Raw genomic sequence first — 144,179 nt, 5'->3', positions numbered from 1 at the left:
TGCGGATTTCCACTTCTATTACAGCAGCCAACAACATCCGTTTTTCTGCAGCAGTAACCTCCAACCCCTGTTGGCAATGCCGGGGGACATCATCAACAGCAGCAGCAGCAGAATTTGACCATGGTATGGTATTGCGAAGAACTTTCCCCATTAGAGGTTCCGTGCTTCGCGCACATTCAAAAATCCTCTTCAGACACGAAAACTCAACGACAAGGAGGTATTTATCAACTTGCTCAGCTGAATTACCACCCCGGAGGAACCCGAATGCACTGATTCCGTTGTATAGTAGAATGAAAATAGGCGAGGTAAGCGAACGTAATCGCATGATATTTTAATGTTCGCATTTTTATCCGGATCATACAACTGGTGAGTAGGGAATTCATTTCTGCTTTTCACTTACTAATCATTTTATTTTGTTTCAGCTATGAATACATCCGACTCAATCAATCGGCGAATGAGAAAGATGATTTCCCTCATCACCACATTGCTTATTTCCACTTCTGTCACACCAGCCAACAGCATCAGCTTTCCCGCAGCAGTATCCTTTAAGTCCAGGGTGCTATTCCGGGGAACAGCATCAACAGCAACAGCAGCAGAACCTGGCCATCGATAGTATTTCGAGCAATTTTTCCCATCGGAGACCCCGTGCTTCACGCACATTGAAGAATCCTCCTCAGCCACATATCTGTGTCATCAAAGGCAAGGAGGTATTCATCAATGTACTCAGTCGGATTTGAATCGTCAATCCAGACAACCCGGATGCACCGATTCCATTATATACCTTATTTTTATTATACATGGATTTTTATAATTTTTTTTTTCAATAAAATGATTAAAATCGATCAATGTATTTCCTTTTCATTTCCAATAACAAACTAATACAAACAAGCAGCAAGCAGTGCTGGAAGCAGCACTGCAAGCAGGTCGACGCCTTGCACATGTTGGCGAAAAAGTGGCGTCAAGTTGTTCGATGAATGCATATCTAAGGTCGATAACTCGATTGCAAGGTGGCAGCATTTGAGGTCGATTGTTGACATTTCATCGACCCGATCTTGGCAGGCAAAACGGAATGTGGGTACGTTCAACGAAAACGACCGGCTGGGTTTGTAGAAAAGAATAATTGACGGAGACGGACGGCTCGTTTGGTTTTTGTCTGAGCTTTGTGTCTCGGCTTTTGTTTTGATTTGGTTGTACAGTAATTTACATCTACATCGACATTAAGCTAATTGAACAGATCTGTGATGCAACACGTTTAATTAGACATTTTTACCTCTAGTTGGACATTTTTGTGAACATTGAGTTTGGGGCCCAAATTATGACCCTACATTGAAAGTCGCCACCAGTCGCAAATGTCCAATTACTGGTCAAAACCGACTCCAATGCGACACTGAGTGGTGCCTCAGCATATCGCTTTATAAGTAACTTACTGTACTTTTTATGCCAACATATCTCTTAGCTCCAAATTTCGGAGTGAAAATCATTCGCGACTAGTTGAAAGAATTATTCTATTTATTATTATTGTTGCATAAGGGTCGGACTACGGGGTTTAAGCATTTAAATAATTGAATTCAATGATTCTCATTGAATTTTTCAAAATAGAACTGATTCTAGGCATGCTGATTTGAAAGAGGGCATTGCAATTTAAAATTGTTGTAGGTGGCGACACCATGAATAAAATTAAATAAATCATTCGTTTGGCATTTGACGTGACGGTGCTGGTGGAAGCATTGACTGCATGTGTGAATTGGTGGAGACGTTGACGGAACGTAGACGTTCTTCTCCGTAACGTGCTATGTGAATCGCACATAATTGACGGAGACGGACGGCTCGTTTGGTTTTAGTCTGAGCTTTGTGTCTTGGCTTTTGTTTTAATTTGGTTGTACAGTAATTTACATCTACATCGACATTAAGCTAATTAACAGATCTGTGATGCAACACGTTTAATTAGACATTTTTACCTCTAGTTGGACATTTTTGTGAACATTGAGTTTGGGGCCCAAATTATGACCCTACATTGAAAGTCGCCACCAGTCGCAAATGTCCAATTACTGGTCAAAACCGACTCCAATGCGACACTGAGTGGTGCCTCAGCATATCGCTTTATAAGTAACTTACTGTACTTTTTATGCCAACATATCTCTTAGCTCCAAATTTCGGAGTGAAAATCATTCGCGACTAGTTGAAAGAATTATTCTATTTATTATTATTGTTGCATAAGGGTCGGACTACGGGGTTTAAGCATTTAAATAATTGAATTCAATGATTCTCATTGAATTTTTCAAAATAGAACTGATTCTAGGCATGCTGATTTGAAAGAGGGCATTGCAATTTAAAATTGTTGTAGGTGGCGACACCATGAATAAAATTAAATAAATCATTCGTTTGGCATTTGACGTGACGGTGCTGGTGGAAGCATTGACTGCATGTGTGAATTGGTGGAGACGTTGACGGAACGTAGACGTTCTTCTCCGTAACGTGCTATGTGAATCGCACATAATTGACGGAGACGGACGGCTCGTTTGGTTTTTGTCTGGGCTTTGTGTCTCGGCTTTTGTTTTGATTTGGTTGTACAGTAATTTACATCTACATCGACATTAAGCTAATTGAACAGATCTGTGATGCAACACGTTTAATTAGACATTTTTACCTCTAGTTGGACATTTTTGTAAACATTGAGTTCGGGGCCCAAATTATGGCCCCACATTGAAAGTCGCCACCAGTCGCAAATGTCCAATTACTGGTCAAAACCGACTCCAATGCGACACTGAGTGGTGCCTCAACATATCGCTTTATAAGTAACTTACTGTACTTTTTATGCCAACATATCTCTTAAGGCCCATTTATACGTTGCTAGTAGCTGGCTTCACAATGAGCAGCTACTGACCCGGTGAACTCGCTTGACAAATGGTTGACTCGCCTTGTCCGTTCACACAATGTGAGCTGCTGGCAAGAAACTAGATACTACGGCACAGGTTTTCCAGAGATGCCAGGCGGTTTTTCAAATGTCCATCAAATCGTCAGAAACAGCAATCAGATCCGAATTTGTCAGATGATTGATCCGAAATCGACTTCTTTATTGGCAGTTTTCGTCTTAGATTTTCAGTTGAATTTATCATTACACAATTTTATCGCTAAACATACACTGGCCGTGTTTAAAAATACTTTGTGCTGAATTTCTTTGAACTGAAGGTACTATCCGGAAAAAGCAGAAAGAAAAAAGGATTCGGTCCAGGAATTGGATGCAAAAAAAAGGAGCAACAAATACAATATTGAAGTAACTCTACGATGATGATCCCCGAGAGTACAGAGCAGTGTTGAGAATAACACCTGAAAAAGTGAAAAAACTGTTGGATTTAATTGCTCCACAAATACAACGCAAGATACACTCATGAGGGATGCTATACCTACATAAGTGAAACTAGAAATGTTGTACCTTTCTTCTGGAATATCGTTCAGATTATTGTCGATATTTTTTTAGAATCTCGAAAGCATCCATAGCTAAAATAATTCCGAAAGTATGTAGTGCTACAAATGGCAGTCTAAAAGATTTTTCAAATTTTGAATTATTTCGCCTTGACAGCAGCTTCGTGTACCAATTTGTGAAATGAAAATGATAGTAGATTTGCAGGAGGAATAAATACGCCTCAAAAACTAAAATAATGAATGAAAATCTACTTTTTTAAATGGAATATGTATTCTGTTTTTTAGAACAATACTTTTTTTGGAAGTTGTGAGTGAATTTCGAATGAAAATTGTGCCCGATAATGATTTTATATTTAGAATCCCAAGAAAACTATCTCAAAAAGAAAACGTGCCCCACCAGCGTGCAAAACAAAATAAAATGAGTAAAAAAACTTTTTAAGTTAAACGGTTTATTTGTGATTAAACATAATAATGTACTAAAAGCTAGAGAAAATAATTAGGCAAGTTGCAGTTAGTAGTTATCACACCTCTCCTTCATTAGTCTAGGGCATTGATAAGACTAAAATAAAATAGTGGGACATATGATGAAATCACTAATTGTGGATAATGAAAATGAATGGATTTTATAATTTAAAAAGTTTTTGTTTACTCATTTTATTTTCTAGTTTTTAGTACATTATCTGTTTCATTAGAATATTTCTCTACAATAAAGGCATTGTACTGTATTCTATCAGTCAAAAAATTTCATTTGATACCGATATTGAGTAGATTGCAGAAAATACATAGTGTGTTCTCCAAGTCAAGTTCGTTGGTTTGATACACATATCTCAATCAACCTTTTTTTTGAGATGATATGGAATCAGCGATTTTGAGCGGAGGCCAAATTGGATTTTTCAAGATAAGCAGTTTTAAAATGACAGCAGTTCCTATCCGGTCAGTTCCTATTGGTCAAATTTCTATTACTGTGGGACAATCCTACAGACATACATACATACATACGAACAGTTCAAGCTAAATAAAACCGTTTAATAAAGTATATTGCTATTTTGTGATTGCGGCCATCTTGGATTTTAATTTTTCATGATCTACTGTGATCTACTATTCAAGCCCTTTCATTTGATACCCATATTAATGGTGTTTTGACATAATATGTAGTCCGCCATTTGGTAGAATTTTGATGGATTTGCATTTTTCACAAATAACCGTGTTCTGCTAGTCAATCCCTTTCATTTGATACCCATTGTTACGGGGGTTTCGGAGGTTCTATTCAGCACGCGTTTTTATCAATGTATAGCGAGCTCAAAGCTGTATTTATTAAGAGAAACAATAATTAAACAAGAACTTTACATTATTAGGTTTTACCTACATTTGATCTCCTCGTTTTAAATTCAAAGCACGACAGGATGATTCAATTATTTAACAATTTGGGAATTCAACTTTATTTTGGGTTCTATCTCTACTCCTTTTTTGTGATTAGCAAAGAATGTGTGGTACGAGAGAAGTTTTCAGAATGACAGTGATGACAGCTAGCTGTCAATGATTGTCTGGGTGCGTCATGGAGTGGCACCGTCCGGATGCGCAGGTTCAGATCAAGTCATCAGTGGCGTAGTTTGCTTCCCCCCAACACCCATATTAATGAAGTTTTGGGAAACTATGTAGTCCGCCATTTAGTAGTGGCAGCCATCTTGGATTTGCATTTTTCTTAAATAACTGTATTCTGCTAGTCAAGCCCTTTCATTTGATACCCATATTGATGGGGTTTTGGAAAACCCACATTGATGAGGTTTTGAGGAAGAAAGGGATCCGCCATTTTGTAGCGGCCTCTATCTTGGATTTACAAGATAATGAAATACGCAGTTTTGTAATGACTACAGAGATAAAGGTGTGTTCCAAATTTCAGATCAATCGGTCAACAAGAAGGGGGTCAAATTTCTACTAATGTGGGACATGTTACAAACATACAAACAGATTACAGGGCAAGCTAAATAAAACCGTTTAATAACAACGATTCCGCTTAGAAACTATGAGGGTTTTATTTGTTTTTTCAATAAATTTCAAGTCTATAATAATCTTCGCATATTTTCAAATATCTTAAAAATAGAGACATGTAAAGACAATGTAAAGATTTGGCATCCCTGATTCGAGCGCTAAATTCTGTTTTTGACGTTTTGAGGGATGCGAGTGCGAGTAAATTCAAAAAACTTTGAAGTAGCTCGCACGCCGGATTACACATGACACTAACTGGCATGATGTGTTCACATGGTGCGAGTAGCTGCACTGCAGTAACTGACCAGACCGACTCGTATGCTTACTCGCACCGTCTGAACCCGGCTTTAGCTCCAAATTTCGGAGTGAAAATCATTCGCGACTAGTTGAAAGAAGTATTCTATTTATTATTATTGTTGCATAAGGGTCGGCCTATGGGGTTTAAGCATTTAAATAATTGAATTCGATGATTTTCAAAATTTAGAACCGATTCTAGGCATGCTGATTTGAAAGAGGGCATTGCAATTTAAAATTGTTGTAGGTGGCGACACCATGAATAAAATTAAATAAATCATTCGTTTGGTATTTTAGTCCGCAAAAATACCATAGTTAACTGGCAACGCAAATGGAACGAAGATGAATTGGGCCGGTGGCTCCACTCTATTATCCCTAAGGTTAGCCTCAAACCATGGTTCAAAAGTCTGGACTTGAGTCGGGACTTTATTCGCACCTTCTCCCGACTCATGTCCAATCACTGTTCGTTAGATGCGCTACTCTTTCGTATTAATCTTGCCGACAACAATCTTTGTGTTTGTGGCCAAGGTTACCACGACATCGAGCACGTTGTTTGGTCGTGCGAGCTGTATCTTGTCGCCAGATCGAATTTAGTAGTCACCCTTCGGGCCCGAGGAAGGCAGCCCATGATGCCGGTGAGAGACGTGTTGGCTCGGTTAGACCTTGATTACATGTCCCAAATATATGTATTCCTTAAAGCTATCGATCTTCGTGTGTGAATGTCCTTATACCTTTAGTATTTCCTTTTCCTTTTCCTTTGTGAGAGATCGGATCCCTTCTTAATAATAAGATGAAATGTAAATACATATTAGATATAAGATAGGTTTAAGAATTGAGTGTGATGAGTGTGATTGAGAGTGTGAGTGTGATCATTGTCAACATATCCTCATATCCCCTCCTTTTCCTGAAGAAAATATGTCACCCTTCTAAACTCGAGTTGACCGCGAGTAATCGGTTTCCTATATTATTAGCATTAGAATTAAGGAAAAATGTATATATACTAGTAACAATACAGTAAGGAGTTCGGCTCCTTTAAACCTATGTAACTGAGCCTGTAAAAATAAACGATTTAAATAAAAAATAAAAATATTCGTTTGGCATTTGACGTGACGGTGCTGGTGGAAGCCAAGGCGCGTAGAAGTATATCCTAAGGTGGGCCAACTTGCTAAAACCTCTCTTCAGCCATCTTGGAAGTCTACTGTGTTTTGTTTGTAAACAAAACACAATACGCTTGTGCCCAAGCTCGCTCGTGATCAGTCTGTTTCTTTCACACTTCAAGGAAAAAATTCCCCTTCTGCTTTCTTCCGTACTGTTTTCATATACCGCTCCCCTAACCAACTTAGTGACGAAACGGCCTCACCTAGTACCATAGACCCGTCTTGGGTGGAAGCATTGACTGCATGTGTGAATTGATGGAGACGTTGACGGAACATAGACTTTCTTCTCCGTAACGTGCTATGTGAATCGCACATTAGTCGTGCTCGGCCTCTGGAAAATGAAAACAAACAAGACGAGCACTCGTCTGCTCGTCTCGTTTTCTGGAATAGGCCCCATAAATTACCAGTGGAACTATTGCTTTGTTTGCTAAATTGAGTGGGCACACAAGAATATATTGGAATTCGCTGCGGCAGATTGCTGCGATTAACTGGTGCTAAATCCAATGGGACATCTTGATAGTTCGCCTCCCTACTCTTGCATGGTAAGTCACGCAGCGCACGCGACAAATCCTCTATGAAGGACAATGACAGATACAGAGCTGAAAAAAAAAGTTAGATTCCTATACTCTTTTTAAGGAGTGGAAGCAACGATACTCGCGAATGATGCACTCGCTACGACAATTGTGTTTCGAGTACAATCTCCTGATAATGGTAAAACCAGAGATCATTTTCTCATACTGCGCTACGTCAGTAGTGCGGCAGCCAACACGAATATCAAAATATTTTTGTCTTCATCCAGCTCTTCATTGAAGATAACCCAACCGGTTCTGGAAATATACCATATTCAGAGTATTTATAAACATGAATTGATCCAAAAAATATACCCAATGACATCTGTAAACCTTTATTGAGACCGGGATTACACTCCATAGTGATAATGCAGCTGAAAGGATTTAATTTGATAATCTATATCTTCGAACTTATGTGAAAAAAACAACAGAATAGACAGAAAATATGAAAAGGATGCATTCAAAAAAGGGCCTATCTTTTTATTCGATCCAATTGAAGTTACATCGTTTTGCATCAAATGGTTCTATCTAAAAAGTTAAGCATTATCAGTTAGGCCGTTTTTTCGAAATGATTTTTCGGTTTTTTTTTATGTATTCTTAGTAGTTTTTGTTAATTGTATGGATAGATGGTTGAGTTCTCAATCAAAAACTGGAATGAAAAGTTTGTTTACATTTTCGAGTTAGACCCTTTTGACATGTTGCTCTAGAATTACTTCCTGAAAATCCTTCCTGAATTTTCACATGGATGCGGTGGGCAATTGGCGGTCTAACGTACAAATCTACACCTAGGCGGCGCTGCGGTGAAAGTGATGATGGTTTTAAATTTTGCCATGTGAGCTTAAGGAAGGTTTGTAGTTCTCTCCATAAATTACAATGTTATAATCATAAAAGATTATTTGATTGCGATGAGTTTGTAAGAAATTTAACTCTACGCAATTTTATATATAACATGTTATTTATTTACCTCTTTCAGTAGTGAAAACTATAAAAATGTTGACAATGGTTGAATTAAGGAAGGAAATTCGAGAGCACAATCAAACACAAGTAGAAAAATGCACGATTCCTGCATGTGAGAACTACCTTGGAAAGCCCGGAAGTAAAATATACGTGATTTGTTTTTGAGTTTAGCTTTTTCCGGTCAGCCATCGCGACTGAAAGTGAACACATTTCACTGCATCATGGGCAAAATCATGAAATCCGGTAAGATGGTACTCGTCCTCGGTGGACGGTACGCCGGTCGCAAGGCCATAATCCTTAAGACGTTCGATGACGGAACTACGGATAAGCAGTTTGGGCATGCCCTCGTTGCTGGTATTGACCGTTACCCTCGCCGAGTGACCCGTCAGATGAGCAAGGCCCGTCTTCACAAGCGGTCAAAGATAAAGCCATTCATTAAGATGTTGAATTACAACCACCTGATGCCCACACGTTACAGCAGGAAGAATGAGTATGGAAAAGAATACTTGTAATAAAGAAAAAAAACAGGAAAACAAGTGGAAAAAAAATTTTAAATTGGTTCTCAAATGGGGATCAACATAAGGTAGGAGCCTGCCTGTTGGTCTGAAATGTTCCTATCTCACGCCTCCACGAAGATCATATGACGACATTTTTAGATCGGGCGTGAACTGGAAACACACACCTGGTCTTGGCTCCGAGAACGGGTGTCGAAAGTGGCTAAGTGAGGGGGTGCGAGCGAGTCAGAGCGCTATATCTCTCCCGGGGAAGGCCTCCCGGGTCATGGAGGCCTTGCCAACCCGCTGTCTCCCGGGCAAAGGAGATACACCCAATAAAATGGAGCTACGATCACGAAGAGTAATAAGAATGCGGTCACCCGAGGAGGGTCCCCGAACTGGAGCTGGTCCTGGAACTGGAGCGGGCGTAAGAGCGAGCGGCCAGCGGCTGGAGGGCGAGGTGCAAGAGCGGGCCACCAGCCGGGTTCAACCCGAAGAGCTACCGCCACACGGAAACAGCAGCCATCGACATCACCCAAGAAACGCTGTGCCTACGAGACGTGTTGCGACTGCCAGACGACAGTCGTCCACACTTGTGGGTACCACTAGGCGCCGGATCATGTGGACACACGAAATGAATGAATTCGTGATCCGCGCCTATTACATCTGCACTGCTTTGGAGACGGACATGAGCGGTCGCCCTCGAATACTAACAATGTTCGAGGAAGCGTATCCAGAGTTCGTCGGGAGGCTTGATCAGAACGCGATGAACGCGAGGCGTAGAGCGATAGTACGCAACAACATGCTCTCCCAAACCCAAATCGACGAGATCAAGCAGCAGGTGCAGAGAGAAATAAGCTCCAGGAACAACAAAGCAAGCGATGTGTCGAGACGAAGTTCAGTACGGCTGAGCAATTCATTCGCGAGTGGGGCACGCGAATCAGCACCAGTGGAGGCCACAGTACTACAACCCCCTGAGCCGGAAGACCCACAGCCAGATCAACAACTACTACGCGATCTGGTCTTCCACTACGACGAGGCGATCTCACAGTTCCGCGACACAGACCCATTGTCGCGCCCCAGGATCCCGAAGTTGCAGCATTCCCGCAGGCTGACAAGTGCAGTAAAGCTCATGAACGAGCACGTTCTTCCGCTGCACTTGGTTGATGCTGAGAACATGGAGGAGCTGCAACTGAAAGTTTACTGTGCTGCTGTGGCGGCCGCCAAAAGTTTAGGATACCGTATTAGGCCAAGAGGCGGACTGCTCCAACATCTCCGTGAAAGGCGTGAGCCTCCATGGCGAAGGAGATTGAAGCAACGGATCCTAAACAAGCGCGCCGCAATTGGAAGACTGATGGCGTACAAAAGAGGCAGCAGATCGGCGAAATTGCTGTGATCGTGCGGCCTACTGAACTTCACCAGCTGGGAGCTCACCAGCTGACGGAACAGCAATTTAGCGTCCTAACTAAACGGCTGAAACGTTACTCTGACTCTGCAAAGCGCCAGGAACAAAATCGGATGTTCAGATATAACGAAAAAGCGTTCTACGACCACATTAGCGACGAGAAGCCCGACTACCGCGAAGGTTTGCCAGATATTAGCGATGTGACGAACTTCTGGGCTGGTATTTGGGAAACTCCAGTACAACATCGCGAAGGGCAAATGTGGTTAAGACGGGAGGAGGAGAGTTGTGGTGAAATTGGAGAGATGCCAGCTATCATCGTCGAAGAGAACGATGTCCGCGAAGCCTCGCGGTACCTGAGGAACTGGGCAGCACCGGGCCCCGATGGTGTTCAGAACTTTTGGCACAAGAAGCTGACCGTCGCACATCAAAAGATAGCTGAGTGCTTCAACAAGGTGCTACGTGACCCACACAACTTCCCTGAATTCGCCACCCGTGACGTCACATTCCTCCTCCCTAAAGACAGCAACACATTGAACCTATCAAAGTACAGACCGATAACGTGCCTATCGAGTCTGTACAAGATATTAAGCAGCATCATAACCGCCAAAGTTTCTTCCCACTGCGAACAACACCATATCATCGCAGAAGAGCAGAAAGGATGCAGAAAAAATACGCATGGCTGCAAAAACCAGGCCATCATCGACGCAGCCATAGTCGGCCAGGCGGTTTATAACCGGCGGAACCTAAGCATGGCCTATATCGATTACAGGAAGGCTTATGACTCCATACCTCACTCGTTTCTCGTCCGGGTATTGGAGCTCTACAAAATTGATCCCGTCGTCGTTAGGTTGGAGATGGGGAAAATGTGTTGCAGTCTAGAACGCTGCAGATAAAGAGGGGGATATTCAAAGGCGACTCTTTCAGCCCGCTTTGGTTTTGTCTGGCACTGAACCCCCTCAGTAGGACGCTCAATAGAAACGGTCATGGCTATAAATAAGGTATGGCGACGGCGCCCACGAAGAAGTGACCCATACCTTTTACATGGACGATCTCAAGGTCTACGCTGATTCACGTCAGCGTCTAGGTGTAGCTATCCGGGTTGTCGAAGAATTAATCAGGGACATCTTTATGGAGTTCGGCCTCGACAAGTGTCGCTGTGTCCACCTGTTGAAAGGACAACTTACCGAATCCGGAGGCTACGAGGTCTACGACGGCGAGTTTATAAGAGACATAGTTCGTGGCGAATCCTATAAATATCTTGGATTCCGACAGCTCACCGGGATTTGCCACTCCGACATCAAGACGGAGCTGCGAGACAAGTTCTTGAGTCGAGTGAACAGTGTCCTGAGGACATTCCTCAACGCGGGGAACAAGGTACGCGCGATCAACACATTCGCGGTTCCCCTGCTGACCTTCAGTTTTGGTGTAGTCAAATGGAGCAAAACTGACCTAGAGGACCTTGAGAGGAGGATGAGGAAAGCATTCAAAGAGGCCGGAATGCACCATCCTCAATCGGCACTGGAGAGAGTTTCACTACCACGCAAAGAAGGGGGATTTGGAATCGTCGACATTTCTGCACTGTGTGTTGCCCAGGTACGACAACTGCGCGAGTACTTCGCAGAACGCGCCAACCAAAACGCGCTATACCGGGCTGTCTGCGCAGCTGACAGAGGATACAGCGCTCTGCACTAGGCGCAAGCGGAGTACCAACTAAACTGCAATCTGCAGACAGTGGAGGAGAAGATTGCAGCTTGGAAGCAGAAGGCAGTGCATGGTGCCCACTCCCATCAACTGGACCGGCCACATGTCGACAAGGCCGCATCTAATCTGTGGCTAACGCGTGGTGAACTCTCTTCAGTAGTAGAAGCCGACATGATAGCCATCCAGGACAGGATAATGCCGACGAGAAACTGCAGGCGGTACGTCTGGCATCAAGACGTTGATGACATTTGCCGGATGTGTCATCAACCAGGTGAAAACATAGAGCACATTATGGGAGGCTGTCCCGTTTTGGCCAACGCAGCCTACACCGAGCGCCACAACAACGTGGCCCGTATTGTTCATCGACAACTGGCGCTCCAATGTGCTCTACTGGAAGACAACGTACCAAACTACCGGTACCTGCCTGCACCTGTCCTGGAAAATGACCGACAGCAGGTGTTTCTGCCACTTTCTTTCTTCTCAGATTCCTTGGGAATCGCATTACAAATGCCACGGTATGAAGCAAGCGCTTCCAACTTGAAAAGTTGGCGGGTGTAACTACCCAATTATCAACGTCATGGTGGTGTAATAAATTAGGACGGAGTTCTTCGTTGGAGGATTCTAAAGCTGGAAGCTTCGGCCAGTTTTCTTCCGGTTGCAGCAGAAATTCGGGGCCATTGAACCAACGACTATCATACTTAAGACTCGGTGCACATTTCCATTTTGTGGCTTCGTCGGCCACGTTCAACTTGGTTGGCACCCATCGCCATTCGGTAACGTCCGTTGTTTCCAACAGCTCACTCACACGGAAGGCAACGAATTGGCTGTACCTTCGATGATCGGAGTTCAACCAGCACAAAACGTTGCGAGCATCAGTCCAAAAGAACCGCTTCGATATTTTGTACGTATGGCCTTGTTCTACAGCTTTTGCTAATCGAGCCCCGATGATACCGGCTTGTAATTCCAAGCGCGGTATAGATACAAACTTGAGTGGTGCGACACGACTTTTAGCTCCAATCAGCGTACATTCAACTTGACCATCCTATTCAAACCGGAAATAGCATACAGCGGCATATCCATTTTCGCTAGCATCCACGAATGTGTGGAGTTGAACGGAATAGTTAACTGATGTTTTCAGACGGTAGCAGCGGGGAATCCGTAAACTTTCAAACGAGGGAAGAAACTGCAACCAAATCTTCCATATCTCCCACTCACGCTCAGCAATACAATCATCCCAGTTCACTCCAGACCGCCAGACCTCCTGCAAAATCATCTTCAAAAACATCAAATAGTGTGCGATGAGACCGAGAGGGTCATAAACACTCATCATGGTTCTCAAAAGCTCCCTTTTAGTGGGGCGTCGCGTTCCAGAAAGGATGTCCTTGTTGCGTTGCAGGAATAGTTTGTAGGTAAAAACATCTGATTCCGTCGACCACCACATCCCAAGCACCTTTTCATTGGCCACTTCGATTGTCGTGTTCAAATTCTTTTCGGGAACATTTGATGCGTCCAGAGCTACAAGTACGTCTGGAGAATTAGAAACCCAATTGGTCATCTCAAACCCAGCGCGAGAGTGAATTTCCTTGACTTGCTTGGCTAGAACGATTGCTTCCTCTTTGGTGGGGACACTCGTATACATATCGTCAACGTAATGTGACTTTATGATTACGTCCACAGCGGTTGGAAAGCGACGCCGGAAACGTTCCGCGTTTTCGTTTTTAACGAATTGGGCAAGGCTGGGTGAGCATGTCGCACCGAAAGACATAACAAGCAAAATGTACACGTCGGGTTCCTTTTGATCCTTATCGATGCTAAAGTAAAATCGATGACAATGCTGATCCACCTCATTCATTTGTATCTGGTGAAACATTTCACGCACGTCTCCTCCTATGGCCACCGGGTATTGGCGAAATTTGTAGAGTACCGCTGGGAGTTCCGTCAGCTGATCTGGACCCGTCATGAGTACGGAATTCAACGAAATACTGTTTACAGCAGCAGCAGCATCCCAGACGATCCTGAGTTTTCCCGGCTTATTGGGGTTGAACACCGGGAATATTGGCAAATACCAAATGCGATCATATGGTTGCCTCAATTCTTCGGTAGTCAACTTCCGCGCATATCCTTTACGCAAATAATCTTCCATTTTTGCTCTGAGTGTAGCACCCAGCTCGAGTTCTCTGGTCATCCTGCGTTCCAGACACTGCCATCTTCTAAGTGCCATTGACTTGCTATCAGGCAGTCTTACGTCGTCGAATTTCCAGAGGAGTCCAGTTTTATAGTGTCCATTCTCTAGAGTGATAATGGAGCGCATCATGGACCAGGCGCGTTCATCCTCATTGGAAATTATCAGTTTATCCGGTTTAGTTATGCCGATGCTATCAAGCGCGAAGAACCTCTTCACAGTGTTATGTAAATCGTCATCAACTTGACTGGAGTTTGAGCAGATATGGTAACTGTGATGAGCGGTATACCCTTCTTGAAACTGGGCGTTGTTATGTACGCCATATACCATCCATCCCAAACGAGTTTTTGATGCGACAGGCTCATACTCTTTTCCTTCACGGCTGTCGAGAACGTGACCAACACGCCAGTTGTTTATTCCAATTAGAATCCTTGGGCGCACATTGGTGTAAGAGTCAACCGGTAATCCTTTAAGGTTCAGAAAATTCCAATGTTTGAGGAGGAAGCTTTAGTTGTTTGACAGTGTGTACTGTCGGAAGTTTATATCGTATGTCAGGATTACGTACACCAGAAATCTGTAAGGACACTTTTTGTGACGACTCCTCATAGCGGCATGTGTATGCTGTCCACTGTAAACAAAAAGGATGTGCAACACCATCAAGCTTCAGTTCGTCTGCCAAATCATCATCAAGCAACGTCAATGATGAACCGTCATCGAGAAAAGCGTATGTTTGAATTTTAGTTCCACGACCATGCAATATTACAGGTACATATCGAAAAAGAACTTCCGTACCGTCGCTGCGATGAATATTACAATTGTGCTCAACAATTGACGTGGTACTCGGCTGTGATGTCGCAGCAGTCTGCCCGGAATTTGGAGACCGTGGCGTTCGTGGTTTAAACGGTGCATTGTTATGCAACAACTGATGGTGCTTACTGGTACACTCATTAATTCCGCAAAGAACCACCAGCGGCTTCCATCATAATCTCGTATTTCCTCTGCAGATATTTTCGCTCGAGAGCTTTTTCCTCCTCAAGCATTTTCATTCGTATCTCAGCTTGCACCATTGACAAACTTCCTTCACCTCTCCTATCATTCTGCTTTATCATTCTGTGTGACGGTCCAGGGGCAAACAAACTATTGGGATCTAAATTCACCATTGTTGTCTTCGTCGCTCCCTTTTGGGCTCCTGTTGCTTGTTGCAATTCGACGGCACCTTTATTGGACTGCGCAGGTTGATTACCATGATGTGAGACTTGTTCTTTGGATTTGGCTGCTTTTTTGGCTTCCGTGCATTGTGAGCAGCTCCAGTCGTGTTTCTCAACATCTTCAGTCACACCCACACAGTCGAAATGGAACCAATCGTTGCAATCGTCGGACCATCCGACTGTTATCGAACTTTTTGCAGATAGGGCAACTATATTCCTGTGGTGGAGTTCGATCGATAGGCATCTTTCAACGTTGTCCGGGAAACGAAAATTTTAATAATGTTGCAGAGTGCAACAAACGAAACGGTTTCCGAAATCGTAGCTCGATCTTTTATTAAAGAGTTAAAATTTTCCTAAAATATATAATTCTGATTTGAGATTACAGGTTATGTTTATGATTTTTCATGCTCACGTTTGTATGTTCCGTGGGGCTTTAGGGATTCGTTCCCGGAGCTGAGGATATATCCACAGTGTACCTATATGCATTTCAGTTAATAACAGTTTTTTTTGAGCAAATGTGTAAATGAGAAACTACCTCAAATTCTTCGGCCTCTCGATAATTGATGCCTGGTAAATCTAAGTGTTCGATCAATGAACCTGTACCTAAGAAATGTTCGTTAATTATTTTAATTCACTCTATTTTAGCATACCCTACTTACGATAAGCTTCGAAGTAATTTTAATAACAATAGTTTGAATAGAATTAACAATAATAGAATAGTAATAGAAATCTTATTCAATAATAGCGAATTCGTTTTTAAAACTGAGTCAGTGCCACACTGACTCTGTAATAAAAAAAACGTTTTCAGTTTCACGAATGCGGTGGTTTGTTGGTGTGCGTTGTATAGTCTGATTTGTTTATATTTGCGACGACAAATATAAACGACGTCTGGTGGAGATATTAGTGCTTGGGAGGTAAAGTATTCTCTATAAGATCAGAAGGGCCAAGTGCAGTGTAAAAATATAAAAGTTTGAATGAAAATTTTTACTTCATATTGTTTGATTACCTAACACATGTAGTCCTGACACTCACTTAACCATTTGTCGATGCATTTCCTGTTTGTTCCACAAATAATTACTATTATAAAATAAAATCATCATTAGACACAGTTTTCGTTCAATGTTTCTGCAATATCGGAAAAAAAACCCTCTTATTTCATCACATAAAATAAATATTCGATACGTTAAAGTAAATTTTCATTCCTAATTTTGATTTTGAGAGCATGTTTATTCCTCCTGAATATCCATAATAATTTTCGCCTCCCAATGAAAGCACACGGAGCTTAATGCCGTCTACACGAATATACTCTTCAAAATCAGAATCCGAATTGGATTACGATTCAAATAATACAAAAGCAAGAGCAGCAGGTTTTCCATTTTCATAGTCTCTATTTTTAGATTTTCCAAAACAATACTCGGAACTTGCCAGTTCAGTATAGTTGTATTGGTGAACCCGAGTGCCAATCCGTGAAACATCTCAGTGCGAAACTAACAGCTTTCGGGGCGAACTAGTGCGACACTGAGTGAATAAAAAAACGTTTTGACAGCAGTTAGTGCGGCACTGGGGTTGAAACTGAACAAAAACGAATCCGCGTTGACGGCATTGAGCTTCGTATTACGAAATGGGGGAGTAGGCATGACAATATGGGTTTGCAGAAGAAATGAACGCGCTTTTAAAATAAAAATTATGAATGAAAATTATTTTTACCCAACCAAATTAGTACTCTGTGTAAATGAAAATCACTTTTGCTTGCAAGTAGTGAAAAAATATCATACACAAACTGTGTCTAAAGGTAATTTTGTATTATAATGGTAAGTTTTGATGAGAATATCTGAAAATTCATAAAAAATAGTTTAAATTAGGGTCAGAACAACGTACTTCTAGTAGGTAAATAACGCCAAGAAAAAAAATTTCATACAAATTTTAGCAATATAAAACTGCCTTAGGGACGACTAATCTGATGGAGAATAGTTGGCCTCACACAAATTGATATCGTATCCAGATGTCGACACCATTCCGGCGTCAACGCCAATTCGCTATAAGCTAAGTGGTGCGGACTCAATCCACTTCATTCTCAAGCAAATTCTTGCATGTTTTCAAGCGATTTCTTGCAATAAATTCTCAGACCACCAGAGATGCCAGATTTACAAATATGTTTGTAAATTTACAGACATATCTGTAAAACATTCATCACATCTATTCATCACATCAAAAATATTTGACTCACCATATGACATTTTTCCATAGTTTTAATACAGAAAAGTTATTATATTTAGTATATATCAATACACATGACGTTAGACCAGCGATACTCAACCTGCGGCCCGGCAGTCCTTCTTGTTGGCCCATCTGGTGTGTATGATGTTTGGAACTCATACACATAAGTACTTTTGCCTTGACATCATTGCAGACGAAAAAGAGGATACGGTTATTCACAATTAATGAACAATTCTCGCGTAACTTTTGAAAAGGTCCAATGTAACATTTTCGCCAACTCGAGAAAAACGTAGTTGAAGACCCGAACATTATTTGGCGAATTGTCTTAAAAGCTATCAATCTTTATCACAGTTTTCACCACTAGCTGTCAAGAATAACTTCGTAAAACCAATCGTAACTATTGTTCCGTGATTTGAGATTAAGGTTGAAGCCTCGGAGCGAAAAATGTTACATTGGACGTTTTGACTGCCCGCGTTTGCACATTGGACATATTACGTTGCACTATAAAAATTTGAAACTAACTAATAAACAACAATCCAAATATCAGCATTTCGTTCTAAAGACTGATTACTATTGTTATCACTCGTTGAATTGCACTGAAATCGATAACAACACCTGTAAGAAACAAATTCCAAAACGACCGAAGTACGACTGCGAGTTGTTTTGACTGCTTTGTTACTTCGGACGTTTCGGCCGTCGGAGGAAAGTGGCGTCCGAAGCAAGATGTATAGAAGTATTACTAAGGTGAGTCCGTATCTTCAGTAAGTTAGCGAGGAGAGTGGTGAGTAGCGAGGAGTGTGAGAGGGGATTGTTTACAAAAAAAAAGCGGGAGGGGGATAGCTGATTCGTATGTGCATACATACTGTCACAAGCGTTTGAATTTCTATATCTTTCAATTTTCAACGCGTTTGATTTTAACGAAAATAAACGTTTCTGGGCGTGCATCGTTTTTGCTGAATAAACTCAACCACCTATCGTATATGCTACAAGTAAAATACTTCACTACTTACCAAGGAAGACACAGATTTTTGTGTTTTAAATTCCATCTCTATTTCAATAAACCTGTTATATCTGTTCCAGTTGGAGCGTCTGATAGAATAAAAATCTTTTTGTAAGTATTGAGATCGGTAAACTGAGTAAATTTTAGATTTTTTTCTACTTGCAGTAGGAGCAGCGGAAATCTTGTCAAGACAACATCTGGACAACATGAATTGTTCATCGCTGCTTTATGAACACGAGCCACACAGCTCGGTTTCATTGCCAACGAGCCGCAGTTCATGATGCAGACCATTGAAGACCCAGCTAGCATCATGCATTCTAGGCGGGAAAACACAATCTAGTTTATGTAAATTAAAGCTCTTCGACATTTTCCCTACTTTTCCTACAATGTAAGCGCTAATTGTAATACATATTGTAGATGCCGCTAGTTTCATTACTTTCGAACCAGACATCGTCGCCAATGATCGTATCGCAACACGATGGCAAAGCAGCAGGTTTACCCAACCCTCAACCGTAGCGTGTACTTCAACAAATTTCCCAAGAAGCTCTCATGCTGCAACAAAGAATCAACGTGCAAATACCCTGCTAATATAAACATATTCGACGCACTTTTTATTCTGTGATAGCTTTGAACCACTGCGTCTACTAGTTTGATCTATTGTGATGATTCAAGGCACTTATATAAAATGTAAATTGTCGCTATTCGATATTGCCTTCCAATTTAAGCATTAATCATTTTTAAAGATATTTTGTAGCTAACGCATGTTTCTTGCTACCGAATCTGAGCTGCATCCACCGCACAACCACAAGATATACATCAACAAGTTCGCCAAGTAATGATAATGTTTATCGATGAATCAACTGTAACAGTCAAATTTTACACAAGCAACTTCAGGCATTTCAGATAGAAAAGATAATCTTGATAAGTTAAGTCATAGCTATCCGATATTACAATCCAATATTAGTACTAATCAGTTTTTGAAAACATTTTGTAGATACAAATCAACAAGGGTCGCCAATTGTCACGCAACATGTTTAAATAGTGATACAGTAGATGCACCCACCTGAGCAACATTATACACTTCAGTACATTTTCCAAACAGCAGTCGGGTTCATTAATAAATAAAATACAAGGATTGTCGCGATTGGTCATTTCGCCATCATAACAGCTGTTCTCAATTTTTTTATTTAATGATATATTTATGTTTTTCTTTTTTTTGTATATTTTTCTTAAATTATGTACATTTTTATTGCCTGTTAAGACCATGGCGCATCAACTTATGAATGACAATGTAAAGGTAATAAATTAATATAGTTAGAAAACTACGATCAGTTCGCACAACAGAATATAAAATACTATAGTGTTTAAAAATGTAATTATGAAAGAGATTTATAAAATACTAAATTATTTAAAAAATAAAAACTATTCCTCGAAGAAAACATAACTTTTTTGACGTAGGACTACGTCTTTCATTTCTATACCGGGGTGTAAAATCAAAGTTTCGAAAACGAAAGCGTTACGCCGGAGACCGAGATTTTGAGCGTTAATAGCTCCTAAACAACTGAACGAAATGGAATGATAAACACTTCATTCGAAAGATAAAATATCTACGCGTTCTATACTTGTTACTTTTTGATCCAAAAACTTGTTTCAATAGTCTTAAAATTGCTTTCAAAACAGGCTATTGAAATCACCAATCGGTATATAAGCGAGCGCCGCTCGGAAATCCACTCAGTTCTAATTGAACAGCGATTGGAGCATGTTGTCGCTGTTGTGGTGAAGCTCTTCGTTTATCATGAAAGCGCTGATGAACGGTGTCACCAAGAGCCTGTTTGTGCACCCTAGGCCAGAAGGGAATCCATCAGGAGGAGAGTGATGCCACAAACGGTTCCCCGGGAAGACATCGCTACACACACATACACGCACGGAATTCTTTCCGTTTGGATGCCATTCAACATCGAGAAAGTTCCGGAAAATAATCTGCCAGTTCCTCTGGGAATTTAAAAATACATTCATGTGAAAGAGTTTATTTGAATGTTTTCTATCCATGTAACACTGTGACCAAATACATTTGGTTTTGTGGTTTTTCAATCAATCGCAATTAACAGGATAGCTTCTGAAGATTATTCTTCCCCATCAGTAGGATATTTCCGTATCCAATATTGGATGCATAAAACCTTGTGCCTCCAACGTAACGCTCTCGTTTTCGAAGTCTCCCAAATATTCATTCATTCATTCATTCAGAATGGATTTAGATTCAACTTCAAACAAATGATCTCCAAATCAACGATAGTCCTACGTCACCCTTGCGGTTATACCATAGATATAACCCACTTCCTGTTTTTATTGTTCATTTAGTCAATCACGATCAATGTATTTCGATAGAGTTTATCGATCGGATAGGAGGGATATGGTACAGGGATACGACGGAGGAAACATCATTAAACGGCATCTGACATCGGCGTTTCTCAAGCACCACATTGTGCATGTTGTCCAAGTCTTTGAAAAATTCGATAGTGTCCACATCTGATGAATATAAATGCGTTATGGCACTAACCGCATGGCAACATTGTGCGATCACCGCTCCCGATTTCACTTTTAACTACAACATACTGGACAAGTCTTGTAGCGTTGGACATTCTTTTTTAGTTTATTACTAACCAATCGATCAATGTATTTATTTATTAATATAATTATGTTTATTTATCTATGATGTTTCGCAAAATACTGGAATATATCAACATGTTGTTTATATATATTTTTTTACTTTAATTTGTGTGTGTAAAATTTGGACAGTGTATATGTCTGCACTTTTCCATCTAAACAGCAGCTCAATTATATTTTTGTTCATACCACTAATTGTGTAGATAGTCATGGATAGGTAGGTTGTTCGCTTCCCAGTGATTACACATGTAGTCTCCTTCATAGTCATCAGCATCACTTCCAGAAAGTCTGGAAGGATCTCCTGTGGCATGTAACCCAGCATGCCGCACAAATTGGACAATTTCACGATGTCATTGTCCGTCAGTGGAATTTTCTCCGGTTTCAGAACGCGATGAAGACAATTGTTTAGGTAGGAATGAATAGTTCAGAGCATCCGCACTCAAGGAATATATTTTCTCGCTTTTTTCTCCTCAAACAGTCCACAGTAGTTTCCAATAATTGTGTAAGCTGCGTCATTATTTGCGCATCCATTCGGAATGAAACGCATATCCGCGGAGGTTTGGACGGATCTGTGGACGATTTTATTTACTAACTTTGTAACATCAGATACAATCGATACCATACCCGTAGCAAGGTTTTCTTCATCTGTTTTCTGAGTACCAGTTTGGCCGCAGCTTGTCGTAGAGACTGAGTCTGAGTGATATCTAGAATAACAGTCACGCCGAGAGTAAATTTCTTGAATTTTTTCACAGACAATAAGGAGGATAACACTCTTTCCTTAAGTTTACTTCAAGTGAAACCGGCTCCATAGTGGTCCAGCTTATTTATGCTGGTATTTATGGTGCTGCTGTTGTAGATACCGAATTGCTAATCTGTCGAGACTGTGCCTTTAAAATTATTATCCATATTTTTTCCTCCAATTATATTATTAGTCGGAGTCTTAACAATGTCGTTATTGTTAATTGATAAATTTCTCGAACAGTAAATAAGAATAATAAGAATTTTATGGTATTATTAGAATGATAGTGACTCAAGAATAATGATATCAAATTTAGAATATCGGTTGAAACTTTACAGTTTCGAACTCACATTTCGCTGTTTTACACTATTCGAAGGTGAAGATAGACATTGTGATATTGATAAGCGACCCACGACTGAAAAAATAAATGGAATGGTGAACGCGAAAATAAGTAAAAAAATCTTACTTGACTGGATTTGTATCAACGGACTTTATGTTCGTCGAATGTGCTGGAAATGAGCCTGCATTCGCATGTCATACTGAATGACCCTTTCGGTAGGGCGGCTGGTATCGAAGCTAGAGTGTTGTTCATGTTTGTATTACATGGAGCCACGATCAAATTTTCTTTCATCATTACTGTTTCTACTTCTCCAATAGCACCAACTTAGTTTCTTCGTTGCGGAGTTCTTCCCGAAGTTTTCTCAAACGTTTCAGTTTCCAAACTTCTGCGACTGTTAATTATGATAGGATACACTGGTCATCCTCATATTTGGACAGTCCTGTGGCTGGGGCAGCTCGGTTCAGAGATGCAACACCCGTCTTCTGGGAATCGGGGAGGTACTGCCACATGTAGGTAGTAAGGTCACGGAGGGTGGAAGTGCCGGTGTAATCCAATCCAAAATTGTCCATTTAAACACGCAGATACCGAGCCGTTACGGGGATTATTGCAAATCGGTAGAAGCTCCAAATAGATGCACCACTCGTTGTGGAACCAGGTATAGAAACGAATATGAAGATGCCTGCAGGGCAAACAAATGTAAACATTATAAACCTTCACGAAGATGGCCAATAGCTACTTACTTCAACCGGGATTATTTCTTCAATTTCCAGTGAATCTGCTTCTCTATTCGTGCTTGTGGCGTCGTGGATCGAAAAAGCCAGAATAAAAAAAAAAAAGTTCAACGAGATCAATTTATTCTTACTGAAGAGACGTCTGTAATGCAAATGGCCGTATCGTATGGCAATTTGCTTATAAAAAGCGTATTGTGTTTTGTTTGTAAACAGAGCACAGTAGATTTTCAAGATGGCTGCAGAGTGGTTTTAGCAGATTGGCCCACCTAGTAGTAATACTTCTATACATCTTGGTCCGAAGTAACAGCCGGGTGCTTAAAATTCGAATCTGTACATTGGATATTTTTTGTATCGGCGACAAAAAGATGAAGAAGATAGATACGTGAACGATTGTTTTTGTAATACATTCAATGATTGAAAACCAATAGCGTGCATCCATTAACTCGATTTGTTTACATTTGTTACATAGGACCTTTTCAAAAGTTACGCGAGAATTGCATTCTCTGCAGGTAAGGAAAAATCTTGAACGAAAATTGTCTCTGATAATTATTTTCTGTTCTAGACAAGATTGTTTTGCTGAAATGCAAGGAGATTTATTGAAAAAAAGTTAAGTTAGGGTCAGGACTATGCAACCTATGTATTTAAACAACATCGAATAAAAATTTTCATTCTATTTTCAACAACTTACATTTGCTTTCGGGTCTGCTTATGACGAAATATGGGTTACTGTTCGATATTGTTACGACAGACATGGTTCATGGCCGTGTGGTGGTCTAAAACTTGTATAGCCTTGCATGGCGGATGGAAAATATACACTGCATTTTTTTAAAAATAAAAACGACAAGACCGCAAGCCTTGGTGGATGTCCAATATATCAACGGAGAAATACTGTGTTTTATAAAAATTAACAACGCGTATGTTGGTGTATGTATGTGTATGTATGTATGTGTAGATCGTTGAAACATTTAAACACACTTACAGCACATAAGTTATTAAGTGGTCCGAAAGATAATTTTTTTCCACTTTTTCCCAAAAATGACAAATGAAAATTAATAACATTTGAATCACTGAATCGATTTAGATGATCGACATATAAAATTGACCTAGCCTTTTATAAAAAAATATTTAACTTGCGAAATACATAATTATATTTTAGTAATTATTGATTGTAGTCGTTTTTTATTTTTTTTATGACTTTGGACTAGAGGGCGCTATATATTTTTATATTTTTTCTTGAAAGTTGAGGATTTTTTACACAACATATCTCGATATCAGGGTTGCTATTTTTTCGTTTTTTAGATATGATTTTAAAAAAAATCATTTTTCCCCATTTGTCCAAAAATAACTTTCTGCAAAAAATCATAGCATTAGAACTACTGAACCGATTTAGATGATCGATATATTAAATTGAAGCCAATAAGCAAAACTCACACTTGCGGGAAGATTGGATTCTAGTAGCATAGGTCTAGTTTAGTCACATATGAATATTGATCGAAGACTTAAAACATGTTAAATTTACAAAATTCTAACTTAAAAACGATAATTATAGCATCTCTGATATCGAAATATGTTAAGTAAATACTCCTCAGCTTTCCATAAAAAATATAAAAAAATATAGCGCTCCTATCTTTAACCGAGAAAACTATGAAAAACTAACTCAATCCATAATTACAAAAACAAGATTAATTTTTTTCGCAAAAGTAATATTTTTTTTAAAAATATATCTCGTAAGCTTCAATTTGATATGTCGATGATATGAATCGGTCCAATAGTTCGAAAGTTATGACTTTTTGTAGTGGGAAAAATGGGGAAAAATTGTTTTTCGAACCATCGATTAGTTTTGCAAAATCATATTTCAAAAACGAAAAAAATAGCATCTCTGATATCGAGATATTTTATGCAAAAGTGCTCAGCTTTCAATCCATATTAAAAATAGGATCCATATTATATGCAAGTTAAATATTTCTCAATTAAAGCTCATTGGCTTAAATTTGATATGTCGATCATCTAAATCGGTTGAGTGGTTCGAAAGTTATAAATTTTTGAAAAAAGTCATTTTGGGAAAAAGTGGAAAAAATGATTTTTGGGATCACCCTAAAATGGAAATGGGCACCCTAATGACAAATTAAAAAAATACGAGTTTAATGTTTTGCGATAAAGAACAAAATTACCACTTTTGACGAAGAGCTGAGAACCACTATATTAGTTTGGCATGGAATGGCTGTATATATATATATACAGAATACAATCTTACGTGCATCGTGATGTACAAAGTATTAATGAATAAGTGAAAATTAACGTTAAAAGACATTTCTATAGATCTGCACACTTTTACAGACTTTTCCACATTTTTAACAGACATTCACATGTTTTTACATACTTTTTTTAAAAATCATCTGGCAGCTCTTCCTTCCACTTTTTATCGAATATTTCCAAATCGCAGGAGTAAACATTTACGTGACTCTGACTTTGTTTGTTTTTATTACGTTCGGAAAAACGTTATGACAAAGAGAGGGGACATTAAAAATGCGTTGCTCAGTGAAAGGCTGAGATGGTCTTTTAGAGATGCAATGGTTAATTAAACAATTGACGGAAAAATGTAGTTCGTTCATTTTATAATTTTACTTATTTTTGCCCTTGACAACAATACCTCTTTTATAGTGTTGATTATCATAAGAAAAATAACACTCCTGATCGTTGGATCTCTTTTGACATTTCAATTGGATCTGTTTTGACAGCCGTTTTGATTCAGTCCGCACTACCTAGGCTATAAGTATGTATCCACGTTTTCCTAAAGGCTGATTTAGACGATGCCAGTCAGCGCTCTAGTTGAAGTATCCAGTGAATAGAGAACAGACACTGTTCAAGTTAGAGGCCAATTACTTGTTCGATACTGGTACAAGTAACTTGAACAGAGTGTCTATTCTCTGTTCACTGGATACTTCAATTAGAGCGCTGACTGGCATCGTCAAAATAAAAAGTATATTCTAAGGTGGGCCAACTTGCTAAAACCACTCTTCAGCCATCTTGGAAGTCTACTGTGTTTTGTTTGTAAACAAAACACAATACGCTAGTGCCGAAGCTCGCTCGTGATCAGTCTGTCTCTTTCACGCTACAAGCAAATAATTCCCCTCCTGCTTTCTTCCGTACTGTTTTCATATACCGCTCCTCTAACCAACTTAGAGACGAAACGGCCTCACCTAGTACCATAGACCCGTCTTGGTCTAAATCAGCCTTAAGGCCATCTACACACTAGGCAACCTAAGTTGGAAAGCAACTTAACGAATCTGTCAAAAAAGTTGAGAACATGTGTAATCAAATGGGAGCATACACACTAGGCAACTGGCAACTTTGGTCGGACCAACTTTTTCGATTCAACTCAGCATGTCGAGTCGCGCGCGATTTGTGTCGGCAACCTTTTCGTTCAATTGCTGTTGACGTTTTGATTTCTGCGTTCATTGAATTTCAATATCTGTCAGTGGTGATGCAAAACAGTGTTTACAATATTGTCGCATCTGTTTCTATGAACGAACGAGATGTAAGTATTTTGCTACTTTGGTTTAGTTTATATATAATATATATTCGTTTGACGTTAAGAAATGCCATCAATATGCAAGTTCTCTTGATATACCGTCCGGGAAGAGTGCTGAATTGGTCAAGGATGCGTATAATATTGGAGATTGAGCAAGAAGCACAGAATCCGCTGGATGTGTTTTTTCCAAGTTAACAGCAATTGTTGCTGTCTGTTGTTATCAGCGAGCCGAAATAAGTATGTTAGGTAAATATGTCACCTTTAGCTTGATGCCGTCGGTTATAATAATGATTCAACAAATACCAACAGATAGCCTAAGATTGGATAATTCTGGTCAGATTTCCCGGGAAACCGTTATCATCCCTGATTCTCAATTGTACCATGTGCGAAGGTGCGGTCTGCGAATATGCGACCCCTGGGAGAATTTTTCATATTTAGCGTTAGTGTATACATAAATCATTCTTTAGAAGAATTGTTGAAAATTTTTCTGTTTTCTTTATATAATTCTTTTCGGCTGTATTCTTATTTCAATGATTTTTTTATGTTTGTAAATATTGTTTGCTGGTTTGTGGTATTACTCCAACGAAAAATAAATATATACATCCATTTTTTAGAAATATTTAGAATTTAGAAAAAAAAGCAGAACCCAAAAGAAATTCTGAAATCTATTGTACACACGAAGGAATATTAACACAACGGTACATTTTTTAAATAAAAATGGTATTATTGTTTGATATATGAGATGAAACACCTTCGAAAAAAGTACATCCAGGAATGCCAGATAAGCAGATTTTTTTTCTGCTATAGTGTAAATTGTATTTCAAATGTGCCCTTTTGATTCTATTGTAGTTTTAAGAAGCCGCGTATGCATTCAATTTGATTCGATGATTTGTGAAATTAAGTTTTTATTTATTTTTTCTTTGCCTGGTGTCAAGAAAAATCCCAAGTAAAGTAGTTTTTTTCAAACCAATTTTTCATAATTTGCTCTCCGTATGATTTTTTCGGCAGTTAAATAAATGGCATCTCTGCCAGCGATTAGGCAGTTTATGATGACGGATAAAAACTTAACGAACTCATCGCGTTCGAGTTGTCTCAATGTGCAGAGCTGAGTTGGCGATGCGATTGACATCGCCAACATAGATCGGGTTGCTGTTGCCTTCAGTAGCAGCAGGATATCGCAAGCGAGCAGATATTGTATTTCTCCCGCTGCGAATAATCGTTGATTACGTCTCACTTTGTGTATAATTGTGCGTGTAAGTTTCACGGGGCGCCGCGCAGGTCGTGGAAGTGAACTTTACCGCTTTTATTTCGTGTCCGTACGGTCCGTACTGTCCGTTTGTTCGTCGTGAAAATTGTGTGTACCGATAGCATTGTATACTTTTGTTGACGTTTGTTGAGCCACTAGCGCTGGTGCGGCTACATCGCCGTACACAAGTGTTCGAACGTTTTGTTCGCGTTAATTTTGTTTTGTGGACAATTTATCAATTGTTTTTTTTTTAATTGTTCAACCGCCGGGAAATAAAACGCGAGTGAGGTGAGAAGCCGCGTCGGTGACGTCATTGGGGTAGGGATTCCTCCGTAGCGTGTTTTTTGTGCGTCGTAAAAATTCACTGTTATTGGATAAGCGGCTGCTGAACCGCCGTAATGGCGGGTGTCCCCGGCCCCGCACCTAGTGTGTGGGGCCTCAATGGCGGGATAAATAACCGCACAATCGACGGTAGCTTTTCGGGTGCGACTTTACCAACATACATGGACCCCGGCGGTAATCACGGAGAACTGATGGTGCTACGAATCACTGGCGTGGACAACGACGGCAAAGATAAGGCGCTCCCTACCGCACCATTCATAATTCGCAAGTCAATAGAGGACTGGGCTGGAAAAATTGAAGGTGCATTCCCCGAAGGTGGCAGTGCGGCATACGCACTAAAGGTACGTGACAAGAAACAGGCAGAGAGACTTCTGGATTTGACCAATCTAGCGGACGGAACAAAAGTGAGGGTTACGTACCACCAGTACCTCAATTTTTCTAAGTGCGTCGTAAGTTGCGGGCAGACAGTCAACATGTCCGAGGAGCAAATTGTGAGCTACCTCCAGGATCAAAAGGTTACAGCGGCGAGGAGAATAAAGCGACGAACTGGCCCGACCACTTTCGAGAATACTCCGACGATAATACTGACTGTAAGCGGTACCCAAACTCCCGAATTCATTGATTTTGGATATCTGCGTGTCAGAACGAGACCCTACTATCCGTCGCCCATGCAATGCTTCAAATGCTGGGCGTTCGGTCATACTAAACTCAAATGCAGGCAAGACACACCAACATGTGGGAATTGTTCAGAAAAACACGTGATTCCGGCGGAGGGTCCCAAATGCGAACGGTCATTGTTCTGTATAAAGTGTGGATCGAATGAACACAGTCTTGCATCCCGTTCCTGTCCTGAATATCTGAAAGAAAACAGCATTCAGAGATTAAAAGTAGACCGCGACATCGATTACAGGGCCGCACGAATAATTTTCGAGGCAGAAAATGGTCGATCAAAAAGCTACGCCGGTGTCACTAGAGAGGTAAGTGATCAAGGCCAATCATCGACTACGGGGATTGCCCCGGACAAAAAATACAATGATCTAGTAAAAATAATAGCGGAGAAGGACCTCATCATCGCGAACATGGCCGCTTCAATTGAATCGCAGCGCACCGAGGCTGCCCAAAATGCAGCGACCATTAAGTCGTTGGTTGAAAGGGTAGATCAGATGGCCAACATTTTAGCGGCCATGGAACAGCGATTGATCTTGAGAGAGGGAGCAAATGCATCTCAACAAGAAGAGATTATCGTAGCTAGATCATTGTTGACCCGCACCAGTACCACTAATGCATCCGGAGCAACACGGCCCGTCCAAACAACTCCTCCGTCTTCGATGAACACACCGATCCCCTCTCCACCGACCAAAACACATTCAACAAATGAAACGGTCTCGGAAGAAGCAGAAAATGCAGCTGCCCACAACGATTTCATCTATTATCGATTTGATTCAGACACCGATTCCGACGATCAAACGGCAACATTTAAGGACATCACCTCGCCGCCCACGCCAGTATACCGTTCTTCTCAACCAAAAAATAACGTAGTCGCACCCGCCACGCCTTCGAAAAAACGAAAACCGGACTCCCAGCTCACTCAACCGCCAAAGGACATCCGCAAAAGACAGTTGGCCACAGACCAGCAGCCCACGTCGCCGCCAGACACCAGTCGGTCGAACCAGCGACCAGCTACCCCCTGGCATCCGACAGAAGCGAATAATTAAAAATGTATCCCACAATGCCTCACCTGAACCAACACACATCCACACATGTCGCTCCACACCATACTACTAGTCAGCTCTCCGGAAGGAATAGTCGGGGCCCCGCCGATGCGGCCGCTACAGCCCAACCGGAATCGTCGGACAACCTCCGGCATCCCATGCCGCGACCTGAGGATGATACGAGTAGCAGCGCCTTGGGTATACAGGGCCCCAGTAGTGCGGACGTTACACCCCCACCGGAACTACTGGACCACCTCTGCAGCTCAAGGACGAAGAACCAGATAAACGATGCAGAAAATCGGAACTCCGCGACAGCCCTCTGCAGCCGGGGCACCGTTAGTGCGGACGTTACAACCCCACCGGTACTGACGGATAACCCCCGGCGCCGGGGAAAAGTGGCTTCCGTTGTACGAGAAATCGGGACGCACAAGGGCAGAAATGCTCGTTCCCCGATGGACCACGCGGGAGTAGAAATATATCTCGGGACGCACAAGGGCGGAAACGCTCGTTCCCCGATGGACCACGCGGGAACACAAAATCTCAGGACGCACAAGGGCGACAACGCCCGTTCCCTGAAGGACCACGTGGGAGTCGTATATGATCTCGGGACGCACAAGGGCGGAAACGCTTGTTCCCCGACGGACGGGATTTCTACGTCGTGCAACTGCATCGTTGAGACAGGGCCTGCTGTCATTGCTGTCGCCGAAGAACCAACCACCATAGTCGATTGCCCTAAAAAAGCCGAACTATTTTTTCCTTCCGTCGGGTCATGCGGGCGGCTTTCGGTCGGAACCATTCCACCCGGCCGCTGCCTCCCTCTGTCTCGTTCGGCATTACCATCCACAACAACCTCCGCCAAGGGCCAAGCCGCTGATTTTTTTTCCACCGTCAGGTCGGGGGGTCGGTCACTGGGAGATATCCGTCCTTACCCCTCTCGTTTGGCAACTCAGAGCGCGGGTGTTCCGTCCATGCCCGTCGAAGCCCAATCCAATGCTGCTATCTACGACACATGGAGACATAGACTTGGAGACTTTCTACCAGCTATAGCCGGGTCCTCCGGTCCCCTGTCAACAACGTCATCTTCACCTCCGTTGAGTTCCAGGGTATTTCCGAACACCCAGGGTGCTCCATCGAGTCTGGTATCTGACAACAGTTTGATTTCACCGAGTAATCACCACGTCATCAACCGCCAGCGAGGTCCAACAGTCACCAGATCAACAAACCTGGCCCTGCAGTGGAATGTCAATGGTCTGTATAACAACCTTGGAGAGCTGGAGATCCTAGACCGGGAACTGTGTCCTTTAGTCATCGCTCTTCAAGAAATAAACAGAGTGTCTCCAACGAACGTCCAGAAGATCCTCGGCGGTAAATACCAATGGTACACAAAGCTGGGCTCCGTATTACAACATTCCGTGGCTTTGGGCGTCAAGAAGAGCATCCCCCATAAGCGCAAGCAGATCAACACCGACCTACCGATAATTGCGGTCAGAATAGAATCTCCAATTCCGGTAGTTATTGTCTCCGTTTACCTACCATGTGGCAAGATCCCGGATTTGAGACGCAAACTGCTAGAGGTGCTTGAGAGCTTGGAGGATCCTAAAATCGTTCTGGGGGACTTCAACGCTCACCACCACAACTGGGGGATGCAAGCAACGGACGTAAGGGGGAACATCATCGCTGATTTTTTCGAATCGTTGGAGCTCTCGGTCCTGAATGACGGTACCGACACCTTCTGTCGAAGTCGTAGCAGTTCAGCCATCGACATTTCCGCAGCCAGTATTGATTTGGTAGGTAAACTGGGGTGGAATAAAGCAAACGACCTACACGGAAGTGACCATTATCCGATTTCAATTATCCTCAACGCACCGTCGCCTCAATCCACCCGAAGATCAAAGTGGATTTTCGACAAAGCTGACTGGGATTTCTACAGGACTTCCTCCAGCCACCTGATCGCCCGAGACAACCCGACCTCCATGCAGAAGCTCAACGAAATCATCATCGAGGTAGCAGAATCCGCCATCCCTAAAACAAAGCCCAACCCTGGAAAGAGAGCGCTGCACTGGTGGTCTGAGGACATCAAAAAAGAAATCAAGAAACGGAGGAAGTTCCTGCGTGCGACAAAACGAATCCGGCACGATGGTCCGGAGAAAGAAACGGCAATGAACAGATACCGAGCGCAGCACATAAGGGTGAGGCGAATAGTGAGACGGGCCAAACTAGACAGCTGGACCGGCTTCCTGGAATCCATCAACGAAAGTCAGTCCTCTGCGGACCTATGGAGACGTGTTAACGCGCTGAATGGGAAAAGAAGATTCCAAACCCCTATCCTGCAAGCGAATGGCACGACCTACAGCGATCCAGTCGACACCGCGAACATGCTAGGGGAATATTTTGCTGAACTGTCCTCGATTTCGGGATACGATTCCGAGTTCATCCGACAACAAAAAGCGGACACGAACTCAGTCGATCGATTCGTGGTTCCGAATGATCGGGTTGGAAAACCGTTCAACAAACCCTTCTCCGTCAAAGAACTCATCGTCGCTCTGCGCTCCACCAAAGGGGAGTCCACTGGTCCCGATCACATCGGTTATAAGATGATCAAGCAGCTATCCCCGTTAGGTCAAACCACTCTCCTCGACATTTTTAATGATCTCTGGTTAAAGCACGACTTCCCAGCGGAATGGAGACATAGTATTGTGATCCCCATCCCCAAAGTCGGCCAGAACAGCTGCTCCGTGAAAGGATACCGACCAATATCCTTGACCTCCTGTACGTCCAAGACCCTAGAGAGGATGGCGAACCGACGGCTCGTCACCTACCTGACCGAAAACAAGAAGTTGGACTGCCGACAGTTTGCCTTTCGACCGGGGATGGGCACAAACACGTATTTCGCATCCCTTGGAGAGGTGGTAGCTGAGGCCAGAAAAAATCGACAGCATCTGGAGATGGTAGCCCTGGATCTAGAGAAGGCGTACAACCGAACCTGGATTCCATTAGTTCTTAAAACACTGGCTGACTGGGGGGTAGACGGCAACCTGCTGCACTTTGTTCAAAACTTCGCGACAAACCGGACCTTTGAGGTAAAAGTCGGGAACACCAGCTCCAGGCGTTTTCATGAAGAAACTGGTGTACCTCAAGGTTCCGTCTTAGCCGTCACCCTCTTCCTGATAGCGATGAACAGCCTGTTCCGGGTTATACCGAAGGGAGTATGCGTATTCACGTATGCGGACGACATCCTTTTGGTAGTGGTGGGGAACACGCACAGGGCACCACGCATCAAGATCCAGGCAGCTACCAATGCTATCGGTAAATGGGCTGTCGAACGAGGTTTTCGACTTTCGGCGCAAAAGAGTGGTCACATGGTGGTATGCAGTCACAAACACCAAGGTTGCAATTCGGGAGTCAAAATCTACAACGACCGCATTCCCCGCCGTAGAACGTTGAGAATCCTGGGAGTGGTGGTCGATTGCAACCTGAACTTCCAGCACCATTTCGACGAGGTGAAGAAAAGCTGTGCCACCCGGTTAAACCTCTTAAAAACCATCTCCAAACCTCACCGGAGTAACAACCGAACGATCCGTTTACGGGTGGCCAAAGCCATCATCAATAGCCGCCTCACCTACGGTCTCGAAGTGACATGCTTGGCCAGAGATAAACTCCTAAAAACTCTATCACCGATTTACAACAATGCACTACGGATTATCTCTGGTCTGCTACCATCAACACCAGCAGCCTCGGTATGCGCCGAAATAGGAGAACCTCCGTTTGACATTTTTGTGGACGCGGCGATAGTTTCCAGAACTGCGAGCTTTCTCGCTAAAACCAGCGGAGGTAAGGAGACACACCTGACTGTTTTAACGAACGAAATCTTGCAGCAGGTGACACACTCAAACCTCCCATCGATAGCTAAACAGCTTTGGTTTGGGACTAACGACTGGAGGTTGCCGGTGGTCCAAGTGGATGATACAATCAGGAACAACTTTCGAGCTGGGGCAAGCTCTGTGGGTCTGGAGCAAACCTTTGTCGAACTTGTCTCAAGAAAATATCACAATTATGAAATTCGCTACACGGACGGTTCCAAAGGGATGCAAGGAGTTGGTTTCGGGGTAAGCGGTCATAATAACTCTCTTATTTCCAGCAAGAAGCTCGTCGACATTTGCCAGGTTTTCTCGGCCGAAGCTGCCGGAATATTTGAAGCTGCCACTATACCGTCAAGCAAATCGATCCTGATAGTTACCGACTCGGCTAGCGTCATCGATGCCGTTGGCGCGGCTATAACTAGGCACCCATGGATACAAGCTATCAGGAGGTATCTGCTGCCGGATACAGTCCTCATGTGGGTCCCCGGACATAGTGGCATAGCCGGCAATGAAGCGGCCGACCGTTTTGCTGGAATCGGTCACCTTGGACAACTTTTGACGCGCAAAGTACCGCTAGACGACATCAGACTATGGATCGCCAACACATTCAAAACTTTTTGGGCGGAAAAATGGTCCGTTGAAGCGACGTTGTTCCTCCGGAGAATCAAAGGATCCATCACCAGATTCGAAGACGTCAAAACGATGAGAGAGCAACGAATCTTATCCAGGTTAAGAACCGGCCACTGCAACATGTCACACAACTTCAACAGAGGACCCTTTGTGACTTGTGCGAGGTTCGCAATTCAGTCGAACACATCCTCTGTATTTGCCCAAAGTATGAGAACCTCCGGAACTCACACGGGATCAGCGGGAGCATTCGAGATGTGCTTGGCGACGACCCTTCACAAACTACTGCACTGCTCTGTTTTTTGAAAGATGCCGATCTGTACTTTAAAATTTGACCAAAAAACTTGTGATTAAATCGAAGATCCTTGTTCCTTCCCCTTCGCGATAAGGGGAACAAGAACAGTCGGCATCTTCGAGTGGCGCGGATTCCCCATCTGTGGCCTGGGGCCATGGCAAGCGGACATCCTCGTCAAACCAGGGGAAAAAAAAGCTCAAATGCGTAGAAATTCTTGTGACGAAATCTGTTTTTGTTTTATTGTTTTATTGTTAATTGCTTGTCCGTATGTGCATGTAAAATGGATAGTAAGCGCACTTTGCGGCATGGTTTCGGCCGTTTTTACTGAGACGAACCAGCCCAGGAGGCTGAAAGTCTCAAAAATAAAGAAAAAAAAAAAAAAAAAAAAAAGACGAGTGGGTAATGTCGGGGACATAACCGGAGTGACGTAGGACTATACAAAGGGGACAGCTTTTGCTAAATATATATTTTAAATATATTGTTTTATGTTCGTCTCCTACGTGAATACCTACCTGAAAAATGCACATATCGTACAATCAAAATGATGGCTATGATAGGGAATGCATAGTGGTCCTCAGCTCATCATATATTTCACTATCATATATTTCACTATTGAGCACATTACCGTACCTTAAACTGTGGTTTCGGAAACGAATGAATTGTAAGATTTGTAGTCTCCGCAAACAATGTAAATAAAAATGAAATGGAGACGAACTTTACGATCTGTCGAGAAATAGATGAGCTATAAGCGTTCTGAAAAACCAACAGTGAATACAGGGACGGATGACCTTCGGATTAAAGTCCTTTAAAATAAGAACAGAGCAGCAGGAAATACATCACTCATCATGTTGCTCCTTAGTTATGTTTCTATACAATGCAGATGTAACCTCAGTCAATTTTCAACATCAGTTATAAACAAAAGAAAGCAGTTCTTGCTACCGAGAAAATCGTGAATGCCATCCTGCATACAATGTGTTGTAATTCACTTTCAATTCGGGAACCATGCATGGGTTTGTGAAAACTGAATGATCAGCTTAAAAGACCCCAACCACCAATAAGTACAAAAACAATCATAAACAAAATAAATCAGGGATATCTTAGGTAGCCGTGATCCTGATCTTCTGCTTCATCTATACCTGTTCCTCAGAAACGCCGATGTCAACGTTTAATGATGTTTCCTTCTTTGTGTCCCTGTTTCGTATCCCTCCTATCCGATCTATAAACTTTTACTTAGTCGCGGCAATACATACACACACTCTTTACAGATACACGGGCCAAAGGTTGTGCAGTCCACTGATGATTCAACAAAAGCCAAAAGTTGTACCGCCATGACAACTCTACACGAGCTGATGATTGCGCCGGCTAGTGACCATTCTATCCTGGATTCCTCGAGAAGACGCACCACGCTAGATATGGGGTACAGACTAGGGGGGCGTTGCTGATTAATGGTCAGCTGCATCCCAATAGGAAGTATCCCGTGTCGGGCACAGGTACAGATCATTGAAGACAGCAACATCACAATTACGAAAACACTTGTAATACTAACCTCGAGCCAACCGCGAGTAATCGGTTACATATTACTAACATAGTTATAAGGCAAACATTGTCGAAATATTGAACTCCCGGCCCCGTCAGGGTGACGCCATATAAAAATATATATTTTGGATAAAAATAAAAATATATATTTTGGATAAAAAAAAAGACGGGTGGGTAATGTCGGGGACATAACCGGAGTGACGTAGGACTATACAAAGGGGACAGCTTTTGTTAAATATATATTTTAAATATATTGTTTTATTTTCTTCTCCTACGTGAATACCTACCTATCTACCTTAAAAATGGATTAGTTTACTGTTTACTCTTCATGAATATGTTGATGGTTCTGAAAAGAACCTTTGGTGTTGTGTTTTTGTTATCACTCGATATTCCCATCTTGTTCGGTTAAACCTTCCTGTTTAGCTATTGCGTTTGCCACTCGCCACAGCTTTCACAGTTGGAAAATTTCTTCCCATCCAGCTTGTGACATGTTGTTCAGTAAATTACATTTGATGCGACGTGCCGGAGAAACACTTTGCCACTCACTGAAACTAATTGTTGCCTTGATGAGCGCCGAACCGAAGCTGCTCTGTTCTTGATGCGGGTTTTCTGATTGTCGTGAGCAGCTTTGCAAGCCAACTCGAGCACTCCGACGGCCGAAACTCTATAATCGCAGTTAGGTATACTGGTGCTCCGGCACCAATCCGTTCGGCCTAGTTACCCTTGCCGAGCAATCAGTGAATGCGACCAACAGGGAACTGGAGACTTGCACGGTTCGAGTGAGACTTTGCCTTTCCCTTAACTTGTCCTCCTTTGTTACGTCCACGATGCCGATGCCGTACAACCACACGGGTTTACGGTTTGAAAGAAAATAAGATATTTTGTTGGGGTCCGCGTGTTTTATACTCTAGCGGTACACACTCACAGGATAGAGACAAATCGGCAGACTCAGCCAGAGGGGCGAGTCCAACGAGACGAACGAATGAGCGTTAAAAGGGAGCGATGGCAAAAAAATACATTCATTACGATTTGTTCGCTCGTTGGATTCACATGCAGGCTAAAAAGGGTCCTTTTCAGGATCACAAAATTATATTCAATCTAAAGAGTTTATTGTTTTGTTATCACTCGATATCCCCATCTTGTTCGGCTAAACCTTGCTGTTTAGCGATTGCATTTGCCACTCGCCACAGCTTTCACAGTTGGAAAATTTCTTCCCATCCAGCTTGTGACATATTTTACAGTAAATTACATTTAATGGCACGTCGCATTACCACCACTCAGTATCGGATTGGAGGTAATTTTAACCTGTAATTGAACATTTGCGATGACAGTGGTACAGTGTCGACCTTCAATGTGGGGTCATAATTTGGACCCCGAACTCTATGTTTACAAAAATGTCCAACTAAATATGTCGCATTACTGGTCCGACCAATTAGCTAAATGTCGAGATAAGTGTAAATTACTGTACTTTCAATCTAGAAGCAATTTAAGAATTGGTGAAAATCAATAAGCTCAGAACAACTGCCAAATTCACATACTCATCATATCCTGGCAAACAAATTATGAAAAAATCAATTTGTGTTTTATTATTATTTTGGATATTGTTTTAGAAAGCATTGAACTGTATTTCCTAAACTCTTTGTTGGAAGGTTTAATGGCCCTGAAAAGCGCCTTGTTTTATGGAATGGTTCAAATTTAGAAAACTTAGTACTCGTGGTTTTGAAAAAAACCATTTCGAACGCCCTCGATGCCGCCTTGTTCTGGATTTGCCACCAAAGCAGTGTGTATAAAGAACAAACTTTTTTCTTCTGCTACCTGATGCCATTTTGCGATTGCGTTTGCCACTCGCCACTCGCTGCAACTGCCTGTTGTCTTGATGTCCACCGAACCGAATGTGTTCTGTTCCGAATGCGGGTTTTCTTATCGTCGCGAGCAGCTTTACCAGCTAACTCAATCACTTCGGCAGCCGAAACTATATAACGCCGGCTAGGTGGACTGGTGCACTGGTACTAACGCGCTCGGCCTAGCTACCCTTGCGGGGAACTCCAGATCAACACGGTTCGAGCCGGATTTTGCCTTTCCCTTCACTTTTCCTCCTTTGTCATGTCCAGACATGGCTGCTTGGGTTGGTTTGTTGATGTGTTGTGATGCGAACCGATGTGGTGTACGGTTTGAATGAGAATGATCGTTACGGCAGCGGAGCGGGGATTTTTAAGCTGACTGGCTGGCTCGAGAATTACGCATGTGTGAGACTGCGACCAATGTTTCGTTCATTTTTTTCTTTTTCTTTTCCAATCGTGGTTCATTCTATTTCGCTGCTGCTCTGGTTGCCCGTTTTGGTCGGTTCGATTTGAGGAGCACAAAATGGACCAATCAAAAATGGGCACATAGTGCATTTTGACAATGCTTGATATTTCACAATTATTCAATTATTTATCTCAAGAAAAATTAAATGTTATTCGTTATGATAGATGCGTAGATATATTTCCTATCAATTGATGCAAAAACCTTTGCGATCTATTGAGAAATGCTCGAGCTATAAGCGTTCCAAATCTTGCATTTTTTCCTACTTGTTCAGTGCCTAGATTTCCATTTCACCCCCTATATCTTCCGGTTAGACGTAGTCCTACGTCAAAAAAAAAATTGCTGTTGCCTAATGTGTAGACGGCCTAACTCTCTTTTGTCTTTTTTTGTAATCTGTCAATTCAATCAAGACAATCTAACCACGATAGATACAATACGGTAGCGCGACTTATGAGAAAGGCCTTTCAGCCATCTTGGATTTTGTATGTAAACAATCTGCAATATTTTGCAATATCTTTGTTTTACTCTTTGTGTGAGGTATTGTTTTGGTGGGAATAAGAGCAATGAAAAATTAAAAGGTAAGTCTTTTACGGTTAAAGTTAGGTTTGTAATATACTCTATCTTATATGTTTCAGCTCAAGAGAATAAATCGACTTCCGGTGTCGGTCGGTGATGGAGGTATTTTTCCCGCGTTTTGCAGTTAGAGACGTCGGTTAATTATTCGATTGTAAGGTTTCTGGAATTTCAAGTTTTCCTATATCTAATATTCTTTGTTTCCGTGTTCTTGGTTAACAAAGACTTAATGCCTGTTTTTGATGGGGCATAAAAAGATTATATAAAAGAATTTCTAGGAACTTCCTGCGACTTGTTTTATCGTCGATATTGTTCAGCTCATATATTGTAGAAAAAACCCGAAGCTGTAACTGTAAAAATAAGCCACCGATTAATTTGTAATTTACAGTTTACAATTCTTCCGCAAGTGCATTTATTGCACAAGTGTGTATATGCGTGACCATTATATTCAGTGAACAACTATACGAATGTCAAACATTTGTACTTTACTTTTGCACGTATGAATCTAACGACGAGTATATCGACGAATAATATATGAATCCATTCAATCCGGTGACAAAAGGACTAAAATCAAATAAGAATAATCCGAAAATGATATAACGCATTATATTTAATAAATATTCCACGCCACTGACATTAATTTATACATTTCATTGAACAATATTCTAGAAGAGGAAAAAAAGTCACTTGTCCAAAAAAGTTACTCCTGTGCGCGCATCGGTGTCTCAGACCGAAGGTGGTGAAAAAGTGATATACGTCCCCTTCGTACCAACTTATATGATACGCCAAACGATGATGAACAACGAATGACGAAGCTAGAGAGAATCGCAATGTCGCAGTGTTGATGTTTTCTGAGAAATGAACGAATTATTGATCTCAGACCTATGCGCGAGTATAGGAGTGTTAACCGTCATGGTGTTTCGTCGAAATTCTTCGGATAGGCTAAATCATTTACGGTTGAACCATAAAAATGATTCCCTGGTGGTGGAGGAAACTGGGAAGAAGAATTCAGGGTCTGCAGAAGTAAAATGCGGACTTAGAGAAGGTGCTCCCGTTTTGAAATATTAGTATTCAACTTCAGAGTGCCGAGGAAAATATACCATACTAGTGGTCAATGATTCTATAATTGTACCTCTTTTGAACTAGTAGCTATTAGGACCAAGCAGAAATATTCAAACAAATCAGCTATTTCATTCAACATTCAAAGAACAGGTAATTTTGAACAGAAAAAATTTTATATTGGTACAATAATAATATCGTGCATCATTCTCATTGTGTACTTTTTTTTCAATCATCCTCAAAAAATCATGAAATGGTAAATTTATCAATATACTAAAATACCATTTCATTCAAAAACAATTATTCTGCACCATGTTTATTTCAAAATTATATTTAATGTAACTTTTAAAATTATGACATCATACTTTTTTATTACAAATATGTCTGTTCTTTTTGATTACAAGAAATAAATATTCGCTCGGTTAATCGAATACTGAAAAACAATTATTCGAATGAATCGAATATTTAAAAATGTCCCCACGATTAATCGACAATTGAATAAACGAAAAATTTAGACATCTCTATTTGCAGTCAAATCCCTTTCCACAGTCCTCTGTATATTTATACCGTTTCCCCTCGCACACTTATTGACGACACGGTCACACCTTTATTCCACACATCTTGAATCTAACTAAAGGTTGATTTAGACGATGCCAGTCAGCGCTCTAGTTGAAGTATCCAGTGAATAGAGAACAGACACTCTGTTCAAGTTCGAGGCCAATTAGGGGTTGTCCACATACCACGTGGACAGAAAAAGCATGATTTTAGACACCCCCCTCCCCCTCCGTGGACAAGCGTGGACATTTCTTATACCCCTCCCCCTGTTGTCCACGTGGACATTCCTCCGGTTTTGAGCAAAAAATCAAGAAATTCTATTTTTTCGCTTAAATTTCATTTCAAGTTTGTTTCTATTTTCTATTCCATATGTTTAATGATAAAAATTATAGCCTTACAATGGTAACGATTTGTCTTGAAATCTTCGATGTTTTTCAACATTGTCCGGGAGCTCATTATTTTCTTCCGAATTCCATCCACGTTATCTTCATATCCATTTTAAAATACCCTTTGTGAGCTTATTCTCGAGTATTTTTATTAAAGCTGGCTGGCTGTTTGAGTTTTTAAAAAATCAGACAATGAAATCAACCACTTTGTTTGAAAACAGAATTTTCTCGTCTAAATATCAATAACAATAACAATAACAATAACTTTTACAGGTTCGGTAGTGCCTGATGGCTATAATGAACCTAGTAAAACAAAACATCTGCAATATCATCGTGATCGATGATTCCGTTGACCTACAACCCTTAATTGGTAAATCATGCTGAATATTGTCCATAAAAATTCATTGCGAATCTAAGGAAAAAACCCAAAGCATATTTTTGTAGGCATACATCTTTTCGATCATAGATGCACCGTTTTTTCCTGAATATTTCAGCATCCTTCATGCAACTTGAGAATTCCATCCTCTCAGAACTTATGCTATACAGTATATTGAAGTTCTTACAAGAATCTTAACAGTTAATAATATGAAGATGCAATGTCTGGTGTGTAAGGCGGGTGGAGTTTTAGAAGTGCCCTAGAAGCGTTCTGGATCGTTGATTTTCATACGTTCAGCTGCTAGCAGTACTTGTTGGAATTCATCGAAACTAGTTGAAGTAGTTGAGTTGGAATTCATCGAAACTAGCAGTAGGTAAAAGCTCAGGATACAGATTTTCTTCCAGTCCTACCAGACCCAGCCATAACTTTCTTCAAGCGAAAACCTGCTTTGGAGTTCCATTCACTTGCCAAGATTTTTTTAAACTCAACATCCTTGTAAATGATTTGCCCTTTACAATTCGCTACAAATATGTATTTTCGTCGCGTTTATGAAACGAATCGCAGATTGAGATAAGTCCCTTAAAGTGTTTTTCGGTAAAATAAACCCTTATTCCTGAATCCGGTCGAATTTGAAATTAGCACAATGTTGCGTTCTTTAAGAGGGTATTCTAGTCTAAAAATTTGAAAAAAAATCTTTTTTTTTCTTCATATTTCTCTAATTCAGACATTTAAGAATATACCATAGAAGAGACTTTTTGAAAATCTCATTATTTACCAAGCTATAGCCATTTTAGTGATGCGATATCTTATCTAGTACGGCCATAACAATTAACTACAAACGCGTTTTTCTCGAAATATGTTTTTCAAACTGGTTTACACGATATCTCAAGTTCTACTTATCCGATCTATGTTTATATGAATACAATCTGTATGTATCTTTCTTGCAACTTGCACTGTGATCACGCGTATTCTAGAGCTTACCACTCAGAATGCATTCAAGGCGTGTTATTTGGCATAGAAATCTCAACTAAGTACTAATAAAAATGACGCAAGTAATACTACGTTGAGACGGCGAAGTTCGTGCCATTGAAGAAGAAGTAGAAGAATGTATTTTTCTATCTAGAATGTATTTTTATATATCTAGTGATATAATGGATGGTAAAAATATTCTTTGTTTTACTTTTTCGGACCTCGAACAAACGTCCGAAATTCGTGTCTCTATCCCCCTTAATCTGATCGAATCAAATCCTATCGGATTGTACAAATATTGTAACCTTGAAATGCAGAATGCAAAAGTTTATTTCGTTCGGATTGCGATTTGTCAAATCCGATCGGGTTCCGTAATATGGGTTAATATGTAGTCCATGCATTGCCCCATGCCCTCTATTACCGGTTGGAATAAATTGGATCCTAGTTCATGTGCGTTGCCTTCAGAATACTCATTTCAGGAAAGAGGTTCAGTCATATGAAAAAATATGGATGTTTGACCGAGCAGCACTCTCAGGCAGTTCAGTATTTTTATTGATGAATACTGAGCACTCAGGGCGGGCGTGAAGTTCAAAAAATCGTGTAAATACAAAACAGATCTCATTCAATTTTGACTTCTAACTTGAATGTTCTACTTTGAAAAATACTTAACGTTTCCACGTGGACAATATCAACACCCCCTCCTCCCTTACCGTGGACAAGCGTGGACATTTTCGTAACCCCTACCCCCCCTAAAGTTGTCCACGTGGTATGTGGACAGCCCCTTACTTGTTCGATACTGGTACAAATAACTTGAACAGAGTGTCTGTTCTCTGTTCACTGGATACTTCAACTAGAGCGCTGACTGGCATCGTCTAAATCAGCCTTAAGGTTTGAAAATGTCATTTAAATCAAGTAGCTGGTTAGAAGCAAGGTGGCTATATAATATCTATATCAGGTGAAACAATCATATGATATGTGCTTTCAGCCATATTGGAATTGCTGTCGGTATTGTTTACAAACAGCATCGTTTGCCGGCTATGTCACCCACGGAATACATCGATTGAGATTTACCACAATCCATTTCGGAGTATAAGCTCGTTTTCTGTTTCTTATTTATCGATTTTGTAGCAAGTGATCTACAGAGAAAAGTGTTTTGTTGAAAATCATACCGAGAATGGTGGCAAAGTTTCGTCCCGTTGTGGTTCGGCACGGTGAATCTGAATCTACAGAACCAGAAAAATCCTTTGTGGTTGGTTTGATGCTAACGAGGGTAAAATATTGAATCAAGAAAAATAAGAACTGTGATGTAATTTTATTTTACGTCTTTAGGAAAGCAGAAGCCCTAGCCGCCGGTGTGTGGTCGAACAGGCATCCCCATAGAGAAAACTAGGTGTTTGATTAAACGCAACTGTGGTGAATCAACCGGTTTAAACAAGTTGAAGTTGCGGAAAAATACGAGAAGAGCAGTTCTTTATTCGGTGTCGTAGTTTTGAAGTACCACCATCGTACAAAGAACCGAATCCTGTGTTTTACGTATTTTACGACGCAATCATTAAAGAAATACGCTACAGAAGAATCGCTAACCGGATAACTTGCCAATGGCGGAATTCTTCAAGCTGACAATGAAACGTATTCTGTCCTATTGAAACGAGGGTATCAGTCGACAACCGAAGTCAGGAAAAAACATCATCTTAGATCACAGAAAGTCTGCGTGGAATCGTCCGATCCAAATTTTGACCAGAAGAGCGATGTAGCTATTTGAGGGCCCAAATTTGCCAACTGGAATCCTTTTTGTTTATGAATCGGATGAGAATTTGAAACCCGTTATATTTATGCATTTCCTTGTAGACGAAGAAACAGTAAGAAAAGCCATTGAATCAGCCGCTAATCAGGCGAAACTAATTAAATCATTTTAGTATCTCTACGAACTGTATTACGGATACGAATTACGAAATTATGAATATAAAATGTAATGAATTTAATCTTCATGAAGTAGGAAAGTAAATAATATTCCGATATGTGTATAAACGATAATTAGAGTAGATCATGGATAGCCAGAGCATGGTGAAAAAAATTTGTATTTCTATGAATAGAACAGAAATGGTGGCTGAGAATTTGGATAGGAAATTTTTAAAATTTAAATGAATTTATCAGCATTATCTGTTTGGCTTATACTTTTTTGTAATTTAGTACCATTTTGCAGCAAATTCCAACCACTTCACTTTTAAATGTAATTTTACTAAACTTTTATGTTATGAATAATACACTGACATTCTTTGGGGTATGGGCTTCATTTTAACCTCATTTACAAGAATGGATACAGCCTATAATTTATAATATTAAACATTTCAGTCAGTCGAAACCAATGGTAAAGTATTTGCGTAAAAAACAAGCATCGTTATTTTTTTTAGTTTTTGTAGTTGTTTCAATTTTTTGTATATTTTGTTTGCTCTTTTCATGTTGAGTGCTAGAAAAAGTAAGAAACTAATATAAATGGTCAAAAAAAAAAGATCTTTTATGCAGAAATCTACGTTGAAACTAGTATTCAAGTAGCGTTCGGAATTTGATCCAAGTTCCGACGCATGATTCAAATTCCGAACAGAAGATATTTGAACACACTATTTTCAGGCAAATACAGCAATAGTTCACAAATTGGGGTACAAGGATAATCCAATTCTGGAGCATCAATGTAAAAAAGGCCATTGTTAAGAAATGTTCAAAAAAAAACAATGCAATACGTATGTCGTAGGCGCAAACCAACGAGAGTAAAATAGAAATTGATTTTCGTAGTCAGGTTTTCAACTGAAACCACAGTAATGGAACCGGCTTCCTGAAGTAACAGGACGGGCTCGTTTATATAATGACTGGATTATATATGATTCGATTCTATATAATATTGGAGTATTTTAATTGCAAATTTAATTCCAATGAGCTACCGCAACCAAAACATATCAAATTAGGAAAATCATAACTCAAAAACCAAAAACCACTTCTCTGATTTTTGAATATCTTATGTAAAAACCTCAGCTTTCAAGAATAAATATAAAAAATATAGCGCACTCAGTCCCGAAACCATGTAAACTATAAAAAAACGAATGCAATCAATAATCACGGAAACAAAATCCAATTTTTTTTCTTTAATTTGATATATCGATCGGTTTAGTAGTTCAGTAGTAGTAGTTCAGAAGTTATGATTTTTTTAAATGTATTTTCGCTGTTTGGATTTTGTCTCAGAATATGAGTCAGTGACAAAAATGGTGTTCGGAATTTGAGACAAATGTGATTAAACATATTTTTAGTCACAAGGAATATGCGTTTTTAAATCAAATTTATTGTAGTCAAATGAAAAAGAAGGCTCTATTATATCCAAAAATCATATTAATTTCGAAAAAAAGCACCATTCTGAATAATGAGACACTGTTTCATGACCATCAAAGCGCAACTGTTTGGAATTTGAGACAAAACGGTACTACATTCATAAGTGATTCATTATGTATTTAATTCGTTGCATAAAGTTGAATAAATGTGAACATAGCAATAATAAACTATATCTGGAGAATACATTGTATTAATTTTTCATACATATTTTTTTTGTTTTATAATTGATTCGCAATATCAACTTCTTCTTTCATCAATAAGATAATTTTCTTTTCTAAATTATGGTGCTCTTTACATTACGTTCACTTCGATTTGTTATATTTCTTACGCAATCGACTTTTATCTGCGATATTCCTTTTTCTTTTATTTCGCGGTTCGTTCACTTCCTCAGTATATGAGTTGTCTGTTAATAGCCCTTGATTCTGCATATTTATATATCGCATTCGTGCAATTGTTCTATATTTTTACTATCATTATATTATTTTAGTATATATATTTTTACTATCATTGGGTCGAAATTGGGATACTTCAACAGAATACGCTCTATTGTCCTTCGAGTAACATTTTTTTCATTTCGAAACCATTCGTTCCATGACAAAATAAAAATGTTTTTTCCATTGCCAATCCCATAGCTTGAAAAGCTAATGATAGTACTGTAAATCCCCCATACGACAAATTAGCAATGAAAGCTGGTAGTTGTTGTCCATTGCTTCTGCTGTTACGTTGCCCAAATCAGGATAGGAGTTTTTGAGTTTGAATGCAACCCATATATATGTATATGAAACCATCCTTTTCCTGATAGTTGTTCAAAATATCTGATGAAATTGATATTACCGATGAAGAATCATCGATAGCTTCGTCGTTGTATGTGTAATCTATAAAAGACAATGATCTAAAATTACAGTGCATACTAAACAATGGTAAATTTACCTGCCTCACTGGGTCGTGTGTATGTGTAGTCCTCTATGTTTTCGGATAGTTGCTGTGTGATATCGACTCTACGGAAGACTTCAGTGGTTATGAACTCATCTTGTTCATCACAAATATTCGCCTGGTCTACCGTATTTGAATTTTGCTGTGTCACTTTGGGAGTTTTACCTAGAATTATTAGTCTCAACCGGTATATGACATTCAACGGAGTCGGGTTGTCATTCAATCCACCATTTGTTCTTATTTGAGAGAACAATTTTTCTAATAAATCCTGGTTGAGCTGAAATATTAAAAACCGATCAACAATGGTTACGTATTACAACAAATTAGGTTTGTATCAACCTTGAATGTTGAAATATATTTGATGTTATATTTACATCTCATATCTTGGAATAGATTTTTCAAAGACCTTATCGACATTATTATTGAAGTTTGAAGTGTCGCTAGTGTCCTACATATTACTCCATTTTTTTGTATGCTCCATTTGTTTGTAGTTCAGCAGCATTTGTTCCATTCTATTTAATGCGTCTGTTCCTCGGAAGCGATGAACGATTTTTTAAGTTTAATGCTGGCGTATGGCGTGTAGGAATTGAATACATCAAACCAGTTGTTACAAATTTCGATGAAACTGCAACTAACTTAGCTTCCCCTTGCTGGGGTGTGTCTCGAAAGCGGAGTTCTAACGCAGTAGCTGTTGTGTGAGACAATAGTTTTTCCGCTTTAGCAACGTTCTGCTTCTCTACCGATGATAGTTGCAGGTGTCCGTAATGTAAATCGAAGAGGGGCGTCAATTCACATGGTGTCCGTTCCTGGATCAATGTATTGATCAGATTTGATATGATTTTTTGTTGATTCCATAAAATACCACCTCCAATAAACCAATTTCGCAGTAGCTTAAGGTTATGTGGGCTATCACCAAACACATAGATTTTTGCTTCAGTAACTGGATGTTTAAAATAGGTTTTATTAATCGAAATCCCTAGATCTCTACGTAGGCTTAAATTCTCTGGTCCATTATCCGAATTTATACTGACTACATTATAGTTAATTTTATGTAGTTCTACTATTGTGTCACACAACAATTGTTTTGTTATCGCAGTATCAAATTCAATGAAAACGACTTGTTTCCATCTGTCAAATAAACCTCTGGCCATTAGAATTTGTACACGTGAATACGGACCGACGATTTCATTCGCCGCTGAGTCGAATTCCATCATACTGTGAACACTCATCTCATCGAAGGTGAGAATGCACACAAGGTCTTGTGCAGTTTTATTTAGACCAGCTACATACATTGAATGCAATACTTGCTTCAATATGCCTTCTCTTAGGTTGATACGTCGAGCATATGTTGAAAGAGAAGACAGACCTGGTAGAGGTATGTGTATTTTAGTTCGTAGAAACGAGTAACATCGCTTACTCATATACCTAATTGTGAAGGCCATTGAAATTTCATCTGTGGTCCATTTAGGTTTTTTCTTGCGACCCAAAATAACATCAATTTGTTTCGCGGTAAGAACGTGTTTGAAAAGGTTTCTAACGTGTGAAACTAAATCTTCATTCTGAATGTGAGTTTCCTCACATATTTTTAGTTGTTTCTCCAAATTGTTCAAGCGGTTGCGCAGGAACTTTGTTTCTTGTTCTCGCATATCGGATAAACGTTTATTTGCAGTTTTCAGGAGTGATATCTGCTCCTCCCCTACCTTAACTCGTCGTTCGGGGTCATGTATTATTTTTCTTTTGATTCGTGGCCGTTTGCGAAGCTTACTTCAGATCAATTTGAAGCAAACGAATCTTCTCCAAATGATCGAATTGCCTTTCTTCAAAACTTAATTGTTTTAGAATGTTCGAATCTGCAATTGAAAAAAATACAGCTATAGTTAGAAATATGAGGGGCTTAGAATACAAGGGGTGTAAGTGACTTGATCGATTTTTCTTCAGTTAATAACTCAACTGCAAAAACGTTCCAATTTGAGTTTGCTATAGAATCCGATAGATAAGGCTCTGACCTGTCTTTCGCATTGTCAAATACAGCTGGGAATATATTTACAGCTAAGTTATGACCAAAAGAGAGAGTCGATGTAGAGAAATCGATGAAATCACTTACACCCCTTTCATTCTAAGCGCCTCATATACATTCGCACGATTTACTATAACGTAGCCTATGGAGTGAATGAAGAAAATATAATTTACTAAATACGCTCGACATAAAGAGCACCATAAATATAGTGCTAAAACAGAAAGGGAAAGCAAAGCAAATCTCGAACCTATCAGACTTTGTTGCCAAAAGATAGACAAAGATGAGGAATAAGGGAATTCATATAATAATGATTTGATTAAATACTATCGCGTTGAATCTCGTCTGCCAGGTGCTAAGGTGCAAGGAGTTATGATAAGCGACTGTGAAACCTATTGAACCGTTTGGGGACGTTTCATGTTAACATTTTGGCACTTTTCTACCCCTAAGTGTATTGAAGATACAAATTGAACAAATCTAGATACTATCGCTTATTGCTCATACATTTTTCGATGGATTTTTTTGCGACAATTCCTTCAAATATACAGCCGTTCCATGCCAAACCGATATAGTGGTTCTCAGATTTTCGTGAAAATTGGTATTTTTGTTCCTTTTCACAAAATATTAGACACGTATTTTTTATGTTTTTGTTAGGGTGTGTCCATTTATATTTTAGAGTGATCCAAAAATATTTTTTCCATTTTAAAAAAAAACTTTTTTCAAAAAATCATAACTGTTGAACTACTAGACCGATTCAGATGATCGATATATTGAAATAAAGCCAATTAGCTCTTTTTTGGGAAAACATTACATTTTCAAAAAATTGAATTTTGTCTTCGTAATTGTACAGTTATTTACATTTAATGCGACATGTCGAGGCACCACTCAATGTCACATTGAAGGCGATTTTGACCTGTAATTGAACATTGGCGACGAGAGTAGTACAGTGTCCGCGTCTGGTTGCGACTTTCAATGTGGGCCATAATTTGGGCCCCGAACTCAATGTTCACAAAAATGTTCAACTAAACGTGTCGCATTACAGGTCTGTCCAATTAGCAAAAATGTCGCATTAAATTACTGTAATTACTATTAATAATTACGAAAACATGATTCGTCTTTTTCGCAAGTATTATATGTTTCCAAAAAAGAATAGCTCGTTGACTTCAATTTGATATATCGTCGGTTCAGTAGTTCAAAAGTTGTGAAGTTCTGAGAAAAAAATATCTGTGAAAAAAGAAGAAAAAAGGTGCATTTTTTGGATCACCCTAAAATCGAAATGGTCACCCTAATGAAAAAATAAAAAAATATGGGTCTAACATTCCGCGATAAGGAACAAAAGTATTAATTAATCACGCATCGAGAGAACTTCGAGGATAACATTGTGACTGAAAACGCAGCAGTGAATCAATCAATACGAACTGTGCCTAACAGAAAAAAAACTTCACCGGACAAAATTGATTTTTTTTTCCGGAAATGCACAATCACCATAAAGTAACGTACAATACAACAACATAGAGTAGATTGTAAATTATCCAAACTCATTTAAGAATTAACACTGCACAAGAAAAAAATAAAAGAAGCACACCAAGGAAGGAAACTATGCAGCGCCAACAAATCCGTCTCACTTCTGGAACATAGATTTTAAAAATATTATTTGCAATAGCAATACATTTGTTAAATGTCGGTTTCATTCAATGAGAATCAATTCCGAAGACAACAAGTGCATCCATCCAGATCTACATTACAACAAATCGAATCCTAGCCCAATGGAAAAAACCCAACATTCATCATCGTGGGTTTTGGCAGCATTCGGCATAATAGCCAGCGAACTACATCAGCACTTTATCTGCAGCTCTTCGGTGGATTGCCCAGATTCATTATAAAATGTTCGGACAAACACGAGCACACCTTGCAATCTCAGCGACTAATATCTGGCCATCAAACATTTTCATAGAATGTAGAATGTGTTACTAAAACAAACATCAGTTTTCGAACCGCCTAAAGTAAGTTTAATTTGAAAATAAATCATATCCGTAAGTCCGGTTCGTTTTTCATATATTGCTAGCACGACGAATCCAACATGAATACGTGGAAGATTTATTTATATTATATATTGAATGGCGTTAACGTTCGCTATGGAACTTTTGCCGTCTCAACGTATGTATTAAGTATCGTCATTTATTAATACTTAGTTGAGATTTCTTAAACCAAATCCCCCGGCCAGAATGGGAATCGAACCCGAACACCCGGCATGATAATGTGAGACGATAACCACTCGGTCGGGTGCACTATACGTGGAAGATACCAGACTCGGAAAACATATGTATATGTATATACCTGTTCTTCCAGAATGTTCGATTGCATCCTCGGAAGCATGAGGGAAGTCAATATCATTCTGGTTCTTGGGTCGGACACGGTTGGTAATGCTAAAAGTGAAATACATTGTATGTATCATTCGATAATTTGAGTTTCCTCCCTTACCATTTCTCAAAAGTTGTCTGCGCTGTTTAGCCCCGGTATATTCATTTCGCTGTTCATAGCTCTCTGCGTTAAAATGGCTCGAGCAAACTCCATATTTCTGGTCTGGACACCAGGATTCATCATGTCCACAGAAGCGTATCCACATTTTCCTCTGCTCGTCATTGCGTGGGAATCTGTGGTATAATATCGACGTGTTTTTAGTCACACGTTAACTATTGTGCCACTGCTTTACAGCACAATAATAGGCCATCTACAAAAAAAAACAAGTTACCATGAAGCAATAATCCAATGCATAGCAGACTTACTTGGGTTTGAATTTGCAAAACGAAGCTCGTCTGAAGATCTTTTTGTTGGTTCAGTTTCACTTATTTAGCACACACTATTCTCGCATTTGAAAATGTAAAAATGACGTTTCAATTCAAAGCAATAACAAAACAAACAACCCCCGCTCTACAAACTGCATTCCCCTTCCTATTAAAGTGACGATGACGCATCACCTGGTATACATATTATATAGCCACCTTGGTTAGAAGGTGCGTTGCTACACTAGGGGTGTCGCAACAGTTACATTAGCATCATTTTCTTAGTTCAAAAACAAAATCCAGATGTCTCACTGATCGTTTACCTAGGCGGCGCTGCGGTGAAAGTGATGATGGTTTTAAATTTTGCCATGTGAGCTTATGGAAGGTTTGTAGTTCTTTCCATAAAATACAACGTTATAATCATAAAAGATTATTTGATTGCGATGAGTTTATAAGAAATTTAATTCTGCGCAATTTTATATATAACATGTTATTCATTTACCTCTTTCAAAAATGTTGATAATGGTTGAATTAAAGAAGGAAATTCGAGAGCACTATCAAACACAAGTAGAAAAATGCACGATTCATGTGATGCATGTGAGAACTACCTTGGAAAGCCCGGAAGTAAAATATACGTGATTTGTTTTTGAGTTTTAGGTTACATCAGCATCATTTTCTTAGTTCAAAAACAAAATCCAGATGTCTCACCGATCGTTTACGTTTTGCGTTAGATCGCCAATTGACGAATTTACGTTGGATTTACAACCGATGGCGCAGCGAGTAAAATGAGCATGTTTTGTTTTTTTGGTATGAAATTCGTTCAAATTTTCTAGAAAAATCAGAATTTATCTTCAAATTTCCCGGTTTCGCGTATTCTTTCCACGCTGAAAAAGTTAGAAAATCATCATTTTACAATGTGCTATGTATATTACGAGGAATGGCTTGTTATAAGTATTGTAACTTTATTTTTTTCCAAATAAGTAAACAATGAATAGGGTGTTTGTGCTAAAAATACTGCAAATCCTTCTCGTATTGGCCCCTACATAATCAATGATATCAGCCATTTTGATATGATATCGATTTCATCGCAATTATCCATAGTATCAATAACCGGTATGCATTATCAAATTTGAAATTTTCGAAGATTATCTATGACTTTGGTCAAATCGCGTGTTGAAACCATCGTAATTATACAAAACACCTTCTTCTTACCATATACTGACGACATTTAATGGCTGAAATGAATCTAAATTGAAATAAAATTAATAATCACCACCGAATTTTGCTTTTCAGTGCGTAAAATAAACAAACACCCTCACTTTTGTGGTTCTGAGCTCTAATGTCGCATGAGCTGATTCAGTTTTGCGTAAATTCGTCAATCAAAGATAAACACAACGACTGATGTCACTATTTGAGAAAAACTTATGGCAGCGCATGCTATGTCGCTCGAAACTCTACCATCTTCATTACCAAGGCGTTGTACTATAGGTGGACCGTAATGTCAAAATTGCTGTTCGGCCATTGCTCGTGAAAAAACAAATTTGTTTACAAAACAAGTCGTATCTTTTGGTGACAAATGCATTCGTTGGCAATGTAACGAAACCACAGGGCAGTCTCGTTTGACAGCTGGGTGAGTTCCGCACAACCCTGTTTTTTCATGCTAAACGTCAAGCGGAGCTCAGCAGACGACTTCATTCGAAACGTGACAAAGTGCAGATCAGTTATAAAAACAAACGTGTTGCGACTTGATTTGAAATTTTGCTAAGTTCAATTAATAGATTTTTCGTAGTATTTAATAGAAGGTTTTGCCGAAGCTGGTAAAGTAAAGCTGGGGTAAAGGTAAACAATCAAGTAGAGTCAATTTATGCTAAAGTCTTATTTATTTCGGTTAGCAGTCACTATCATTTCAACTGGATAAGACTAGTCAGATACGCAGTCAGTAAGGTTTCAGGTAGAATATTGAAAAAGGAACACGACAATGTGAGTGTGAAAGTTTATTGAGGAAACATTAAACCAATCAAATATATTTTCAGCTTTGAAGCTGTGTAAAAGCTGCTGTCAAAACGTCTTTCCGTCTGCCTGAAAACCTATCCGAACAATCTTCAAAGATTGTCTGGCGGTTCTAGTCGAACCAAAGATGAACGACAACACAGAGAAACACTGTACCAAGTGCGATCGACCGGATTCGGCGGACAATCTCGTCGGTTGTGATACCTGCGAGACGTGGATGCATTTTGGGTGCGCGGGAGTAACGGATTCCATTGCAGATGCTAATCGTAGTTGGAAATGCGATCAATGCCGCATCGAGGATACCATGACCCAGTCTCGAGTGTCAACCGGTCGCTCCGGATCCAGTAAACGCTCTTCACGGGTGGAGTTGAGCCTGCAAATGATGGAGGAGCAGAAAGTCTTGCGGATGCAGAGGATAATGGAGGAGGCCGCTGTACAACGAAAGCTTGCCGAGGAGGAGGAAAAGTTTTTAAAACAGAAATACGAGCTGCTTATTGCCGAAGCAGATAATGCGGAAGAAGAAAGTAGTAGGAAGACTGAATTGAGTAGTAGAGCTAGTCGAGCGAAAGTTCAATCGTGGCTGAGTAAACACCAAGCCGGCGCAGCCCAGTAACGTGTTGCCATCGGTAATTGGAAAAGCTCACCAGTTTAGTTTTCCCAGATCTCTTCCCATTGCTGAATCGACGATGAATAAGACTGCGATTCTGGCGTCGGATGTGTTAGAACCAGAGATTCGACGACCAACGATGATTCCAACGTTACCCTCGGTACAAACCAGCAGTCAATGTGGTGGGTATACAGGATTGGACAGTGTGTCTTATTCTATTGCCGTCCCAACGCCGTTAGTTTCCAATCAAATCACATCAGTAACTGGGGGTATTTCTGCGTTGCGTATATCTACTGCTAAACCGATGCAGGAATCGCAGTATCCGATCTGTAAGCAAGGATTAAGCGGGATGCAGCAAGTGATGACAAATCCTACTTCGTCAAATGCAGTTATGGGTGTGCCGACAGAGAGTCTAGTTCCATCTTGGATAAACCGGAACCCCATTTCTTCATCAATCCAGGCTCAAACAATCAACAACGTTACAGGTGGTCTAGCGAACATCTACCCTTCGGTGTCATCTGGCGCGCAACAGGATAATGGAAACGTGAAGCTGCCGACAGGAATTTCTAGCTACAAAACAGTGCAACCAGTCAGTCAAGTGGGTCATTCAGTGCCGGTGCGAGGTCTTGGTCCATCAGGAGAGCAACTGGCTGCGAGGCAAGTAATGCCTAGGGAACTTCCAAGCTTTTCTGGAAACCCTCAAGAATGGCCGCTGTTCTATAGTTCATTCTGTAATTCAACGGAGGCATGCGGTTACTCTGATGTCGAGAACTTGCAACGAGGTTGCAACGATGTTTGAAGGGGGATGCACTGGAAGCAGTCAGAAGCAGGTTGTTGATGCCACAGTCGGTTCCATTTGTGATTGATACGTTGCGAAGGTTGTATGGTAGACCAGAAATACTAATTCACTCGCTTCTTCAAAAGCTGCGTACAGTCCCGTCTCCGAAAATCGACAATCTTCACTCGTTGATCACATTTGGACTTGCAGTACAGAACGTAGTCGATCACATGTGCGTTGCAAATTTAAATGACCATTTGTGGAATCCGACTTTACTTCATGATCTGGTGGAAAAACTTCCTCCTCAGCTCAAAATGGAGTGGTCTCGTTTCAAAAGAAGTAGCACTAGTGTCAATATGACGACATTCAGCACATTCATGTCCGAACTAGTCGTGATGGCTTCAGATGTCACGCTTCCCATGGATGTTTTGAGGACACAGAACACGTCCAACAAAACTGGAGGAGAAAAGCAGAAGTTGTTTGTACATTCCGAGAATGTGCAGAATGGGAAAGTGGAAATCCAGGAGAAGAAGCAGTCAATAGAACCGGTGAAGAAGACCTGTACGTATTGCAGTAACGAAAATCACCTAATCGTGAACTGCGTAAAGTTCGAAGCGCTTGACATGGATGAAAGGTGGAAAGCCATTAGACAGAAGAATTTGTGCAGAAGCTGTCTCATACCGCATCGAAAGTGGCCTTGCCGTTCCAACAAGGAGTGTGGCATCGACGGTTGTAGAGTACGTCATCACAAGTTACTACATTCGATTAGGAACCCTTCGCAGAATACAATGGAAACAGCTAGCACATCGCAGTCTTCGAATAGTGTCAAGAGCGTCGCCCACCAGAATCTTCACTCTTCAGTTGCGTACTCGTTGTTCCGATATTTACCTGTGACAATTCATGGCAATAGTCAGCAAATCAGCACCTTTGCTTTCCTAGATGACGGGTCAACGTCTACTCTACTCGAATCTGGTATTGCATCGGCGTTAGGTATCACTGGACCAACAGATGATTTTTGTTTGAACTGGACAGGTAATATATCGAGAGAAGAGAGGGGATCGCAACGGGTTACTGTGGTCATTGCCGGGGATAGAGGGAAGTTCAAGCTCAACAACGTGCGAACAGTGCAAGAGCTTCGATTACCGAGTCAGACAATGCAGTACGATCAGTTGCAGAATACCTATCCTCATCTAAAAGGATTGCCGGTTTGCAGTTATGAGGGAGCTACACCGGGCATCATTATCGGGTTAGAACATGTGCGACTTATAACTTCTTTGCGAGTACGAGAGGGCGGAGAAAATGAGCCTGTGGCAGCAAAGACACGCCTAGGTTGGTGTGTCTATGGAAAGAACTCTGACAACGGAATCATGGTGGAACAGTTAAATTTACATCTGGTTGCTGATTCGGAAATTCGAGAGCTACACGATTTGATGAAGCAGTATTTCGTCGTCGAGGAATCGAGCGTGACCAATAAGCCGGAAGCTGAAGAGGACAAACGTGCGCGGGCAATAATGGAGACTACAACTCGTCGAGTGAAGATGTCTTTCGAAACAGGTTTGTTATGGAAGTATGATCACTTTTCATTCCCGGACAGCTATCCAATGGCGGTACGACGAATGAAGGCCTTAGAAACGCGATTGAGTAGAGACCATGTCCTTGAAGCTAAAGTGAAGGAGACGATTGCACAGTATGAAGCGAAGGGATATGCACACCGGATCACCCCTGAGGAACTCCAAACGACAGATTCAAGTAAGGTATGGTACTTGCCACTAGGAGTGGTGCAAAATCCGAAGAAACCAAATAAAATTCGGCTTATTTGGGATGCTAAAGCGCGAACGGGAGGAGTCTCTTTCAACGACATGTTGATGAAAGGACCAGATCTGTTGGTGGCATTGTTGTCCGTACTTCTCCGCTTTAGGCAAAGAAATATTGCGGTGGTAGGGGACATAAAAGAGATGTTCCACCAGATATTTATTAGGTGTGCGGATAAGCAGTCTCAAAGGTTTCTGTTTCGAAAGTCTCCAGAGTTGTCTCCTCAGATCTACGTAATGGACGTAGCCACATTCGGTGAAACCTGCTCGCCTAGTCTGGCGCAGTATGTTAAGAATAAAAACGCAGCAGAGTTCACCGAAAGATTTCCAAGGGCGGCGAAAGCTATTATAGAGAACCATTATGTAGATGATTTCCTGGACAGCGTAGATTCAGAAGCGGAAGCAGTACAGCTGGTCAACGAAGTAAAGTATGTGCACTCACAAGCGGGGTTTGAGATCCGAAACTTTTCTTCCAACTCTGTTGAAGTTCTGGCTGAAATCGGAGAGCAAAGAGCGCCACAAACGGTGTCCCTGAATCTGGAGAAATCCTCAGAAACGGAGAGAGTGTTGGGTATGGTTTGGAGGCCGACCGAGGACATCTTTACCTTCGATCTAAGTACAATGAAGGACGAGGTTAGAGCGCTGATTGCAGGTTCAGTTACACCAACCAAACGACAAGTTCTGAAGGTCATAATGTCGCTATTTGACCCATTGGGGCTTATTTCCCATTTTGTCGTCCGAGGGAAAATTTTGATGCAGCTAATCTGGAGATCCGGAACGGATTAGGATGAACTGATATCGGAAGACCTTCGAGAAAAGTGGGATTGTTGGTGTCGTTCTATGCAGAATCTGGACGAGGTGGCGGTGCCTCGGTGTTATTTTAAAGGAATTCACAGTTCTCATCTTGGTAATATAGAGGCCCACATGTTTGTTGATGCGAGCGAACTAGCATGTGCTGCAGTTCTTTACCTCCGAATTGCTGATAGTGGCCAACCTCGTTGCGCACTAGTAGCGGCGAAAACAAAAGTCGCACCGTTGAAGCCTCTATCAGTGCCTCGTCTTGAGTTACAAGCTGCGATGATTGGAACGAGATTATTGAGTAGTGTTCTGACATCCCTGGATCTTCCTGTGTCGAGGCGATTCCTGTGGTCCGACTCGTCAACCGTACTTTCGTGGTTGAGATCTGACAGTCGTCGGTATCACCAGTTTGTGGCCTTCCGAGTAGGGGAAATTCTTACGTCGACCAGCATGGATGAGTGGAACTATGTGCCCTCCAAACTCAACGTGGCTGATACCGCTACCAAGTGGAAAGATGCGCCCAGTTTCGATAGTAAGAGTTCTTGGTACAACGCGCCAGATTTCCTGTACAAGTCACCGGAATACTGGCCATCGAAACCTTCGCCAAGTAAGTTGGAGACAGATGTTGAACTTCGTGCAGTGTTCATGTTCCACGGTACAATACAGCCACCGCTGATAGACATTTCTAGATTTTCGAACTGGAACCGACTGTTAAGAGCCACAGCATACGTTATACGAGGTGTTCATCGTTTCAAGGGTGAGAAAAGTCCGAAACCAGTTATATTGATCCAGCAGGAACTCAAGAATGCTGAAAACATACTGTGGAGACAGATACAAGCTGATGCTTATCTCGACGAAGTAGCGATTCTGAAACGTAATCGAGCGTTTCCGGAAAGTGCAGTATCAATTCCGAAATCGAGTCCGATATATCGTTTTTCGCCGTTCCTGGATGAGGAGGAAATCATTCGGATGAACAGCAGAATTACAGCGGCGCCGGGGGTTCCATTAGAAGCAAAGTTACCAGTTTTGTTGCCGAAGAAGCATTCTGCGACGGTTCTTCTTGTGGATCAATATCATAGGCGGTTCCTACACGGAAATGGAGAGACGGTGTGTAATGAGTTGCGTCAACGCTTCTGTATTCCAGGTCTACGAGGTTTGATCCGAGAAGTATCCGGAAAGTGTCAGTTCTGCCGCATTAGAAAAGCTACTCCACAGCCTCCTATGATGGCACCATTGCCAGAAGCTAGGGTGACTGGATTTGTAAGACCATTTACACACACCGGAGTGGATTATTTCGGGCCATTGATGGTAAAACAAGGACGCAGCCTTGTTAAGAGATGGGTGGCACTATTTACTTGCCTCACGGTACGTGCCATACATTTGGAGATCGTGCATAGTTTGTCCGCTCAGTCTTGTGTGATGGCAATTAGACGCTTCGTTGCTCGTCGCGGTGCTCCAGAGTCATTTTACAGTGACAACGGGACAAATTTTCTGGGAGCAAGTAATTTGCTGGCGAAGCAGATACAGGACATCAACGAGGATTGTGCCTCAACGTTCACCAACTCTAAAACCAGATGGCACTTCAACCCACCTTCAGCACCACACATGGGTGGATCGTGGGAGCGGATGGTACGCTCCGTGAAGACTGCCATGTTAGCAATAGCCGATCATCCACATCATCCGAGCGACGAAGTTCTGGAGACAGTACTCCTAGAAGCTGAAGCTATTGTCAATTCCAGGCCGCTCATGTACATACCGCTGGAGTTTGCAGAGCAAGAAGCATTAACACCAAACCACTTCCTGCTCTTCGGTACAAAAGGTATTTCGCAAAACGAGATGGCGATCAACTTAGGTGGTAGTGCATTACGGGATAGCTGGCGTCTTGCGCAAAATTTGGTGCATCACTTCTGGACACGTTGGATTCGTGAGTACCTTCCAACAATCAGCAGGCGCACCAAGTGGTTCGAACCAACGAAGCCACTCGAACCTGGAGATTTGGTTTTAGTCGTCGATGAAGGAAAACGATATGGGTGGCTCAGAGGTCAGGTCGTAGATGTGACCAAAGCAGCTGACGGACAAGTACGGCGAGCGGTGGTGCAGACGAAGAACGGGCTAGTGACTCGACCAGCTGTAAAGCTGGCTCCCCTGGATCTCAAAGTATCTGAGTCCTCCGGAACTACACGGGCGGGGGAATGTAACGAAACCACAGGGCAGTCTCGTTTGACAGCTGGGTGAGTTCCGCACAACCCTGTTTTTTCATGCTAAACGTCAAGCGGAGCTTAGCAGACGACTTCATTCGAAACGTGACAAAGTGCAGATCAGTTATAAAAACAAACGTGTTGCGACTTGATTTGAAATTTTGCTAAGTTCAATTAATAGATTTTTCGTAGTATTTAATAGAAGGTTTTGCCGAAGCTGGTAAAGTAAAGCTGGGGTAAAGGTAAACAATCAAGTAGAGTCAATTTATGCTAAAGTCTTATTTATTTCGGTTAGCAGTCACTATCATTTCAACTGGATAAGACTAGTCAGATACGCAGTCAGTAAGGTTTCAGGTAGAATATTGAAAAAGGAACACGACAATGTGAGTGTGAAAGTTTATTGAGGAAACATTAAACCAATCAAATATATTTTCAGCTTTGAAGCTGTGTAAAAGCTGCTGTCAAAACGTCTTTCCGTCTGCCTGAAAACCTATCCGAACAGGCAAAATAGCTGCTCGCGCTTTATTGTCGAATCATAACAGTACAGAAGGATGTTTTAGTATATCTTTTCGCCTTTCTTTCCAAGCAAAATGTACTTCTGTTTGGCTCCCATCGGCGGGGAAAAGAGTACTATCAGCTTACGGCGATAGTGACAAAAAATAAAGGCTGATTTAGACGATGCCAGTCAGCGCTCTAGTTGAAGCATCCAGTGAACAGAGAACAGACACTCTGTTCAAGTTACTTTTACCAGTATCGAACAAGTGATTGGCCTCTAACTTGAACAGAGTGTCTGTTTTCTATTCACTGGATACTTCAACTAGAGCGCTGACTGGCATCGTCTGAATCAGCCTTAACGCTGATTGTGGCTCCACTGATTTCGCTCAGGGAGGAGGAGAATGCTGTGCATATACCGGGAAGGAGATCCGGAAAGGGCCGTTACAAGTAATTGGCTAGAGCGAAAGAAGGTTGTGCACTATATTCCACGAATATATATTTGCTTATTTTTTCCTTCAATTATTTTCCTTAGCGAGTTGACATTGAAATCATAACCACACACCCAAACAAAAAGTAAATAATTCTGAAAGTTACGTCTCGCTACTCGTCTCACGTCATGTCCTGAAAGTGTCAAGAACGAAACACCTATAGTTCATCATATTGTTCATTACCTTTTTTCCAGTACTTGGCTTGTGCCCAAGCTCGCTCGTGATCAGTCTGTCTTTTTCGCGCTTCAACCATATAAATCCCCTTCTGCTTCCTTCCGCACTGTTTCATATACCGCTTCTCTACCAACTTAGTGACGAAACGGCCTCACCTAGTACCATAGATTCATCTTGCGTTTAATAAAAACATTGGCATTAGTGATGTCTAAACTTTTCATTTATTCGATTATCGATTAATCGTTCGGACATTTTTCAATATTCGATTCATTCGAATAATTCTCGCGTAACTTTTGAAAAGGTCCTATGTAACAAATGTAAACAAATCGAGTTAATGGATGCACGCTATTAGTTTTCAATCATTGAATGTATTACAAAAACAATCGTTCACGTATCTATCTTCTTCATCTTTTTGTCGCCGATACAAAAAATATCCAATGTACAGATTCGAATTTTAAGCACCCGGCTGTTACTTCGGACGTCACTTTCCTCCGACGGCCGAAACGTCCGAAGTAACAAAGCAGTCAATACAACTCGCAGCCGTACTTCGGTCGTTTTGGAATTTGTTTCTTACAGGTGTTGTTATCGATTTCAGTGCAATTCAACGAGTGATAACAGTAATAATCAGTCTTTAGAACGAAATGCTGATATTTGGATTGTTGTTTATTAGTTAGTTTCAAATTTTTATAGTGCAATGTAATATGTCCAATGTGCAAACGCGGGCAGTCAAAACGTCCAATGTAACATTTTTCGCTCCGAGGCTTCAACCTTAATCTCGAATTACGGAACAATGAACCTTTTCAAAAGTTAAGCGAGAATTGTTTTTCAATATTTGATTAATCGAGCGAATATTTATCTCTTGTAATAATCACGTATCACGTTGTCATTCTGGTCGCGTGGTTAATCGGGTTGCCGATGTTAGATAGTTGGATGATAAAATGTTGGATAAAAAAACTATATAGCCTAATTCTTAACCTAAAAATGCATTAGCCTTGAGAAAAATTCTTTCTTTCATTAATCGCGATTACAGTGGCAATTATTCGATGTATTCATATTTTGATTTTAAATTATTCGATACCAAATTACTCGATTATAATTTCAGATATTCGATTATTTGAATTAATCGAACGATTAACCGACATCTCTAATTGACATTTCTCACGCGACTGGCTCCACCAGGAACTACTTACCGGAATAAAGGAAAAAACAGTACAAAATACGGAATGGGTGTGTTATTATAATGTTTTTGTAGGCAATACAGTTACAGCTTTGTATTGTATAGAAGAAAATCCACAGTTTATGGAAATAACAGCTTCATTTGTTTTTCTTATAATGCAGATTTTAGCTATAAACAACATGTGAAAAAAATAGATACAACCTGTATTGGAACATGATATTTTTACTCACTAATTAGCCTAAATAGTAGCCTAGCGTTGTATTTATACTTGAGCATTAACTGTATTCGAAACCTTATTTGATTTTTGTTTCAGCGCCAGTGAGAATAATTTTGAATGACCTAACGGAGAATCCTACTTGCGAACATGGGCCAACTGTATTATTTCAAATAACCAACGACAGCGATCGCCCCGAAGAGGAGTATTTTGCGTGTACAGCTAGTCGCAATGGTGAATGTTCATTTCATATTAAAAAGAATGGAGAATCGCGTTATATGCGCAATGAGGTGAAAACATCGATTGCAACAGAAATGTTTACCGAGGTATGTTTGAGTCATTTAGTGCGTAAGAAACCACCGAATCATGGACACTAGGATGAGTAATTTTCTGTGGAAGTCACTGTGCCCATTAGTTTGATCTAATGTGGTAACCACGATATAAGCGATACATTAAAGCCTCGTTATTGGATTCAATGTATCGTGATACACACATCATTCATCGTTAACTAGACAATCCGGTATGACTCGTGCATCTATGCACCAAATATTGCGATCGCTTGATCACCGCGCAAAGAACGCATGTGTCGTAATACATTTATTCTGATGTACATCTACACGTAACATTTATTCTGATGTTCATCTACACATAACTAAAGTTTAGCTTTAGATTTAGAATAACTACCATTAGAGTACAAAAGACTGAAAGTATACGATCTTGCCAATGTGGTTTAGTCAGAGACCGAGGTGACTCTCGGTGGTTAGATCTCAATTTAGCAAAAATTGACCACCAAGAATGATAAATTCAAAACCAAATGCGATTGTTACACAGTGATAGAGGCGATTGTGACCTGTTATTGGACATATCAACAAACACATTACAATGTAAAAACATGTTAAAACAGGAAAATCATTGAAAATCTAACTCATAACCATTAGAAAAGGGTGCAAAATACATAATCTGGTAAAAATGTTGGAAAATGTTTAAAAACACTCCAAAAAATTAATCGTGTTGTAGAAACAAACTTGCACAAAGGATATTGACCAAAATGTCCAATTAGAATTCACTTATTCTCGTCGCATTACAGGTCTGTCCAATTGGAGGGAAATCACTGTATTCAGTATTCGTTTATTTTTCAGGTACGCAACGCAGAGGCTTCTCAAAAGATGTATTGTATCACGTGTCAAAAATTATTGCTGAAGTCAGATTTAAGTTACCACAAAAATCATAGGGTTTATGATGAACTAGACGAAGAGACACTAAAGGAACCTACGCGTGTTTTACTACCATTAAGCCGTGACGGTAACGAAGCGCAATATTTTTTTACTGATAGTGCATTGCACTGCTTCGAAAGCATCTTTAGACATCTAATGATTACAAAAGTACTATGCGTTGGAGCACCCAGATTGCATGAATACCTCTCCACTAAAACTAATATTAGTTCGTTGTTACTGGACATTGATGAACGATTCCGTTGGTTCTACGATGAAGATCACTTCGTTCATTACAACATGTTCAATCATTACTTTTTCAACGGGCAATGTGCAGAAAATGTCTTCGGAAATTTTTTATTGAATCCTGGGTAAGTTTCTTCTGTATCCCCTTTCACCATCATCATTTGCAATACTTATTTATAAATAATATATTACCAACAAGCATTTTAAGTAGTTATAACAGTTGATTATCCTGAGCTGTTACTTCTTTCATTTTCAAAAATCTTTTAATGACGACACTAACGTTCCACAGGAATTTTGCCTTTGCAACTTCTAATACCAGTAATAACTTATATACCGCGATTCTCTTCAACCTTCTATCATTACGCTATTCAAAAACCTCTATCATTACACATGAAAAACGCAATGTTTTTCAGATGCCAGAATGTGTTGGATGATAAATTATATTTTTAATATATACTAGCTGACCCGGCAAAGTTCGTCCCGCACAAAATTTATTTTTTTGTTATCAATACATTCAAACATTCACGTTTTCTTACTAAGCGCAAGTTCATGAGTCCAATCGCAGAACTGTTCATTGATTGATCTTCTAATCGACCCCGTTGAATTTACTTTTTACTAAAAAATTCCTATACTTCTACCAAAACTCATCATTATATTTTTTTTATCCCATTTATTTATTTATTAGGCCCATTAGCATTTTAGCTGTAACAGAGCCGGGTTTTAATCGTGTACATGTACATATGTTTATGTTTCTATAAACTGTAAATTACACAGTAGTTAGTAGTAGTCATTTAGGCGTTAAGTTTTCTGTTCCATTATATTATGGTAAATTACACAGTAGTAGCCATTTCGGCGTAAGGGTATTCTTTCTGTTCTTCCATTGTTCAGCAGACCGGTCAGCGGAGACAGTTGATATTGATCATTGTTGGGTTATTTATAGAACAGTAGCCCGATGTTTCTTGCAGAGCAGAGCAGTTGTATGGATGAATCGATCTAATTTCGACCGTGGATCGATCTCCATCGCTGATGATGTTTGCGTGGACGTAGTTATTCTATAACAACACAAAGATGGTCAATTGAGGGTCCTGAGTTTGAACTCACGACCGATCGCTTAGTACGCGAACGCGTAACCAAGTGGCTACGAAGACCCCCTTCATCATTATAATATCAAACTATTTTCCGACACAATTCTGGTTCAAGATTTTTCAACCACTTGCAAATAACATGTTTCTTCGTTACATGGAATAAATGTTTGATACAAAAAATATGATAGAATAAAGACAGACCCCTCCCCTCTTCTCCCCTTAAAGAGGGGGGAGGAGTGTCTATTCATCACAGAAACGTTTCGTGCCCCCTAAAATATTCACATGCCAAATTTGGCTCCATTAGCTTGATTAGTTTTCGAGTAATGCAGAAATTTGTTTTACATTTGTATGACAGCCCACCCTTTTCTACGTGCAGTGTATTTAATTATTTTTCCTTATTTCTGTACTAATAGCTTTGTTACACCAGTTTTTCCCACAGAATATGTATCTTTACTGATCCTCCCTTCGGATGCCGTACCGAGTTGCTAGCGAATGCCATAAGAACAATAAATCAATCGTACAACAGAATCAATTCAACTACTCAAGAAATACTGCCGGTATTCTTGATATTTCCTTATTTCATGGAAAACTACGTACAAAAAGTAATGAGTGCTATGGAAATGACGGACTATCAGGTTAATTACAGCAACCACGACAAATTCCACGACGGTAAAAGCGGATTAAAAAACGGTACCCCGGTTCGAATGTTTACCAATGTTCCCATGGATTCGTTCTCTCTACCTGCTGATCAAGGATACAAGTATTGTTCAAAGTGTAGAAGATACACTCATATATCCAATTCACATTGCTCTATATGTAAAATGTGTCCTTCGAAAAACGGATCCACCTATCGTCATTGTTTGAAATGCAATTGGTGTGTTAAACCAAACTACAAACACTGCAACCGTTGTGGGAGATGCACCCAAATACAGGGACATGTTTGCCATTCCTACGTGAACCAAATAACGTGTAGAATTTGTACAACGAAAGGCCATACAGAGAAAAATTGTGTTTATTGGAAAATTAAACATAAGAAGTTCAATACAGGCTGCCTAATATGTGGTGGAAAATCTCATATAATCAAGCACTGTAAACTGCGCAAACAGCGTTTAAAAGAAAAATATTTTCTTGGCAATTATTCCAACTCAATTAACAATATTGTAGAATAACACCCTTATTCTCATTTTTGAACGAATAGGAAACGTACGCAAATACCATCATTGTTTTCGAACGAGCCATTCGTCGTATTTTAATTTACAGTCGTACTAGATCATATTATTGGTGTGCTTATTTGAATAAACTACATTATCGACATTGATGACAGCTGTTTACATTTTTTACACTTCTGTTCTGTTTTTGTTTGAGCTTGCTCGGATGGAGGAGCTAACCGAGCTTGGTGCCGCCTATACCCAAATAACTCATCTTTCTTCCCGGCTGGGCAATCTATGGAATTTGCGTTCACCCACTCTGCGCAACAATCACTTCGTCTATCTGCCCCGGGATCTCACAGTGCTCAGGCTGGTATTTCTCGACATCAGCAACAATATTGCTATCCTGCCGGTGGAATTTCGACAAATGCGCTCGCTGGTCGATCTAGAACTGTCGAACAACCCGAATACCTCACCACCAGCAAGCAATAGTAAAATACCCATTCCAAATGGCACCCCGAAAAAGGCGGCCGTGTCTTACAGCAGCTGTACGGATTACGCATACGTGAAGACGAACAGTCCCTACAAGGCGTCCACTGGCATTCTGACCCATAACAGCGTTCCTACTTCGATTTCGAAGCCAACGGTAAACGGGGGAAACCAGAAGCCAATCTCTGCAACCGTTGAAACCTAACAAGTGGGTTGGAGTTAATTTGTAACGATATTATGTTTCGCGATAAGTTAACCCACGTTTCTCGTACTGGCAATATCCCAAGAAAGGCTTCTCACATTTGGCACAAAGTTCTGAAACAATAATATTATATGAACAAGTGCCAACTTCTGGAAACTAGACTGAACCTGGAGGCAATCGCCAACGAGATTGACACGGTTCAATGCTGTTGCTCGACGAAAGTAGGTAGTAACCTATGCGGATTTATTTATCTGAACGCTCTTCGTTCAAGTGTCAGACATTGATTGATCTTATACATAGTTCCAAGCAGATGAATAATGTTACATATATTTCAAGTGCTGGAGCGTTGCATCTGGCAACTGAATGCAAATAAAAAACTTTGACGAGTTTAATGCTGGCTCTAGATATTCGGATGGATTGATCATCGGTTTACAGCTTCAAAATATAATTTATTAATAAAACTTAGCTCGATCGAACCATTTCTCCTGGGATTTATTTACAATCCCGCTTTGCATCACACTGCTTGAACAGTGGAAGAAGCAATCCTAAGTGTGACACATTTGCTTAGGGATTAACTATAAAAAAAAGTTGCTTCAATAGCTGGAATACATTGGGTCGTTCTAAGTGGGAAATTAACTTTAACGCCTCTGGGATCTCGATCTCTGCACATGTTAGCAGCAAACATCGCTACCTTGACACGATCCTTTCGGAAATATTGTGTAAATTGTCAATTGGCGAAAATATTCGCCAACAGTTCCACTAAAATGCAATTCATTATCCACAGCGCTAGGCAAGTATCCACAAGAATGTCTGGGCTGAACCGATGTTATCGACTTTGCGAAAGATTCCATAAAAAAAAAAGATTTAGGTTGAATTCTAAGTCTTCCAGTGGCATGGTTGAAAAACTCCAAAGCAGCGTTGATAAATCTATGGCGCGGAAGTAGTTTCTTTGTTGATTTCTGTTTCGATGTGTTTGGATAATTCGGTCAGAAATAAGCGGTTCAAACAGCCGTATGGCACCCGCCATGTTTTTGATGCCAACATCTCACACGTTAGAAGTATTTGTTTTTTTCAAAACAGCGATCCGCGTTGACGGCAGTGAGCTTCGTTTACTAGTTTAGGGGAGCGTCAAAGAACAGCTGATTTTCAGTCGGAGTGAACGTTTTCAATATTAAAATTATGAATGAAAATTAGCTTTCTCATATCAAATTAGTATTCTGTTTAAATTAAAAACAGTTTTGTTTGCAGGTGGGGAAAAAGTCTCATACGAAAATTGTTTATGAAGACAACTTGATATTATAAAGAAAAAAATCAGCAACAATGTTGGAATTGTATGACCATATGGTTGAATGAAAGTCAGAAATACGTGTTTCTAATAATTAAATAACATAATGTGAAAATTTTCATTCAAATTTTAAAATTTGAAAACCGGCTTCGTGTCTACTAATCTGGTAGAGATTACACTAACGATTTTGGGACCCAAATTATGACTCAAACTTGAAGTCGCCACCAGACGTCGACGTTATCGCGAATTACCAATTTACCACCATCTGACATATCGTGATGTCGATGATGAACTTTTACAGCAGAGGGATAGTGAGATAGGCGGTGACGGTAGGTAGAGTGAGATAGCGATAATCGTGTCATACACCTGGGTTCAAATCATCGTCCCATATAAGGTTATCAAAGATATATGCGAAAAGATGAGACAGCCCTTGGAAATCAAAACATTTCCCATGGCTTTGTACAATATTTCTAGGGAATGAGTATGAATTAGGTTTACAATAAAAGGAATCAAGTAAAGTCAATCGTTCCTACCGTATTTTTTCCATGATTTCTTCGGAACAAATCTGATTCATTTGGGACATTTCACCAATGTGACAAACAAGGCTGAATCACTTTCTTCAAAGTTCAAAAACTTCAAAGTTGTCAACCGGTCAAGAAACAATTCGGAAAAATTTATTAGCAAAAAAAAACAGAATATTATTAACACTAGAGACTGTTGTTTATAATTAGTTATTTTTTTTTTTCATTTTCTCTATTACAAGTACAGTCTATTTAATTTCTGTTGTGTTTCTTGCATGCAAAATGAAGCGGAAAGTGAAATTACTGTTGCTTCCTCCGAAGCCTCCACCAAAACTTGTATCTGCTCCTCGGAATTGGAAGAACTGTCGGAACATGTGCTGTGGGTCAATGTCTGAAAGTAAAACATGTTAAGTGTGATTCGCATACAACATCAACGTCACGTTTACGTTCAGTCATGTCACGTTGCGTCAATTATTCTTCCATGGAATTCCTATTGAAGCATTCACATACACCAGCAACGGCAAGTCGAAGTTCCCGTTGCCGGTGTATGTGAATGTTTGCATAAGAACTGCTTGGAAGAATAATGTGCGATCCACATAGAACGTTACGGAAAAGAATGTCTACGTTCCGTCACCGTCTCCACCAATTCACACATGCAGTCTATGCTTGCAGCAGCACCGTCACGTCAAATGTCAAACGAATGATTCATTTAATGTTATTCATGGTGTCGCCACCTACAACAGTCCTCAGTTGCAATGTCCTCTTTCGAATGAGCATGCCTGAATCAGTTCTAAATTTAAGATAAATTCAATGGAAATCATTGAAATATATAACGTAAATGCTTAAACCCCGTAGTTCTGACCTTTATCCAACAATAATAATATATAGACTATGTTTCTCAACTAGTCACGAATGATTTTGACTTCGGAATTTGGAACTAAGAGATATGTTGGCATAAAAAATATAACCAAAACAAAACAAAAGTCGAGACACAAAGCCCAGACAAAAACCCAACGAATCGTCCGTCTCCGTCAATTATTCTTTTCTACAAATCCTGCCGGTCGTTTTCGTTGAACGTATACTGACGGGTCGTTACGTTGCCGGTGTATGTGAATGTTTTCATAAGAACTGCATGGTAGAATAACTGACGTAACGGAACGTGAACGTAACGTGGATGTTGTATGTGAATCGCACTTAATTGACGCAACGTAACGGGACGGAACGTGAACGTGACGTGGATGTTGTATGTGAATCGCACTTTATTCGGTCGCTGAACTTTTCCTCCCACCTAAAAAAATCAACAACGTGACTGTTCAAGATCCTCAATGTCATATTCACTACCGTATCGTGTTTTCATGCCAGCATCAGATAATACCAGCTGTATGTCCCCACGCCTTGTTTTTGGTGCCAACATCTCAAACATCAAAAGTATTTGTTTTCTTCAAAATCCGCGATCCGCGTTGGCGGCATTGTGCTTCGTTTACTAGTTTAGGGGAGTGTCAACGAATAGCTGATTTTAAGTCGGAATGAACGTTTTCAAATTTAAAATTATGAATGAAAATTAGCTTTTCTATATCAAATTAGCATTCTATTTGAATTAAAAACATTTTTGTTTGCAGGTGGTGAAAAAGTCTCATACGAAAATTGTTTATGAAGACAATTTTATATTATAATAAAAAAAAATCAGCAACACTTTTGGAATTGTATAGCCATATGGTTTAATGAAAGTCAGAAATACGTGTTTCAAGTAATTAAATAACATGATGTGAAAATTTTCATTCAAATTTTGAAATTTAAAAACCGGCTTCGTGTCTTCTAATCTGATAGAGATTACACCAACGAGTTTGGGATACAAATTATGTATGGCCCTAATTTGAAGTCGACACCACCGCGAATTACCAATTTACCACCATCTGACATATCGTGATGTCGATGATGAACTTTTACATCAGAGGGATAGTGAGATATGCGATGACGGTAGGTAGAGTGAGATAGCGATAATCGTGTCATACACCTGGATAATACTGTGTACGCTTCGCCTACTTCCTTGAATTTCAATTCCTACTCCTTTTTCTCTTCCTCCGAAAAGTTCGCATAACGATTCGGGTGATGAAACTGCGCACGGTTACGATAAGCCTTTTTGATCTCATCTTCGGTGCTTGTTTCGAAACGCCTAATATTTTGTATTAATCCTTGCGCTTCGATTTCTTCAACTACAGCTTTGCATCTTTGAGTGAAGTCTTTAATTCTAATTCGTAATCTTTAACACATTCCTCGATTTTTTTTTTGTTAATCCAAAATATATATTTTTATTAAGGCTCATATGGCGTCAACCTGACGGGGCCGGGAGTTCAATATTTCGACAATGTTTGCCTTATAACTATGTTAGTAATATGCAACCGATTACTCGCGGTTGGCTCGAGGTTAGTATTACAAGTGTTTTCGTAATTGTGATGTTGCTGTCTCCAATGCTCTGTACCTGTGCCCGACACGGGATATTGGGATGCAGCTGACCATTAATCAGCAACGCCCCCCTAGTCTGTACCCCATATCTAGCGTGGTGCGTCTTCTCGACTCGAGGAATCCAGGATAGAATGGTCACTAGCCGGCGCAAACATCAGCTCGTGTAGAGTTGTCATGAGCGGTACAACCTTTGGCTCTTATTGAATGATCAGTAGACTGCACAACCTTTGGCTCGTGTATCTGTAAAGAGTGTGTGTATGTATTGCCGCGACTAAGTAAAAGTTTATAGATCGGATAGGAGGGATATGAAACGGGGACACAACGAAGGAAACATCATTAAACGTTGACATCGGCGTTTCTGAGGAACAGGTATAGATGAAGCAGTAGATCTGGATCACGGCTACCTAAGATATCCCGGACGGGGATATCCGATTGTCTGCCTTTTGCTCTCAGTGCTCTAGAGAGTTAAGAGCGAGCGGCATGGAATCGGATACACGACCAGACAATATGCTCGGTGTCGTGGTAGCCATCGCCACAATCACATAGATTGTTTGCTGCGAGCCCAATGCGATAGAGATGCGCGTTTAGGTTGTAGTGATTGGATATAAGCCGAGATATCACGCGAATGAAATCACGACCTACATTCAATCCCTTAAACCAAGCTTTCGTCGAAACCTTAGGGATAATCGTGTGTAACCAGCGACCGAACTCATCTTCACTCCACATGCGCTGCCAACTAACGAGTGTGTCCTGACGAGGAATGTGAAAAAATTCGTTATAAGCCTTTCAAAAAGTGTGCCTTCTGAAGCGCCCACCTTAGCTAGCGAGTCCGCTTTCTCATTCCCCGGAATCGAACAATGAGAGGGAACCCATGCTAAGGTAATCTTGAATAATTTTTCGACCAAAACACTCAATAGATGTCTTATTCTTGGTAGGAAATAAGAATAGCGTTTATCAACTTTCATTGAGCGGATTGCCTCTATTGAGCTAAGACTGTCTGAAAAAATAAAATAATGGTCGATGGGCAGTGTTTCAATGATCCCTAGAGCATAGTATATCGCACCCATTTCAGCGACATACACGGAACAAGGATCTTTGAATTTGAAAGAGGCACTGGAATTTTCATTGAAGATGCCGAAGCCAGTGGACCCGTTTATGCATGAACCGTCAGTAAAGAACATTTTATCAGATCTAACTTTCCCATATTCTGCCGAAAATATCGGCGGAATATAATCTGAGCGTAGATGATCTGGGATTCCATGGATTTTTTGTCGCATGGACAGATCAAAATTGACAGAGGAATTGCAAAAGTATGGGAAGCAAAATTGGTTGGAGATGCCCGGTGAAGGGTGCACTTCATGGGTAAGGAAATCATGGTACAAAGACATAAAACTTGACTGAGGAGTCAGTTGGAGTAGATTTTCGAAGTTATGGATTCCAATGGATTCATGATCTTGCAACGGATGAGAAATCTGTAGGATAATTCTGTGAACCGAAGAGTAAGCAGGGGTACTCCTGCCAAGACTTCGAGACTCATCGTATGTGTCGAATGCAAACACCCCATGGCTATACGCAAGCAACGAAATTGTATTCTCTCCAGCTTGAGAATATGAATCCTGGCAGCTGATCGGAAGCAAAAACTGCCATATTCTAACACTGATAATATCGTTGTTTTGTACAACTGAATGAGGTCTCCTGGATGGGCGCCCCACCATTTTCCGGTTATTGTTTGGAGAAAATTGATTCTTTGCTGGCATTTCTGTTTCAAATACGCAATGTGTATTCCCCAGGTACATTTAGAGTCAAAATATAGTCCAAGGTATTTGAAAAGTCACAGGAGGGTTGTGTCCAAGATACGACCCCATAGTTGACGTAGGATTCCGTTAGGCTATCTGCTGCACGCTGATGTTGGATATGTTTGAAGAATTACATTGTTAAACTCTTCGATAATGATTTGGGTCCGTTTTGTCTGGTTGTTAGGTATTGTTTGTTCACTCCACTAGTGTCCATAATCAAGTGATAATGATAGAAGGATGGTGATTAGTCATTAGATGGTGCGTATCACGTACCACAGCCGCCCTCTGTGGTCCTGGACGAGATGGCGCCTGTGTTATGTATGGATGAAATAAAGAGAAAAAGCTCATCAAAGCAATATAAGATAATTATCATTATCGAACCCAATTTTTCTCACCAGAAAAAAGTGTTACTGTAGTATAGAGAAAATATATTTGCAATGGAAAAGTAATTTCTTTCATAATTTTTTTATTTTCTGAGTGTTTATTCAACCCATTTCCTTTTCGCTTTAAACCCAACGGAACACGATGCTACATGCCTCAATGCGAATTTGAATTGGGCTAACAGCACCCAATATGATATGTAGAGCATATGTGAAATCACTTTTTCGAATATTCCTTCATTTTTCCAATTTTGCTCGTCGCATGAACTTTCCTTGGGAGAAAAAAAATCAATCGAAATTCAATCGAAAGATTCTTATTGGAACGAAAAAACACTTGTTCATCGCTCCCAGCTGATTCGCCAGCACGTATGCAATCAGCAATACCCACACTAGTTACAATGAGCGCTATCCATTTGTGCGCTTCGTTAGTTAAACTATCGAGGGTTTTTACATGCTGATTTCTCCCAGAAACCATGGATTTGAAATCTCTGTTAGGGAATACATGTCGGTGGGAAAAAAGCTCCCTCTACTTTCATGTATCTGCAATGCCAATTTCCCCTAGGCAGCTTGGTTTAGATGTCTCTGTTTGGGACCTGCCGCATATGTCGTCAATTTCGACCTATCAGAAGTGGGTATTTCCGTTAGGATATGGGTTGAGATTTTTCAATTGTTCGATAGTTAGTTCATGACATATATTATTTTATTCAATGTGAAAAATTGTTATGGAGTGCCGAAATTGATTGACGTAAAAATCTCATCAATCCATCATGGATTGACTGAACAATAAGCATTTGAAATTGGACAATTTTCATGGTGCGCTCGATTTTCGATTTTCAATTTGTACCCCAATATGTTCCCGAAAGACGTAATCCTACGTCAAAAACAGGAAGTGGGTTATATCTATGGTATAACCGCAAGGGTGACGTAGGACTATCGTTGATTTAGAGATCATTTGTTTGAAGTTGAATCTGAATTCATTCTGAATGAATGAATATTTGGAGAACTTCGAAAACGAGAGCGTTACGTTGGAGCCACAAGGTTTTATGCATCCAATAATGGATACGGAAATATCCTACTGATGGGGAAGAATAATCTTCAGAAGCTATCCTGTTAATTGCGATTGATTGAAAAATCACAAAACCAAATGTATTTGGTCACAGTGTTTCATGGATAGAAAACATTAAAATAAACTCTTTCACATGAATGTAATTTTAAATTCCCAGAGGAACTGGCAGATTATTTTCAGTAACGATTAGATATTTCCACATTTTCCTCGATACTGGAAGCCCACCAGTGGTTAATGCTAACTCGATAACCATCTGTTAATAGCACTTGATTGAAACATATTTGGTCACAGTGTTACATGGATAGAAAACATTCAATTAAACTCTTTCACATGAATATATTTTGAAAATTCCCAAAGGAACTGGCAGATTATTTTCAGTAACGATTAGATATTTCCACATTTTCCTCGATACTGGAAGCCCACCAGTGGTTAATGCCAACTCGATAACCACATGTTAATAGCACTTGATTGAAACATATTTGGTCACAGTGTAACATGGATAGAAAACATTCAATTAAACTCTTTCACATGAATATATTTTGAAAATTCCCAGAGGAACTGGCAGATTATTTTCCAGCAATGATTAGATCTTTCCGGAACTTTCCCGATGCTGAATGGCATCCTAACGGAAAGAGTTCTGCGCGTGTATGTGTCGATCCTTTGCCGTCCACCTCCTCCAGCACGTTAGGCAACGATGTTGTCTTGTCGATGTCCTCACGAAAAATGAATGTGTCTCACCACCAGAATATCGCTTAAGTATGCTTTTTGTGTGTGATTGAATCGAGAGAAGGTGTGGTTTACGATGGCAATTTGGAAGGCAAACTAGAGGGGAATGAACTCTCTGAGCTCGGAACTTTCGGCGACTGAGCAATAATCGATTGCGGGCGCATACAATATTGGATACGGAAATATCCTACTGATGGGGAAGAATAATCTTCTGAAGCTATCCTGTTAATTGCGATTGATTGAAAAACCACAAAACCAAATGTATTTGGTCACAGTGTTACATGGATAGAAAACATTCAATTAAACTCTTTCACATGAATATATTTTGAAAATTCCCAAAGGAACTGGCAGATTATTTTCAGTAACGATTAGATATTTCCACATTTTCCTCGATACTGGAAGCCCACCAGTGGTTAATGCCAACTCGATAACCACCTGTTAATAGCACTTGATTGAAACATATTTGGTCACAGTGTAACATGCATAGAAAACATTCAATTAAACTCTTTCACATGAATATATTTTGAAAATTCCCAGAGGAACTGGCAGATTATTTTCCAGCAACGATTAGAACTCTTCCGGAACTTTCCCGATGCTGAATGGCATCCTAACGGAAAGCGTTCTGCGCGTGTATGTGTCGATCCTTCGCCGTCCACCTCCTCCAGCACGTTAGGCAACGATGTTGTCTTGTCGATGTTCTCACGAAAAATGAATGTGTCTCACCACCAGAATATCGCTTAAGTATGCTTTTTGTGTGTGATTGAATCGAGAGAAGGTGTGGTTTACGATGGCAATTTGGAAGGCAAACTAGAGGGGAATGAACTCTCTGAGCTCGGAACTTTCGGCGACTGAGTAATAATCGATTGCGGGCGCATACAATATTGGATACGGAAATATCCTACTGATGGGGAAGAATAATCTTCTGAAGCTATCCTGTTAATTGCGATTGATTGAAAAACCACAAAACCAAATGTATTTGGTCACAGTGTTACATGGATAGAAAACATTCAATTAAACTCTTTCACATGAATATATTTTGAAAATTCCCAAAGGAACTGGCAGATTATTTTCAGTAACGATTAGATATTTCCACATTTTCCTCGATACTGGAAGCCCACCAGTGGTTAATGCCAACTCGATAACCACCTGTTAATAGCACTTGATTGAAACATATTTGGTCACAGTGTAACATGGATAGAAAACATTCAATTAAACTCTTTCACATGAATATATTTTGAAAATTCCCAGAGGAACTGGCAGATTATTTTCCAGCAATGATTAGAACTCTTCCGGAACTTTCCCGATGCTGAATGGCATCCTAACGGAAAGCGTTCTGCGCGTGTATGAGTCGATCCTTCGCCGTCCACCTCCTCCAGCACGTTAGGCAACGATGTTGTCTTGTCGATGTTCTCACGAAAAATGAATGTGTCTCACCACCAGAATATCGCTTAAGTATGCTTTTTGTCTGTGATTGAATCGAGAGAAGGTGTGGTTTACGATGGCAATTTGGAAGGCAAACTAGAGGGGAATGAACTCTCTGAGCTCGGAACTTTCGGCGACTGAGCAATAATCGATTGCGGGCGCATACAATATTGGATACGCAAATATCCTACTGATGGGGAAGAATAATCTTCTGAAGCTATCCTGTTAATTGCGATTGATTGAAAAACCACAAAACCAAATGAATTTGGTCACAGTGTTACATGGATAGAAAACATTCAATTAAACTCTTTCACATGAATATATTTTGAAAATTCCCAAAGGAACTGGCAGATTATTTTCAGTAACGATTAGATATTTCCACATTTTCCTCGATACTGGAAGCCCACCAGTGGTTAATGCCAACTCGATAACCACCTGTTAATAGCACTTGATTGAAACATATTTGGTCACAGTGTAACATGGATAGAAAACATTCAATTAAACTCTTTCACATGAATATATTTTGAAAATTCCCAGAGGAACTGGCAGATTATTTTCCAGCAACGATTAGAACTCTTCCGGAACTTTCCCGATGCTGAATGGCATCCTAACGGAAAGCGTTCTGCGCGTGTATGTGTCGATCCTTCGCCGTCCACCTCCTCCAGCACGTTAGGCAACGATGTTGTCTTGTCGAAGTTCTCACGAAAAATGAATGTGTCTCACCACCAGAATATCGCTTAAGTATGCTTTTTGTGTGTGATTGAATCGAGAGAAGGTGTGGTTTACGATGGCAATTTGGAAGGCAAATTAGAGGGGAATGAACTCTCTGAGCTCGGAACTTTCGGCGACTGAGCAATAATCGATTGCGGGCGCATACAATATTGGATACGGAAATATCCTACTGATGGGGAAGAATAATCTTCTGAAGCTATCCTGTTAATTGCGATTGATTGAAAAACCACAAAACCAAATGTATTTGGTCACAGTGTTACATGGATAGAAAACATTCAATTAAACTCTTTCACATGAATATATTTTGAAAATTCCCAGAGGAACTGGCAGATTATTTTCCAGCAATGATTAGAACTCTTCCGGAACTTTCCCGATGCTGAATGGCATCCTAACGGAAAGCGTTCTGCGCGTGTATGTGTCGATCCTTCGCCGTCCACCTCCTCCAGCACGTTAGGCAACGATGTTGTCTTGTCGATGTTCTCACGAAAAATGAATGTGTCTCACCACCAGAATATCGCTTAAGTATGCTTTTTGTGTGTGATTGAATCGAGAGAAGGTGTGGTTTACGATGGCAATTTGGAAGGCAAACTAGAGGGGAATGAACTCTCTGAGCTTGGAACTTTCGGCGACTGAGCAATAATCGATTGCGGGCGCATACAATATTGGATACGGAAATATCCTACTGATGGGGAAGAATAATCTTCTGAAGCTATCCTGTTAATTGCGATTGATTGAAAAACCACAAAACCAAATGTATTTGGTCACAGTGTTACATGGATAGAAAACATTCAATTAAACTCTTTCACATGAATATATTTTGAAAATTCCCAAAGGAACTGGCAGATTATTTTCAGTAACGATTAGATATTTCCACATTTTCCTCGATACTGGAAGCCCACCAGTGGTTAATGCCAACTCGATAACCACCTGTTAATAGCACTTGATTGAAACATATTTGGTCACAGTGTAACATGGATAGAAAACATTCAATTAAACTCTTTCACATGAATATATTTTGAAAATTCCCAGAGGAACTGGCAGATTATTTTCCAGCAATGATTAGAACTCTTCCGGAACTTTCCCGATGCTGAATGGCATCCTAACGGAAAGCGTTCTGCGCGTGATGTGTCGATCCTTCGCCGTCCACCTCCTCCAGCACGTTAGGCAACGATGTTGTCTTGTCGATGTTCTCACGAAAAATGAATGTGTCTCACCACCAGAATATCGCTTAAGTATGCTTTTTGTGTGTGATTGAATCGAGAGAAGGTGTGGTTTACGATGGCAATTTGGAAGGCAAACTAGAGGGGAATGAACTCTCTGAGCTCGGAACTTTCGGCGACTGAGCAATAATCGATTGCGGGCGCATACAATATTGGATACGGAAATATCCTACTGATGGGGAAGAATAATCTTCTGAAGCTATCCTGTTAATTGCGATTGATTGAAAAACCACAAAACCAAATGTATTTGGTCACAGTGTTACATGGATAGAAAACATTCAATTAAACTCTTTCACATGAATATATTTTGAAAATTCCCAAAGGAACTGGCAGATTATTTTCAGTAACGATTAGATATTTCCACATTTTCCTCGATACTGGAAGCCCACCAGTGGTTAATGCCAACTCGATAACCACCTGTTAATAGCACTTGATTGAAACATATTTGGTCACAGTGTAACATGGATAGAAAACATTCAATTAAACTCTTTCACATGAATATATTTTGAAAATTCCCAAAGGAACTGCCAGATTATTTTCCAGCAATGATTAGATCTTTCCGGAACTTTCTCGATGCTGAATGGCATCCTAACGGAAAGAGTTCTGCGCGTGTATGTGTCGATCCTTCGCCGTCCACCTCCTCCAGCACGTTAGGCAACGATGTTGTCTTGTCGATGTTCTCACGAAAAATGAATGTGTCTCACCACCAGAATATCGCTTAAGTATGCTTTTTGTGTGTGATTGAATCGAGAGAAGGTGTGGTTTACGATGGCAATTTGGAAGGCAAACTAGAGGGGAATGAACTCTCTGAGCTTGGAACTTTCGGCGACTGAGCAATAATCGATTGCGGGCGCATACAATATTGGATACGGAAATATCCTACTGATGGGGAAGAATAATCTTCTGAAGCTATCCTGTTAATTGCGATTGATTGAAAAACCACAAAACCAAATGTATTTGGTCACAGTGTTACATGGATAGAAAACATTCAATTAAACTCTTTCACATGAATATATTTTGAAAATTCCCAAAGGAACTGGCAGATTATTTTCAGTAACGATTAGATATTTCCACATTTTCCTCGATACTGGAAGCCCACCAGTGGTTAATGCCAACTCGATAACCACCTGTTAATAGCACTTGATTGAAACATATTTGGTCACAGTGTTACATGGATAGAAAACATTCAATTAAACTCTTTCACATGAATATATTTTGAAAATTCCCAAAGGAACTGGCAGATTATTTTCAGTAACGATTAGATATTTCCACATTTTCCTCGATACTGGAAGCCCACCAGTGGTTAATGCCAACTCGATAACCACCTGTTAATAGCCGCGCGTGTATGTGTGTGTAGCGATGTCTTCCCAGGGAACCGTTTGTGGCATCACTCTCCTCCTGATAGATTCCCTTCTGGCCTAGGGTGCACAAACAGGCTCTTGGTGACACCGTTCATCCGCGCTTTCATGAAAAATAAAGAGCTTCACCGCAACAGCGACAACATGCTCCAATCGCTGTTCAATTAGAACTGAGTGGATTTCCGAGCGCCGCTCGCTTATATACCGATTGGTGATTTCAATAGCCTGTTTTGAAAGCAATTTTAAGACTATTGAAACAAGTTTTTGGATCAAAAAGTAACAAGTATATAACGCGTAGACATTTTATCTTTCGAATGAAGTGTTTATCATACCATTTCGTTCAGTTGTTTAGGAGCTATTAACGCTCAAAATCTCGGTCTCCGGCGTAACGCTTTCGTTTTCGAAACTTTGATTTTACACCCCGGTATAGAAATGAAAGACGTAGTCCTACGTCAAAACATCGAGTGCCTGATCGCTTTGCCGGATAGGTGAAGCTGGAATTGGGCGGGATCGTGCTTCCTAGAAAAAACGACCATTTCAGTTTTCTCCGTAGAGAATTCGATACCCAGCTTGAGAGCCCACGTGAACAGGTTGTTCAGGGTATCTTGCAAGGATTTTTGCAGAACGGCGGGATTAGTACCCGTGATGGAAATAACTCCATCGTCTGCAAGTTGTCTCAGCGTGCAGTTTCTAGTTAGACAATCATCCATATCATTGACGTAAAAACTGTACAAGAGGGGGCATAGGCAAGAGCCTTGTGGTAGGCCCATAAAACTGTATCGAGAAGATTTCAAGCTGCCATGATTGAAAAACATGTGCTTTTTTGAGAGTAAATTGTACAGGAAATTATTCAGAATTGGCGAAAGTCATCGATTATGAAGTTTCTCTGAGAGAATTTCCATGGAAACTGAATCAAATGCCCCTTTGATATCGAGAAAAACGGAAGCCATTTGTTCTTTACGAGCAAATGCGATTTGGATTTCAGAAGATAGCAGCGCGAGACAATCATTCGTCCCTTTACCTCGGCGAAAGCCAAAATGCGTATTTGACAGCAAATTGTTCGTTTCAACCCACTTGTCCAAACGAGGTAGAATCAGCTCCAGAAACTTGTTGAACGAGTTCAGCAAACGCTGTTTCGCCAAGTCGGGAAGATTCTTCAACAAGTTGAATTTAATCTTGTCCGACCCCGGAGCTGAATTGTTACATGAGAGGAGGGCAATTGAGAACTCTACCATCGAAAAATTCTCATAATCGCCTTGGAGCGGAATGTCGCGTACGACGTTTTGTGCAGGAACGGAATCGGGACAAACCTTTCTTGCAAATTTGAAAATCCAACGGTCAGAGTATTCCTCACTTTCATTTGTATGGTTCCAGCCACGCATTCTCCTAGCCGTATTCCAAAGAGTGCTCATAGCTGTCTCCCTTGACAAACCATTGACGAACTTCCGCCAATATCCACGCTTTTTTGCTTTAATCAGACCTTTTAGTTTGGCTTCTAGAGCTTGGTACTTTCGAAACCATTCCACTAATCCAGTTTTCCTGAATTTTTTGAAAGCGGATGATTTTTCAAGGTAGACCTTTGAACACTCCTTGTCCCACCAAAGTGATGGAGGGCGACGTCGGAAAGTGGTAGCAGGAACACGTTTCTTTTGAGCTTGAAGTGCGCTTTCGTAAATCAGACTCGATATAAAGTTATACTCTACGAGTGGAGGAAGTTCATGCATTGAAACAAGTGCTTCAGATATTATTACTGCAAATTTTCCCCAGTCAATATTTTTCGTGAGGTCATACGCAATATCGACTGACTCACGAGAACCTTATTCATTGGCGATCGATAAAATTATTGGCAGATGATCACTACCGTGGGGATCTTGGATTACATTCCACGTGCAATCCAGGGATAACAAAGAAGAGCAAAGTGCATACTTGTCCGTGCAGGAGGGTCGAAATTCACCAAATTGTAATGTAATTTTCCTCTATGTAATAGCGCTTTCATATATTTCTCATTTAGATTCAGCGCGCATGTGATAGCTCCCCGCAAATTGCTAAGTTTAGAGCTTACGTGCGCTTGATTGTAGTAGATTTTGCTGTTGAAATCCTTGTTCAAAGAGTCCAGCGCGAATGCCTCTGTGTATACTGTCTGTGTCTCTCTGAATTTCCCGGTATTGAACAAATCGTTCCCCCTTTCCTCCCATTCCTTCAGTTCAGTCGCATCCGGTAGTCCTGCTTGTCGTATGTCGTCATGACAGCTCTCTCGTTGAATTCATCCTCTCGACATTCCTTTTCACGTCAGTGATTGAACCTATCTCATACTGCGAGAATTGTCCTAATAGATCTTCCAGATGAAGCTCATTTCTATCCAGAATACGCAATTCCGTTAGAAACGTCATCGTGATGGTTTTGTATTCTATAAAAAGATCTATGAGCGTCACAATGTTGCCCTTTTTGACTTGGGCCAATCCGAGAATGAAGTTGACTACATAATCCAGCCGATTCCTATAATTCGCAGATGCTGCTCGGTGTGAAAAAAGGCAGTTCATGAAAAGCCAAATTCGTGGATCGAAATTATCACGGATTCGCTTCCGGAACATGTACGGCATTATCTTACCTCTGGTATTGGAAATGAAAGCTCCTCCAACAGTTCGATCAGTTTAGCACCGTATTTTTGTTATGTTCATTTAGGATAGTTATCTGTTCCACGGTCTTGGGCTGCAAAAACGTCCGATAAGGGTGCAGAAGGCGTTCCAGCCTAAATATCGTCATTATTCCACTTTGACCGCCGATGTACTTGACCGAATCTCAAAACAAAACAAAAGTGTAAAAATTTGAACATCTGTCATCGATGTCGATAAATCAGTATGTCCAGATAAATCTAGTACACAGAAATACGGCCGAAAATCAGAATAGCTTTTTCTTTGACGACGTATCGTATCCGACGAATGAATATACGGATACGGGCGTAAATGAGAATAAGGGTTATTGTCATCATAAATAAAATAGCATAGAACGAATGATGTTAATAACGAATTTACACCTTTATTCTCATTTACGGCCGTATCCGTATATTGATTCGTCGGATACGATACGTCGTCAAAGAAAAAGCTATCCTCATTTACGGCCGTATTTCTGTGTACTAGATTTTATTTTGGTAAACTGTTTTATCGACGGCAGATATTTTTCTTATTTACACTTCTGTTCTGTTTTGATTTGAGATTCGCAGTCTTCAAGTTTTCAAGTGAATCATAAGGTGTTTCTTAAATTAACGCAAATGCACTCGCGTGTCGCGACTTATTGTGCTATTCACCAAGATCTGAAGGGACGACACATCAAAACTCACGAAATAAATTTGAAGGATAGAACTTTCTTAAAATCGCCTGGAAACAGTATAACGTTGAGATAGAAGCAACGATGTTGATCCCGATGCCAACTCCACTTGGGGGACTAATTGTTATTGGATAAGAATCGGTAGTATACCACGATGACGATTGAAGCAGGCAAGTTGGTGCACAAAAGGTATGGAACGACCAATTGCCCATGTTCACAATAATAACATTATTTTCCCTTAACACTGTCACACTAGATTATGATGTAACATGTCTGAACATCTCTCCCTTGGACGAAAGCTCCAGCCGTTCGGAACTGGTTGCCCTTAATTATTGTGTGTCCTCGGAGACGGTTATATGTTTTACTTAGTCATGAAGAAAAATACAGACCAACACACCAAAAAAGTAACAATTGGAAGCCAGCCGACAATTCTGAAAACGTATCGGTATTTACCAAACGTTATTTACAGCTCTAACCACAAGCTAGTTCTCTCGAATGTCAACCTGAAGGAAATAAATCGTATGTGCTCACTTAATGCCGAAGCGTATCAGGACAGTTTGGCTCTTGCAATCAAAAATTCGGTTATTCTTGGTACAATTGATGAGATTTAAAGTTGCACATTCTAACGGTAACAGGGTGAGTCGCCACGTCATACCGCATATCAGGAAGTTTCTCAAGCATTCGATGTTATAACGGTGCGAATGCAACTTCAGGACTCGAGTGGTCTGACTCCTTCGAGACAGAGCGCGTCAACTCTGACGACAAATGTAACTTACTCGTGCAACATGGTACTGCTCAAGCCAGGAGCCAGCAGTGCCGAGTTTGGTCAAGAAGTTGAAATTGCACATCAATTCATGCAAACGGAGTATACTATGTCATTGATTTCGGAGAAGTTGGGTAACGACTCGAATGCATCGTCGTCACAGCACTGGTGTATCAAGCGGAACCGGAACACAAAGTAGGAAGGATTATCATCTATCACTACGCGGATGGAGCCCTCACTCAAGTTAGCGAGAAGGGAATCAAGAGCGCGTGCTATTCTTTCATTAAGTTCAATGACCGTGTATTGGCTAGCATCAATTCAACCGAACGATTGTATGAGTGGACTGATGATAAGGATTTGCGACTTGAATGTAAACATTTCAATAACGTGATGGATTATATTGTAAAACCAAGGATAAACTAGATTAATGCAATCACTTGGATTCCTCAGAGTAACAGTTTTTTTTAACAGGCGATTTCATTTTGGTGGGTGATTTGATTCGATCTGTCACGCTAGATAATTTTGAGGAGATCGCTCACGACTATCAACCAAATTGGATGCCAGCAGTAGAAATATTAGATGACAATGCCTTCCTCGGGAGGATATCAGAACAATCTATTTGTTTGCTAGTAGTAAATAGGGTTTCCGTAGCTCTGTTTATCATACGAACAATTTTTGTATTAATTTGAAGGGCCACATCAACGGACGACGTACGACAGCAAATGCTCAATTCCATCTCGGTAATATGATGAATATATTCCGCCACGGTTCGCTCGTGATGCAAAACATTGGTGAGCGTACGACGCCGACAACGAGCTGTTTGTTATTTTGGTCAGCTATCGGTCTGGTCACACGAATACCACCTGATTATGAATTATGAATTTCTTCGAAAGATACAAGAAAGTTTGACTGACACAGGGCCTGATTCTCTAATACACTACGAATACACTTCACGGTGGAAACGGTATGAAACGCATTCGCGATGACAACGGTACGGTGTCGACATCTGGATGCGAGATTAGTTTCCCACTAAATTTATCATTATAATATCAAATTATCTTCAGATTAAATTTTTGTATGAGATTATTATATCACATGAAGAAAACAAAGTTTTCCACTCACATTGAATACCAGTTTGATACGAAGAAGTTAATTTTCATTAATGATTTTTTATTTGAAAAGTGCTCATTCTGCCTGGAAACTCATCATTATCTTCGACACTTCACTAACTCGTAAAACGTAGTTCAATGGCGTGCCGTTTATTTCGTTTCCACCGTGAAGTGTATTCGAGAATCAGGCCCACAATCAAATCTGTTGGTAAGATTGATTATTCGTATTGGCATAGTTATCATACCGAAATGAAAACGGAACGTTGCGGGAGATTTATTGATGGAGACCTTGTAGAAGCTTTTTAGATTTAAGTCGGGGAAAAATGTACGATGCATTTGTATTGCAGATCGACGTGGATGAAACTAAGAAGGAAGTGGCCGAAGGTGATATAATCAATATTGTAGAAGACCTAACAAGAATACATTAGGATGTCCAGTGTTGATCATTATTATTCAATCGATGCTATCAGTTGTTTTCTGACACAAATGCTGGGAAAGCGAGATAATACACATTTTTCCAACAAAGTTTATTAATAATTCAACTCATTAAGAGAGAGTGATTGACAATAGAACCAGATCGAGCTAAGATCAAGCATTTCAACATTCCTCGCGAAAAATTATTTCATGTTTGTTGGATAATAAAGAAACACCAGTTAATGTACAAAGTTCGTACAACATCTCGTTATTTTGATTCGAATAGTCATGCACGGCGTATTTCTCAAAACTATTTAAGAGTTTTATCAAAACTTTATTACTTTTTGAATAAGAAGCATGGAATATTCAGGTGTAACGCGACATGCGTAGGGTGATGTTAGTGTTGGTGCTGTAATTGGAGTAATGAAAGATGTTATGATATACAATTTGAATGAAATGTAGTGGTATACCTATAAGGTTGGATATTTCCTAATGTTCACATCTATCCATCGGACACTACCAAGTGTCAAATCACCTTCTGGAGAAATGTCGGCCCTGTGAATGAACGAATAGGTTAGTTGACTTCGAACTCTTCCGAATGCGATCATATTACTTATTCGACTGCTTCTTTCGTTCGTGCTGATCCTGCAGCGGGGTGCGTGCTCCCCAAGCGAACCTACATTAGAACGACCAGCTGTAGCTCTTGCTGCTGTTGGTGCAACTGAAGGTGGTGGTGGTTTCCCACTGAAGCCTGTATGCATTGGAATGGGCGACCATTTGGGCGAATAGGGACCAATATTATCGTGCGGATCCTCCTGGGACCATCGCTTACAATCGAAACTTCCATCGCTTGTGCAGCCTTCCGGAGGAATTTTTCGACGAGATCGCCGATTTCCGTAGTAGTAGTAGTAGTCGATTTCTCCTTTTTGGCTGCCGCTGTTTCTAGATACTTGAACACGTGACTCGAGCAAAGCTAGGGGTAAAAGTTTCACATGAGAATAATTGAACCAGTTTTTAGGCAATATATGAGATGCTGACGCTTGCTGGTGGTGAAGTTAAACAACGGCTTTTCCAGAAAATATTTATTTTTTTTTAGATTGCAGTCTAAAAAAAATAACAAAGAGAAAAGAACGAACATTCGTTCCTATAATTTACAATCGTCTTATACTAATAAACTTGATGGGAGAACCTAACGACAAATCAATCGATGCAATTTTGCAAAACATAAATCAGGCAGTGAGAATTTGTATCAAGATTCCGCTTGCCCAACAAAATTTTACAATGATGAAACGAAGCACGTTATTATAAATAGTAATAAAAGAAAAAGAACAACCACAACATATGAAATATGATAATGAGGAACGGTAATATATAGTACAAAACAACATTAAATTTGAATGTTGCAAGAGATAACAATTTCTGCACTGGTAAATGCGTTGTAAGAATCCAGTTCTATCGTAACATGTAAGAAGTGATCTGTAGAATTCGATGCTTTCTAAGAACTTCTAGTACTCATGGGACCACCACGTTTCTGTTGACACAATTTTTGCGTGACAGAGAATAGTTGCTCCTGCAGACGGCTTTGCAGAGAAATATGTACCATTAGGATATTTGTCACCGGCCGGTTAGCAGTTTGACTAAGAACCAAAAGACTTCGCTGAATGTTTAGACAAATCGATTGTACGAATTGCTGCACGGCTGCATTTGGTTCACCGTTGTTAATCACAGCGGCAGCAATTCGACTGTTCTGATCACACTGAAGCTCACGTTGGGATGGAGAGTGCGGCTGTTGGGTTGATTGTTGCTGTTGTTGCATTTGTGGTGGATCAGTTGCATTCTCAACGTTGTTTTTCATGAGCAATCGGCGCAAAATATCGATCTGTTAGTTTTTGTGCTGAAAATTTGCATTAAAAATTAGTGGGTTATATCTATGATATAACCGCAAGGTTCACGTGGAACTACCTTAGCTTAGCAATCATTCGATTGTATTGATTAAATTCTTGATTGAATGAAACAGTTTCCAAATTCAATTGAGTTCAATATATTTGCTCTGTGAGTGAAAAAAATGAACAAATGCCGTGTAAAGTCAATTCATTTATTGTGATTGATTGTTCTTCGTTACAAGTAAATTTAATGACGGACCTTTTACGTTTGGTATGATGACTAGAACAAAATATATGTACGGAAGAATTATCAAACGTTTGATGAACCACCCTAAGGCTGAAAATCTTTCCAATAAAGACAAAAAAAAATTATCAAACGATTATTTTATTTTACATTTCCCTCTGAAGTGTGTTTACATTTCCCAAAAGTGTACATACTTCTCGAATCTCGAATTTGCTTGAAACTGGGAAGTTCATTCGCTTCTAGTGGCTGCACGATTTTCCCAGGTTCCTAAGTTTAGAAGATCATGTTAGGACAGACATATTCCACTCTGCACAAAGGCAAGCGAGGACAAAAGTACTCGCAGTTTGCATTTATTTGCAGAGCCGATTTCCCCAGAAACCTCGGTTTTGAAGTCTGTGTTAGGGAAACACATTTCAATCGGAACAAAAATACCCCCGATTTTTATGAATTCGCAATGCCGATTTCCCCACGCTTCATGGATTTGAAGTCTGTGTTAGGGGAACACATTCCAGTCGGAACAAAAATACCTCCGACTTGCATGAATTTGAAATACCGATTTCTCCAGGCACCTTGGTTTAGAAATCTCTATTAGGGAACACATTTCGGTGGGAACAAAAGCTCCCCCTACATTCGTGTGTTCTTTTTCTTCTTTTTGGCTTTAAGAGGGTTTAAACTTTTCAATTCACTCGCCTCTAGGCTCTTTCTTGTGCTTGCAATGCCGATTTCGCTGCTTGGTTTTAAAGTCTGTGTTAGGGAACATTTTTCGATGAGAACAAAAGTCCCCCTACTTTCATGTATTTGCAATGCCGATTTCCCCAAGGCTGCTTGGTTTTGATGGCCGTGTTAGGGAAACCGTAAATCGGGCCAATCAAAACGATGCAGTTAGGGCGTTTAGATAACGCCTAATATTTTACAGTTATTCAATTGTTTATCTAATGAAAAACAACATTTTGTTAGTTGCGATAGATGCGTAGAAATATTCCCTATCAAGTGATGCAAACATCTCTCCTATCCAGTACGAAATGTTCGAGCTATAAGCATTCGAAATCTTTCATTTTTTCCTGCATGTTCTGTGTTTAGGTTTTCATTTTACCCTCCATATATTCCGCTTAGACGTAGTCCCACGTCAAAATTGTTGCTGAGCAATCATATTACTGTTGACTTGATTTTGTGCTAGCATGTCGACTAATCGAAAGATACCTCAATCAACGCCTTATCTTCATCGAATCCACAAAGTTTGATTGTGTCCAGGCGAGAGGTAGGTCCTGCCGAAACCCATTCTGGCTCTTCCTCGTTTGCTGTATCTTGTTGTCATTGTTCATCTGCACTTATGTAGATTTTCACAGTAACATGTTGGTTCCGGTTGCTGAACTCGTAATTGCGACAGAACCTTGCTGCAAAATTTGACACAATAGGGTCATCTGCTGCTACAGGACGGCGGTTGCAGAGCAGGAATTTAGCGGACACACTGGTTGCATGTCCGATAGTATGATAGCCGGCAATCTGTAATTTAGAACAGCCGGATCTTATTCCTCTAGCGGAAGATTATCTGCATTCAACAATTTATAACAATTATATTATTGAGAGTACAAATCTTCCGGACATGTTTTAAGAAATCTCACCTGCTTTACACTTCGTTTTTATTAAGCCGCACAAATCAAAACTACAAACTCGAACTCGAACGTTCAGATAACTCTGTATCATAAATTAAACACGTTCGATACGTAAACACCTCCTGATTGTCAACGATGTCGATAATGTAGTACACCAATAACTTGATCTAGTACGACTGTAAATTGAAAATACGACGAATGGCTCGTACGAAAACAAGGATGGGATTTGCGTACATATCCTATTCGTTCGAAAACTATGATAAGGGTGAATATCTTAATCACCCTTATTCTCATTTACGGCCGTATCCGTATATTGATTCGTCGGATACGATACGTCGTCAAAGAAAAAGCTATCCTCATTTACGGCCGTATTTCTGTGTACTAGATTCATTTTGGTAAACTGTTTTATCGTCATCGGTGAAAGATGTTTTTTTTTATTTTTTTACTTCTGTTTTGTTTTCATTTGAGATTCCTACATTGGGTACAGTTTTTGTCTGGATAAAACGGAAATTCCCGGTTTTCTGAGTGATCCGCAGACACTTTACTGTGCGAATATTGATGGCCAAATTATTCAGGTTACTCCATAACAGCACGATTGATCCAATGTGACAACGAATTGATGATATGTGAATGGAATCCGCCGAAAGATAAGTGCATTAGTGTAGTCGCGTGAAATTCATGTCAGCTTGCGTGTGTAACTGCATGCGACATTCATTATATCGAAATTGAAGCAGGCAAGTCGGAGCACAAGAGGTATGAAACGGCCAATTGTACATGTTCACAATAATAACATTCTTTTCCCTCAGCACTGTCACATTCAGTCTTGAACGAAAGCTCCAGCCGTTCGGAACCATTCGGCAGCGGTTTTCTCAAATGTCAACCTGAAGGAAGTAAATCATATGTGCTCACTTAATGCCGGAGCGTATCAGGACAGTTTGGCTCTTGCAACCGAATATTCAATTATTCTTGGTATAATTAATGAAATTCAAAAGTTACACATTCGAACGGTACAAATGGGACCAGGAAGCTTCTCAATAGTTTGGTGTTATAACGGTGCGAATGGATCTTCAGGACTCGAGTGGTCTGACTCCTTCGAGACAGAGCGCGTCAACTCAGACGACAAATGTAACTTACTCGAGTAACATGGCACTGCTTAAGCCAGGAGCCAGTAGTGCCGAGTTTGGTCAAGAAGTTGAAATTCACAATCTACTTATCATCGATCAGAATACGTTCGAGTTGCTACATGCACATCAATTCATGCAAACGGAGTATACTATGTCACTGATTCCGGCGAAGTTGGGTAACGACTCGAATACTTATTGCATCGTCGGCACAGCACTGGTACATCAAGCGGAACCGGAACCCAAAGTCACTACGCGGATGGAGCCCTCACTCAAGTTAGCGAGAAGGGAATCAAGGGAGCGTGCTATTCTCTCATTGAGTTTAACCGTCGTGTATTAGCTAGCATCAATTCAACTGTACGATTGTATGAGTGGACTGATGATAAGAATTTGCGACTTGAATGTAACCATTTCAATAACGTGTTGGCATATAAAACCAAGGGTAAACAAGATTAATGCAATCACTTGGATTCCTCAGAGTAATGGTTTTTTTACAGGCGACTTCATTTTGGTGGGTGATTTGATGCGATCTGTCACGCTGGAGGTAATTTTGAGGAGATCGCTCGCGACTACTAACCAAATTGGATGACAGTGATTTCCTCGGGCGGATAACAGAACAATCTATTTGTTTGCCTAAAAGATGGCTAAGTAGGATTTCCGTAGCTCTGTTTATAATACGAACAATTTTTGTTTTTATTTGAAGGGCCGCAGCAACGGACGACGAACGATAGCAAGTACCAAAGGTTGCTCAATGCGATCTCGGTGATATGGTGAATGTATTCCGCCACGGTTCGCTCGTGATGCAAAACTTTGGTGAGCGAACGACGGCGACAACGGGTTGTGTGCTATTTAGCATAGTCAGCGATGCAATTGGTCTGGTCACACAAATACCACCCGATTATTATGAATTATGAATTTCTTCGAATATTACAGGGAAATTTGACTGACACAATCAAATCTGTTGAAAATTGCAGATCGACGTGGATGGAACTAAGAAGGAAGCGGCCGTACATGATATAATCAAGATTATAGAAGACCTAACATGGATACATCAGGATGTCTAGTGTTGATCATTATTATTGAATGGATGCTATCAGTTGTTTTCTGGTTGACAAAACGAGAAGTTACAATTTTTTCTAAAAAAGTTGATTAATAAATCAACTCATTCAAAGAGAGATGTTCGAACTGGCTGCTGGACGAAGATCGAGCAAGCTCATGAATTTCAGCAATGGTCGCGAAAAATAATTTCATGTTTGTAGGGTAATAAAGAAATTTCAGTGAACGTATTGTTTACTACACATTATTTTAATTCGAATAGTCATGAATATTGTATTGGGGGAATATTAAAATATGTTATGGGATACAATTTATATTTCATTCAAAGTGATCAGGTATACCTATAAGGTTGGATATTTCCTAGCGTTCGTATTTTCTCATCGGACTTGACACTTTCAAGTGTCAAATCATATTCTGAAGAAATGTCGACCCTACGAATTAATAAATAAGTTAGTGATCTTGGAATGCGATCATATTACTTATTCTTATTCGACAGCTTCTTTCGCTCAAGCTGATCCTGCAGCGCGATGCCTTTCTTGAACTCTTCCTCAAGCGAACGTATTATGCCACCACCACCGTGGCTTTCATCACTGAGCAGAACTGAAAGACCAGTTGTACCCGCAGGTGACAACAGGAAAATGTTGCTGCTGTTGGTGCAACTGAAGCTGGTGGTGGTTTCCCACTAAAGCATATGTGGATTGGAAAGGGCGACAATTTGGTCGAATAGGTGCCACCACTATCGTCCGGACCCTCCTGAGACTAACGCTTACTATCGAAACCTCCATCACTTGTGTAGTATCCAGAATCGAAGTGAGCACGTCTGTTCCGGGTACCGTCCAACAGGCTACCGGATGAATTTTTCGACGAGCGCCGACCTCCGTAAGGAAGTTTTAGGCGACAGTTTTTAGGCAATATACAAGATGCTAACGCTTTGTTTTGCAGAAAATATTTAGCGATTGTAGTGTCAAAAAATAACAAAGCGAAAAAAAATTAACATTCGTTTCTATAATTTACAATTGTCTTATAATAATAAACTTGATGGGAAAACCTAACGACAAATCAATCGGTGCAATTTTGCAGAATGTAAATTAGATATTGAGAATTTGTATCGAAATTCCGCTTGCATAAAAAATATAACAATGATGGAACGCAGCACGTTATTAAGAAAAACCACAAACATATAAAAATACAATCATGAGGAACGGTAATATATAGTACAAAACATCATTAAATTTGAATGTTGCAAAATATAATCATTTCTGCAGTGGTAAATGCATTGTAAGAATCCAGTTCTCTCGTAACATGTAAGAATTGATCTGTAGAATTCGATGTTTCCTAAGAAGTTCTAGCGCTCATGGGACCACGTTTCTGTTGACACAATTTTTGCGTGACGGAGAGTAGTTGCTCCTGCAGTCGGCTTTGCAGAGAAATATGTACCATTAGTATATTTGTCACCGACCGGTTAGCAGTTTGACTAAGAACCAAAAAACTTCGTTGCATGTTTAGACGAATCGATTGTACGAATTGCTGTACAACTGTATTTGGTTCACCGTTGTTAATCACAGCGGTAGCGGCAGCAATTCGACTGTTCTGATCACAAAGCGCCTGATTCTGATCACAAAGCGTGTTGATTCTGCAGTTTTTTACGGAGTAAAGCGTTCTGCATTATGGATTGGGTACTGAAGCTCACGTTGGGATGGATAACGCGGCTGTTGGGTTGATTTGTGCTGTTGTTGCATTTTTGGTGGATCAGTTGCATTCTCAACGTTGTTTTTTATTAACATTCGGCGACTAATCGATTGGCGAGGCCTTGATTGAAGTATCTTCATCGAATCCACAAAGTTCGATTGTGCCCAGGCGAGAGGTATGTCCTGCCGACACCCATTATGGCTCTTTCTCGTTTGCTGTATCTTGGTGTCGTTGTTCATCTGCACTTATGAAGTTTTTCACAGTAACATGTTGGTTCCGGTTGCTGAACTCGTAATTGCGACGGAACCTTGCTGCAAATTTTTACACATAGAGTCATCTACTGCTACCGGACGGCGGTTGCATAGCAGGGATTTTTTCAATGCCAATAGCTTACTAGTCGTCGAATGGGGCGGATACACACGTGTTGCATGTCCGATAGTATGATAGCCGACAATCCGCAATTTGGAATAGCCAGATCTTATTCCTCTAGCGGAAGATTATCTGCGTTCAACAATTTCGAACAATCATTTTATTCAGAGTACAAATCGTCCGGACATGTTTTAAGAAATCTTACCAGTTTTATATCTCGTTTTTATTAAGCTGCACAAATCAAAACCACACAAATAAACTCAAACGTTCAGATAACTCTGTATCATAAATTAAACACGTTCGATACGTAAACACCTCCTGACTGTCAACGATGACGATAATGTAGTACACCATTAACTTGATCTAGTACGACTGTAAATTGAAAATACGACGAATGGCTCGTACGAAAACAAGGATGGGATTTGCGTACGTATCCTATTCGTTCGAAAACTATGATAAGGGTGATAGTGATCCTGAAAATTTTCATACTTACCTGAGACGTGGTTGACCTGAAAAATTGAAACTTACCTAATATAGCTTTCATTGTAATGTCGACAATGAATCTAACGACAATGATCTACGTATTTTAGGGATATTTTTAACCTAGAATTGTAATAAAGTCATGAAATCGGAAACGGCGAAAAATTTCTCACAATGATCATATTAAGTTTGATTTACAGTGTACTATTACCACAATGGACATCGCATCTGGATCAGGTTTGAATCAAAAGCGTAAAAACGCTTACTTTGGTGGAGAAAGTTAAAATCATCGAGGAGTTTGAGAAAGGGGGATGTACTCACGAATCGCTTGCTCAAAAATATGGCGTAGGATCATCATCCGTGTCGAGATTCATTCAACAAAAAGATGACCTACGAGCAAAGATGGAACAGTATAGAGAACACGGAGTTAACAGCAGGAAGACGATGAAAACGCAAAACTTCCCATTGATGGATGAATCCGTATATGTGTGGATTTTGCAACAGCGAGAGGCCAACATAATCGTCACTTCCGAGGTTCTGCGGGTCAAAGCGGAGTTACTTTTCCGAGAAATCCAGAAACGTGGACATTATGTGAACCAAAAATTTTCATTCTCGTATGGCTGGATGCGTAGATTCAAAGAACGATTCGGTCTGCATGTCAAGCGGGTTGCGGGAGAAAAAGCTTCTGCTGACGTGGATGCTTACATAAAATTTAAGGAAATATTAGCATCAAAAATAACAGAAACAGGACTTCAAAAGTCGCAAGTGTACAATGCAGACGAATCGGCAATTTTCGTAAAGCTGCTTGCGTCACGAAGTCTGGCACTTTCCAGCGAGAAAAATGTTTACGGTCGGAAACTAAATAAAATGCGATACACATTTATGCCATGTAGCAACATCGACGGTTCAAACAAATTAAAACTAATGTTTATCGGAACCGCTGCAAAGCCACGATCATTTCCGACCAAAGAACTGCTCCCGGTGTCATATTACAATTCAAAAAAAGCATGGATGACGCGAGAGCTTTTCCGGGAGTGGTTCTTTAACGAATTTGTACCTGCAGTAAGAAAGTTTTACGGCGAAAAGAGCTTAGAACCGAAGGCTCTCCTGGTACTGGACAACTGCTCGGCCCACTATACAGGAGGAGACAATTTAATTTCTGATGATGAATTGATCAAGGTGAAAACCTAATTAATCAAAGTGAGAAACTTTACATTACCTCTTTTTCCATACAGGTGATTTATCTACCGCCATGATGCCATGAAGTCTATAGATTGCCTACTGAAATTTGTGAAGAACGATGCAGCAGACGTTAGCCGACTTAAAGTGTTGCGCAAGTTAAACATCTATACAGTTCGGGTCACAAAATAACTCTGATTCTTTATTTCTTGTCTGAGTTTAAAAAGGTACAGTTCGTTTTCAAATGTAGATTATTTATGCTAAACAAAGTGGCCTATTGTCCTGGATCGGTCTGAGAATGAAAAACAACACATGTTTGTAAACACATGCTGCCCAAAATCAGTAATGCTAACATCAGCATGTGGTGCGTCGCGTCGCTGGCTCGGTGGTGGTTGGTGACTCGGTGCATGTTGGTGGTCCGGGTTGTTGATGTTTTCAACATGTGGTACGTCATGCCGCTGGTGTAAGAATGTAGGTGATCGGGATCGTTGCTAACTCGTCCCCCTTTAGTGATTCGGTTCCATCTGAATCACGTCTCTGATTGACAAAGTCCTGAACGTGGGTCGGATGTTGTCCAATGGTAGTTGTACTGCTTCCGGTTTCATTGATGTATTCTGGTCTTGAGATGAGTTGTTGGGATGAGAGTTGTTAAGATTGACTTGTATTGTACTGTTTCTGTAGATGAGGAAACATAAAAAAGGTAGGGAACCGATTATGAATGGCGAAATGGCCATTCCTCCGAAGATACTCCAATGTGGAAAATGCAGACTGGTGTTGTTTAGACGAAGCAATTCCAATTCCTTTCGAGTTTCTAACTGAAGCTTGTGAAGATGTTCCACACTAATGTTCAAGATTTCTTGTTGCATTTTGATTTCGACTCCATCCAAATGAAGTTGAACTGGATTACCTGGTAAGGTTTGTACTCTCGATGTGTATAAAACGTTGTTGACGTATAGTTGACAGTTGCTGAAGAATATAACAAATGATCCTGAAAGATTCCTTTGAGTTATTCCGCAGTTAGATGATAAAGTGAAATTTTTCATCGTGTTTATAAGTATATGTCGCTCGTCAAGGTAAAGGACTTCTTCTTCGATTGGGTTTGATGTGTAATTGCAAGTCGCAGGTTCTCCTTTTAACAATTTCGGTATACAAGTTGTATTATCCAGCTGAATTTCGTGTGTAGCGAATATGGTTGGTTCGATTGAACCTATTCGGTAAATTTCATCATCGTGGGTTAGATAAAGCTGATGGAGTGTATGTACTTTCTTATTGTTGTGTATGATGGGGTATAGACGTATCTTGTTGAAAATCCTTGGGTCTAGCTTTGGCATCTTGATGATAAGGGCAATCTCTAAGTTATTCGATGCTACCGACGTCGTCGCATAATTTGTTGCCTCCACAGCAGTGTGAACTGTAATATTTTCCCTAGCTAAGTCTGTAATTAAAATGTCAATTTCTCTTTGGCTTAAAATTTGTTCATTAACTAATCCTAATTTAGCTAGCATTATAGTATTAATAATTTGATTTAGTTTTTCAGACAAGAAATTCAAGTGAAATAAGAGTTTTGTACAGTACATTTCTATTGATCTAACGTTAAATAACTGTATTCCTTTTTTTGTTTGAAATATAGCCTCTTTTAGTTGTAAATTAACTTCGCGATTTATTTTTACTTGTTCATTATTATTAATGATGAGATTATTTATGGATGAATTTATAATTTTCAAATCGTTGGCGTCTGGGCTACCAGCTAAGAATTTCCAAATCGTACCTAAACTATCCCAGCGCTTATGTCTTCTAATTGGGTCTTTGCTTTTTAAAGCGAAATCAATTTCGTTAAATTTTTCAACTATTAAATCCGTGAACTGGTTTTTGCTAAAGTTATCAAATTGATCTCTGAGGCCTTTGATTTGTGTTCTAATGATGGTGAGATTAAAATGGTGTATATAATATTTGTAGTCCAGTCTGAGTCGTCCTTCTCCTTGGTGAAATATCAGGATAGGTTGTCGTCCTAAGTTCTGTAGATGAATTTTCACGTCATGTTTTGTTTCCAGCACTACGGGTCGAATAATGAATAGTAGCAGGAGTCTGAAAAGTAGATGAAGAGAATAAAATTTAGGTATTCCTGATTTTGATATCATTTTTGTGAATACGTCGTCCGTCGTTAGTTTCAACTGTACTTTTATTAACCTTTGAAATATTAATTTTCTTGTATCGGTTGCTGTGTTTGACTCTTCGTCGAGTCCTTTCAAAAGCGTCTATATCATTGTCAATAAATATGTTCTTTTTATTTTTGTTGTGAAAGGACAAATCTTTGCTTGTTTTGTAGTAAGGTTTTTAAAGGTTCTCTCGACTATTGTCTGAGATCTGCTAGATGGGAGTATTACTTCATATGGGGTGAATTTTGTACTAGAGTGGACTGTCGAATTGTATTTGTGAACAGACATGTAAACAAGGTCAATTACTGTTTTTTCGGGGTTTTCCATTTTTTGTATTCGATAAATTTCCAAAAGTGTGGAATGTAATCTCTCGACGATTCCATTCATCTCGCTGCGACCGGTTGCTGGGATGTACGGTTCAATATTGTATGTATTATAAAAGTTAATGAGTTCTCCTGTCATGAATGACTTTTCATTATCCATGACCAAGATTTTTGGTGGTTGATATTTTAGAAGAATATCTTTTATAGCTGGAGTTAAATCGATGGCGGCTCTTGATTTGATTAATTTAATTTGCGCAAATTTTGAAAATTTATCGATGTATGTCAGAAAATTAAGATTCTCTAGGAAAAAGATATCGATATGAGCAATTTGGAAAGGACCGGTGGGAATAGGGGTTTTTTGGAGGGGAAAATCAATCGGTTTCCTATCGTATTTGCATTCATGACATATACGACAGGATGCGATGAATTCCTTTAATTTTTGTTGAATTCTCGGGAAGTAGAATTCCCTGAGAATCTGTTGCTTGTTTTCCTCTGCTCCTCTGTGGGCTCGAAGATGTTCGTTTTTGATAACATCCCATTGCTGATTTTCCTCTACTACATCCTGTAAAAGGTTTTGTGTGAAACGGATTTTTAACGCTCTACTACTTCCAAATTTCTCCTTAAAGACTTCTTGAATCTTTCCCATGATATTTTCTGGTGTTAATAATCCGTTGACCTTTGTATGATCGAAATGAGTTTTTAAAATCTGAAATAGAGAAGAATCGTTAATCTCGTTTACTTGTATAGTTATTCTTGTGAAGCCTGGAAATGGTTTTTCCGTAATTATTTTGTCTGGTCCTCGTTTGATGACCACCTGGAGTTTGAACACATTAAGTGGTGCTTCTGTGGATATTATGCAAAAATCGTCACTAGTATCAGTAGAATGTTGTGTTCCTGTCATGGAGCATACGATTCTGCTAAGTGCATCCGCCACAACATTTGATTTTCCCGGTTTATATACAATCTTATAGTCATGTTCTTCTAAATATGCCTTCCATCGTTTTAGTTTGGCATTTGTGTTTTTAGGGGATAAGGCGAACGTAAGTGGTTGGTGATCGGTTAGAATTTGTAGTTTTGCTCCGTATAGGTGATTTCGAAAGGTTTGCAATGACCAGAAAATGGCAAGCATTTCCTTTTCCGGCACTGAATAACCTTCTTCAGTTTTTGAAAGTGTTCTGGAAGCAAAATGGATGGGTTTGTCTTTTCCTAGTTCTCCCTGAGACAGAACTGCACCGATTGCGAAATCAGAAGCATCTGTTGTCGTCATATCGGATGACGAAAGTAAGCTTTTCATTCTCAGAAAACATTGTTTTTCTACGTCGTTGAGTGAAAGTTTTCTGTTTGATTTGGGATTTCTCTCCCCCCATTAAGAGATTTGTTAATGGTTTTGCGATTTTTGCAAAATCTTTGACAAATCTACGATAATAACCCATCATTCCTAAAAATCCTCGCAGTTCTTTAATATTTTTGGGCTCTGGGTATTTGTTAATCGCATCAATTTTCTTCTGGTTTGGTTTTATGCCATCAGCACAAATAATATAACCAAGGAATTCAATTTCGTTGTGTAAAAATTCTGATTTATCCAACTGAATTTTTAGGTTAGCATCGTCCAGTGCTTTTAGAATTGTTGAAAGATTTTGTAAAGCTTCTTCTGAAGTTTTTCCGAATATGATTACATCATCAATATAGACGTAACATATTTTTCCAATAAATACTCTTAAAACATCGTCAATCGCTCGCTGGAATATAGCAGGAGCGTTCTTAAGACTGAACGGCATACGTGTGAACTCGTATTTACCGCTGTTGATCGAAAAAGCAGTTTTTTCAATATCACATTCTTTCATTTTTATCTGGTGAAACCCAGATGCTAAATCGAGGGTGGTGAAAAAATGTTGACCTCGTAATTGATCAATTACATAATTAATTTCTGGCATCGGGTACCTGTCTGAAACAGTTTTTTCGTTTAATTTACGGTAATCCACTACCATGCGAAATTTCTTTTTGCCTGAAGCATCAGTTTTTTTCGGTACGATCCACACTGGTGAAGTCCAGGCAGAACGTGAAGGTCGTATGATTCCGTTTTGAAGCAGTTCGCTTATTTGTTTATTTACCTCCTCAGCATATGTTGCTGGATATGGGTACACTTTTTGATGAACGGGAATATTATCGGTCGTATTTATGGCACACTCTACTACGGTGCTGCAAGTTAATTTTGAGTCGGGTGTGTGAAATGCTTTTTCATGTTTGTTCAGCACTTCAAGTAACTGTTTTTTTACACTCGTTGAAAGATGAGACGTCCTAAATGTATGTTGTGGGTCATCGTTTGAGTTGTTTCCCTTTTCTTGAGGTAGGTCGGATCTGAATGTGTGGTGTGAATGGTTTTCGTTGTGTGTCATTCCTTGGGATAAATTATTGGATGCGTTTTGTCTTGGGCAATAATGTTCAAGTGGGATATTTAAAAATTCGTTTCTCTTTGAGAGGTAAAACATGCCGCTAGTGAGGTCTATTATTGCATTGAGTGCATTTAGGATTCCAGTTCCAATAATGCATTTAAAGAAGGGATGGAAATTGTGTAATAAAAACTGAGCTTGATGATTTATTTTGGGACTGAAAAAATTCAAATCGATAGCTGAGGTTGCATTAAATTTCCCGTTGGCGCTAGCGATTTGGTCCGCTGAGAAGTTGTATGGTTTATTATTTTTGCAAGTCCATGCAAGTTTTGGGTTTATAAGATTGATATTTGCTCCTGTGTCGATAAAAAATGGGAAGTTTCCAATTGTTGTTTTCAGATTTATATATGGCAGAGTTGGCTTTACCAACTCATATTCCACTCTAAAAAATTAGCCTGGTTTGAACTAGATTCATTTGAGGTGGATGGCTGCTCGTTAGTTCCTAAATTCTCTTCTTCGGTTGGTAAAGAACAATTATCTATTTGTTCATATGGTGTCTCTTGGTAAGAATAATGTATGTCGTCTTGTTCGTCGTGCTGATCGTAATAGTCATTATGAACTTCATAGTTTTGGGGTTCAGAACTGAACACTACAGGGTTTGCTGACCTCCTAACATTCTGAGATTGTTGTATGTTTAAAAATGGCCGATTACCATAATTCACCCTTCGAGATCTAATACTCTGATCGACCTCCATGGGTTCTGGGTTAGGAAATGGTCACAGATTATTAGTTTGCTGTTGTTGGTGTATTGGGTTATAATTGTGACTGTTTTGGTAGCTTCTTTGTTGAAAAGTTGGCCGTGGTGGTGGTCTATAGAAAATTGTTTGAGGTGTTGAATAGTTTCTGGGAGGTGGGAAGGGAGTTTGATATCGATTTGTTTGCGTAAGGGCGATTACACATTATCCGGTTTCCGCCGGACCGGTTAGAATCCCAAATGGCAAATTTCGATCGTACCAACCTCTTCACGGCGCCGTGATACAGCCGTCCACTGCGACTGCAATGTCCGGTGACCGGATAAGCATTATACGCGATGACAGTAGTATTGTGTTGACGTCTGGTACAGACACCGGTTTGGGAAAGTAAATCATTCTCTATGAGAATATCAGACCTTAAGACAGTTAAATTGTTCAAATTTTTAATGAAAATTTTTACTTTATATTATGTGATCAGTTAAAACTCGTAATACTGATTCTTACTTAACCATTTTTGTATAATTTTCTTGATATTGTCATTAAAACTCATCATTGTAGTATAAAATTATTAACAAACACAATTCTTGTTCAGGGGGTTTTCATCACTTACAAAAGAACGTGTAACGTGTAACTCATTAAGAACATATTTCATAAGAAAATGTTAATTTTCATTCATAATTTTAATTTTTAAATATGTGTTAACTGCACCCGAAAATCAATTATCACTATCATTTCCCAAAAGCGGAGCACGAAGCTCCACGCGAATTGACAGTTGTTTTTCATGTCTGTTAGTATTAGTACAATTCAGGCAATTTTTCGCCCCATATATTAGTATGTGTGTGCCGTTTGACGTTTGTTTGTTGATTTTGAAATCAAGCAGAATTTGCAATTGGTATGGACACTGAAATTTTTATTTCGCTTCTTTATTTAGCTGCAGTGGAAAATTTCAGTGATAAAAATTTCTGCTCAAAGCGAAGCAATGATCACAGGCGCACGAGGTCGTCATGGAGTGTTTTGCCATGGATTGTGTTCAACGGTGTATAGTGTCTTCTGACAATTTAATCGAGCTCTTAAATTAACTTCTGTTTTTGTTTAGCTCACAGCAACTTTCCTCATTTGAAATCGCTACCGAAAGAGTTCGAGGATGTGAAACAAATGTTCAACTGGTTCATCAAGGGATAGATTTTGAGTGACTTCATCCAGCTGAATGTGAAGGTGAGTTTTTGTTAATTTGAACACACCAAAATAGTTCTCTCATCTAGTGTTCCCATTTGGTATACCATACAGTTCGACCTGACCCGGAACACGATCGACGATAAGGTGGCCGCGACTCGGCTCGAAAAACTTAAACCCGAACTGTCCGATCTGTGCTCGGTGATCAAGATGTTCCCCTGCCCGACGCTGAAGCATCGGCTCTGTCAGAACGAAATCACCCAGCTGTTGGCATATCTGATTCGGTCATTCTTCGTCCAGGATCCGCGTATTAATAGCCGTGCATTGATGCTCGATGAATTGCGGCTGAGTGTGTTCTGAACAAGGATCTGCGGAAGCAGCAATGAGATAGTATTTGAAGGAAAAGTATGATGTAATTTGAATCGCAAAGATAATTACTGCAATGGTGAAATAAAAAAAAACACTCTAGAATGATTTTTTGCAAATTTCAAGATAATTACAGGAAGAAAACACATAATATATATAAATAAGTAGTTCCCCTAGCTTGTTACGGAATGTTATTATTATTGGTTCATAAGATTGTACACTTTTATCTAACCGTGTTCTCGAGGCTGTTGAAAAAATATGTGGCAACAGAGCGTGTGGAATAAATCATTCACAGTAACTGGACAAAAGTTAGTTTTTGTAATACTGTTGATGACGGCCAATTTTTTTGTCCAATAAGTTTTTCATGTTCATTGCAAATTTACATTGCCGTCGTTGTGGAAACCGTTGTAGAACCATATGCGCCTAAGATGAAAATTTGTGCTCTGCGAATTACGGAAAAGGTTTGCGAACGTATTCTGAATTGGGTCGTATGTACTCTCCAAGGGTCGCAAATTTGAGCAGGCTCGTAGTTGCCGCAGCAGCTGTGGTTCCAAGATATTCCATATGCAATCTTGTTCATGACCCATCCCAAAATCACCCTCAAAAGGCACATCATGAGAGGGTGAATGCCCTAATCAGCTGCTCATAAACAATAGTAGGAATTCAATAAACACGGGCTCGACCAACTCGGTGTAGTTATACCACAGGCAACAAGAACAATTGGGCTGTCAAACCACTGTATAAACAAATGCATGTATGTGTATGTGAAAGATGTACGGTTTTGTGTAGCGCGAGGTCTCTTTCACATTGTTATCCGGTTATCCGTCCAAACCTAGCGGCGCTTTTTGAAACCGGTCCGGCTGAAACCGGATAATGTGTAATCGCCCTAAATGTTGGAGCTGTGTGCGGTTTCCTTATCGGCGGTCTGGGTGGAGGGTTAGGTGTATTAAAATCCCTAGGTTTTGGAATTGGATGGTTGCTATGTTTGTTCCTGAATGGTGCTGAACGTAAATCCATATTGTGATATTCTAAGCAAAATTGATAAGCTTTGCTTAGGGTTTGCACATTGGCGGATTTGAGCAATATGTTCAAGGGTTTTTCTAATCCTCTAATAAATGAGTCTAGTGCTTTTTTCCTAAAATAGTCAATATGCGGCGCTGCATTTTTTTGCATAGTCTCATCCACTTGAATCTGAACAATTATGGATGAAAGAAGTTCGTTGACTCTGCTGAAATAAGAGCTTAGACTTTCATTATGCGTTTTTTTCACAGTGGTCAATTCGAAGTCCAATGTTTGAATATCTCTTTGGTCACGGTAATAAAGAAGTAAAGTGTTCTTTATTCCCTGCCAATCGTATAGAATATTGTTGGCGTTCAGCACATCTAATGCTTCGCCTACAATTTTTCGACGTATGCTGCGTATCAAAATTCCATACTCGACCAATGTTCTGGGAAGATCTCTATACAGATCAAATATTCCTTCAACATCTGCAATCCAACTTATCAATTCCGTTGGTTTACCGTCGAATTTCCCTAAGTCTTTCACAAAATCGGAAAGTTTACCGACTGTGGAAAAATTGTCAAGTGCGTATCTCTGAGCTGGTGTGGTTTCCTGCTCAGGAACATATTCATTCTGTTCGGCTGGCTGAGCCATGATGTTTCAACCGTAAAACAAGAAAACTAAAATTTCTTATAAAAATATCAAAACTTCCACAATGTTAGAGTCAACAATGGAAGGAAACGGCACTTTATTTCACTAAAGATTTTCACTAAATTATTCTACAAATGCCAGTGTGTGGACTTTTTGGGTTTTCAAAATCTTTTATGATTTTATTTTATTTTTTATTTAATTAGTTTTTTTTTAAATTACTTTATTATTTGTTATTTTTTAAATTTTATTTATTCACTTTTGTTCACTTATTCACTTTGAAAGAAAGAGAAAAAAAAATTTCACTTACATATAGGACCGTGTCCTTGATTCGGCCGGCATTGATGAATCCGGACTTTTTTGGCGGCGTCCACTATCGGGGGAGAAGCGGCAGATAGTCCGGGATGATCCTGTTTGCTCCGCTGCTGTTGCTGCTTCTGCTACTAAGGGCCCTCCTATCGATCGGGTGAAATCCACAGTGTCCGTCTCCTCGCTTGGTGATCTTCTTGGTTCCTATTGTCCTGGATCGGTCTGAGAATGAAAAACAACACATGTTTGTAAACACATGCTGCCCAAAATCAGTAATGCTAACATCAGCATGTGGTGCGTCGCGTCGCTGGCTCGGTGGTGGTTGGTGACTCGGTGCATGTTGGTGGTCCGGGTTGTTGATGTTTTCAACATGTGGTACGTCATGCCGCTGGTGTAAGAATGTAGGTGATCGGGATCGTTGCTAACTCGCACAAAACTTATTGACATGGTGTGTGAGGCAAGACGTGCCGTCTCATATTCCATCAAATATTATATGCCGTCTCGAGCTCGATCAATTATCACAACCGCAGCTCTCGTCAGAGAGAGTCAAACAGCCAACAAGGTAAGACGTGCATTCGTGCTCTGGGTGCAATGGGTGATTCCCAGCGGCGGAACCAAGTTACACATTTGGCGACTGTGACAGGTTGTGTTGTGTCATCGCTTCCAAAACAAAAAACATTCCATTTAAAGATCTGGTGCGACCTTTGAGGAAGTGAATCCAAAGTAATGGATTTGTTGTGTTCAGGGAAAAGTGAGTAAGCTGAGTCGCAATTTACTATGTGCACTGCAAAATAGAAAGGTGTGTGATGAGTACACAGTGAGTTGTGAGCAGCGCAAACATTCGTGGAAAAGGCGAGTTGTGAGAACCGCCGATTTAAGTGTGCGCTGAAAGAGCCACATAAAAATAGTAAAAAGAGAGGACAGCTGGAATAAAATGCGTGTTGTGAGAACCGCAGACACTAATGGAAAAAGGTGTGTTGTGAGGACCACCTAAATAAATGTGTGCCGGGAGGGCCGCAGAAAATAGATCCAATTATGATAAACAGCGTGTTGAGAGGACAGCTGGAATAAAATGCGTGTTGGGAGAACCGCTAATATTAATGAAAAAGCGAGCTGTGAGAAACGCCAATGCAGTGGAAGAGCTGCCTGAGGGAAAAACATGATTAAACAAGCATCTATCATGTAAGAGCAAAGTGTGTAGAGAGAACCGCAAAAATCTATGCCCTGAGAGAGCCACATAAAAGAAACGAAGGCAGAAACGCATACATGCATAGCGAGCTAAGAAGGCCGCTCGCTTGATGTATGCATGCAGAAGAAATACAAACACATCTTTACACAGATGTGTCTATTAAAATAGATTGATGGGGTATGAGGAAAAAGGCGCAAACGAGTATGCGTAAAACGAACTTAGTTGAGTGGTGTTTATGAGAGCACCGAACAAAGCAATTAAGTGAGAATACTTTCCGTACCCCTCATCCATGAGATGAAAGTGACGTTGTAAGATGCAAACTGTACTTCGCCAAGCTCTATCTATCAGACGCATGTGATGAATGACGTGAAATTACCATATTTTTATGTGTGAATGTGAATGTGTCGTTTCACTCGAATGATGTTCGACCGAGATGTTTCAGCGCGAAATGATGCGTAATCTCAAGGCTGTGGATAATAATAATATAATAAAACCTAATAATAAAACCTCGATTATCCGCGGAATAGTCGGGTTAGCTCACCGCGAATAATGAAAATCGGGGATAACGCAATAAAGAACTAAAACGGGTTCCACTGTATTGATGATGTTTTGTTATACGCAGAAATCAGCTGAGGGAGATATTTCCTCAATTCCTGCAAATCATATATCCAATAACCTTTCTCTAAATGCACGTTCAATCAGACGCGTTTTAGATTCTTGGAACACGAGCCTAGTGAAAATAGTTTTAATATTGATGATGTTTTGTTATATGCAGAAATCAGCTGAGGGAGATATTTCCTCAATTCCTGCAAATCATATATCCAATAACCTTTCTCTAAATGCACGTTCAATCAGACGCGTTTTAGATTCTTGGAACACGAGCCTAGTGAAAATAGTTTTAATATTGAAGCGTCAAAGATGGAACATTCCCACAGTTATCCATTTCAACTGAGCTTACATCGAGAATTTTGCGAGAATTATGTTCCCTTGTGGTCAGTTATCACAGCGTTGAAATGGAGCTGCGACAAAGAACATAAAAGCGCATTCAAGCTCGTTAAGCATGATTATTTCGGGATTCTGTTCGGAGTCGAACAAAACTATTTTGTCTCCAGATGTATGTACTAAGGCATTGGACACTGTATTGATTCAAGTAAACAGCGAAGATACATCACTAATTATAAGTTTTGCATGAAAATCATTCACAGCAACTGAGAGAAAATATGCTCAAAATCAGCAGGAGGGGTAGCACGGCAGAGAAAACAGTGGAGTAATTCTCATACTTTTTGTTGGGAAAGACACTTGGCGGATATTGTATTTTTCAAAAAACTAAGTCCATATGAACTTAGATTTGAGGGACAATGAATTTCTTACCGAGAAGGAAATTTGTGAATGCACGAAGCGAGACGAAACGTTATTCATGCCATGGAAACTCAAACGTGACCGATGAGCTTGATGAAATTCAAATCCGTAGCGGCGATCTGGATTCTATAGAAGGAATTATAGTGAAAAATGGTTGTGCCGCCATCCCTCAACAGCTTCAAGGATAAACATTGGGGATAGCTCACGCAAAACATCCACTTAAAGTCAAGTTGGAGAGTTTTCCCCGTTGACAGGTGTAGTGGCCTGGAATGGCTTATGACTCAAACAAGTGAGTAAAATAATGTGCAATTTGTTCCGTAATGAACCGGAAGGGAAATGTAAAATAGTTTGATCCAAAATGTGTATGGAAACCGTTGCTCTTTGCATGACCGGACCATATAAGAAGCTTGGATGAATATCGGAATATCAGAATGTCGATAATCAAATAATAGATCATCCAATCAGGTGCAACATCGCACGACCTGTTAAATCTATAAAGTTTGAGCATCAGAGTACAGCGTTGGATGCTGTGGGATGCTGATCAAGAAGGCTTCCCAAGAACAATGAAGTCTGATAATGATCACCATTTGACGGTGAAAGTTATGCTATACTATTAGCGATTAGGATGAAATTGGGCAATCTCAAAGCAAAGACGACGGTAAATTCAGCACGACGTGTCTGAGTAGAAGAATTAGAAAATAACCTTAAGGAATGTTTGGCAGAATGATAATATATATAATTGAACGAAACAGTTATAATAGAAACCTGTGTGCACTTGGCTACATCACACTTTTATGATTTTTTTTTGGTCAACCAAAAGTGCTCCATTTTTTTTCTTAATCTGCTGTTTCATTAATTCATTTCAATACATGCAGCCAAATTAAAAGCTTCAATAATTGTTAAGTGCTCAATTACAAGTTTTTTTTTTCTATGACATTGGATTTTTTTTCCGGAGAGGAAGATGGATGTGTGAGGCAAGACGTGCCGTCTCATATTCCATCAAATATTATATGCCGTCTCGAGCTCGATCAATTATCACAACCGCAGCTCTCGTTAGAAAGAGTCAAACAGCCAACAAGGTAAGACGTGCATTCGTGCTCTGGGTGCAATGGGTGATTCCCAGCGGCGGAACCAAGTTACACACATGGAATGGCATAAAAAAAGCATGTGAGCAAGCTATTGTTGTGTTTTGTTATTTTTTATTCGATTTTTGAAATATATTTCTTTAAAATTCTTATTTAATGTAATAATGGTTATTTCTTCCTTTGAAGACGAGTCTGAATCGGTTAAAAATAAATTGCTTCGCTGGGTAACCAGGTAACCAGTAAGCACTAAAAAAGTGTCTCAAATCAGCACTGTATCCACATATTGAATACTGAATAAATGCTTATTACACTCTATAAACCAATATAGGGTGGATATAATGCTGGAAAGGCGAGATATAGGGCTCTTTAAATGCTTCAGTTACAGCCTTAAATAAGCATTACTAAAGCTTACTTACGGCTAACTGAGAACGTCACTTGTGATGGTATTTGATTCGTTTTTTTCTAGGAAAAAGTCATCGAATCTATCGGGACTCGACAGAAAATTAAAATAAATAATCTTGTATTTAATGGGCCCACACAGATTTATTGCAGCCATTTTATGGATGATATTGATATATCATTTATTTAGATTTACGGCGCACTGTTTGGAATGAGAAATAATTGTTATATGAAAATTACCCTACGAGATTCGAACCGAGGTACTTCTGCAACATGTCTGTTTTTCTGTAGTGTCTTTGCTATCTGGACCACTGTTGATACATATAAATGAATGGAAAATAGTCCTATTTCAATAACCGAGCTCAGATACCTGCTCAAAAAGATCATGTATGTGTGGGTCTGGAAAAAATGATAGCATTAAATGCGCTTATAGGGCTTCCATTAATGCCTATTTTCATATGTTTTATCCTAATGTTTGTTAGCATTATATGGTAGCACTAACTGCGCATATCTTATTCTTCTTTAATGGCGTTAACGTTCCCTGTGGAACTTTTGCCGTCTCAACGTGTTCATTAACTAGCGTTATTCATTAATACTTGGTTGAGATTTCGATACCGAATAACACGCCTTAAATGTACTCTGGAGTGGCAAGCTCTAGAATACGCGTGACCACAGTGCAAGCCGGAAGAATTTTCTTTGAAGAAAAATTCCCCGGCCAGAACGGGAATCGAACCCGAACACCCGGCATGATAGTGTGGGACGCTAACCACTCGGCCACGGGTGCACATGTGCATATAGGGCTTTCATTAATGCTTATTTTAATTAATCTTTATATGCATTAATTATGTTGATATAAGGCCTATAAGCATCAAAAAAGCAGATATACTGCCATTTGGTATTAGAGATGCTGAATTAGTGCTATAATAGAGCTATACGTTAATGCTTATGGTTACTTGGGTAATTTCAATTAAGTTTCCATTAGCGATACGGTTGTTTATGTTAACGTTTTATGTGGTTTTTCAACATCGGATTAAAAAATTCTCCCCGATAATTTGGTAAACTAGAACGAATCAAGGCGTCCCTGAAACATCATTAGATCATTTTCTTTGGGTGACACAATTCATCCAAATCACAATTAACATCAAACACATATTAAAACGACCGCTACTAAATATATCACTGAGAAGCAGCGGTGGTTCAAAACGGAGCAGATGTGTTCCACTGTTCGTATTGGTGTTTATTCGATTGACTCTTCAATCCCAACGAAAGTGCATTCCTATGCCTATCGATCGTAAAACCATTGGTATGTGCACATATACTATGTACATTCCGGACCTACTTATGATTCCCTCGAACTAAACGGGATCAAATCTGTCCTTTCGTTTTCCTTCTAGGTTAACTTGAAGAGTTTCTGGGAGCCGTTTATGCCAACTTTTTTTTTATAAATCTTCAGCTGGCCCACTTGATCTATCGCACAAATATTTTGCCAATGAAATTCATCAGATTTTTGTGCTACGCAAACTCGCCAGACAGCACCGACAACAAAACACCAACGCAGATATGCATTAGCAGCAAAATTCTCCGAGCGTGGAAGTGAACCCATCTGCAAATTGTGCCAGCATAAACAAGTGCTCAAGTCCGAAAGTCTTGGACCATCGCCAAAAAGTTCATTCGCACCAAGCTCCGATTTTCTGCTTCTCGAATTAATCGATTACATTTTGTATGTTGAAATTTTATTCGATGGAAATAGATAAACAAAAGATAACCTTTTATGTCTTCATTACAAGAACTGAAAATGCATTCGTATTGCAACTTGATATTAATAAATTGGACGATGGTCCGAAATTCCGAAAGCAGGATCGATGTTGGGCCGATATTCTGGAATATATTTTGACACTTGTATTTACTATTTATATATACTAGAATATACTGATTATTTCTCTCAGTGTATTGATGATCATAGATCCGTGATGCATTGGAGTACCCCTCACCAATGTTGTTGTTTACATTATATTTGACGTTTAACTGATTTTTAATTGGACTATCGCCCAGTTAGCGAGCGCCCAGTTAAAAAGCAGCTCAGTTAAACAACTCCCAGTTAACGAACGAGTGCTGTAGTGTATCTGGGTCTAACTTTCGATCGAAAGCTTACCTTCAGAGCACACATTGACAAAACAGACACAAGATGCAACATTTTAATCAGGTCATTGTATCCCCTGATCAATAGATACTCTCGATTATCTCTAACGAATAAACTTGCAGTATACAAACAAATAATATTTCCAGTTTGGGCCCGTTTGGGAGTGCTGTGCTCCAACACACAAATTAAAACTTTACCGCATACAAAACAAAATTCTTCGTATGATTCTAAACTCTCCACCCAGCACGCGAAATTCGGAAATACATCAGCTGGCCGGGATTAAAACATTGGATGAAATTATCAATAGTAATTGTATGAAATTTCAACAGAGTTGCGCTCTCTCAATACACGGAATAATACAAAATCTGTATGATTATGTTCAGAAAAGTTTTTTACAGGCCAAACTGAAAGGAATATTTTCGTTTAGATGCCATTCAGCATCAAGAAAATTCCGGAAAGATCTAATCATTGCTGAAAAAAAATCTGCCAGTTCCCTGGGAATTGAAAAATACATTCATGCAAACCATATAACACAGCGACCGAATATTTTTCAATCAAGTGCTATTAACAGGTGGTTATCGAGTTAGCAATAACCACTGGGGGCTTCGAGTATCGAGGAAAATCTGGAAAAATCTAATCGTTGCTGAAAATTAATCTGCCAGTTCCCTGGGAATTGAAAAATACATTCATTCGAAAGAGTTCATTTTAATGTTTTCTAACCATATAACACAGCGATCAAATACATTTGATTTTGTAATTTTGTAATCAATCAAGTGTAATTAGCTGGAAAGCTTCTGAAGATTATTCTTCCCCATCAGTAGGATGTTTTCGTATCCAATATTGTATGCGCGCGCAACGGAAAATGTTTCGTATCGCGAAAATTATATAATTTTCAATCGATTATTGCTCAGTCGCCGAAATATTCATACTCAGAGAGTTCATTCCCCTCTGGTTTGCCTTCCCAATTGCCATCGTAAACCACACCTTCTCTCGATTCAATCACGCACGAAAAGCATACTTAAGCGATATTCTGGTGGTGAAACCCATTCATTTATCGTGAGGACATCGACAAGACAACATCGTTACTGAACGAGCTGAACGTGCTGGACGGCGAGGGATCGAGGAATTCATTACCTGGCCTGACCGTACCTGAAATGCAATCAGTTTGTTTTAACTGTGAGGGAGCGCAGAAAAGCCGATCGATCAGAAGGAGAAGAGAAGGTGACCAAGAGAGTATCAGCATCCAAAAACGGTTCCCCGGGAAGACATCGAAGCAGCTGCTACACACACACATATATACGCGCGAAATTCTTTTCTTTTAGACGCCATTCAGCATCGAGAAAATTCCGGAAAGATCTAATCGTTGCTGAAAAATAATCTGCCAGTTCCCCTGGTAATTGAAAAATACATTCATGTGAATTTATTTTAATGTTTTCTATCCATATAATAATGCGACTACATACATTTGGTTTTGTGATTTGTCAATCAAGTGCAGTTAGCAGGAAAGCTTCTGAAGATTATTCTTCAGAACAATATTTTTTGTATCTAATATTGGATGCATAAAACCTTGAGCTTCCAACGTAACGCTCTCGTTTTCGAAATCCCCCAAATATTCATTTATGCATTCATTCAGAATGGATTTAGATTAAATTTCAAACAAATGATCTCCAAATCAACGATAGTCCTACGTCACCCTTGCGGTTATACCATAGATATAACCCACTTCTTGTTTTTAAATTTTGAGTCGATAGCCTGATTAACTTGTTTTACACATTGTGTTGTGTTTGTTGATATGTCCAATTATAGGTCACAATCGCCTCTAATGCGACACTGATTGTTGCCTCGGTATGTCCAATGATATAGAACATGAACATGAACATGAACATGATATAGAAGTTTTCATTCAAATTTCAACATTTTAAAACTGGCTCCCCGCCTTCTAATCTTATAGTGATAGGATCCCAAAATGAAAGTCATCACCAGACGTCGACGCTGCACCACTGTCATAGTGAATGTCCAATTACAGGTCATAATCACCACTAATGCGACACTGTGTGGTGCCTCGGTATGTCGAATTAGAGGCAACTCTGTACTTCGGTTCCGGTGACGTTAAAGTGCGCTACACATACAACGTCCCGTCAACTATTCTCTTGGACTTATTTTGCCGACGTCAGTATTACCAGTGATGATGTATGTGAATGCTACCATATGATTTTCATGGGAGAATATTTGACAATTCATTCCTTTACGTTAACTTCACGATGGCGGGACGGTGTATGAGTAGCGCACTTAATACGTAAGTATTCCATTTTTTTTAAATCAGCTTCATTTACCAAGGATTTTTATGGGTGTAGCAAGTCACAAAGCAGTAAAGGCTGATTTAGACGATGCCAGTCAGCGCTCTAGTTGAAGTATCCAGTGAATAGAGAACAGACACTCTGTTCCAGTTAGAGGCCAATTACTTGTTCGATACTGGTACAAATAACTTGAACAGAGTGTCTGTTCTCTGTTCACTGGATACTTCAACTAGAACGCTGACTGGCATCGTCTAATACCATGGACAGACATACAGCTGTACTAGCGCTGTACGTGTACAGCGTTGTACAGGTACCACGATAGCATGACACACATACTTTGGTTGTACATTGTACGGCATGTCAGACTGACAATCAGAAGTTTGAATTTATTGCATTGTATTTTCACCAATATTTCAATGAAAAAGGTTTTTATTTAGCGTCTAAACTATCGAACACAATAAATATGTTTCCAATCTGAGTTATTAACTCAAGAGAAAGTCAATGAAAAGAATGTATACATGTATTATTTACCTCTGTATATATGTATTATTTACCTCTTTCATTAGTGAAAACTATAAAAATGTTGCAAATAGTTGAATTAAAGAAGGAAATTCGAGAGCACAATCAAACACAAGTAGAAAAATGTACGATTCCTGCATGTGAGAACTACCTTGGAAAGCCCGGAAGTAAAATATACGTGATTTGTTTTTGAGTTTTAGGTTACATTAGCATCATTCTCTCAGTTCAAAAACAAAATCCAGATGTCTCACCGATTGTTTACGTTTTGCGTTATACTTATGACAGACATACAGCTGTACTTGCGTTGTACTTCGAAAATTGTATGTCTGTCACCATGTACAGCGCTAGAACCATGCAAGCAGATCGGTACAATCGCTGTACCTGTACCGACCTGTTTTACTGCTGTACATGGCTACAGTTGTACTGTGCGCAGCGCCATAGTGGTGGGTAGCATGAACAAGCAGAATCAAATCACTTGATAAACGTTCTTTTCATTGACTTTCTTTTAAGTTAATAACTCAGATTGGAAACTTTTTTGTTGTGTTTGATAGTTTAGACACTAAATAAAAACCTTTTTCATTGAAATATGTGGTGGAAATTGGAAAAATATCTGATTGTCAGTTTGACATACGGTACAATGTACAACCAAAGTATGTCTGTCATGGTACGATGGTACCTGTACAACGCTGTACACGTACAACGCAAGTACAGCTGTATGTCTGTCCCTGATATTAGATCGCCAATTGACGAATTTACGCAAAGTTGAATCAGCTCATGCGACACCTACATTAGAGCTCAGAACTACAAAAGTGAGGGTGTTTGTTTATTTTACGCACTGAAAAGCGCGATTCGGTCGTAATTATTAATTTTATTTTTATTTAGATTCATTTCAGCCACTAAATGTCGTTAGTATATGGTTAGAAAATTATTGTTTTGTATATTGCCGATGGTTTCAACAAGCGATTTTACCAAAGTCATAGATAATCTTCGGAAATTTTAGGTTTGATGATGCATACCGGTTATTGATACTATGGATAATTGCGATCAAATCGATATCATATCAAATTGGCTGATATCATTGATTATGTAGGGGCCGATACGAGAAGGATTTGCAGTATTTTTAGCGCAAAACACCCTATTCGTCGTTTACTTAGTTGAAAAAAATTAAAGTTACAATACTTATAACAAGCCATTCCTCGTAATATACGTAGCACATTGTAAAATGATGATTTTATAACCTTTTCAGCACTCGAAAGTTTTAACCGCTGTTGAATTAAATTTCAGATAGCCGCGCGAGATAGTTAGTGGATGATAATCCAGACGACCGGAGTTCGAACCCACATCGGACCAGTTTTCACCAAACATCAATTTGTGCCATTTTAAAGATTTATATTCCACTCCCAACACAAGTTAATTAAACAATTATTATTTCTACAAACATAAATACGGCAGACAATCGGATATCCCCGTCCGGGATATCTTAGGTAGCCGGGATCCTGATCTTCTGCTTCATCTATACCTGTTCCTCAGAAACGCCGATGTCAACGTTTAATGATGTCTCCTTCGTTGTGTCCCTGTTCCATATCCCTCCTATCCGATCGATAAACTTTTACTTAGTCGCGGCAATACATACACACACTCTTTACAGATGCACGGGCCGAAGGTTGTGCAGTCCACTGATCATTCAACAAGAGCCAAAGGTTGTACCGCTCATGACAACTCTACACGAGCTGATGATTGCGCCGACTAGTGACCATTCTATCCTGGATTCCTCGAGTCGAGAAAGACGCACCACGCTAGATATGGGGCACAGACTAGGGCGTTGCTGATTAATGGTCAGCTGCATCCCAATAGGAAGTATCCCGTGTCGGGCACACGTACAGAGCATCGAAGACTGCAACATACCAATTATGAGAACACTTGTAATACTAACCTCGAGCCAACCGCGAGTAATCGGTTACATATTACTAACATAGTTGTAAGACAAAAATTGTCAAAATATTGGACTCCCGGCCCCGTCAGGCTAACGCCACATGTGCCTTAATAAAAAATATATTTTGGGGAAAAAAAAAACATAAATACTCATATTATATATAAAAATGGCGATTCGTGAGGCTATAATAAACATTTCACGAAAATATTTTGCGCCATTTGTTTTTTTCTATGTCTGTAATAAATCGTATATGAGTATGGCAAAAGTCGTATTTGGTGCTTTGACAATTCATGAATATATTCATAATAGATCGCAATTCAATATTAACATGGAGCCGATCTGGCGTGGAGGTAACATCCATACTTCTCACGCTCAAGATCACGAGTTCAATTCTCACTCCCGACATTCTTCCAAAATGGAAGGTAAAAGTGACGAACCAGCCAGAAGCGTTGAAAGTCACTATAATACAGAAAAAAAAATAATAACATAATCGCTATTATAGCCGGTCAAAGTTGCATATAAATCCAAGCAAATTCGGTAAGCATTTGCCATGTATGTATATGGCCTCCACTTTTGCATGCATATGCCAGTTAGGCGCATTATATGCCAACCAAATTTTAGGGCATATGATGTTATATATACGCTTGTTATGCGATTTAGTGTTTGCTGGGCAGTTTCGCCGGCACGGTTGATTGCCGTTATGAACCAGCACAAAAAACAAAGCTGCAAATTATGCGCCAGTGGTGGTACCACGATCAAAGCATTCCCTGAATAAATCATATCACATTAGCCGAGCCAGCTGGCGGAAGCATATGCATAAAGGTTCCTAGGTTACTATTTTCAACGACAACTGTTTATTATACTTATACTGCTTCAAATACCTTCGACGAAATCAAATGTAACCATACCAACGTAAGTAATAACATAAAGAAATCCAAACTTTTCGTCTTGCCATTCCTCATACGTCTCTTCTAAATAGTGTAAATTACGAGCCACCTGTTAACTCCACCATTTTGAGTACAACGACTTAAGGCTGATTTATACTTATGACAGACATACAGCTGTACTTGCGTTGTACTTCGAAAATTGTATGTCTGTCACCATGTACAGCGCTAGAACCATGCAAGCAACTCGGTACAATCGCTGTACCTGTACCGACCTATTTTTCCGCTGTACATGGCTACAGTTGTACTGTGCGCAGCGCCATAGACGGTTAGTGGTGGGTAGCATGAACAAAACGAATCAAAACATTTGGTATACATTCTTTTCATTGACTTTCTCTTGAGTTAATAACTCAGATTGGAAACATATTTGTTGTGTTCGATAGTTTAGACGCTAAATAAAAACCTTTTTCATTGAAATATTGGTGAAAATACAATGCAATAAATTCAAACTTCTGATTGTCAGTCTGACATGCGGTACAATGTACAACCAAAGTATGTGTGTCATGCTATCGTGGTACCTGTACAACGCTGTACACGTACAGCGCTAGTACAGCTGTATGTCTGTCCATGGTATTAGACGATGCCAGTCAGCGCTCTAGTTGAAGTATCCAGTGAATAGAGAACAGACACTCTGTTCCAGTTAGAGGCCAATTACTTGTTCGATACTGGTACAAATAACTTGAACAGAGTGTCTGTTCTCTGTTCACTGGATACTTCAACTAGAGCGCTGACTGGCATCGTCTAATACCATGGACAGACATACAGCTGTACTAGCGCTGTACGTGTACAGCGTTGTACAGATACCACGATAGCATGACACACATACTTTGGTTGTACATTGTACCGCATGTCAGACTGACAATCAGAAGTTTGAATTTATTGCATTGTATTTTCACCAATATTTCAATGAAAAAGGTTTTTATTTAGCGTCTAAACTATCGAACACAACAAATATGTTTCCAATCTGAGTTATTAACTCAAGAGAAAGTCAATGAAAAGAATGTATACCAAATGTTTTGATTCGTTTTGTTCATGCTACCCACCACTAACCGTCTATGGCGCTGCGCACAGTACAACTGTAGCCATGTACAGCGGAAAAATAGGTCGGTACAGGTACAGCGATTGTACCGAGTTGCTTGCATGGTTCTAGCGCTGTACATGGAGACAGACATACAATTTTCGAAGTACAACGCAAGTACAGCTGTATGTCTGTCATAAGTATAACGCAAAACGTAAACGATCGGTGAGACATCTGGATTTTGTTTTTGAACTAAGAGAATGATGCTAATGTAACCTAAAACTCAAAAACAAATCACGTATATTTTACTTCCGGGCTTTCCAAGGTAGTTCTCACATGCAGGAATCGTACATTTTTCTACTTGTGTTTGATTGTGCTCTCGAATTTCCTTCTTTAATTCAACTATTTGCAACATTTTTATAGTTTTCACTAATGAAAGAGGTAAATAATACATATATACAGAGGTAAATAATACATGTATACATTCTTTTCATTGACTTTCTCTTGAGTTAATAACTCAGATTGGAAACATATTTATTGTGTTCGATAGTTTAGACGCTAAATAAAAACCTTTTTCATTGAAATATTGGTGAAAATACAATGCAATAAATTCAAAATTCTGATTGTCAGTCTGACATGCGGTACAATGTACAACCAAAGTATGTGTGTCATGCTATCGTGGTACCTGTACAACGCTGTACACGTACAGCGCTAGTACAGCTGTATGTCTGTCCATGGTATTAGACGATGCCAGTCAGCGTTCTAGTTGAAGTATCCAGTGAACAGAGAACAGACACTCTGTTCAAGTTATTTGTACCAGTATCGAACAAGTAATTGGCCTCTAACTGGAACAGAGTGTCTGTTCTCTATTCACTGGATACTTCAACTAGAGCGCTGACTGGCATCGTCTAATACCATGGACAGACATACAGCTGTACTAGCGCTGTACGTGTTTTTTTTTTTTTTTTTTTTTTTATAGAGGTGAGGAACGCTCTTCCAGCCTTATCTGGGAAGGGATAACCCAGACGTCGAGTGGGGATCGCACCCACAAAAACCAAGCCCTCTACTCGTAGCCTCATTCCCCCCGGGACCACATCTAGGCGACTACTTCAGGGGGCGGCTGTGCTCATGCACTTCACGAGTTTTCAACGCTAACTAGCGTTGATCCTTCCCTTTTTCTCTATACATCTCATTTACGTTTCCGTTGTACTCCGCCACGCACATCCGCAGCACAGGCTTCCTTTTACCCGTCGAGACGTGTACCGATTAGGAATTGCCCTCCAACATGACGCGCAACCCGTCACAGTCACCCTCGCGGGGTTTCTCACCTGTCGAGACGTGAACCGATTAGGAAGCGCCCTCCATCTTGACGTGCGCCCCGTCACAGCCACCCTCGCAGGATTTCTCTTCCCAACGGAGCGCCGATTAGGCAGTGCCCTCCAACATAACGCGCACTCCGTCACAGCAACTCTCGTGGGGGTACCCACCGATTTGATGATGCTCTCCTAGGCTCTCGCTCCGCCGAAACGACCCTCGCAATGTTCCTCTCTCAATCCACCAACAGGCATTGCCAGCATTTTCTTGACCCTGCTCACCAGATACCGCTTACCCGTCGAGACGTGTACCGATTAGGAATTGCCCTCCAGCTTGACGCGCAACCCGTCACAGTCACCCTCGCGGGGTTTCTCACCTGTCGAGACGTGAACCGATTAGGAAGCGCCCTCCAACTTGACGCGCGCCCCGTCACAGCCACCCTCGCAGGATTTCTCTTCCCAACGGATCGCCGATTAGGCAGTGCCCTCCAACATAACGCGCACTCCGTCACAACGACTCTCGTGGGGTACTACACTTTGCAACTGCCCTCGCATTAGTTCCTCTTCTATGGTCAGGGGTTATTACTACGCTGGTCGGCCCTCCACTTCCGCTGTAGCTCGGACATGATGTGTATGATTACACTGTTCACAGCGTTCCAGGTGCCCTCGTCGCGACACATTTTCTCTACTATGTTCCCGGCATGAAGGGCAGGCAGCCCCTCGCGTCTTGCGGTGAACCTGGGACACTCTAATACCACGTGTTCTGGTGTTTCCTCCACATCTTCACACTCCGGACAGAGTGGCGACGTTGCGTGCCCGAACCGGTGCAAATATTGCCTGAAGCAGCCATGTCCAGACAGGAACTGTGTCAGATGAAAATTCACCTCCCCGTGCTTCCTGTTCAGCCAGGTCGATAGTACCGGTATGAGCCCATACGTCCACCTGCCTTTCTCCGCCGTGTCCCATTCCTGCTGCCACTTCAAGAGTGATTCTACTCTCGCTGTTTTCCGGATACCCCTGATTTCCTTTCGTCTGTAGCACTCTCTGTCTTCCGCCAGAGTGATGCCAATAGGGATCATGCCGGCGATAACGCAGACTGCCTCCAACGAGATCGTCCTATACGCGCTCGCAACTCGCATCGCCATGAGCCGAAACGTACGGTCCAGTTTTCTACGATTCCGGTGGGTTTCGAGAGCCGCCGACCAGGCTGGTGCTCCGTACCGCAGTATGGACGAGGATACAGCAGCCAGGAGACGCCTTTTGCTACTGCAAGGTCCTGCGTTATTCGGCATTATTCGCGCTATCGCGCTAATGGACTTCTCTGCTTTCTCGCAGACGTAGTCGACGTGGTTGTTGAAATTCAGCCGGTCGTCGATCATAACTCCCAAGTATTTCAACCTACGCTTAGAAGTTATCACGTGTTCCCCGACTGTGATTTCCGCTCGCTGCACGGCTTTGCAGTTACTCACCAACAATACTTCCGTTTTATTATGAGCAATCTGCAGTTTCGCTGCTTGCATCCAGTTCCCTACTGAGACGATGGACTCGGTTGCAAGCATCTTCACCTCTTCGAGTGTCTCGCCTGCCACTGTGAGAGCGATATCATCCGCGAAGCCCACGATCTCCACGCCTTTGGGAAGCTTCAGATTCAGTACTCCGTTATACATTACGTTCCAGAGCGTTGGGCCCAGGATAGAGCCTTGTGGTACTCCGGCCGTTATATTCAACGTTGTCTGCCCCGTGCTCGTCTCGTAGACTAGGACGCGGTTCTGGAAGTAGCTTCCTAGAATTCTGCACAGGTACCCAGGAACCTTCATACGATGTAGGGACTCGGCAATGACTTCCCAGCTAGCGCTGTTGAAAGCATTCCTCACGTCGATCGTTACTACAGCACAGTGTCGGTCGCCCCTCCGCTTTTGCTGTGATGCCTTCTCTGCTTTTTCAACCACTGTCCGGATAGCATCAACGGTTGACCTGCCTTTCCGGAATCCAAACTGCATCTTTGACAGACCATGGTCACTCTCCGTACATTTCGTCAGTCTGTTGAGGATAATCCTTTCCAAGAGTTTCCCAAGAGTATCCAGCAGGCATATAGGCCTATAGGATGTTGGTACCCCCGGGGGCTTTCCTGGTTTTGGCAGCAGCACTAACTTTTGGATCTTCCATTTCTTAGGAAAGTGACCATCATCCAGGCATTTCTGTAGCACTATCCTGAAAATGTCCGGGAACGCCTGAATCGCCGTTTTCAGGGCCGCGTTGGGGATTCCGTCGGGGCCGGGCGCTTTGTTTACCTGCAGTCTCTTCGCCACTGCTACCAGTTCTTCACTGGAAACTTGAGAACGTTCGGTAGCTATTTCGGCGTACGGTGTCGGTGGCCATATCGTAGGATCATGCATCGGAAATAAACCCTCCACAATGACCTTCAGCTTCTCGGGACACGATTCGACGGGCGTCACAGGTCCTCTGATCTTCGCCATCACGACTCGATACGCGTTGCCCCATGGGTTGGCATCTGCATCTCGGCACAGCTCCTTGAAACAGTTCGCTTTGCTCAGTGTAATTCCCCGTTTCAAGGCGGCTCTAGCTGCTCGGTACACCGTATTACGTTCCTCTCTATCAGCGCTATTTCGTGCTCTCTGAACGCGTCTTCTGGCTTGAAGACAGCTAGCGCGAAGGTTGCGAAGAGAGTCGTTCCACCAGTAAGCTGGGCGTCTTCCATTTTTTGGTACAACTTTCCTCGGCATGGTAGTGTCGCATGCTCTCACCAGTAGATCTGTCAACTTTTCTGCGTTCCAATCTGAAGCTCCGCTAGCTAGACGAAGTGCTTCGACGAAAAGGTCATTGTCGAAAGCATTCGTCTTCCACTTCCGCTCACCTCTTGTTGTCCTCCGAACTAGCACGTGGTTTCGTTGACCGATTCTGTACCGGATCGCCTGGTGATCACTGTGCGTATACGACTCGCACACTTTCCACTCCGTACTCGCCAACAGCGACGGACTGCAAAAAGTAACGTCGATGATGGATTCGCGCCCATCTTTCCGGAAAGTGCTGGTGGTACCTTCGTTCAGTAACGTTACATCCAGCTTTGCTAGAGCTTCCAGTAGACTGTACCCTCTGATGTTGGTGCATCTACTTCCCCACTCCACCGCCCAGGCGTTGAAGTCGCCTCCAATGACGATCGGTGTTCTACCGATTAGTTCCTCGGTCATTGCGTCTAGCATCTGGTGGAATTGCTCAGTTGTCCATCTCGGGGGTGCGTAGCAACTACACATGAAGATTCCATTAATTTTGGCGATTACGAAACCTTCATGTGAACCTCCAACCACTTCCTGGATAGGATATCTGCCCATCACCTGTATTGCAGCAATCCCTAAGCTATCCGTCGCCCAGCTGCCATTATCACGGGGTACTCGGTACGGCTCCGCTATGATTGCAACGTCGCATTTTGTCTCTGTTGTCGACTGCCACAACAGTTGCTGAGCTGTGTTGCAATGGTTCAGATTGATCTGAATTATCTCCGTTACTGCGATTCTGCTAACGCCTTCTTATACGAGGGACACTTGAAGCTTCCTGTCGCATGGTCGCTGCCGTTCTCTGGTTTGCAGAGCAGGCATTTCGGTTGCTTCGTGCAGTCTCTCGCAACATGCCCTTTCTCACCGCATCTCCTGCACAGTTCAGACCTGTCGGGGCCTGTGCAGCTTCTTGCCTGATGTCCAAAGCCCATGCACTGGAAGCATCTCTCCATCCGCTTGGCCACCCGGGGCACCATCTTCAGCGAGCAAACCGACCAGCCAACTTTTATTTTGGTCGTTTCTACCATCTTATTGGCTGCGACTGTTGAGAGCCGTATCGACGCCGTCTGCGTGCCACCATACGCCTTCCTCATACGGATCGTCATTGGTGTATTGTCCAGCTTACACTGTTCTATTAACTCGCGCCTTAACTCCTCGTCTGTCGTGATTTCGTCGAGATTTCGGCATTCGACCACTGATTCCTGGGATAGAGCCCTCACCTTCGCCTCCTCACCGAGCGACTTCGCAACCAGTTCCTTGAAGGCTGAACATTTGACTGCCGGATCCCTCTTGAGCTCGAAGAGCATCTCTCCTTTCTGGGTGCGCCTGGTTTTCACCACATTCTCTCCCAGTTCTTTCAACTCCGGATCGTCTCTCACTTTCCGCAGGAGTGATGCGTAAGTCACTCCTTCCTTCACCTCGACGATCAGAGCATCTCCCTTACTTCGCTCGCGTCTGGGCCTGTTTTTTTTTGTCTCCTGCACACCTTTCTTCTTTTCTTCTTTCTTCTTCCGTTTCTCCTTTTGTTTTTCGACAGTGCGCCATCCACTGCCTTCACCTTCCTTTTTGTTTCCCAGGTTGTCATTTTTAACCTTCTTCAGGTGTTCTTCATCCCCTGGGGTATCCCTCTTCCTTTTGTCCGATCGTGGGTTTCGTGGCGTCTTAGGCGTCTCCTGTATCTCGACAGACATCTTCTCCCTTGCTTCAGCGAGTGCTTTTTCAACAACCTCTGCTCGCGTGATCATCTCCTTCTGTTCGCGGTCAGCAGCCGTAACGGCGGATTTGATGCTTGTAACTAAATGTTTGATCTTAGTATGGACATTGTTTTTGTCCTTAATGAACTCGTAGAGCTCGTTCACTTTTTTCTTGACCTCCATCAAGCTTGACCTCCCGACCTGAGCGCTGTACGTGTACAGCGTTGTACAAGTACCACGATAGCATGGCACACATACTTTGGTTGTACATTGTACCGCATGTCAGACTGACAATCAGAAGTTTGAATTTATTGCATTGTATTTTCACCAATATTTCAATGCGTATTTATATATATATATAAATATATATATTTTTATTTAGCGTCTAAACTATCGAACACAACAAATATGTTTCCAATCTGAGTTATTAACTCAAGAGAAAGTCAATGAAAAGAATGTATACCAAATGTTTTGATTCGTTTTGTTCATGCTACCCACCACTAACCGTCTATGGCGCTGCGCACAGTACAACTGTAGCCATGTACAGCGGAAAAATAGGTCGGTACAGGTACAGCGATTGTACCGAGTTGCTTGCATGGTTCTAGCGCTGTACATGGTGACAGACATACAATTTTCGAAGTACAACGCAAGTACAGCTGTATGTCTGTCATAAGTATAAATCAGCCTTAAGTCGTTGTACTCAAAATGGTGGAGTTAACAGGTGGCTCGTAATTTACACTATTTAGAAGAGACGTATGAGGAATGGCAAGACGAAAAGTTTGGATTTGTTTATATTATTACTTACGTTGGTATGGTTACATTTGATTTCGTCGAAGGTATTTGAAGCAGTATAAGTATAATAAACAGTTGTCGTTGAAAATAGTAACCTAGGAACCTTTATGCATATGCTTCCGCCAGCTGGCTCGGCTAATGTGATATGATTTATTCAGGGAATGCTTTGATCGTGGTACCACCACTGGCGCATAATTTGCAGCTTTGTTTTTTGTGCTGGTTCATAACGGCAATCAACCGTGCCGGCGAAACTGCCCAACAAACACTAAATCGCATAACAAGCGTATATATAACATCATATGCCCTAAAATTTGGTTGGCATATAATGCGCCTAACTGGCATATGCATGCAAAAGTGGAGGCCATATACATACATGGCAAATGCTTACCGAATTTGCTAGGATTTATATGCAACTTTGACCGGCTATAATAGCGATTATGTTAATATTGAATTGCGATCTATTATGAATATATTCATGAATTGTCAAAGCACCAAATACGACTTTTGCCATACTCATATACGATTTATTACAGACATAGAAAAAAACAAATGGCGCAAAATATTTTCGTGAAATGTTTATTATAGCCTCACGAATCGCCATTTTTATATATAATATGAGTATTTATGTTTTTTTAGAAATAATAATTGTTTAATTAACTTGTGTTGGGAGTGGAATATAAATCTTTAAAATGGCACAAATTGATGTTTGGTGAAAACTGGTCCGATGTGGGTTCGAATTCCGGTCGTCTGGATTATCATCCACTAACTATCTCGCGCGGCTATCTGAAATTTAATTCAACAGCGGTTAAAACTTTCGAGTGCTGAAAAGGTTAGAAAATCATCATTTTACAATGTGCTACGTATATTACGAGGAATGGCTTGTTATAAGTATTGTAACTTTAATTTTTTTCAACTAAGTAAACGACGAATAGGGTGTTTTGCGCTAAAAATACTGCAAATCCTTCTCGTATCGGCCCCTACATAATCAATGATATCAGCCAATTTGATATGATATCGATTTCATCACAATTATCCATAGTATCAATAACCGGTATGCATCATCAAACCTAAAATTTCCGAAGATTATCTATGACTTTGGTAAAATCGCTTGTTGAAACCATCGGCAATATACAAAACAATAATTTTCTAACCATATACTAACGACATTTAGTGGCTGAAATGAATCTAAATAAAAATAAAATTAATAATTACGACCGAATCGCGCTTTTCATTGCGTAAAATAAACAAACACCCTCACTTTTGTAGTTCTGAGCTCTAATGTAGGTGTCGCATGAGCTGATTCAGCTTTGCGTAAATTCGTCAATTGGCGATCTAATACCAGGGACAGACATACAGCTGTACTTGCGTTGTACGTGTACAGCGTTGTACAGGTACCATCGTACCATGACAGACATACTTTGGTTGTACATTGTACCGTATGTCAAACTGACAATCAGATATTTTTCCAATTTCCACCACATATTTCAATGAAAAAGGTTTTTATTTAGTGTCTAAGCTATCAAACACAACAAAAAAGTTTCCAATCTGAGTTATTAACTTAAAAGAAAGTCAATGAAAAGAACGTTTATCAAGTGATTTGATCCTGCTTGTTCATGCTACCCACCACTAACCGTCTACGGCGCTGCGCACAGTACAACTGTAGCCATGTACAGCGGTAAAACAGGTCGGTACAGGTACAGCGATTGTACCGAGTTGCTTGCATGGTTCTAGCGCTGTACATGGTGACAGACATACAATTTTCGAAGTACAACGCAAGTACAGCTGTATGTCTGTCATAAGTATAACGCAAAACGTAAACGATCGGTGAGACATCTGGATTTTGTTTTTGAACTAAGAGAATGATGCTAATGTAACCTAAAACTCAAAAACAAATCACGTATATTTTACTTCCGGGCTTTCCAAGGTAGTTCTCACATGCAGGAATCGTACATTTTTCTACTTGTGTTTGATTGTGCTCTCGAATTTCCTTCTTTAATTCAACTATTTGCAACATTTTTATAGTTTTCACTAATGAAAGAGGTAAATAAATAAAATGTTATACATAAAATTGCGCAGAATTTGATTTCTTAAAAGCTCATCGCAATCAAATAATCTTTTATGATTATAACACTGTAATTTATGGAAAGAACTACAAACCTTCCTTAAGCTCACATGGCAAAATTTAAAACCATCATCACTTGTACCGCAGCGCCGCCTAGGTGTAGATTTGTACGTTAGATCGCCAATATCGAAATTGCTTTTCGGCCCAAGGCGCGTAGAAGTATAGCCTAAGGTGGGCCAACTTGCTCAAACCAAGGCGCTTGTATAAATGTATAACAGGTGAAGCAACATCATCACTTCAAGAAGAAGGGGATTACGGTTTGTGGAGCGGGGGTTGTTTGTTTTGTTATTGCTAGGATACGCCATTATTGCATTTTCACATGCGAGAGTAGTGGATGAACTGGATGAGAATGAAATTCTACAAAATCATCCCTTCTTTTTCACATAAATTCGCGAAAGCAGAACATAGTAAGCATCGTTCGAATAAGCGTCGTGGCAGTTTGTAGAGAGCTGCCGGCAACTGTTTGTAAACAATACCGACAGCAATTCCAATATGGCTGAAAGTGCATTTCATATGATTGTTTCACCTGGTATATATAGAGGCGCCTTGGCTCAAACCACTCTTCAGCCCAAGGCGCCTAGAAGTATATCCTAAGGTGGGCCAACTTGCTAAAACCACTCTTCAGCCATCTTGGAAGTCTACTGTGTTTTGTTTGTAAACAAAACACAATACGCTATTGCCGAAGCTCATTCGTGATCAGTCTGTCTCTTTCACGCTACAAACAAATAATTCCCCTTCTGCTTTCTTCCTGTTTTCATATACCGCTCCCTCAACCCACCTAATGACGAAACGGCCTCACCTAGTACCATAGACCCGTCTTGCTTCAGCCATCTTGCAAGTCTACTGTGTTTTGTTTGTAAACAAAACACAATACGCTTGTGCCGAAGTTCGCTCTTGATCAGTCTGTCTTTTTCACGCTTCAAGGAAATAGTTCCCCTAGTTCGTTCCCCTAACCAACTTAGTGACGAAACGGCCTCACTGTGAATGCTGTGAAGATTACCAGATCCAGAATATCCGGAAAGAGCTGCTACAAGTAATTGGTTTTGCATGAATGCTAGAGCAAAAGGAGGTTGACAATGATTGCAACAGGTTCGTGCTTACTGTCGCATCTTTAGCGGCGAACCTCCATCTTTGGTTACATTTCTAATGGTTAGCAGATGATTCCAATTGCCCCTCGTTATCCCAGTGGAAAGTGTAATACAGAATACAATTGATAGAAAGTAAATAAAGGATAATAGAGCAGCGAAAGTAAGATGGCAGATAGTTAAATTAAATCGGAAAAATAATAGGTGAATTGAATAGACTATATTGAGACAGAAAAAATTGAATGTTTAAAGTTAAAATTAAGAAACACTAAACGTGAGTCAAGTTTGTATATTGTAGATTCATTTATTTATGATAAACTGTTTTCACAGGAATTTTTTAACGTCGTACTGCGAAGAATAAAGACCTGTTAAAAAATTGGAAAGGTTTCTTGTTATTGAATAACACTTACTTTTCAAATTAGTTGTCTTTTGTGTTGCTAATTTGCCATATATTACAGGAAAATAACCAGTTGCGTTGAATGTTTTTATCAAAGGAAATCCTGAACCTTGAATTTTGAGTTTTTGACTTCTATCCAGTTCATTTATTTGTAAGGCTCAATCGCATAAGCTTTGCGGAGCCGCTAATTCAAGGTTTGTTTATACAAAGTTTCAACTAATTTCTATGTTTAGTAGGATTCGACCGAATACTCGCGGTTTACTCGAGGTTAAAAGGGCAACATTTTTGTGGGACGGGTCAGGTTGGGGATATGGATATGAGGTATCGTTGTCTCAACCGAGGGTTGCCGCACGCACTGTAGCATAGTGCATAATGACCAGGGATAGCATCTGGTGTTCGACTAGCTGTCGAGGGTGGGCGACGGTGAGATGGGGGGACAAGACAAATAAACTAATAACGAAAAAGAAAAACACAAAAGCATTAAATACTTATACTAGACCGTTTCACAAACATATAGATCAACTGCATATAGCAGATGTCGCGAGTTCCCAACACGTCTCTAACAGGAACATAGGGTTTTCTTCCTTGGACCTCAAGGGCATTCAAAAGGTACTCTCTGGCTGCGTAATTATCCGTACATTGCCAAACTGCGTGATCGATGTCATCGTAACCGTTTCCACACCGACAGACGTTGCTTTGAACAAGATTTATTCTGTGGAGATGCACATCTAGCGAGTAGTGATTGGACATAAGTCTACTCATTACACGAATGAAGTCACGACTTAAGTCCAAACCTTTGAACCACGCTCTCGAAGAAACCTTTGGAACCACCGCCCAAGACTTCCAGTGTCCCAATCGGTTTGCCAACTCAAGAGGGAACTCTGACGCAGTAATTGGAAAAATTCATCGTATGAAATCTGTCTATCAAACAATTCGCCTTCCTGGGCACCCACCTTTGCGAGAGTGTCCGCCTTCTCATTGCCAGGAATTGAGCAATGAGAGGGGACCCAAACAAAGGTTAACTTATAAGATCTTTCGATCAGTGCACTCATCTGCTGTCTCACTTTTGTGAGGAAATAAGATGGGTGCCTACTAGTTTTCATCGACTGGAGAGCCTCAAGCGAACTGAGACTATCCGAGAAAATGAAGTAATGGTCTGCAGGCTTGTTGGAGATCATCCCCAATGCGAAGTCGATTGCTGCCAGCTCAGCAACATAAACGGAACAAGGTTCCTGCAGTTTACGGAAGGCGCTTGAATTTTCATTGAAAACACCGAAGCCAGTGGATCCATTGAGGCGAGACCCATCAGTGAAGTATCTTTTCATGCAATTGACTTTTTGGTACTTTCGGTTAAAAATACGGGGAATGAAAGTTGGTCGAAGCTGATCTGAAATCCCAAGTATTGCTTGTTTCATCGACAGATCGTATTCAATTGAGGAACTGCTGATGGTGAAGTGAGCACGGTCTGGAGTAAACGATGGAAGACAAATATCTGATGAAATATAGTGATGATAAATTCTCATAAACCGAGATTGTATATTTAGATGAAGCATTTTATCAAAGTTTTCAATCACAAGTGTGTTCGTGATACCGCATTTCACCAGTATTCTGAGAGAAAGTTCCCAGAATCGGTTCTGTAGAGGAGTTACTCCTGCCAGAACCTCGAGACTCATGTTATGCGTTGAGTGCATACAGCCGAGAGCTATACGCAGACAATGATATTGAATTCGTTCCAATTTTAGAAGGTGACTTTTAGCTGCTGAGAGAAAGCAGAAAGAGCCATACTCCAGAATAGATAGAATAGTTGTTTTATAAAGCGTTATGAGATCTCCCGGATGAGCTCCCCATCACGTGCCGCAAATCGAGCGGAGAAAGTTGACCCTCTTTTGACATTTTTGCTTCAAATACGTAATGTGGGTATTCCAAGTGCATTTTGAATCAAACCAGACACCAAGGTACTTGAAGGTCAATGATTGGGTAATGTTTCTCCCCAAAAGCTTAAGTTGCAATTGGGCTGGGGACCGCTTTCGAGTAAACACTACCAGTTCTGTTTTCTGCGGCGAGAATTCTATCCCTAAGTTCCTTGTCCAAGAAGACAAGTTATCTAGGGAATTTTGCAATGGTCTTTGCAAGTTTTCGGCATGGGGACCTCTGACGGAAACCACACCATCATCTGCAAGTTGTCTTAGCGTGCATAGTTCTGCCAAACAACTGTCAATATCTTTCACATAAAAATTATAAAGAAGGGGGCTGAGACATGAGCCTTGGGGTAGACCCATATAACTATTTCTGGAAGTTGTCAGCTGTCCAAGGGTGAAGTTCATTTGCTTTTCTGACAACAAATTGTACAAGAAGTTATTCAAAATTCCAGGAAGTCCACATCTGTTCAGATTGTCTGACAGAATTTCTATGGAAACTGAATCAAAAGCTCCCTTAATATCCAAAAATACTGAAGCCAGTTGCTCCTTGTGCGCAAAGGCCAGTTGAATATCTGTAGAAAGCAACGCTAGACAATCGTTTGTTCCTTTGCTCTTGCGAAACCCAAATTGTGTACTTGATAGCAAATAATTTGTCTCGATCCATTGATCGAGTCTTCGAAGGATCATTTTCTCCAGCAATTTTCTAATGCACGAGAGCATAGCAATCGGACGGTATGAGTTATGGTCAGACGCTGGTTTGCCAGGCTTTTGAATTGCTATCACTTTGACCTGTCTCCATTCGGGTGGCACAATATTGTTTTCTAGTAGAGTATTGAATAAGTCTAGCAAGCGTCTTTTCGCGATATGGGGAAGATTTTTTAGAAGAACGAATTTAATCATATCGCTTCCGGGTCTGTCGCTCTTGTTCGATGAAAGAAGAGCCATAGAAAATTCCAGCATTGAGAATGGTCTGTCCAGAGGTCCACCGCTTGGAGACGTTTCTCGAAGAATATGTTGGGCTGGAACTGAGTCTGGACAGACCTTTTTAGCGAAATCGAATATCCATCGGTTGGAGTATTCTTCACTCTCGTTGGTAGATGAGCGGTTACGCATGTTGCGAGCTACCCTCCACAAGGTGCGTATTGAGGTTTCACGAGAAAGACCTTCGATGAAATTGCGCCAGTAACCGCGTTTTTTTGCTTTAACTAATTGTTTCAGCTGTATTTCAAGCTTTGAATATTCCTCGAAGTGTGTGGATGTTCCATGTCTGCGAAAAGCTTTGAAAGCATCAGATTTTTTCAAATACAATTTTGTGCATTCATCGTCCCAGCCAGGAGTGGCTGGTTTTCTTTTAAATGAAGCACTTGGAACTTTTCTTTTTTGTGCTTCCAGTGAGCTTTTATACAATAAATCGACGAAGAATCGATATTCTTCCAATGGTGGAAGTATATCTATTGATTCGACACCGATTGTTACCGCCGTTGCAAATTTTTGCCAGTCGATGTTCCTTGTTAGATCAAATGGAACTCGAGATGGTTCAGTGGATTGCGGGCTACACTTGATTGATATGTTGATTGACAAGTGATCGCTACCATGGGGATCATTTATGACCTTCCACTGACAATCTAATGATAGCGAGTTTGAGCACAAAGATAGATCGAGTCGGCTTTCTCGAGCCGGAGGTTTTGCAATTCGTGTCACTTCACCAGTGTTCAAGATAGTCAAGTTGAAATCGTCACATAAATCGTAAAAAATAGCCGCCCTAGCGTCATCATAAAGTCATCACCCAAAATTAGAACTGGGGTTGAGAGAATCGAAATTAGATTCCAAAGTTGACTACGGCTAATGGAAGTATTCGGGGGAACGTATACTGAAGCTATGCAGAGTTCTTTATTCTTTGCAGTTATTTGACAAGCGACGATTTCGACGTCTGATAGAGCTGGGAGAGGAATTTTTTAGAAAGAGTAGCACTTTTTGATCCCTAAAAGTACTCCTCCATAGGAATCATCTCTATCCAGGCGAATAATATTAAAATCGTGGAAGTTGAGTTCTGTGTCAGAAGAAAGCCATGTTTCGGAAAGAGCGAATATATCACAATCATAATTTTGAAGTAAAAATTTGAACGAGTCTAGTTTAGGCACTAGACTACGGCAGTTCCATTGTAGCACATTGATCATATCTTCTACTACGTTAGATGAATTATCCATCGAAAGATATGATTGATGCAAGGAGGGGCCATGAAGCAGTCAATTGCTTAAGGTAAGACTTTAAAGATGGAAGCAAGGCAGAAATAAGGCTTCTGAGGGGGTCTTGAATTTTGAACGTGTTTAGTATGAAGTCCACAATGTCCGAAAAAGCTATCAATCCTCGATTAGACGCGAATTTTCTACGAGAAGATCGAGGAGCAGCGTTTTTATTTCTCTCTTCTCTGGGTAATGACGTAAAAACCTTGCTGCAACCAGGAACTGGCTGAGAAGGAGCCTTCGGATTCGTTTTTTTGCTACTATTTCCCTTGGAATTAGACAATCTTCCGAGGGTCATTTTAGCTTTCTTACGGTGCACCATTGGTGAAGAGAGCTTTCTTTTTGATGATTCATCCTTTATTGAAGATTCTGGTGCAGCCGAAGTATGACCCTCATCAGAATCAGAATCCGATTCTTGAGATGACAAAACCGAAAATTGGTTTTCATTTTGAGCGGCTGATGCGGTCTTTAGCATTTCGGCATAAGTCCGCTTGGAGCGTCCAGCGATAGAACGCTTCACTTTATCGGAGTGCTGTTTGTACCTTGGGCACTCTTGTAGAGGGTGAGGATTCTCGCCACAGTGAATACATTTTTCCACTGTTTGAGTGCAAGAATCCTCACTATGTTTATCGCCACATTTGCCGCAACGAAATTTGTTGCCGCAGTGGCTAACCGAGTGTCCCAACTTTTTACATTTGGTACAATTATAAACCCGCGGTACAAACAGGCGCACTGGGAAAAAAACATTTTCTACTTTCACATAATTTGGGAGAACAGAACCTGCGAAAGTAACTCGAAAAGAGTGCGAGGGCTTATAAACTTTTTTATTTTCTTCCAAAGATGCTGAATGCAGATTTCTAACATCCAGGATCTTTACAAGATCTCCAATCATCGAGTTTTTGAAGGAACCCGACGCTTGTTTTAGTTCATCGACACTCAGACTCGCGTCGGTTACTACGCCTTCTATCTCCACTTCTCGAGAAGGGATGTAGATGTGATACTCCCTGTTAAAAACTTCGTGGTCAACAATCTTGTTGGCCACATCAAAAGTCGGTGCTTCTACACGCAGTTTGTCCGGTCTCTCTTTATGTATCGAGACGCCCTTATAATTACGCAGCAAATCTCTTGAAATATCAAGAGTTCTCAAAGCTTTTTCCTTGGGCCGAAAGAAAACAACCCATGGTGCCTTCGCGGACTGTTGATAATAACGCGTCCGCGCAACATTGGCATCAGCAGATGTCATAACGGTTGCGCAGACGGTGCGCAACCGCCTATGAAAACGAAAAAAAAAACTCGCACGCACACACACAACTCACACGCACACACTCGCGCAAAAACTCAACTTAAAACTAACTTAGACTAAAAACTAACTTAAACTAAAAACTAGCTCAAATCAAAAATCTTCTTGAAAAAAAAACAATAATTTCGTAAAAAAAAATTAATAAATAAAAACTCAATAAAAAAATTTAGTCTGATGAGTTCGAACAACTTGAACAACCCTATTCAGGGAGCTATACAACGCTGCACGCTACGGTATAAGCACAATAGCGAGACGGCAAAAACTATTCTATTGTACTTCTCTGTTTGATGTTTGGTGAAGATACAAATGTGACGCTCAATGGAACCAATTCACAGAACACCGGTCCAGCGTCGCTGGAGAGGTGCTGCTTCCTCGCTGTTCCGGATGCGTTGGCACTTAACTTGTCACCAATGGGCGAAAGAAAAAAAAAACAACAACCAAAAATCACTTTGGCGGAGGGGAAAAAAAACTTTCCAGCTTCGATATTGTAGCGGAGGACGGACAATGTGTGTTCGTCTCTTACAAATAATCGACGAGGAATGTTTTTGACTTCTATGTTACATGAATAAATTTGAAGCGAAATAGCGTGCAGCTATAGTACACTATTTTTCACGAAAATATATTTGCTTATTTTTTCCTTCAGTTATTTTCCTCAGCAAATTGATATGAAACCATATCCACACGACCAACAAAAAGTAAATAAATCTGAAAGCTACGTATCGCTACTCGTTTCACGTCTTATCAAGAAAGTGTCAAGAACGAAACACCTATCGTTTCAGCATCTTCGTTTCTGTAAAGGTGGCCGTACATTGTTTGCCTGGAGTTCAAATATTTGATATTTTTTGACAGATAAGGTTTGATTTGATATTTGTACGAACACTATTTTGTTTGCCACTCTTCAATTTTAAACAGTAGTAAACAATATCAAACACCGAACATGGAAAAAAAATCAACTGAAATATCCAAGGTAACCTAACCATGTACCGACAGGTTCGAAGAACAGACTGAAAAAATATTTTAGGCATCCAATAATTGAATATTTGCTTGTCGTGTTTTGTGTAGAATATATTTGATCAGTACACGTTGACCAAATTTTATCTGTCAAAAAGAGTCAAATATTTGGCTTCGGTCAAACCAAGGCGCCTAGAAGTATATCCTAAGGTGGGCCAACTTGCTAAAATCACTCTTCAGCCATCTTGGGAGTCTACTGTGTTTTGTTGGTAAACATAGCACAATACGCCTGTGCCCAAGCTCGCTCATGATCAGTCTGTTTCTTTCACGCTTCAAGCAAATAATTCCCCTTCTGCTTTCTTCCGTACTGTTTTCATATACCGCTCCCCTAACCAACTTAGTGACGAAACGGCCTCACCTAGTACCATAGACCCGTCTTGGGTCAAACAGTGTATGAGCACCCTAAGTTGACCCACCTTCTTGTCTTGCTATATCCTATGTCATTTCGAAATTCTATGTGGAAGTTCAACATTTCATCCGATTGTATTTGTTTTTCATGTTTAATATATTAATAATAAATTGTGATATTTAGGGCTACTTACAAACCATTTAGCAGTTATTTATAGAGTAGATTTGTCTCGCTAAATCGAGATTAAACAGTTTTTATCGAGTAATTAGGAATAATTTGAACTTACATTGCAATAATATATTCCATAGTTATGAGCATTGCTTTTTATTTTTAAACAGTTTTTTTTTTGTAATTTTAGTACTATATATCGTGCGACATGCAACCATCCAACTTCAGAAACCCAAATATCAGCGAACCCAGAGTTTTTGGTAATCATTTTCCGCTGAATACTCATGTAGGTGTAGTTCCTACTAATCAGCCACCTCTCGTGCCACCAAGACCCTTCCAGTCAAATATCAATAATTCTTACGGTAACTACAATCGGTTCAATTTGTCTTCGTTTCCATATTCCGGAGCTGGAGGTGGATACGGAACATTTGGAGGATATGGATACAACAATTATAACAATGTTTACGGAGGTGGTTATGGGTTCGGTTCCTCGACCTATCCAGAACAAAGGTAGGGAAATCAGCGAAATTTTAGCTGTTTTTGTTCTTCATATTTCAATTTGTAGATTTATCACGATGGCAGAGGAGAATTCGAGATCTGCTTTCCAAAATATAGAATCATTGGTCGGGACTGTGAGCAACATTGCTGCGATGTTGGATTCAACATTTTTTGCATTGACTAGTTCATTCAGAGCAGTACTAGGCGTAGCATCAAATTTCGCGCACTTACGTGGGGTATTCGCCCAGCTTTGGACTTCGTTTGCTCTATTTCGTTGGATTATCTGGTGTTATCGAAAGTATATACTTCTAAATAATCATTATAAAACTAATAACGTTTTATCCCGACGCTTAGGACACTGTATTTGCTAAGAATAAGAAAAACGGATCCTTCTATTGAAGGCTTCAAAGACGCTTTTAGATCAGCAGAGATTGAAACGCGTGCTGGATATCAACCGAAAGGATCATCGGCTCCAATTCTACTTTTCCTCGGATTTATTATGTCCGCGCCGTATTTGCTGATGAAGCTTTTCGGCAACGAAAACGACACAAAATATGGTATTTTTTTTATTTGTTATTGTTTTCAAAATAACATGCTTTTTTATTTGTTATTGTTTTCAAAATAACATGCTTTTTTATTTGTAGCTCAAGATCCCAAAACGTGGCAAAATCCTATCGAAGCTGTCGCACTGTATAACTTCAACTCTTCAAACCCAAATGAGCTTACAATCTACGCAGGTGAACGATTATCAATCGCTCCTAGAGTTGTTCAAACTGAGCATAATTTGATCAACACCGGTTGGGTATTAGCTTCTAAAGATAGTACAACGTGTGGCTTAATTCCGATTAGCTATGTACAAGGCCCTAAACAACAACCATCAAATACATGTGATTCCAACACAAATCCTGTAGAACAGAATGAGAAATTTTAAATCGATGTCATTCTGGCGTGGTGTTCGCAGTTGCTTAGCCGAATGTGTCCGTGGAAAGCACATTGACCGAAGACATTTTCAGCGCATTATCACTTTTCGACCGCTAGCCTGCTAATCGGTATTTCGATTCATAGTATAAGTTCAATAAATTTACCTTCCTTTGGAAAAAAATGAGTAAGCGTAACATAATATGTAACGAAAAAAATGCCGGTACTGGGAGTAGATACGCGCGATATCAATCCGGTACATACTTAGGGAACGGCGATCGATAACGTGTTAATAATGAAGTAATTACGATCCACGTTACGGAAAACAATTGTGTCGAAAAGGGAATCTTGTATTTTGAATACAGGTATGGCTATGGGAGATGGGGCAAAATAATCGTTAATATATGTATTCCATAAATAAATCTATAATTGTTTATAGGTCATAACTAGTAATAACGACCTGGGCTGTCATTGCCTGCTAATGTAATTATGTTTTCTTTTATGTATTGTTTTTTTTATTGTTGCAATACTTAGGTTATATTAAATACATATCTACCAAGGATTTAGCCATTTCAATCGTAAGTTTTTCCTTAGAGTTTCTCCATCCATTTTCTTTTCATTATTGGCAGATTCTACTGAAGCGTCAAAACGACAATCCAATACATTCCGTTGTTCCAGTTCTTTGATAACGACACATTCACCATTGTCTTTCAAAATCGTATGGTTTATGTCAGCTTCCGATGGTTCTCCGTGAGGATAGCTAATAGGCACGATTTCTACCAGGTGTTTTATTTTCCATAATCTGGCATTGTTCTCGGGAATGTTTTTCACGATAGACACTGCATTGGACTTATCGAAACAATGAATATAAAAATTTCATATAGAACAATATCAAGAGTACCTCGAATAATCCTATATCCCTCAGCAGACGTTTCTCCCAATACGGACAACCTTTCACTTGTTTTACTCGACGTACCATAAACAGTTTGGTAGGTTCCTGATGTTCAGGAATGTTACCATTCTCACTACAAAAAAAAAACAAGAACAAATTATATAACGTTATAGTATAACAACGTTCCACGAACCTCGGATAGTACATAATGTTGTGCAATTTAACACCATCTTTATAGAGAAATTTCTTATTATGTTTTCCGTAGTTTCTTGCTATGTCTTTCCGGCTATTCGTTATAGCCGTATTGATAATTAACTTGAACATTATGACAGAATGAAAAAAAACTTCCTTTACGCATAAACGAGAAAATATTCAAGTTGTAAACAAAACAACATATAATTTTTTGACAGCTTATACCATGTTATACCCAAGATAAGTGAAGTGGAAGGTAAAACGTAATGTCAGAATTGCCGTTCGGACGTATCCCGTAAGCGTGGAAACACACTAGACGGCTCTACCGCGCGATTTTCACAATGACAAGTCGCAGCAGGAGCTCGATGTAAAACACATTCAGCGGCTTTCGACGGTTTCACTATCTGCCGTTATTATATGTTTATAGACGGATGCAAGACGATGCTATGGTACAAGGTACAACTGTTTGGACAGTAAGCGGGTTAGAGGGGCGGTATATAAAGACAGAATGATGGGAAACGGAAGAGGAGATGTTTACCTGAGCGAGAGGGAGAGAGAACTTGATCACAAACGTCTGAAATATTGCATTTCTCGTCAATTTGGATGGAATACGATTATCCGCAGCTACATGACCGCAGAGTGGATTTCACGTATTGGCTCACTTGAGAGTACATTTATTATTGGCTTGCTTTATTTTCACCTTTCAAAAGCGCATAAACACTAATACTCTCAAAAAACCGTTGCGGCGCATCATCTCCATCGAGCCACCGCAGCGAATGGGGAACCGTACAACAGTGATTTTGGAACCGTACACACCCGCCCCGCCTTGTGTGTTTTATATCATACACATTCCATTATCGAAGCTCCGCGGCGGTCTGTCATTGCAAAATCCGCGCGGGAGAGCCGTCCAGTGTGTTCCTACGCTAAGTTTGAACTTACCCACATTCCGTTTTGCCTGCCAAGATCGGGTCGATGAAATGTCAACAATCGACCTCAAATGCTGCCACCTTGCAATCGAGTTATCGACCTTTCATATGCATTCATCGAACAACTTAATACCACTTTTTCGCCAACATGTGCAAGGCGTCGACCTGCTTGCAGCGCTGCTTGCTGCTTGTTTGTATTGGTTTGTTATTGAAAATGAAAAGGAAATACATTGATCGATTTTAATCATTTTATTGAAAAAAAATAATAAAAATCCATGTATAATAAAAATAAGGTATATAATGGAATCGGTGCATCCGGGTTGTCTGGATTGACGATTCAAATCCGACTGAGTACATTGATGAATACCTCCTTGCCCTTGATGACACAGATATGTGGCTGAGGAGGATTCTTCAATGTGCGTGAAGCACGGGATCTCCGATGGGGAAAATTGCTCGAAATACTATCGATGGCCAGGTCCTGCTGCTGTTACTGTTGATGCTGTTGCCCGGAATAGCACCCTGGACTTAAAGGATACTACTGCGGGAAAGCTGATGCTATTGGCTGGCGTGACAGAAGTGGAAATAAGCAATGTGGTGATGAGGGAAATCATCTTACTCACTCGCCGATTGATTGAGTCGGATGTATTCATAGCTGAAACAAAATAAAATGATTAGTAAGTGAATAGCAGAAATGAATTCCCTACTCACCAGTTGTATGATCCGGATAAAAATGCGAACATTAAAATATCATGCGATTACGTTCGCTTACCTCGCCTATTTTCATTCTACTATACAACGGAATCAGTGCATTCGGGTTCCTCCGGGTGGTAATTCAGCTGAGCAAGTTGATAAATACCTCCTTGTCGTTGAGTTTTCGTGTCTGAAGAGGATTTTTGAATGTGCGCGAAGCACGGAACCTCTAATGGGGAAAGTTCTTCGCAATACCATACCATGGTCAAATTCTGCTGCTGCTGCTGTTGATGCTGTCCCCCGGCATTGCCAACAGGGGTTGGAGGTTACTGCTGCAGGAAAACGGATGTTGGCTGCTGTGATAGAAGTGGAAATCCGCACTGTGGTGATGGGAGAAATCATCTTTCTCACTTACCGATTGATGGAAGCAAACGAGTCGAATGTATTCATAGCTGATAAGACAAGATAAAATAATTAATAATTAAAAAGCCGAAATATATTTCATACTCACCAGTTGTATGATCCATTTGTTTTTGTTTGAGATGACAGTTTAGCGGAGTGGAAAAAAGAACCACCAGTGATGCCATTTGGTTTGTTTAATTATTCAGTATTTTCGACTAACGAACTATCCGCGTTGAAGATATTGGGGAATAGGCATGACAGTATGGATTTGCAGAAGGAATCAATACACTTTTAAAATGAAAATTATGAATGAACATGATTTTTCCTTAATCAAATTAGTACTCTATGTAAGTGAAAATCACCATTGCCTGCAAGTGGTGAAAAAACGTCATAAAAAATATGTTTTGAGATAATTTTATATTATAATGACAAGTTTTTTTGAGAATATCTGAACGTCTATAGAAAATAATTCAAATTAGGGTCATGACAACGTACTTTAAGTTGAAAAAATTATGCCAAGAAAAAAATTTCATACAAATTTTAGCAAATATAAACTGATTCGGGCCGACTAATATGATAGAGAATAGTTTGCCTCATACTGGATACGTCATTAGTTTGTATGAGGCAAACTATTCTCTATCATATTAGTCGGCCCGAATCAGTTTATATTTGCTAAAATTTGTATGAAATTTTTTTCTTGGCATAATTTTTTCTACTTAAAGTACGTTGTCATGACCCTAATTTGAATTATTTTCTATAGACGTTCAGATATTCTCAAAAAAACTTGTCATTATAATATAAAAATATCTCAAAACATATTTTTTATGACGTTTTTTCACCACTTGCAGGAAATGGTGATTTTCACTTACATAGAGTACTAATTTGATTAAGGAAAAATCATGTTCATTCATAATTTTCATTTTAAAAGTGTATTCATTCCTTCTGCAAATCCATACTGTCATGCCTATTCCCCAATATCGCCAACGCGGATAGTTCGTTAGTCGAAAATACTGAATAATTAAACAAACCAAATGGCATCACTGGTGGTTCTTTTTTCCACTCCGCTAAACTGTCATCTCAAACAAAAACAAATGGATCATACAACTGGTGAGTATGAAATGTATTTCGGCTTTTTAATTATTAATTATTTTATCTTGTCTTATCAGCTATGAATACATTCGACTCGTTTGCTTCCATCAATCGGTAAGTGAGAAAGATGATTTCTCCCATCACCACAGTGCGGATTTCCACTTCTATCACAGCAGCCAACAACATCCGTTTTCCTGCTGCAGTAACCTCCAACCCCTGTTGGCAATGCCGGGGACAGCATTAACAGCAGCAGCAGCAGAATTTGACCATGGTATGGTATTGCGAAGAACTTTCCCCATTAGAGGTTCCGTGCTTCGCGCACATTCAAAAATCCTCTTCAGACACGAAAACTCAACGACAAGGAGGTATTTATCAACTTGCTCAGCTGAATTACCACCCGGAGGAACCCGAATGCACTGATTCCGTTGTATAGTAGAATGAAAATAGGCGAGGCAAGCGAACGTAATCGCATGATATTTTAATGTTCGCATTTTTATCCGGATCATACAACTGGTGAGTAGGGAATTCATTTCTGCTTTTCACTTACTAATCATTTTATTTTGTTTCAGCTATGAATACATCCGACTCAATCAATCGGCGAGTGAGAAAGATGATTTCCCTCATCACCACATTGCTTATTTCCACTTCTGTCACGCCAGCCAACAGCATCAGCTTTCCCGCAGCAGTATCCTTTAAGTCCAGGGTGCTATTCCGGGCAACAGCATCAACAGCAACAGCAGCAGAACCTGGCCATAGTATTTCGAGCAATTTTCCCCATCGGAGATCCCGTGCTTCACGCACATTGAAGAAGCCTCCTCAGCCACATATCTGTGTCATCGAGGGCAAAGAGGTATTCATCAATGCACTCAGTCGGATTTGAATCGTCAATCCAGACAACCCGGATGCACCGATTCCATTATATACCTTATTTTTATTATACATGGATTTTTATTATTTTTTTTCAATAAAATGATTAAAATCGATCAATGTATTTCCTTTTCATTTTCAATAACAAACCAATACAAACAAGCAGCAAGCAGTGCTGGAAGCAGCGCTGCAAGCAGGTCGACGCCTTGCACATGTTGGCGAAAAAGTGGCGTCAAGTTGTTCGATGAATGCATATGAAAGGTCGATAACTCGATTGCAAAGTGGCAGCATTTGAGGTCGATTGTTGACATTTCATCGACCCGATCTTGGCAGGCAAAACGGAATGAGGGTCGGTACAATCGCTGTATCTGTACCGACCTGTTTCACCGTTGTACATGACTACAGTTGTACGGTGCGCAGCGCCACAAACGGTTAGTGGTGGGTAGGATGAACAAACTGAATCAAAACACTTGGTAAATATTATTTTCATTAACTTTCTCTTGAGTTAATAACTCAGATTGGAAACTTGTTTGTTGTGTTTGATAGTTCAGACGCTAAATAAAAAACTTATTCATTGAAACATGAGGTGAAAATTGGTCGAATTTCTGATTGTCAATTTGACATGCGGTGCAATGTACAACCAAAGTATGTCTGTCATGCTACGATGGTACCTGTACAACGCTGTACACGTACAACGCAAGTACAGCTGTATGTCTGTCCCTGGTATTACACAATCAAACTGATTGACAATAAGTGTCTTCAATATCGTGACAGCTAGGCTTTCGACATCCGATCTAACCTCAATCAATATTTTGCCACCTTACACGGTCAATATCGCCCTCAACCCGAGACAACGAAAATATCCGCGATGGCTAGTGGTGACATTCGAGTTTGGTTTGGGGATTGCAATTTTCAATTGGTAAAATTTGAATGAAAATATCTACTTGGTATTATTTAATTAGTTGAAGCGCGTAGTCCTAACACTAACTTAACCTATTTTCTATGAATTTTCAGATATTCCTACTAAAATTTATTATTATTATATAACGTCAGTTTCAGATACAATTTTTGTATGGGATTTTCTCACCACTTGCAGAAAAAAAGTGATTTGCATTCACATAGAATACTAATTTGATTTGGAAAAGTTAATTTTCATTCATAATTTACACTTTAAAGCTCGTTTTTCCTTCTCAAAAACACATCATAATACTCGCTTCACAAATACAGACTGATCCTTTCAGTTTCAGGGATGCCAAATTATTTTAGATTGTGAAAATATATTCAAATTATATTTATTCGATAAATAAGACTATGACAGTAGAACCCCGATTATCTGTATCTGTATCTGTACCCCGATTATCTGTATCTGTATCTATTTCTGTATTGATAAAACATAGTTTCTATGTTTAAAAATCATCCCGACTATTCACGGATAATCGGGATTCTACTGTAACTTGAATTAACACGTGATGTTTTTTCACCTGTGATTTTCCCAGATCTTCTCATTCTCCAAATTTTATAGCGGAGTGTGAAGAAACACACAACTTAGACTAAAGTGGCTGCCCCGCTCGCTAGCGCAAAGAATGACCGAGTTCAATGTTAAAAACATTCCTAAGACTTTGTTAATTTTCATTCACTCTCTCACCATCACATTGTCAGTTACTTTGAGGTTTTGATTTGTATCGCGAAAAGTACTGTATTTTGCTATTTTAGGTACAGTAATTTACATTTAATGCGACATTTTTCTAATTGGACAGACCTGTATGCGACACGTTTAGTTAGACATTTTTGTAAACATCGAGTTCGGGCCCAAATTATGGCCCCACATTGACATTCGCCGCCAGACGTCGACGCTGTACCACTCTCATCTTCAATGTCCAATTACAGGTCAAATCGCCTCCAATGCGACACTGAGTGGTTCTCCGGCATGTCGCATTAAATGTAAATTACTATATCAGTTTTCCAAACCAAAAGCTTTCATTTATGATTCCTACAATTTCAGAAGTTTATAAATTTTAATTGCAATCGCAAAAAAGACTAACAAAGATTAAATGTCCGCTTCCAAATCTGGCAACTCAGTCTGGAAGTCCGTGAGGTAAAACGTCAACATCATGCATCCATATGAAATGTCACGATATTGATGCCCGAAAATCAGAAAATCCGGATTTCTGCGTTGTCGGCCATGTTCAGCTGTCATTATGCTCTCAAATGTCATTATTCTTCTTCTTCTTCTTCTTCTTCAATGGCACTAACGTTCCTAGAGGAACTTCGCCGTCTCAACGTAATATTACTTGCGTCATTTTTATTAGTACTTAGTTGAGATTTATATGCCAAATAACACGCCTTGAATGCATTCTGAGTGGCAAGCTCTAGAATACGCGTGATCACAGTGCAAGTCGGAGGAAATTTCTTTGACGAAAAATTCCCCCGACCAGAACGGGAATCGAACCCGAACACCCGGCATGTTAGTTATGACGCTAACCACTCGGCCACGGGAGCACAAAAATGTCATCATATTGTCAATAAATTTGACCGTGTAAGGTCCGCTTTAGACAAAAAAGTGTATGAGCGTCAACCGTCTGGCTTTGAACGAGGAAGATCATTTGTTTGTAAGCTGCCGTAATTTGTGAGGCCTCATAGTGCGCACGTGTGGTGAAACCTTCTTCTTTAAAATGAACTGTCAACGTGACGCACAACCTGATAATTTGAACCCGTCCTAAGGGTTGGTGTACTGTCCATGTGCAATCAGCTCGCAATCAGATCGTTTCTCGATTATTTAGCGTACCACAGAGTTAGAGTATGTGAGCGCACTAAAGAAGCAGAAAAGTACATGAACAAAGAAACGAAAATGTATTTTCCATTGATAGACTCGGGATTCCACAACGCAAAAATCCAATTCTAACTGAACACAATAAATATTCTTTATATTTACTTTCGTCTTATACTCAATGGATTATCGTTACGGAACTTGTTTTCTCTGGTTATATGACGATACAAATTGATAGTAATCTTTTGCTTGCTTTTTGTCCAGCCAACGCATTAGGTCTCTCAGAGTCTTATCCTTTGACACCACTATTCTCACTACTCGTAACATATTATCTCAAACTTTTTTAACTTTCTTGCTCTCTGACATCGATGGCCGAGCCAATCCTGTTCGCTTTCCTTTTGAAATTCTCCTTTCCTTTCCCCTATTCGTCCTTTTCCTCATCTCCTTTTTATTCTGTCCATACTTCTAGTTTCCGGTCACTGTCACTGAGAACATTTTCATTTGTTTTTATCATGCATTTTTGAGGTTCTAACCAGTTAAAGGCTAGTGATCCCCGATTTTTGAAATTAATCGTTCATCAGCTAATCGAATAGTTTTCAGCAGTTCGTTATTCGATACGATTAATCGACCCAAATAATCGATTAATCGATTAATCGCAATACTGAGAGAAATAATCCGTCAGACTAATATTTCTCATTTGCTAGAAAGCCATATGGAATCAAAAATATGTTAATTCCACCTGAAAATCAATTATTATCGTTTACGCTCCCCTAAAGTCGTAAAGAATGCTCAATTCGCGTTGACGGCATTGAGCTTCGTTTATGAACTTAAGGGAGCGTCAAAGATAATGATTGATTTTCAGG

At 40.2% G+C, this 144,179-nt stretch overlaps 8 protein-coding genes, 4 long non-coding RNA genes and 3 pseudogenes across 18 annotated transcripts in view; 10 read left to right on the top strand and 5 right to left on the bottom strand.

The window, feature by feature from the left end:
- The window catches only part of LOC129769752 (uncharacterized), a 1,084-nt gene extending 286 nt beyond the window's left edge, over nt 1-798 (top strand). Inside the window, exons 2-3 of the long non-coding RNA XR_008741965.1 lie at nt 1-366; nt 423-798. The exon at nt 1-366 is cut by the window's left edge and continues 72 nt beyond it. This is a non-coding gene — a long non-coding RNA (uncharacterized LOC129769752). The remainder of the gene's footprint in view (nt 367-422) is intronic.
- Nucleotides 799-7,809: 7,011 nt separating this feature from the next.
- LOC129769750 (uncharacterized) lies at nt 7,810-20,195 on the bottom strand. Of its 3 annotated transcripts, XM_055772203.1 has the most exons (4): nt 18,116-20,195; nt 17,694-17,770; nt 15,912-15,943; nt 7,810-15,852 (listed from the first exon to the last, which is right to left on the bottom strand). In XM_055772203.1, the coding sequence occupies exon 4, from the start codon at nt 14,496-14,498 to the stop codon at nt 13,029-13,031; it is 1,470 nt and encodes a 489-aa protein (XP_055628178.1). In that variant the 5' UTR covers nt 14,499-15,852; nt 15,912-15,943; nt 17,694-17,770; nt 18,116-20,195; the 3' UTR covers nt 7,810-13,028. The 3 variants fall into 3 exon arrangements, with proteins under 3 accessions (XP_055628178.1, XP_055628177.1, XP_055628176.1); XM_055772202.1 differs by having other exon boundaries at nt 7,810-15,979; nt 17,604-17,770; XM_055772201.1 differs by having other exon boundaries at nt 7,810-15,979; nt 17,604-20,195.
- Nucleotides 8,563-8,898, top strand: LOC129766333 (60S ribosomal protein L27-like). The gene has a single exon (XM_055766853.1). It carries the CDS (start codon nt 8,608-8,610, stop codon nt 8,896-8,898), a length of 291 nt encoding a protein of 96 aa, XP_055622828.1. The 5' UTR covers nt 8,563-8,607.
- Nucleotides 20,196-26,506: 6,311 nt separating the features above from the next.
- LOC129769751 (uncharacterized) lies at nt 26,507-27,222 on the top strand. The gene is made up of 3 exons (XR_008741964.1): nt 26,507-26,605; nt 26,665-26,845; nt 26,909-27,222. It is a non-coding gene; the product is annotated as an uncharacterized LOC129769751 (long non-coding RNA).
- A 30,455-nt stretch (nt 27,223-57,677) lies between these two features.
- LOC129766332 (uncharacterized) lies at nt 57,678-59,786 on the top strand. The gene has a single exon (XM_055766851.1). It carries the CDS (start codon nt 57,678-57,680, stop codon nt 59,784-59,786), a length of 2,109 nt encoding a protein of 702 aa, XP_055622826.1.
- A 2,203-nt stretch (nt 59,787-61,989) lies between these two features.
- On the top strand, nt 61,990-71,268 carry LOC129764857 (rRNA N6-adenosine-methyltransferase ZCCHC4). Of its 2 annotated transcripts, none has more exons than XM_055764396.1 (4): nt 61,990-62,133; nt 62,397-62,623; nt 63,437-63,879; nt 65,267-71,268. In XM_055764396.1, the coding sequence occupies exons 1-4, from the start codon at nt 62,130-62,132 to the stop codon at nt 66,006-66,008; spliced, it is 1,416 nt and encodes a 471-aa protein (XP_055620371.1). In that variant the 5' UTR covers nt 61,990-62,129; the 3' UTR covers nt 66,009-71,268. The 2 variants fall into 2 exon arrangements, with proteins under 2 accessions (XP_055620371.1, XP_055620372.1); XM_055764397.1 differs by lacking the exon at nt 61,990-62,133 and adding an exon at nt 62,146-62,341.
- On the bottom strand, nt 68,720-82,247 carry LOC129766331 (dnaJ homolog subfamily C member 7-like; annotated as a pseudogene).
- Nucleotides 79,889-84,364, top strand: LOC129766330 (DNA damage-binding protein 1-like; annotated as a pseudogene).
- A 4,831-nt stretch (nt 84,365-89,195) lies between these two features.
- On the top strand, nt 89,196-102,835 carry LOC129766328 (DNA damage-binding protein 1-like; annotated as a pseudogene).
- LOC129766327 (jerky protein homolog-like) lies at nt 94,115-94,903 on the top strand. The gene has a single exon (XM_055766850.1). The coding sequence runs from the start codon at nt 94,115-94,117 to the stop codon at nt 94,901-94,903; it is 789 nt and encodes a 262-aa protein (XP_055622825.1).
- Nucleotides 95,076-104,863, bottom strand: LOC129764856 (uncharacterized). Its single transcript, XM_055764395.1, has 3 exons — nt 104,291-104,863; nt 104,009-104,229; nt 95,076-96,976 (listed from the first exon to the last, which is right to left on the bottom strand). The coding sequence occupies exons 2-3, from the start codon at nt 104,038-104,040 to the stop codon at nt 95,398-95,400; spliced, it is 1,611 nt and encodes a 536-aa protein (XP_055620370.1). The 5' UTR covers nt 104,041-104,229; nt 104,291-104,863; the 3' UTR covers nt 95,076-95,397.
- Nucleotides 104,864-133,982: 29,119 nt separating this feature from the next.
- LOC129770809 (peroxisomal membrane protein PEX13) lies at nt 133,983-136,057 on the top strand. 4 transcript variants are annotated; one of them, XM_055773912.1, is made up of 5 exons: nt 133,983-134,041; nt 134,266-134,585; nt 134,641-134,871; nt 134,928-135,130; nt 135,218-136,057. In XM_055773912.1, the coding sequence occupies exons 2-5, from the start codon at nt 134,284-134,286 to the stop codon at nt 135,502-135,504; spliced, it is 1,023 nt and encodes a 340-aa protein (XP_055629887.1). In that variant the 5' UTR covers nt 133,983-134,041; nt 134,266-134,283; the 3' UTR covers nt 135,505-136,057. The 4 variants fall into 4 exon arrangements, with proteins under 4 accessions (XP_055629887.1, XP_055629888.1, XP_055629884.1 ...); XM_055773913.1 differs by having other exon boundaries at nt 133,999-134,168; nt 134,641-134,859; XM_055773909.1 differs by having other exon boundaries at nt 133,999-134,168.
- On the bottom strand, nt 135,974-136,813 carry LOC129770811 (39S ribosomal protein L30, mitochondrial). Its single transcript, XM_055773915.1, has 3 exons — nt 136,577-136,813; nt 136,393-136,516; nt 135,974-136,340 (listed from the first exon to the last, which is right to left on the bottom strand). The coding sequence occupies exons 1-3, from the start codon at nt 136,705-136,707 to the stop codon at nt 136,044-136,046; spliced, it is 552 nt and encodes a 183-aa protein (XP_055629890.1). The 5' UTR covers nt 136,708-136,813; the 3' UTR covers nt 135,974-136,043.
- A 922-nt stretch (nt 136,814-137,735) lies between these two features.
- On the bottom strand, nt 137,736-138,779 carry LOC129770817 (uncharacterized). The gene is made up of 3 exons (XR_008742205.1): nt 138,703-138,779; nt 138,210-138,643; nt 137,736-138,153 (listed from the first exon to the last, which is right to left on the bottom strand). It is a non-coding gene; the product is annotated as an uncharacterized LOC129770817 (long non-coding RNA).
- Nucleotides 138,780-139,492: 713 nt separating this feature from the next.
- Nucleotides 139,493-140,796, top strand: LOC129770818 (uncharacterized). The gene is made up of 3 exons (XR_008742206.1): nt 139,493-139,700; nt 139,760-140,195; nt 140,252-140,796. It is a non-coding gene; the product is annotated as an uncharacterized LOC129770818 (long non-coding RNA).
- Nucleotides 140,797-144,179: the final 3,383 nt, after the last annotated feature.

Source organism: Toxorhynchites rutilus, chromosome 2, assembly GCF_029784135.1.
Source record: "Toxorhynchites rutilus septentrionalis strain SRP chromosome 2, ASM2978413v1, whole genome shotgun sequence".
Taxonomy (NCBI): domain Eukaryota; kingdom Metazoa; phylum Arthropoda; class Insecta; order Diptera; family Culicidae; genus Toxorhynchites; species Toxorhynchites rutilus.
Note: the sequence above shows the minus strand (reverse complement) of the source record. Positions and strands in the feature narration are given on the sequence as shown.

What these genes read in the sequence shown, in the direction of transcription:
- LOC129766333 (XM_055766853.1), top strand. Translation starts at nt 8,608, where the DNA reads ATGGGCAAAATCATGAAATCCGGTAAGATGGTACTCGTCCTCGGTGGA.
- LOC129769750 (XM_055772201.1), bottom strand. Translation starts at nt 14,498, where the DNA reads ATGGTATATGGCGTACATAACAACGCCCAGTTTCAAGAAGGGTATACC.
- LOC129766332 (XM_055766851.1), top strand. Translation starts at nt 57,678, where the DNA reads ATGTTTGTTGATGCGAGCGAACTAGCATGTGCTGCAGTTCTTTACCTC.
- LOC129764857 (XM_055764396.1), top strand. An exon ending in CAACAGAAATGTTTACCGAG is followed by an intron (nt 62,624 to 63,436) that starts GTATGTTTGAGT and finishes TTTATTTTTCAG; the next exon opens with GTACGCAACGCAGAGGCTTC. An exon ending in AATTTTTTATTGAATCCTGG is followed by an intron (nt 63,880 to 65,266) that starts GTAAGTTTCTTC and finishes TTGTTACACCAG; the next exon opens with TTTTTCCCACAGAATATGTA.
- LOC129766327 (XM_055766850.1), top strand. Translation starts at nt 94,115, where the DNA reads ATGGAACAGTATAGAGAACACGGAGTTAACAGCAGGAAGACGATGAAA.
- LOC129764856 (XM_055764395.1), bottom strand. Translation starts at nt 104,040, where the DNA reads ATGCCGGCCGAATCAAGGACACGGTCCTATAT. An exon ending in TCAAGGACACGGTCCTATAT is followed by an intron (nt 96,977 to 104,008) that starts GTAAGTGAAATT and finishes TCTACTTTTCAG; the next exon opens with ACTCCTGCTACTATTCATTA.
- LOC129770809 (XM_055773912.1), top strand. Translation starts at nt 134,284, where the DNA reads ATGCAACCATCCAACTTCAGAAACCCAAATATCAGCGAACCCAGAGTT. An exon ending in TCGACCTATCCAGAACAAAG is followed by an intron (nt 134,586 to 134,640) that starts GTAGGGAAATCA and finishes TTCAATTTGTAG; the next exon opens with ATTTATCACGATGGCAGAGG. An exon ending in ATTATCTGGTGTTATCGAAA is followed by an intron (nt 134,872 to 134,927) that starts GTATATACTTCT and finishes CCCGACGCTTAG; the next exon opens with GACACTGTATTTGCTAAGAA.
- LOC129770811 (XM_055773915.1), bottom strand. Translation starts at nt 136,707, where the DNA reads ATGTTCAAGTTAATTATCAATACGGCTATAACGAATAGCCGGAAAGAC. An exon ending in AACATTATGTACTATCCGAG is followed by an intron (nt 136,517 to 136,576) that starts GTTCGTGGAACG and finishes TTTTTTTTGTAG; the next exon opens with TGAGAATGGTAACATTCCTG. An exon ending in GGGATATAGGATTATTCGAG is followed by an intron (nt 136,341 to 136,392) that starts GTACTCTTGATA and finishes TGTTTCGATAAG; the next exon opens with TCCAATGCAGTGTCTATCGT.